Source organism: Ranitomeya variabilis, chromosome 4, assembly GCF_051348905.1.
Source record: "Ranitomeya variabilis isolate aRanVar5 chromosome 4, aRanVar5.hap1, whole genome shotgun sequence".
NCBI classification, from domain to species: domain Eukaryota; kingdom Metazoa; phylum Chordata; class Amphibia; order Anura; family Dendrobatidae; genus Ranitomeya; species Ranitomeya variabilis.
In genome coordinates, this window is record NC_135235.1 from 456867118 (window position 1) to 457011296 (window position 144179).

Consider the following 144179-nt stretch of genomic DNA (forward strand, 5'->3'; position numbering starts at 1 on the left):
TAACCTGTAGAAACTCTTACAACTTCAAACAAATCAATTATTTTATTTTGGAAAATAGAATAAAGTGCCCCATTTTTATGGACTGTCCAGGAATTTATAAATGGTCAGCAATATTGAGTCCTACAATGAGGATTTTGGGGACTTTAAAGATGGAAATCAAAAATTCTGAAAGTAGAACAAAGAAGCTTTTTTTAATTTTATACGCTGCTGGTGGCTTTTCTTTTAAGAGTGTTTAGTGAATAATTTTATTTTTTTTCCTGTTCTGAACAATACCCCTGGACCATGTACCCATGATGAATATTTGGTGAGTTTTAATGTTGCATATTTTCTGCAGAATTTCTGCACTTATTAGGTTAATTAGGTTACTTGTGTCTTTTGTAATTGTGCTTTTAAGTGCATGTTTTTTACACGTGTTTTTATCACATTTTTGATGCTGCAGTTTGTCTCTCTTTGGTATGTCATGTTTTACTGCTTTGTTTACTTCCTAGCATTTGGCTTTGAGAAAAGTTTATTAATTCAGTCATGTGGGGATTATGTGCGTTAAGGCGTTTTGCAGCAGGAACTCACTAAAAACGCATATTCATTTTTTTTACCTGTGGATTTTCCGCATCTAGTGCAATTCTATGGGGAAAATCCCACATAAAACTCAGCAAGAGAGACTGACATGTTGTGGATTTAAAAGACACACTACAAGTCAGTTAACATATCGCAAAAAAGAAAGCACACTGGCTATTAGATTTCTATAAATTCCATCCACTTTGCTGGAGCTGTAAAACGCTGCATTTTTTGAGCAGCAAAAATACAAAGTGTCAAAAACTCACCAAAATCATGGGAACTTAACTTTATTGACCAGTACATTTAGAAATAAATAAATTACTTTACATTGTTTTGAAAAAAAGTGCCACCCATCTGTACTGTCTACACAGAGATGATAGCATTTTACGTTTAAATTTTGTTATACAATGTCGATGACAGTCTTCAGTAACCTATTGTTAGTATTGTTAAGAAATCAGCCTGAGCAGCAAAGCAGATACATTCTATTTAGTGAACTATGCCAAATTTCAGTTTTTGACCTTGCATTACAAAGTTTCTGGATATTTTGGCCCATTTAAAGAGGACTTGTCTCTAGGTAGAAAGAGGTCAGTTTTTGCACTTACTTTGTTCCCACTGCTCTCCTGAGTATTCCATTATTTTTTTTTTAAATTTGCCATATGGTTCTAGTGGTATGGGCCTATTTATTTAATGCTAATTTTAATGGTCAGTTATCAAGGAGACATGGCTCACAGGACCCTCTGGGGGGTGTCTTTGGGCTGCTCTGTATTATTACCCTGTGAGCCACACCCCTTTGTGAAGACCAAAAGATTAGCACTAAATAAAAAGGTACATATTACTGTAATCATCTGGTGGATTTAAGAAAAACAAATTACAGAATATCCAGGGGAACAACAAGAATAAAATAAGAGCAAAAACTGTCCACTTTTGATCTGGTGACAGGTCCTCTTTAAATGATCATTATTCTCTTAACCATACAATCCATTGGCATTAGTTCTAAAAATGGAATCAGTGACCCATCTGAAATATCCGGTCATCAAGAAGAATGGCTCCTGGGTATTGAAGGTGATTGTCTCTATAATGTAACGTACTTTTCAGCACCAACTTGTATCATTAACAGTTTTGGAGTACTTGTTATCTAGACATTTAATAATACCTGCAGAAATCCCATTTCAGATTCATGTGACTAAAGCAAGTTATAGTTCTAGTCATCAGACAAATCATATAAGACACCTCAAAAAATAGAATAAACTGCACTGAAAAAAACTAAAGAAATGTAGATACGCTCCCAAGTGGTTTAATTGGCATATAAAACACTTGCAATTTTTGTCTCCCTTTTACTTTTAATAAATGACCATCAGTAAGTCCTCCAACACAATAAAGCATATTTGGCATAGTGGTCCTATCACTTTCATCCTTTCTGAAACATAAATGTATAAGCATTAGAATATTTTAATGTTCACTAGAATGTAATATATTTACATATATAAATGGCACATAAATATAGATATTTCATTCAGTAGACAAGTTTGTGTAGATTCTGTATCCAATATTTTCATGGGATGCTGTTTTCTGGGGGCTTGTCTGTAACATGTAGGGGGCGCCAGCACTCCAGGGGATAACACGCATTTATATGAGATACAGGTATTTGGCTTGTCTCAGGGGAGCTAAATCCACTGACACTTCCTTCTGAGGAACCAGAACTGGCAGCTGAAAGAAACAGGAAAGAATTAAAGTTAAAGATGTAGAAGAAGAAAATGAGAACAAGGTGACATTAGAATCATATCATCTCCTATAATGGGGGTGACATTATTTTTGTATGTGTATTGTGAGTTTTGACCACTAACTATTAGGCTGCCGTCACACTATCAGTATTTGGTCAGTATTTTACATCAGTATTTGTAAGCCAAAACCAGGAGTGGAACAAATAGAGGAAAAGTATAATAGGAACATATGCACCACTTCTGCATTTATCACCCACTGCTGGTTTTGGCTTACAAATACTGATGTAAAATACTGACCAAATACTGCTAGTGTGACGGCAGCCTTATATTGTGTTTCCATCACTTGCTTTGGGGTAGAATATCCGATTCATCTTTCGGCATTGGAAGCTGCCAATCACAAAGATTAAAGGGGCTGAAAAACCTCAGAAGTGTCTGCGGTCAAGTTAGTGCACACACTGTGAAGATTCCCACGTATTCCCCATTGTGGGTGTGAGGTTATGTGCCCACATTTCTTCGAGTTGCATACTTTCAGTTACGTGCTGAATAGACTCATGGGATACTTTCAATTCTCTTCAATTCAGCGAAGTCAGGTGAGACTAATCGGTATGTGAGCGCAAGTATAGGAATCGCTGAAATGCGGTCACGTGACCACTCACACAGGAAATACAGGTGACGTGACTTGTGACAGTGTGATCATTGCAGATGGTCATGATTCGGCAGTCTGTAGTCACATGGTGTGACTACAGATTTTTCATTCCCCTTCATTGGGTCAACCCACCTCACTGTTTATTATTTTCTAGACAAAAATGCAACGTAGCAACAAAATGACTCAGGTGGGCCTACTGTTTTGCCATATACTTTTCTGACATTAGTTGACAAAGTATAAGAGCACACTAAAGCAGTATAGTTTTTACCCAATTACCATATAAGTTACACAATGGTTCTCTTATACCATAGAGCAGTGTTCCCCAACTCCGGTCCTCAAGAGCCACCAACAGGTCATGTTTTCAATATTTCCTTAGTATTGCCCAGGTGATAATTGCATCACCTGCACAGGCAATAATTCAATCACCTGTGCAATACTAAGGAAATCCTGAAAACATGACCTGTTGATGGATCTTGAGGACCGGAGTTAGGGAACACTGCCACAGAGTTTTGATAGTTCCACTAGAAGGGTCGTTTAGACTCACTCAGAAAAATGCTGGGTTCCTTATCCTGGGAGGGTTCGGTCCTACAGCATCTCCACTGCTGCTCAGTCCCAGGACATCCATGTAGAGGGCTGAGAGAACCCCGACCAGAAGAGGTGGAAGAGCATCCTCCAAGAGATACAGCACTGCTAGCACTACTTCGAGAGCCTACTGACATAGAGCGAAGTGGTGGAGGGGACGTTGGGAATGATAGAGCTGCAGAAGGTGAAGAATGAAGGTTTTCATCTAGTGTAGAAAAAGTAAGAGAGAGATATTAAAGGAGTATTCTCAAGTTTGTAGGTTATCCCTTATGAAAGGGATATGGGATAACTTTGCGATCAATGGAGGTCCGACCACTGGTACCCCACCAATTCTGAGAACCGGAGCCCTGAAGAACCCTGTGTGAATGGAGCGGTGGTCGTTCATGTAAAATGACACACCATTTATTCTTATGGGAGTGATGAAGAAAACCAGAGCACAGCGCTCGGTTATGAGGTGTCAAGAGCAGTTCAACCCTCAGAGGTTGGGAAGTTATCCCCTATCCCATGTATAGGGGGTATCACTTCCAAACTTAATACTTTAAGGAATCCACATTCAATAAATTAATCTTCATTATACTTTATACTGCCTCAACTGTACATGAAATTCACACACATCGTAAAATCTAAAGCCTTACTAATTTCTCCATTGCCAGTGAGAGGGATGGCTCTACTGCTGATGGCAGCCTCACTTGGCTGGATGTCAGTGAATGGCTTGCATCCCAAACCAGAGAATGCTCTTTCCTGCCTTCGCATTTCTGTAGAAGAATGATAGAAGAACTAAGCACATGGAGACCACAAGACATAACAATGGTTTTTATAGTAACAAGCTTGTTGAGGTGAGTGATGGCTCATGTGTTTCTGTCATGTGAATGTCAACTCCCACCAGGCATGTTCACATTTCCTAAAACATGCCAACAACACATCACCACATTAGTTACTATAAGGAATCAGTGCAGGTTGTATCCAGTGGAGAACTGTTATATCTTTGCTGCCCTGGTGGTATACCTGCCCGGTGCTAATAAAATGTGAAAGGAATCAAAATGTATAAGATATTCACTAATAGTTTTTGTACTTTGAGCAGGTTATATTTTTATTGTTATAGATTATTACACAATATAAATATCAGCAAATAATAATCTTTCCATCTTATCGTTACGTCACTAGGAAGAGAATGTCATTTTGTGCTGCCTTCCACTCACTTTTCTAGTAGAATAGGCTTGGTTTGATTATATGATAAATACAACTCTGACAAGTTAGGTAGTAGTTTTCTGACATTAGTGCCACTTTCTCAATTGACAAGTTATATTTATTCTAGCTAGATGGACTGTGTACTCTCAAATGTCTTCAATATAAACCTCTAACACCCAGCGCACTCGGGAAAGCAACACAAACCGTAATAGAGCAACCCCCCGTATAAGCCAAAACAGCCCAATTACATTGACAGCAAAATAATTTGCTAGCTTGAAGCCCAGCTGGACTGGTAGAACAAGTTGCTGAGGGGTTTCTGTGTAGATGCAGCTCATCAGAGTTCTGCTAAAGTGGGGAGGGTAATGTCCAAGAGCAATAGTGACGCTTTGTTAAAAAAAAATAGGAAATTAGATTTTAAGTCAAAATAGCATGGCCAATACTGATTTACAAGAAATGCTCAACACCATTGTAGGGGTTTGTACACTCTAGTAGGTTCTTTAACTGCTTTGCTTTGGGAATGGATGGAGGTGATGGGATCCATCATTTTGGAGCTCAACTGGTTTTAAATAACGAACAACTATGGCTACATGACATACACATCACATAGATTACCTCGATTTTTAATAGCCTGGTCCCAAAGAATCTTCTGCAGGTCCCCAGTCCAGGCCTCCTTAACATCAGGAGAAGGAGCTTGAAAAGTATACGTGTCCTCCAATTTTCTTCTTCGAAACCAGATCTCAAAACACAGTCCACTGCCTCCCAAAGTGTGAGTAAGGCCAATCTCAGAAGTCTAGGCATTAACAAACATGATGAAATCAAGTCATTCAATAAATTACTTACTGAGATGATGAATTCAGCCTCTCAAGATATCTGATAACCCTATAGGTTATAAAAGGTGGCCTTTTTGTAGACTATAAAGAGTTTCTGAAGAAGAACGGTTACCTTACATGCTGGCATGGGGAAAATTCACTCAGAAAGGATGGTATAGTCAAAATACCTGCTGTTACAATAGGACATCCACTATTAAACAAAAATCATATACATTACTATCTCACGTTAGTAAAGATAATCAAATCTAGCCATCAATCTTCTTCACTACGTTGGAAAGGTTGCTATTCCTCCAGGATCCCTTCTGGAAAAATATATTTCATTTAATTTCAACAGTAAATGCAACTTTGTGACTCCTTCCCTGAAGATGTCACTGTTAATTTTAGATGGACACTATCCCAAAGGACCTCGATGGGAGCTCGCATCCTAGATGCAATAAGAAGGCTACTATTATGGTAGAAATAAACTTACTGATGCACAATATAAGAGGCTACATAAAAGGCCATATAAAAGATAACTTTCAGTTTTGGAAAACTTTTATAATTAGCTACAGATAAAGGGATTTGTGCTAAAAAAAATAATAAATAAATTTTTTGTGAGAAATTTTGATTTTGTTTGCGGTATTATATTTAAGGACCAGGGAATTGTTTACCGCTTTCATTTTTTCCTCACCTTCTTTCAAGAGCTATCATTTTTATTTATCCTTTCTCATTTATCCGTCATAGACGCATGAGGGTTTTTCGTCAGACAAACTGTAATCTTGAAGAATACCATTAATTTTACCATACAATGTACTTAAAAATGGAAAATAATTTCAAATGGCATGTAATTATGAATAAAATGTGATTCTGCCATTGTTTTTTGTGGTTTTGATTTTACGTCATTCATTGTGTGATAAAAATAACCTGGAAACATAATCGTCCAGGCCAGTCTGAATAGGAAGATACTAAACTTGCATCGATTTTTTTTTATTTGGGCAGGTGCAGGCGACCGTATATTCTCCCATCTGAAGAAATCAGGTCGATTATGCAAATCTCCATCTTCTCCATTCTGTCAGTCAGTGGAAATCAGACTACTCTCAGATGTCATCTGAGTGCAGTCAGACTGTTCCCATGAACTCATTTACTTGCATGGCTGAGAATGATCGGAATATTGGATAGATTGATCTTTAACCAAAGTGGCAATATCAGATATGTTTATTTTTAACTTCTTTTTTAACATTGAAAACCAGGGGAGGATTTGGATTTTGACAATTTTTTTTTAGATTTTTCAATATTTTTTAGTCCTTTAGGGGACTTGAAACTGTTTGATCACGTGGCTGTATAGTGCAGATCCATGGACAGCACGGTGGCTCAGTGGATAGCACTGCAGCCTTGCAGCGCTGGAATCCTGCGTTCAAATCCCACCAAGGACAATATCTGCAAGGAGTTTGTGTGTTTGCGTGCATGTTTTCCGGTTTCCTCCCACACTCCAAAGACATACTGATAGGGAATTTAGATTTTGAGCCCCATCGGGGTCAGCGATTATAATGTGTGAAAAAACTGTAAAGCGCTGCGGAATATGTTGGCGCTATATAAATAAAGAGATCCACAGTATTGCAGTTTATAATGAAAAGATGGCGGTCAAATGGGTCTTCAGCAGGCTTCATCCGTGATAACCTATAGGTCCCTGCAATTGCAGTAAGGAGAGCTGATGGAAGCGTGAGGAGAGGCACATGTTCCATTTAAATGCTGCTGTCACCTCTTAATGCAGGATGGGGTTAAAGTAATATTTATAATTCAGAATGACGGCCATTATGCTTTTAGTGAAAATGAGGTCAAGACTAGTCTAAAATCATTCTCGGCTACTGGTCTTCAGATTTGAACCTCAATGACTAAAATATTCTCATTTAAGATAACGGAAGAATTTAGTTCTATGTATTATGAAAATGAACTTTCTGAGATTTCAGAAATTTGTATGCTATATAATATGTGATACAAACAGTGAATGTAAAATCTAGTGAAGAGGAACAATTTAGATTACCTTGAAGGACTGCTTGTACACATAGATCTCTTTTCCCGATGCAGCCTTTTTGGTTTTGCTGAAAAGAACCAGATCCTCAAACAGAAAAACCCTTCTGAGGCACTTTCTCTTTCTGTAGGAGATCACAAACTCCGCTTGGCGCAGTAGTCGGCCTTGTTCCTTTAGGTTAACCTGAAATACATGTGAAGAAGATGGACAAGAGGTAAATATGAAAAGCAGTGACAGTAAATGCACAATTAAGATACTACAACACTAAGGTTTGGAAGAACATTACATTTCAGACAAATATGCCCCATCTTTAGCTGCATTCCAGGAAATTGACCTTACGTCATACAGCTGTCATATTTATATTGAAGGACTGGCATCCTCCTAATGATTTCAATGTGCTTTGGTTTGGCCCATAGACAGATAATTATGTAGACAGAGTTACGCCAAAAATTATAATTATACACAAATATATCATGCAAATATCCGTACATACCCACTGGGAAAAGATGGATGAATATTAGTACCCATCATTTCTGACAGCACTTGCGCCATTCTTATAAAATATGGTAATCAAGAGCTATGCAGCAAGCAAGTTCCCCTAATAGGAAACCACAAATTTGCTATGCATACCCTGTCTTTGCTTTGGCATCACTAGTTAACTACAGCAGAATGACATTTGAACAAGACTGCAAAACCCTCCCACCATGTACATCACATCAGATTTGGGATTGGCCTGTTCATAATGGCTACCTGGAGTGTCCTCCTTCTCCTTACAGGATATCAAATTTTTGCTCCAAAATTTATATAAGGCTTATGATTATAACTGCATGTTCAGATCTTAAACCTGACTCCATGCAAATAATAATAATCTTTATTTTTATATAGCGCTAACATTCTGCAGTGCTTTACAGTTTTGCACACATTATCATCGCTGTCCCCAATGAGGCTCAAATTTAAATTCCCTATCAGTATGTCTTTGGAATGTGGGAGGAAACCGGAGGAAACCCAAGCAAACACGGAGAGAACATACAAACTCTTTGCAGATGTTGTCCTTGGTGGGGTTTGAACCCAGGACCCCAGCGCTGCAAGGCTGCTGTGCTAACCACTGCACCACCGTGAAAACACACCACACGTTCATTGAATTGTATTGGGATGGTACAGTATTTGATATAGTTGACCCTGCTTCTGCTATATAGTCTTCAATATTCATGAGCTCTAGCTATACTCATCCCCACCATCAAATTGTTGCTTTCTGCCTATGCACATTGGTGTACGTGGTGATAGATAAAACTCATCACTTAGGCCGGGTTCACATTAGCGTTCGGGGGCTTTAGGGAGGGCTGCATATGTCTTCCGTTAAGCCCCGCCTGCTTCCGCATACTTCTACGCAGTCCTCCGCAAAGCCCCCGAACGCTAATGTGAACCCGGCCTAAGAAAGCTAGCAGAGCCACAGAATAGAACTGTGATTTTATCAAAGGACAGGAAGGAGCCTAGCAAGTGAAAGATTGGGGGAATGAGGGTGTCCATTCCTATTTGTGCTCCCCTCAGATTGGGAAGTAAAAACGTTGTGATAGATGCACAAAAGTAAGAGTATGTTTTGGGTTGGGTTTTGTCAGCTTTTGTGGATTTTCAGCTGTAGATACTATCTTTCATCAATGAATACAATGGATGTTACAGTATTGCTAGATATTAGCACCATGGTTAGAGGCATGCCACAGATTCTTCTTCCTGTTGTCAAGGCCATCCAAAAGGCATTTCGCTGTACAGATGGAAAGCCCGCTAGGACCGTGGGGTACTCGGTACCGGGCCGGTTCTTAAAGGGGATGTGTCACGGTAGCAGTGACCTGGTCCATGGCCCTGGGTGTCCAATAAAAGGGGTTGCAGTAAATGGGAATAAAGTTTATAAAGTTATAAAGTTTGTTCGTAACACCACCTGTGGTACTCGGCAATACAGGTGTTAGCCGACGCTGCTTCAGAGTCCGCTGGGGCTCATGGTGGTACAGCATGCCAAAGGTAGAGCTAGACCCCAGGGCAGCTGTAGTGTTAAGGATGATGATGGTGCTTATGGTAGTTGTAGTAGTTGTGGTGCAGGGTGGATGACGCAGTAAATAAATGTGAGGATACAGCGTGGTGCAGTTTCCAATGGTTTACTCACAGTTCTTACTTGCCCCAGCCGGTGTGCTGTGTCCTCCAGGTTTGTGATCCAGCCAGTTCTCAAGCAAATTGGGTGCACTTTCCAGAACCATCTTTCTTATGTTCCTTTCTCTGGCCGTCTTTCTGTGCTGGCTCTCGCCCTCGCCTGCCACACAGTGTCCCAAGCCAGCAGCCACGGATCCTGCTGGGCAGTGAGTGCTAAGTCCCCCCCGAATCCTACATGGCTGCCTTTTCAGCGAATGTGTGCAGTTGTGACTGTGCTTCTTACGAAGGCCACAGCCTCTGGTTAGCTAGCTGAGTTCTTAGTTTCTCCACTAGTTTGAGGGACCTCACTGCAACCTGGTCCCTCCATCCGACAATGGTCAGAGTGGATACGAGCCCCACGGGTGGACTTCTCACGACCCATGCCTCTAGGACACCTTCCTTAGGTTCTTTCTGTAGTTTCACTTTCCTTCAGCTCCCTCTCTCTGTGGGAGTGCCTTTCTGTCTGTTTCAGTCTTTCTGTCTGCCAGGAGCTGCAGCCCCCACGTCTGCTCAGCTCCACTTCTCTCACAATCTCCGCCTAAGCTGATGTTTCTTACAAGCTCCTCTCACAATCTCTCTCTAGCTCCCTCTGACAGGGAACTCCTTCTTAGGACATCTTCCTGCTTCTCTGTCCTCTCACTATCTAATTAACTTTCCTTCCTAATTAGCTCCTCCCCTACTCTACTTACCTCACCCACTCATCCAACACACTTTCCTATCCAGCCTCGCCTTGACTGAATTGTCTGTGTTGGATGTAGGTGTGGGGTTCTGTGCCGTGCCCCCTCTTTACCTGAGAGCGGAATCCCACACCTCTGGGTGAAGTGCAGTACTCTGTGGCGACTGGAGCCTCAGGGGCGCCACACAGTCATATGTCTATTAGGAAGTTCTGAAGTGTAAAAAGTATTGTTGCAAAGATGCTGCCCCCTGCGTTCAAGGAAGGGTGTCTAAGATGAAGTACTCAACCTAAAAACGGGATGTACATTTGGATAAGGAGGTGGCAAGATTTTTGCTTTGCGGGTCTCAGATTTGACTATTACCTGTCAAATATACTAACATTTCCATAGTATGATCATGAACATGCCTCAGTAGCGTAACTTGAAGCTCTTGGGCCCCAATACAAAATCTTCTACAAGGGCCCCCAAATATTACAGGTTTTTGGGCCTCCTAAGCTACAGGGCCTGGGTGTGATTGCAACCCCTGCATCTATCATAGTTACGTCCCTGTGCATTTGTAAGGAAGTGATGATGGAAGGGAGCTTTTAGCTGAGCTTTACTTTGCTTGGGAGCTAACATTTTTTGTTGTTCCTACCCTGGTAAAATATCTCTGCATTGCTCACAACATCCTAATACTTAATTTCCAGTTGTCCGTCTGACAGGAGGAGGAGGAAAACAGCCCAAGCACCGAGCTGTACTTATTACATTTCTAAATTAAAGCAATATATCAGCAATCTCATATCATGGAGGCAGAGCAGATCTGGTAGCATGCTGCGGAGCTAAAGGCCAGGGCTTATGGGACTGCGCTTCACAGAAAACCCATTCAGCCGCAGAAGATGCTGATGTTCAGATTTAGTGACAGTGATATGAAGTCAGTGGCTGGGGCACACCGGGCACAGGTGTAGCATATTTGACACGTGTAGTCCAGTCTGTTGAGGGACAGGAGACTCTCGGAGCTGTTTGTATTAGAACCAGTAGCCTGGTTACCCCCTGTTGACCTCGGTCTCTCTATCTCCTGCCTGGGATTTCTTCCCATTGTAAATGATGCTCTTCCACAGCAGCCTCTATCTAATCCTGTACTTTGTCTCTGTCCCTGTGTGATGTCTCCGCTGCGCCCCAGTCCATTGCTGCGTGTATGTGATTAATCTTACTCCTCCTCCTGTCTTCCCTCTGCTGTGTTCCGAGCAGTTACTCTCACTGCTCAATACGTCTCGCTCTCCCTAATGTCCCCTCTCGCGCACTGGTAATCCACTTTTACTCTAATAGCCATAAATGCTTTGACGTTCTTGATATTACATCTTCCCCGCTACATTTCATGGGGAATTTTAAACCCGTCTCTCACCTTTCTGCAGCGCCCCAGAGTCCTGGTCGTTGCAGTACTGTGGCTCCGCCGCTAAGGGGAGCTATGGTACGTCTGATGGCACTGAAGGAGTTCATCTGACCAGGTATCACAGACACCAATACATTTCACAGCCGGGCCTCCAGGGGGAGCTAAGGGTTCTATTCATTAGGCCACTCCTCACATACTGGTAAAACTGGGGGTCAGGCAGGAAGTTAGTCAGAAAGCTGACTGGGTTGGAACCAGGCAACACCTTGTGGCAGAGGGTGTTGTGGGGGAAGATTTGGTAGGGTCCCTGTCAGGGGTGGGATCCTAACAGAGGCCTGGCAACTGGAGAGAACGTAACAGAACCGTGCCTGCTCAGTATAGCAGCGGTGCCCAAGGAAGGATTGGAAGCGAGAGAGATTGTGCTGAGTGAGAAACGAGATCAAAGCAACAAGGAGAATACCAGTAGGAGTCGTGCTGCAAGACCGAGGCAACATTCTACTGAGGCGCACAACCGGCGGCCGGAACGCCGAGGAAGTATTCATAAATCTAGCTTCAAGCAATACTTCAAACCAACGGCAGGACAGTCAGTCATAGGCGGGCTGTCTCACCTAAAACACCTACGAAGACATAGGGGGCAACTAGTGGAGAGGGGCGACTCTAGGGTCCCGGAAGAGCTCCGAGCCTACCCGTCATACGGGTGCCGTCCTAACCGTAACATCAGGGAGGGACGGAAGATTAGCAGAACATCATCTAATCGAGTTGTGAGGGAACTTAAGAAACAGACACAACAGTTGTGGGGACTTTCCGTAAGCACAGCAGGGAAGGACCACAACACATAGCGCTAGCAGGAAGGCACAGATTTCCACCTGCAAAGAGAACTCTGGAGGTGCCATTGGACCGGCCGGACTTGCGCAGCCTGGTTAACCGTATTCCGGATTGAGGACCCAGAGATCTTCAGTAAAGAGGTAAAGAGACTGCAACCTGGTGTCCTCGTTATTCTACCGCGTCTGGCACTACACCGCATCACCATCCTTATCTATCATTCACTGTACGTCGCCTCCCCACCAGCAGGGTCACGGACCGGGCCTAGCCACCGTGACAACCCCAGAGCAGAGACTCGGGTACCCCTCGGCCCTGCGGCGGTGGGGGCGCTGCATTTCCCCTGCCATCTTTCAAGGGGATGTAAGGAGCAAATCCTGCATAAGTAAACTTTCACACAAATATTCTAATTAACCACAAGACAGGAATACTTGCAAGCAGGTTGCAGAGGAACACAGGATAATTGTAACCAACGAAGCTTCCATGAAGCCAGATCACAGATATACAGTGTTCACCACCCACAAAGGCTGCAAAATTGTTATGCATCAAACAGATTATCACCATATTAGCATAGTTTCCAAATTGCTGGGATTGTCCCAATTTTTTTGATACCATACTGGCAAATTTGAAAGGGGCGGTGCTTATATAGGGGGCATTCCCAGGCTGTACTGGGGGTGGGACTTTAGCGTCTGTATTACAAATGTCCAAAGTAATGTTCATTTGCTATGAGTTACAATACAACACCATTCCTATTGCCTGAAAGCTACAACATAAGACAACACCAATCACACAATCCTCTTATGGTGACAATGTGACACAATGTGTATAGAACACACATAAAACATGATAAATAGAACTGAAAATTCTCCCATTTTTCCAGGTGCTTATTTATGTTAAAACACATATAGAAAAAAGAAGAAAAAACAATGCAGTAGAGATCATAGAAAAGTATATACAGGTCCTTCTCAAAAAATTAGCATATAGTGTTAAATTTCATTATTTACCATAATGTAATGATTACAATTAAACTTTCATATACTATAGATTCATTATCCACCAACTGAAATTTGTCAGGTCATTTATTGTTTTAATACTGATGATTTTGGCATACAACTCCTGATAACCCAAAAAACCTGTCTCAATAAATTAGCATATTTCACCCGACCAATCAAATAAAAGTGTTTTTTAATACCAAACAAAAAAACCATCAAATAATAATGTTCAGTTATGCACTCAATACTTGGTCGGGAATCCTTTGGCAGAAATGACTGCTTCAATGCGGCGTGGCATGGAGGCAATCAGCCTGTGACACTGCTGAGATGTTATGGAGGCCCAGGATGCTTCAATAGCGGCCTTAAGCTCATCCAGAGTGTTGGGTCTTGCGTCTCTCAACTTTCTCTTCACAATATCCCACAGATTCTCTATGGGGTTCAGGTCAGGAGAGTTGGCAGGCCAATTGAGCACAGTAATACCATGGTCAGTAAACCATTTCCAGTGGTTTTGGCACTGTGAGCAGGTGCCAGGTTGTGCTGAAAAATGAAATCTTCATCTCCATAAAGCATTTCAGCCGATGGAAGCATGAAGTGCTCCAAAATCTCCTGATAGCTAGCTGCATTGACCCTGCCCTTGATGAAACACAGTGGACCAACACCAGCAGCTGACATGGCACCCCACACCATCACTGACTGTGGGGTACTTGACACTGGACTTCAGGCATTTTGGCATTTCCTTCTCCCCAGTCTTCCTCCAGACTCTGGCACCTTGATTTCCGAATGACATGCAAAATTTGCTTTCATCAGAAAAAAGTACTTGGGACCACTTAGCAACAGTCCAGTGCTGCTTCTCTGTAGCCCAGGTCAGGTGCTTCTGCCGCTGTTTATGGTTCAAAAGTGGCTTTACCTGGGGAATGCAGCACCTGTAGCCCATTTCCTGCACACGCCTGTGCACGGTGGCTCTGGATGTTTCCACACCAGACTCAGTCCACTGCTTCCTCAGGTTCCGGTCACCTCTTCTCGTTGTACAGCGTTTTCTGCCACATTGTTTCCTTCCAACAGACTTACCATTGAGGTGCCTTGATACAGCACTCTGGGAACAGCCTATTTGTTGAGAAATTTCTTTCTGGGTCTTACCCTCTTGCTTGAGGGTGTCAATGATGGCCTTCTTGACATCTGTCAGGTCGCTAGTCTTACCCATGATGGGGGTTTTGAGTAATGAACCAGGCAGGGAGTTTTTAAAAGCCTCAGGTATCTTTTGCATGTGTTTAGAGTTAATTAGTTGATTCAGAAGATTAGGGTAATAGGTCATTTAGAGACCCTTTTCTTGATATGCTAATTTATTGAGACAGGTTTTTTGGGTTATCAGGAGTTGTATGCCAAAATCATCAGTATTAAAACAATAAAAGACCTGACAAATTTCAGTTGGTGGATAATGAATCTATAATATATGAAAGTTTAATTGTAATCATTACATTATGGTAAATAATGAAATTTAACACTATATGCTAATTTTTTGAGAAGGACCTGTAGATGCCATGGACCTACAGGCTAGTGCTGGCATAGGTGCTCCTTTTATGAGCTGGGGTGAGAACCAGTAGCACCCCAATTTGACTGTATTTGGCATTTATACAGCTCATTGCTGCTATTGCCCATTTCTAATTTTGGAAAGGAAAGTGGTACCATATTATCTATTGCTCAGGCAGCCAAAAGTTAGATCCATCCAGAACTGCTGGACATAAGCTATTAACTGTAGCTGATAAATAGGTGCTCACTGAGAGACCCCACCCCCAGTAGTGAATCAGTATAGAAAGAGGTTCTCTTTAATTTCTTACGTCACAATCCTGAATGTCATCCATGGCCAGGAGATCATTCCCATGACGTAGCTGGAATCTGACAACCTCACGTGCAGCCTTCAGCTCTGCCTCCCTGGTACTCTGTCCTTTGCACTCCCACTCCATGTCCTGCAGGAGCAGACTGTACTTGCTGATTCGCTGGATGGGCTTTAGTAGATAGGAAGAGAGATCCATCTTGTCTCCCAAATCCTGCTGCTTTCTCTGTGGGAACAACACAAAGATGATGCACAAGTACAAAATAGCAATATGTAAAATGATGTTCTCCAAAGTTTTCCATTATGTTTCTTTAACCTCTGCATGACCGCAGCTTTTTTTGCAGGACGAGTTGTACTTTTGAATGACACCATTGATTTTACCATGTCGTATACTAGAAAACAGGAAAACATTTCCAAGTGCAGTGAAATTGCAAAAAAAGTGCAGTACCACACTTGTGTTTGTTTGTTTGTTTTTTTGCTAGGTTCACTAAATGCAAAAACTGACCTGCCATTATGATTCTCCAGGTCATTACGAGTTCATAGACACCAAACATGTCTAGGTTCTTTTTTTATCTTAGTGGTGAAAAAAATGTCCAAACTTTGCTAAAAAAAAAAAAAAAATTGCGCCATCTTCCGAGACCCGTAGCGTCTCTCTTTTTCGTGATCTGGGGTTGGGTGAGGGCTTATTTTCTGTGCACCAAGCTGATGTTTTTAATGATTTTGGTGCAGTTACAATCTTTTGATCGCCCGTTACGGTGACCAAAAAAACGTAATTCTGGCGTTTTGACTTTTTTTCTCGCTACGCCGTTTAGCAATCAGGTTAATCCTTTTTTTATTGATAGATCGGGCGATTCCGAATCCGGTGATACCAAAAATGTGTATGTTTGATTTTATTTTTATTGTTTTATTTTGAATGGGGCAAAAGGGGGATGATTTGAGCTTTTATATTTTTTAATTTTTTTTATATTTTTAAACACATTTTTTTTTTTACTTTTGCCATGCTTTAATAGTCTCCATAGGAGACTAGAAGCTGGCACAACTCAATCGGCTCTGCTACATAGAGGCGATGGTCAGATCGCCTCTATGTAGCAGAATTGCCGAGTTGCTATAAGCGCCGACCACTGGGTGGCACTCACAGCAATCCGGCAGTGACAACCAGAGAGGTCTCCCGGAGACCTTGGGTTGTCATGCCAACACATCGGTGACCTGTGATCACGTGACCGTGTACGTATTTCCGGCGCAATTGCCGTAAGCACCATTTAAATGCTGCTGTCAGTGTTTGACAGCTGCATTTAACTAGTTAATAGCCGCTGGTGGATTGCGATTCCGCCTGAGGCTATTGCGGGCACATGTCAGCTGTTCAAAACAGCTGACATGTCCCGGGAAAGATGTGGCCTTACTGCCGGAGCCCACATCAAAGAGAGGGTATCCGACATCGGCATACTATTACACCCGATGTCGGAAAGGGTATAATGGAACTTCTTGAGCAAAATGCATGGGTCTTAGAATTTACTGTGGTACTGCCATAGCACCTATTGCGAGACAGGCACTGCTCCATCAGTGCTTTTATTTTTATGTCTGGTACTGCACCTCAGTTCTATTCACTGGAACTGAACTGTGGTAGAAGAAAGAGCCCGTTGGCGTACCGTGGGTTGCCAGTGCTTGGGGCAAGGCACGTATTTTGCGCCCTTAAACCTGTGGACCATTAACACTCCTTAAGTCCCTTCCCAGGGTTCAGTATTCACCGCTTTATTACCAAAACACATGTATTGCATTTTAAGAATATGCTGATGCAATTAGAGTAAGGCTATGTTCATATTTCTGTTGATTCCATTTGTGTGTTCCACTTAGAGGGGCAAGAGCAAAAGTATTCATTTGCATCAGTAATACAAGCGGTGCTCCATTGATTATTATGGGGTCTGCATGGGTTCAGTTATATGTCAGTTTTTACATAGGACATATATTGGCAAGAATGATGACTTTTATACATCCTCCCTGTCATGTGTGGCTAAACAAACAGCTAATCTCAAAGACATATTGGTTCTTAGCCATTATGATCCGAAAAAGGAAAATGGACAATGAATCTTATATCACATGATTTTGATCCCTGTGGCTTATGCAAAGGCCTGACTTAACTTGGTTAAAGCAAAAAACTTCAGAAAGTTTAATGGCTCACATATTTTTGATATCAGAAAACATTTAAATTGTTCATCCAAGGGGGTGATTTATCACTAGATGGTGGCCCGATTCTAACGCATAGGGTATTCTAGAATATGCATGTCCACATAGTATATTGCCCAGCCACGTAGTATATTGCCCAGCCACGTAGTATTTTGCACAGCCACGTAGTATTTTGCACAGCCACGTAGTATATTGGACAGCCAAGTAGTATATTGCCCAGCCACGTAGTATATTGCCCAGCCACGGAGTATATTGCACAGCCCACGTAGTATATAGCACAGGCCACGGAGTATATTGCCCAGCCACGTAGTATATTGCACAGCCCACGTAGTATATAGCACAGGCCACAGAGTATATTGCAGAGCCCACGTAGTATGTAGCACATCCCTCGTAGTATATAGCACAGCCCATGGAGTATATTGCACAGGCACATAGTATATACTCACCTTCCGTTTGCAGCTGTCACCGCCGCATGTGCTGCGCTGTTTCTTGCTGTCGCGGTCATCAATGACCGTGGCTGTCATCACTGACCGCGGTCGCTAATTTAGTCCCCGGCTTTTGGCCACGGTAGGCCCAACAGCACCGATGGTCCTAGCCAGCTCCGCCTTCCTCACGGCGACTCTGCCCCCTTTTCAGCGCTTCTGGCCAGGCCTGTACGAAGTGGGCGAGGACTCGCTCTGCATACTGCCTGGCCTCCCCTGCCCTTTTGTCTCCACTCACTGGCTGGTTGCGACCCGCGGCCGCTAATTTAGTCCCCAGCTTTTGGCCGCGGTAGGCCCAACAGCGCCCATGGTCCCGGCCGGCTCCGCCCTCCTCATGGTGACTCCGCCCGCTTTGCAGCGCTTCTGTCCGGGTCTGTACGGAGTGGGCGGGGACTCGCTCTGCATACGTCCTGGCCTCCCCTGCCCTTTTGTCTATGCCCACTGGCTGGCCGCGACCAATGAATATCCGCGACAGACAGAAAGAAAGACAGACAGACAGAAAGACAGACAGGCAGACGGAAGTGACCCTTAGACAATTATATAGTACATGCTGAATGCCATGTGGCAAGTTGTATATTGGGTTAACTACCCGCAAACTTAAAATTAGGGTTCGTGAGCACGTTTGAGATAATGAAGAAGCTCATTCTGTGGATGATGAGGATCTCCTTAAATCATTACCTTGACACTTAAAAAGAAATATCACAACTGTACTCACAGTGGTTAAGCATCTAGGGGACTGACCAAGTAGATTTGGGATCTCGAGGGGTGACCTAGGCAAAATTCTAGCTCAGGTGAAAATCCGATGGATTTACCATCTTGGCACTCTCAGTCCCCAGGGACTAAATGTAAATTTGTGCTTTGCAGCATTCCTTTAGATTGGTATCTTTTTATTGGGTTTGGGGGTAGTTGTTTTTTTGCTTTTGATGATTTTTATCACATTTTATTTTATTTTAATTATTATTCTTTTGCTTATGTCTCTAGTTGGCATCACCCTATATTCCATGATATGGGAGAGGACTAATGGCGGAGGTTTTCAAAGTATTTGAATGGGCCCCTTCTCTTTTGGTTTATTCCCAGGTGGACTACACAAGTTATCGGTTCTCTGTTTAGGCCTGCATGTGATTGGGTCCCTTTCTAAATTTAGGGAACTGTTTATCCCATGGACTATTTTTTGTTCATTTTGCACTGTTTTTAAACATACACCTTATATAGAATGTCTAACTTATGGATTCTAAGGATAGCCTAAAGAGGGTTTTAATTGAGTATACATGTTTAAATTGTGTATACATCATTATTATTGTTCTTCCTGGATAGGATTATCATGTAAATTATTATTGCACTTTTTCACTTTAATAAAGCACTTTTGCACTTTATTTTTTTAGTCCTGCTATTTGTCAGTGGGTTCTACTCTCTAGCCCCCCTGATGTTTCATGTCATTTCTATCTCAAATTTTGGTTTTTAAAAACCATCAAAGAAAAGTAGGAAGGATCTAGTGAAAGACTGCGAACTTGCATTAAACAACATCACAGAATAGTGATCCACCAAATAAAACACTAGCATGTAGCAGCACAATGCAAACAATGCAGCGTTAGGACTAACGCGTTTCGACTTGAGTCTTAATCATGGTACCATGATTGGTGCTCATTAAAAGCTATATTTTACTAAAAGGTCGCAATCTCTCGCTGGATCCTACCTACCTTTCATATGTTCCTGCATCAGCTGCTCAGCGTATATCCGTGCGAGTCCTGGACCTTAGGAATCCATGAATTAGCCAGGTGAGCTGACTTATTTCCTTTTTTTCTGCTTAAAAACCGTAACTCTTTGTATTTGGCTTATCTTTGACAAAGCACGAACCATAACTCTTTATATTTGGCTTATCTTTGACAAAGCACCTGTTAACATAGTTGGGACCTGGTGACCATCCAAGGCTTCTTTCACACATCCGTTTTTTAGAATCAGTCACAATCCGTCATTTTTAGAAAAAGACAGAATCCAGTGACGGATTGCGTTTTTTGAAACAGAGCATGCCCGGAAGAATATCTCTCTCTCTCTCTCCAGAATTCTGTTTCTTTAAATTCCGGCAGCAGCTGCTTCAACAGATCCATTAAAAAAACGGATCCAGTGCATCAGTTTCTTACAATCGGCACAGGATCCGTCTTTTCAACACTTTGACGGATTGTGTCCGATTCTAAAGGCCCCATCTCACATAGCGAGATCGCTAGCGAGATCGCTGCTGAGTCACAAGTTTTGTGACGCAACAGCGACCTCAGTAGCGATCTCGCTATGTGTGACACGTACCAGCGATCAGGCCCCTGCTGTGAGATCGCTGGTCGTGTCGGAATGGCCTGGACCTTTTTTTGGTCGTTGAGGTCCCGCTGACATCGCTGAATCGGTGTGTGTGACACCGATCCAGCGATGTCTTCACTGGTAACCAGGGTAAACATCGGGTTACTAAGCGCAGGGCCGCGCTTAGTAACCTGATGTTTACCCTGGTTACCAAAAAAAACAAACAGTACATACTCACCATCTGATGTCCGTCAGGTCCCTTGCCGTCTGCTTCCCACACTGACTGAGCGCCGCAAAGTGAAAGTGAAAGTACAGCACAGCGGTGATGTCACCGCTGCGCTCTGCTCTCACTGTACGGCGGCACTCAGTCAGAGCAGGAAGCAGACGGCAAGGGACCTGACGGACATCAGATGGTGAGTATGTACTGTTTGTTTTTTTTGGTAACCAGGGTAAACATCGGGTTACTAAGCGCGGCCCTGCGCTTAGTAACCCGATGTTTACCCTGGTTACCCGGGTGCTGCAGGGGGACTTCGGCATCGTTGAAGACAGTTTCAACGATGCCGAAGTCGTTCCCCTGATCGTTGGTTGCTGGAGAGAGCTGTCTGTGTGACAGCTCCCCAGCGACCACACAGCGACTTACCAACGATCACGGCCAGGTCGTATCGCTGGTCGTGATCGTTGGTAAATCGCTATGTGTGCCGGGGCCTAAAAAAGGATGTGTGAAAGAGGCCTAATGTGTATGGAAGCCTCTTGACTGTCCTGATATATGATCTCAGGGAAGAGAAAGTATGGCCAGTTTGAATTCCAATGCCTTTTGTTTCCATGGCTGAGCCAAGAGATACAGATCTAGTAAAGGTTACCTTGACTCAGATAACACAGCACTGGGATATCATGGCACAAAAAAAACTGTCTTTTGAGACCTAATTTGTCATCTGTCAATGGCTTGGGCAGTGTTAAGTTCTCTTAATCTTCTGAAATGAAATAAACATTTGTGACAAGTTATCAAGATGGTGCGTTGTGAGTCATGATAACCTTTGCTACATATGTAGCTACCGACCAAACAGTCATTCAACCTACAGCTATCTAAGGTGTATGGGTACCTTTACCTAGTTGTCTGAATAGGCCTCAATACTAATGCACAAGCAGGATGCAGCGGACCCAAATGAAATAGCAAATGCACAGGTGCAATACCTGATGAGACAGCCAGCCTTCAATAAGGGTTTGGCCGTGTGGTGCACCCGTGCACTAAGATAAAAACTGTATGTGGCGTGTTCACACAGGGAATGCAGGCATCTGGCTCCAGCCTATTAATAACGCCCTATGGCGGGCTGCCCAGTGCCAAAATGCATCCCGTGTGAACAGAGGCCACAGTGTACAGAACCAATTGGGCCCAGCTGCACCCTGCAAAAAGATATACGTGCAAAATCAAAACATATAAATATATGTAAGGTATTGGTTGATATTCTGGCCATAATATGGAAGCTGGCAACCCACGTCAAGGGTCCTTACTTATTGCCAGTCCTACACTAACATGAAAAACACCAAAAAAGGAACAGTCCAAGAAAAAACACCAAAAACAGGCAGAGATGCTTACCTGTCTGAATAGGCCTCAATACTAATGCACAAGCAGGATGCAGCGGACCCAAATGAAATAGCAAATGCACAGGTGCAATACCTGATGAGACAGCCAGCCTTCAATAAGGGTTTGGCCGTGTGGTGCACCCGTGCACTAAGATAAAAACTGTATGTGGCGTGTTCACACAGGGAATGCAGGCATCTGGCTCCAGCCTATTAATAACGCCCTATGGCGGGCTGCCCAGTTTTATCTTAGTGCACGGGTGCACCACACGGCCAAACCCTTATTGAAGGCTGGCTGTCTCATCAGGTATTGCACCTGTGCATTTGCTATTTCATTTGGGTCCGCTGCATCCTGCTTGTGCATTAGTATTGAGGCCTATTCAGACAGGTAAGCATCTCTGCCTGTTTTTGGTGTTTTTTCTTGGACTGTTCCTTTTTTGGTGTTTTTCATGTTAGTGTAGGACTGGCAATAAGTAAGGACCCTTGACGTGGGTTGCCAGCTTCCATATTATGGCCAGAATATCAACCAATACCTTACATATATTTATATGTTTTGATTTTGCACGTATATCTTTTTGCAGGGTGCAGCTGGGCCCAATTGGTTCTGTACACTGTGGCCTCTGTTCACACGGGATGCATTTTGGCACTGGGCAGCCCGCCATAGGGCGTTATTAATAGGCTGGAGCCAGATGCCTGCATTCCCTGTGTGAACACGCCACATACAGTTTTTATCTTAGTGCACGGGTGCACCACACGGCCAAACCCTTATTGAAGGCTGGCTGTCTCATCAGGTATTGCACCTGTGCATTTGCTATTTCATTTGGGTCCGCTGCATCCTGCTTGTGCATTAGTATTGAGGCCTATTCAGACAGGTAAGCATCTCTGCCTGTTTTTGGTGTTTTTTCTTGGACTGTTCCTTTTTTGGTGTTTTTCATGTTAGTGTAGGACTGGCAATAAGTAAGGACCCTTGACGTGGGTTGCCAGCTTCCATATTATGGCCAGAATATCAACCAATACCTTACATATATTTATATGTTTTGATTTTGCACGTATATCTTTTTGCAGGGTGCAGCTGGGCCCAATTGGTTCTGTACACTGTGGCCTCTGTTCACACGGGATGCATTTTGGCACTGGGCAGCCCGCCATAGGGCGTTATTAATAGGCTGGAGCCAGATGCCTGCATTCCCTGTGTGAACACGCCACATACAGTTTTTATCTTAGTGCACGGGTGCACCACACGGCCAAACCCTTATTGAAGGCTGGCTGTCTCATCAGGTATTGCACCTGTGCATTTGCTATTTCATTTGGGTCCGCTGCATCCTGCTTGTGCATTAGTATTGAGGCCTATTCAGACAGGTAAGCATCTCTGCCTGTTTTTGGTGTTTTTACCTTTACCTAGTAACCAGTCTAGATTTCTTCTGCTCAGTGCCAAATTATCAACCGACAGAGGTCAGGGAAGGGAAAAAAACATAGCAACATTTCATCCACCTTTCTTTTATCTGTTGCTTGAGGACAGTGTTCCCCAACTCCGGTCCTCAAGAGCCACCAACAGGTCATGTTTTCAATTTCCTTACTATTGCACAGGTGATAATTGCATCACTTGGACAGACAAGCATTCAATCACCTGGGCAATACTAAGGAAATCCTGAAAACATGACCTGTTGGTGGCTCTTGAGGACCGGAGTTGGGGAACACTGCTTTAGGAGGTAAAACAATAAAAAATAACTTGATACTTGAGACTTCTGTTATTCCGTATTATCAATGAGTTTGCCTTGCCCTTACCTTAAAAAACGCTGCTCCATGTTCTTGTAGTAGTCGGTCAGACTGAGGTTTGTTCTTGCTATAAAAAGCATAAAGACCAAACTGTTCCTTCTGTAAAGTAAAACAAATCAATTTACTTCTAAAAGTAAATAAAGGAATTTGTGAATGTGCACACACTAAAACATAAAACATAAATGTTGTTATTCATATTAAAGCATAACCAATATGTTCTTCAATAGAACAGGCAGTCTGGTGGTGATCAGATATTTGGCTTTATATATCATTTAAACAGGAGTCGCCACTAGGTCAACCATGGCTAAATTTTGCTCTTATTTTTTTCCTGCTGCTCCCCTCAATATTCATTTTTTACATTTTTTTAAAAATCCGCCATAGGTTAAATTCCCACCATGCATTTTTGGTAAGGGTTCTGCGCTGCATATTTTTGCTGAGCAAAAAATCTCATACTCATGTGTTTTCCTTTTTATGTGCATAAACTGACCTGTCGTACATGTATGAAATCGGCAACCTGTCAATTTTTATTGTTGCAACGCTGAATTTTACGTGCGGATTTTCCCCACAGAATTGCATTAGATTCAGAAAATCCTCAGGTTAAAACGCATATATGTTTTTAGTTCATCTACGCTGCAAAAATGCACTAAAAACACATGTAATCCACATATAACTGTATCAATAAAGTTTTGTCGAAGTCAAATACCACGAAGTATCAAAAGCAAAGCAGCTTTATTTACAACATGACATTTAAAAACCAACAAACTACAGGGTCAAAAACTCACTAGAAATCGCATGTAAAAAAAGGGACTCAAAAATGCAATGAAAAAAATAGGTAATCTAATTTACTTAGTAGGTAAGTCACTATATACTCATCGTGGGAACATAGCCAATCAATTCCAGAGATTTTGTTTTATTTAGCGCTTTTAGAGTTTTTATCAAGTGGCGTGCCTCACAGGATCATGTATCTAGTCTGCTCTACATAATTACTATGAGACCACTGCCTCCTTGGCAAAGACCATCAAAATAAGCATATAAATAAAAAAGCCCATATTTCTGTAACTCTATGGCAGATACAAATAAAAAATAAACAAAAGATAAAAAATGAACATTTAAGAGAACAAGATAATAGCAATAATGACTATTTTCTACCTGGTGATGGATTGCTTTTAAGTTGCAGTTGAAAGCGTTAAACCAATTTTATGACTAATATATGTATCAGTATACAAATATATATACAGTACAATACAGATACAAGTAATTAGATTCTGATTAAATCTCTGTCATCAATAAGTAGAATTAAGAAAGATTTATTTCCATTTATTTACACAGATATTTCAACTCCCAGAGATGTTATCCATCTTACTAAATATTCATATTGCTATGAAATAACAACTTTGAAGAATCTTTTCTTTGAAAGTTGAGTTACTGCATTCCTCTGTTATTCACCCTGGATATATACAGATACATTGACATCTGGGTGTTACCATTACTCTTGGTAGGCGTGTTGTTAAACAGTCTACTAACTTCAGCACTAATTTAACAGTATTGAAGACAAAATTAATGGCAACTCTTGTTTACCATCTATATATATATAATCGTCTAAGGGGCACTTCCGTCTGTTTGTCTGTCACGGAAATCCCGTGTCGCTGATTGGTCGCGACGGCAGGCTGCAGCAACGGGCACAGTCCGGCTGCGAATTTGCCCCTTCCTACCCTCTGTCAGTGCCCCCTCCAGTCAGCGCTCACACAGGGTTAATGGCTGCGTTACACCGCGTTATGCTGCAGTGTAACGCAGTCTGTTAACGCTGCTATTAACCCTGTGTGACCAACTTTTTACTATTGCTGCTGCCTATGCAGCATCAATAGTAAAAAAGTTCTAATGTTAAAAATAATAAACAAATAAAAAATCATTATATTCTCACCTTCCGTCACCTTTCCCGCTGCTCCTCGCGACGCTCCGGTCCATGCATTGCGGTCTCGCGAGATGATGACATAGTGGTCTCGCGAGACCGCTACGTCATCATCTCGCGAGACTGCAATGCATTCTTGGGACCGGAGCGTTACGAAGAGCATCGGTAAACGCCTGGGCTGGATCTGGGGGCAGATGGAAGGTGAGTATATAACTATTTTTTATTTTAATTCTTTTTTTTAACAGTGATATGGTGCCCACATTGCTATATACTATGTGGGCTGTGTTAAATACTTCATGGGCTGTGTTATATACTACGTCTCTGTGCTATATACTACGTGGCTGTGGTATATATTACGTGGCTGGGCAATATACTACATCGCTGTGCTCTATACTACGTGGCCTGTGTTATATACTGCATGAGCTGTGTTATATACTACGTGGCTGTGCTATATACTACGCGGCTGTGCAATATATTACGTGGCTGTGCAAAATACTATGTGTTATATACTGCATGGGCTGTTATATACTGCGTGGGCTGTGTTATATACTATGTCTCTGTGCTATATACTACGTGGCTGTGGTATACATTACGTGGCTGGGCAATAAACTACATCGCTGTGCTCTATACTACGTGGCCTGTGTTATATACTGCGTGGGCTGTGTTATTGTCATGGGGAGCCTAGGTAGGCAAGAGCTAATAACCCAGGCCCCTGCAATTTCCCTCAACTCTGGGAAACCCTGACTGACCCTCTCCCAGAGTTTACACTGATGGTGTGCATGTCTGGGCCTCCACCCTCACCCTGTCTCCTGTTTCAACCCTAGGCTGAAACCTCCACCCACCACCCAGTGAAGAGACCACTAACCAATACCCACAGTTAGCACAGACAAGGATAACGGAAAATATACACCACGCCGCAGTCACTCAGGAATACACAATAAGTGCACAGGGCAAAACAAATACAAATATAGGAAGGAGGAAAATATGACAAAGGGAAATATACACCACCAGACACGATACTCCTTTTCCTAGACCACCACTCCAGACCGAGATAACCAAGCACAAGACAGAAGCTATAATCGGCGACGCCCAATGTTCAGAAGAACTATTTAAAGGCAGTGGGCGTGACCCAGCTTCCAATCTGAGCACCAGCTAAATTAACCCTGGACCAGCTAGATAAAAACTAGCCGACGCCACTGAGCGCATAGTGGACAAAAGCGGAATTACCGCTGTCTGTCGAACGCCCTGGTATGAACAGCGTCCGACATGACAGTTACTGTATATACTACGTCTCTGTGCATTATATTACGTGGCTGTGCAATATATTACGTGGCTGTGCAATATATTACGTGGGCTGTGTTGTATACTACGTGGGCTGTGCTATGTACTACGTGGGCTGTGTTATATACTACGTGGGCTGTATGCTACTTGGCTGTGCTATATTTCTCTGCTGTATCTGTGCATCATGAATCATGGTATGTGTTAAAGAGGGGGGCCCACTGAGACTCTTTCGCCCGGGCCCTAAAAAACCTGGAGCAGGCCCTGGCTTCACTGATTGGTCACGCCCGGCCACGAACAATCAGCGACAGGTGCAGTCCGGCCGCGAATTGGCACGGAATTTGAACCACGCTTCACTAATTGGTCGCGCCCGGCCGGCCGAATCCTGTGTATAAATTGCATTATTCTGAAAACTTCATAAATAAACTATATACATATTCTAGAATACCCGATGCGTTAGAATCGGGCCACCATCTAGTAAATTCATAAATTTCTAGGAGGAATGCAGAAGACCAGACCAATGCAGTGTCTATTACTTTATGATGAAGAAGACTTTTTTACTAAACAGTGACATGACAGCTTTTCTTTAAACAAATCAGTAAAAAAATACTTTCTGTAATACACGCACATGTTTCAGAAAACAACGCCCTACGTGACTTGGGTCTCTTCTGCAGCTTGTAAGTTCCTGTAGAAAAATATGGCTATGGAATTCATAGAGTTTTTCCAGGTTTCCAAATATGGCAGCATGATATCCACGTAGGGTGGGTGGGAGATCTGGCTGATCCATCTCACTTAGGTAGTGGGAAAGAACATAACCCAGGGAACATACATAGTCTCTCTCTGTGGCAAGCAGTTCTTCCATTATTCGGTGGAGCTTACTGGTCAGGAATTAAAGAAAAGATTCCAAGTTTATTTGCATGAAAACATTACAAACATATTCACAGTTACTCCAGAACTATGGTCAAATGTTATCATCATGAGCACAATCAACTGTGAAATAGCCATCTTTATATCTACCTATAGCAAAGTTCGAAAAGTCAGGTGTAGGACCCGATGCAATTCAAAATAGAGTCCCATATTGATTCGAATTTGTGACTTTTATGTTCTCAGTGTGCTCTCTGCATAATGACTCTGTGAGGCATCCTATTCTCTTCTAGAAGGGTCGGACTGATGCACCACAGTACAAAACCAAGATATTGCCCCGAAGGTCCAGCAGAAGACAGTAGGAAAACAACTTTGGAACCAATGACTTGTTATTAAAGACTATCCCTTATGGGATGATTCACATACACCTTAGGCTGGTTTCACACTTGCGTTTTGATCTGCAGCGTTTTTTTTAAAAAACGCATGTGGTGAAAAAACGCATGTAAACGCGGCAAAACGCCGCGTTTTTTTTAGACGCATGCGTTTTTGCATGCAGAAAAAAAACGCGGCGTTTTGCGGCGTTTACATGCGTTTTTTCCTGCGTTTGCGTTTTTTAAATGCATGCTGAGAAGTGTGTGACAGCTGCCAATCATCAAAATCAACTAGAAAACCCACTATAAACAGAAATAGCTAGGGTTAGGGTTAGGATCCCTAGTAACCCTAGGGATCCTAACCCTAACCCTACCCCTAACCCTGACAAGCCACCCCCCACCATCAAGGTGATAAAGGCATCCAAACCCTAACCCTAACCCTGACAAGCCACCCCCCACCATCAAGGTGATAAAGGCATCCAAACCCTAACCCTAACCCTAACCCTGACAAGCCAACCCCAACCATCAAGGTGATGAAGGCATCCAAACCCTAACCCTAACCCTACCCCTAACCCTAACCCTAGGGATCCATAGGAATTGGCTATTATGTTGATCTGGTGACCAGGACATTCTTCTAATAAAAAGCTTTGTTCAATGTGGACACCCCAAGATATACGGTATTGCTATAGAGTACTAAAAATATAAACTCGTAGAGAATTGACTGTCATATAGGGTTAGGGTTAGGGGTAGGGTTAGGGTTTGGATCCCTTTATCACCTTGATGGTGGGGGTTGGCTTGTCAGGGTTAGGGGTAGGGTTAGGCTTAGGGGTAGGGTTAGGGTTTTCTTGTTTTTTCTTGTGTTTAGGGTTAGGGTTTTCTTGATTTTTCTTGTGTTTTGTTGTGTTTTTCTATAAAAACGCATGCGTTTTTAACGCAAGCAAACGCCGCTAGAAATTACTACATGTTGCATTTCTGCAAATGAACGCACACGTCAAAAAAGCATGCGTTGCCGAAAACGCGTCAAAACGCACGCTAAAAAACGCATGCGTTTTTTAATGTTAAGTATAGAAAAAAAATGCATGCGTTTTTTAGCGCAAAAACGCAGCGGACAAAAACGCAAGTGTGAAACCAGCCTTAGTGATATATGTGCTGTGTGTACTATAATAACCTCAAAAATTCTGAAACTATTAAACATAGATGTATATATATTCTGTATAAATATATATTATATGTCTGTAATACTGCCATGTGCACAAGTATGAGCATTATTTTATTCACAACACAAAAATAACCTTAAGCTTTAGTTGAATGTGACAAAAAATGTATTTTAGAATTTTATAAATTCTTTGCCTCGATTGAGAAGTGAACTTATTTGGTTAAATATATCTTTTGATGCAATGTGTTTGACCAGAAAAGCTGCACAAGGCTCACTTACGCAAAGTTGAATTTTGTTGCCCAATCATTTTCCCTGGAAGTTTCAGTCATGGCTCTTCTCATCCAAGGCAGGCGTGAGGTAAGTGGTTCCATTGGTAGTAAGGGAGAATTGGCTGAAGAACTTTCAGAGGAGTATTGAGAACTAGAGTCCCCTGTGGAGAAGCTGGCATGCCTAGATAAAATGCATCTTCTACCTGACTGCTTTATTTTACTACTGTCACTCTGAGTCAGAATGCTCGAGTCATCACTATTGGTCCTGCCATAGGATACCCATGTAAAATGGTCTGTATTTGTTGCAGAGGATGGCTGTACTGGGGCTGGCCTAGGAAGCTTTGGACTAGGAGTATGTAATATCTCTAGAGCCTCATTGTTGGAGTTCTGAGCCATTACTTCACTGCTCTCTGGGTCAGACCCATTGATGGTTTTGGTTTCTTCACTTGTAGAACATCCCTGGGAAATCATAGTTTCTCTTGCTGGTCTTACGTTTCTTTGACTCCTAGAAGCTTTAAGAAATAGACCCATTGAACCAGCATGGAGACCAAAACTACAGCAATTAATAACTGTTGATTCTGCCGATCTCATGCTACCCCGAGTTCGAAATTCATCGTCTTCTTTTCGGCTTGCTTGTGTGACTTCACTTGAGAAGTTGACCGTGGTGTCTTCTCCTTTACTAACATTAGAAGACAATGTGGTTTCCTTGTGCCAAGCTAAGGCTGCAGTTTGCTCATCTTTACACTTCTCTAAAGTTTCTTCTATAAGTTGCTTTGCTTCCTGACATTTGAGCCAGGTCTCATTCCAAACAGCTAGTCCTCTACAACTGCTTAGTTTATAGGATTCTTCTTTCATCTCTTGAAATTTCTCATCTGACAGTTCCTCGGTTATTCTCTGGAGATAGCTCTCCAGGCATTGCTGAGTCTCTGGTAGGCAATACCTTTGTTCAGCCATCTTCAGTTGTCCTACGTAGCGGCTGCAGCTCATGGTGAGCTGTGTGATCTAGCAGATAAGACAGATCACCAGGTAGTTACAATTAAGACATTTATTCACTTAATTTCTCATGACCAAAATAAGCAATAATGCTTGAAAATATGATATTTTATGATATACCTTGTCACAAAACCGGTACAGATGTAGCAGCTTCTCCAGTTCTTCCCTTTGCTTTTCAACATTCATGTAGAAGGTACTTAGTTTGGTCTGGAAGGTTCCTCTTGTGACTTTGAAAGAATCCATCTCTGGAAACATGGAGCCACTGAACTTATTTGCATCATCCAAAAGGACCAGCCCATGGTTATAATGCACCTAAAAATAATATGGATTAATGACAAAAATGGGAACATATTGTCACAAATCATACAGGCTCTGCAGCTCAAACCAAGCAACAACAATTTGGGGATTAAAGGGTGTTTCCAGTTTTGGAAAATTTCTCTGGTGCAGTTTGTTTTAAAAAACAGTGTATTTTACTCACCCTCCCAGGGTCCAGAGCTGAGTCTCGGCCACTGCTACCAGTGTGTCAAAGTCTGCAGCGTTGCTGTCAAGTCAACAGTGCTGCAGTCAATAACTAAGCCGCTGAGATCACTGATTGATGTCAGCACGCTGGACAATAACAGACTCAGTGAGAAGATGCGGAAATTCATCACTGGAGCCAGGGAGGGGAAGTAAAGCAATTTGTTTTCATTTAAAAAGAAATACAAATCGGAGTGTGATGGACATGCAGTATAACTTTTCAATATGTATACGGAATACTTACTGTTGCTTGGAGGAAGAATTCCTTAAACTTTTTGTGATACTTCTCCAAACATTCTAATGTCCATTCCATAGTGTCCATCTCATGAAGCTGATTTTCTCCATCTCCATCCATCCATGAAGTAAGCTGTGCAGGCAAATATGAAGTTATAGAGGATGTACAGCATAAGAAATCATGTCTGCTTCAAAAACATTGCCACACCTGTCAGTAGGTTCTGTGCAGAAGTGGAACTTGATGCTCTTGGACTCCACCGAAACTGCATTATTAGGCACAACTCATTAACAGCGGTGACACTGTTTCATGTGGAACACTGCTGTGTTTTTTATGATATTTCAAGGTCAATCCTGCCTTCATTTTCCTTATGTGTGCATGATTATTTATTGATGTCATTCACTTATTTATTGCATTCTTTACCTGGTTAAATTGTTTCTCCAACTCCTGGATCTTCAATATTGACTCTAAAAGTTCCAGTCTACGGTTGGACTTAGTAACTAGAGCATGCACTCGTTCTTCCAAGTGGTTGTACATCTGCACAGCCGACTCCACTGCACTCCTTAAAGATGGAGAACAATTCAGTTTTTTAAAGTAAAATTCTACTAAATGTGTATTTCTATCATACAGAATCATATGGTATGTAATACTTGGTCTATCATACAATATCAGATGGTACATACAGTAATACTTGGTCTATCATACAGTATCAGATGGTATATACAGTAATACTTGGTCTATCATACAGTATCAGATGGTGTATAGTACTTGGTTTGTCATACAGTATCAGATGGAATTCAATATTTGGTCTATCATACAGTATCAGATGGTGTGTAATACTTGGTTTATCACATAGTATCAAATGGCATATACAGTAATACTTGGTCTATCATACAGTATCAGATGGTGTGTATGGTGTGTAATACTTGGCCTATCATACAGTATCAAATGGTCAAATGGCATAAACAGTAATACTTGGTCTGTTATGTAGTATCAAATGGCATAAACAGTAATACTTGGTCTGTTATGCAGTATCAAATGGCATATACAGTGTTACAGATGCAGGTGGCGTACGTGGTTCGCGGACCCACTGTACCACGGGGACGGACGTACCTAGGAGGGGCGTAGCTAAGCGGCTAACAGATGTTCACTGGAGCTCTAGATGGTGGAGTCAGTCTTGAGCTTTAGGTAGCCACCAGGTACTACTTTTAGTCAGTTCCCGGTACTGCAGCTGCTGACCCCAGGGGTCAGGTACACAGACACGGATAGTAGTCGGGCTCCATTCAGACTACTAAGTTATGGATCCCCTATAGAATGGTTACAGACATGGACAAAGACTGTAGCTTTGTTCAGACTACTCGATTCAGGATCCTCTGCGGAATGGTTCAGACAAGGCTGATTCTGAGACTGTTAGGACAGTCCAGATACACGGAAAATGAAAATAGGCATATGTTAAAACACACAAGTCTCCAATACTGATTCAGGGACTGGCCAAACACAGACCGGGGGACGACGTTCAGGCACTTGCCACACTAGGACTAGGACTTTGGGTTTAAGACTGGCCGCACAACCACCAGGGACTTCAGGTTCACCAGGGGACCTCACAACTTCATTAGCAGACTACACACTACCTAATGAATCTTTGGGTGCTATTGGCTGGGAGCCATCTAGCAGGTGATGTCTCCCTGCCATTGGCTGGGTTCATTTCACTATGTGCCCCTTTAAGAGCAGAGGAGCGTGAGCGCACTAACTACACCGCCGGGAACTGCATGGAGGGGAAAGGGAAACATCTGTTTTTCAAGCAAAAGACACTTTGGGAAACATTCCACTTCTCTTGCATTTTGTAAACCTGAAGTGTCTTTTTTTGCGGTTTTGGTTGTTTCCTGATCGTTTTTCATTGTTCTTTGACCTCAAGTGTTTTTACTTGCTTTTTCTTACTTACTTGCATTATCAGTGTTTTTTTTCTATCACTCCATTGAACAATGAAGAAACCACTAGTGGTTTTTCATGCAAAAATGCTCAATACCACCCAAGAGTTTTCGGGGCATCTCTTGAGTCTTCCCATTGACTAGTAGTATTGGAAAATATTGAGCCTTCCCATTGACTAGTGGAAAATATTGAGCATCTTCAGAGCAAAGGATATCTAAAGATTGGTCAAGTTACTTCTTTTAAACCACTTGACATCTTTGGAAGAATAACATGGTTAAAAGACACTCAAAAGGCTGAAAACATGACAACAATACACTTCAAACCTGTCAGAAAAAAGATTGTGTGAAAATACCCTGTGTCTATAAGCAAAAAACCTCCATATTCCTTTGATATCAAATGTATAATCTGACCAATAAACTAATTATGGTATGGCAATGCACCTAAACCCTTACACTTACTCTTCCACGCCTAAAGAAAGAATTGCCCTTTAAAGGGTCGATATTAACTGGATTGATATATTCAGTAGATGACACAAGAATTTGTGTCCTCTTCACTGAAAAGGGTATTTCCATGTGTAATTAATTAAGTTACCCTATGTGAATGTGGCACCCCTGAGGGTCCAGTAGCCACAGAGGTACTGCATCTCATCCAGAGGTGTGGTACCTCAACTCTCTGGTAAGGTCACTGTACAGAACCCTAACACTTGCCCCCATCACTAGACCTCTCCAGGCCCGGGAGGGATTAGATAGAAGGTGTGGGTGGAGAAAGTGAACAAGGGGAGGAGAGAGTGAGGAAGTCAGCCAGTCTGTGGAGAGGAAGAGAGAAGATCAGATGTGAGAGAGGGTTGGAGCTGAGAACTGGAGCTGTGAGGAGCCCGTCCCACCACGAGTGAGAGAGAGAGAGAGAGAAGGGAGAGAAGCTCCCAGAGGGAAAGAAGGGGTCCTAGGGGCACAGGAAGTGTGGAAACCACCCATGGGGCCCGCATCCACCCTGACCAACGCCAGGTGGAGGGACCAGATCGCAGTAGGGGAACTGGCCCCTGATCTAGTGAGGAACTACAAGTCCCAGCTAGGAGCCTGGAGGCTGTCATGTCTGCAAGTGTGACAGCCACAAGCACATCTATTTCGCTGAAAAGGTAGACAAAGAGGGTCAAGGGGAAAGTGAAGATGTCGCCCTCCAGGACCCGTGACTACTGGCCCGGGACACTGGGTGTGAAACGCAGGGCAGGAGAGGTGAGAGCCAGCACAGTGAGTCGACCAGGAAAGGCACTTATGAAGGGGGTAATGGACAAGTGTCCCAAGCTACTGGAGAGTTTGCTGGGCCACTGATCTGGAGGACACAGCACCCTGGCTGGGGAATAACATCCGAACGGTGAGTAAAAGTGTGGAAACTGCACCCTGCTGTGTCCTCTCGATTCTTTCCTGCCTCACTCACCCTGGGTACTAAGCTCTACCTATGGAGAGCTATACCAACTCTGCTGCATCGCCATCAGCCCCAGCGGTCCCTTTAAGCAGCGTCAGCCATCCCTGGCCGAGTACCACAGGTGGCGTCACGAACATTCCCCTTTTCCTATAGAAACTTTATTCCTTTCCATCATCTATCCCTATTTCATTGCACGCCCAGGGCCACAGACCGGGTCACCGCGTCCGACCCGCTTCCGAGTACCCCACGGCCCTAGCGGGTTCCGCATGAACATAGCGTGCCTTAATTAATAGAGTACATGGAATGACATCAGCTCCTAGTTAAAGTGAAGAGAAAACTGATAAGAGCTTGGCAAAAAGGATGGCAATAAAGGGTCAAAGCAGACCCAGACTAGCCCACAGCAGGACAGGTGATTCCCCCGGTGGACCCGTGTGCAGGAACAGGCCACTTACCCCCCATCATATTATGATTCATTTAGTCATTCATTCAACAAACTACCCATTTTATTATCATATACAAGCATAGGTAAATTTGTGACGAGGGTCATATAGTATTTGAATATAGTTGAACAGTGGTCCCCCATAGTCAATGATACTGGTGGACTCTTGCCACCCAAGTCTGATACTGGACATAAGGAAAGAATAGGTGCTATAACTGAGCGTATATTCTTGTAAAATGCAGTCCTGAGTCCTTGTTTAGTAGCCTGAGGCTGTGTTTAAGGTTGAGCATTTATGATTCCTTGCATTTCATCAATGTGCGCAGGAAGCTCAGAGATAACACCACTAGAATGCAAGATGAATCTCGTGTTTGGTTACTTTGGCTCTATTTATGGACTCTCACAATCTCTGTATTTACCTGCAGGTCTCCTACCATTAAATAACAAGCACTATCCTTCTCTACATAAAATTACAAGTTAACCTTCTATGTGAATGTTGTGATCTAGATTGATTTGCCTAATTGTCCTTGCTTTAGATCCAATAACACCCGCCTTTCTTTATTATCCCTTTTAAGTACATAATATAGAGGTTTATGGATTCTTCCTTTTCAATGGCTCATGAATATCGTGGCTCTGCCAGGCTTGTAAACCACTATAAGCCTCTATATAGAGAATTTTTAGATTCAATTTTATAGTTATGTCGTATTCGAGACATTGCACAGTAGGGACACTTCATTTTGTGTTTTCGAGTGTTTAGATCCACTAGAAATATATTCCCAATCAAAGACTTTAACCTGGTCAATTTATTTAAAAGTTTTAATACATAAGACTTTCCTACATACATGCCAACAGCCTAGTTTTTTCACAGGCATGATGCATGAATTATCCCAACATAATAGGTGTGGCTCATGCAACTTTGCATAAAATATGGGATGTTCTCACACAGTACAGGGTGGAGCTTAAAGGGGTTCTCCAGGAAGAGAAAAAAAAATACAAACTAATAATTATTAATGCTGAGATTCCAGAAATGATGAGGTAAGAAGTGTCCTCTCGAACTTCTGAGAGCCATATCTTTCTGAATGACTATACATTGTATAGATTATCCCCAGGTCACAGCAGGGGAGCTTCTACTGCACATGCTCAGACACCAGTACTAACATATTCTCTCTCTCTCTCTCTCTCTCCTCTTCCCTGGAACCAGGAAGTCAAAAAATCCATGCACATTAAAGAAGGCCAGATCCAGCTAAAAACTGGATCCGGCGCATCAGTTTTCCACAATTTACTTCGGATCGTTTTTTTTAGACTTTTGCCGGATTTAGCCTGAAAACAAAAAACTGATGTGTGAAACTAGCCTTAGTGTAACAAGGTTGCAGCCATTTTAATTCTACTGATTGTCTCCCCAGAAAAAACGATTGTAGTTTGCTATCCCCAGCAATGTAGATCGCCGACTACCTATGCGCCAGCCTTCATCGGGTTCCTCCTCTCTATCACGTGACATCCTGGCAGCCAGAGTCCTTGTGTACATACCACTAGATAGCAGGACAACTGAATGACGGCTGTGCTGCATCTGATTAGGAAGGAAAGTCCCGCCTCCCTGGCGATTTCACAGTATGAGGGGGCACATTTTATAAGTGTTTATTTCAGCGTGTGCAGGGAGCATAACTAAAAGAGCCACCTTGTCCAAATGCAGCATTAGTGCTGCACAAGTGGCTCTTTTAGTTACAAACGCCCGGGGGGGGGGTGACAGGTTCCCTTTAACTATTCCATACTGGGACCCTCCACTGATCAACAGAGTCTGGTTCACTGTTGGCCACAAGATTGCAGACAGGAGATCAATGGAACGGCAGGCCACACATTACGTGTTTATGCGAGAGGTAGACGAACACATCGCTTGTCTATCTTTGCCAGTACAGTAATAGATAGGTGATCACTTTTGCAGACTGGAATACCTCTTTGATATGGATCTTATGCTAAGATGAGGCTTAACATGGGCAATAGAGTATATATCAACTTGCCCTTAAAGGGTTAATACTAAATTTCACTACTCTTTTTCCTGACTGCTAACCCAGAGCTGTGCAAGTCAGTGTCAGCAGCAGTATTTTATGTGCGCTCCTCCAGGCCTGCCTGTGCTAAAGGCCTGGTTGTTGACAAGAGCGGAGTGTTCTGAGGACATGTAATGAGCAGTATTTAACACCTATGTCTCCCCAGTGAGAGCACGCTCGGCTTATTGCAACGCCTAGCTAACACCGAGCACAACTGTGCTGCAGTGCCACCAAGTGGAGCCAGATGGAAACATCAAAAATACAAAAACGGTCTTATTCCCAAATCAGTGCGCAAAGCTACAAACCAACAATCCATTGATTCTCATGTACACAGAAGCGCAAAAAAAAATATTGCCATGGAGAAAATTGGTGGCAAAAAAAAGATTGGAAATTTCTGCAACCAACGTGAAGCATGGGAATACGTCCTTACTGGTGCTTTCCCACAGTTTACAGCTGACGGGTACATCATTCATTCACTCATACATCAAGCAGTGCTGCTCACTGAGGGCATTTTTTTAGGAAACAAAAGGGAAACTCATCAGAAAGTTGGCATTGAAAAGTGGCAATTTTTGTGGAATGTGTAATTACCTAAAATATGGGGACTTTTGGCATTTTAGCTTAGCAGGAGGGGATATAACTATGACTGGAGTACTTTTCTGACTCCAGCATGGTTCTTAGGCCACGTGCACATATTCAGCATTTGGTGAGTTTTTTACCTCAGTATCTGCAAGCCAAAACCCAGAGTGGGTGATAAATACAGAAGTAGTGACGTGTTTCTGTTAGGCCATGTTCACATGTTCAGTATATGGTCAGTATTTTACCTCAGTATCTGCAAGCCAAAACCCAGAGTGGGTGATAAATACAGAAGTAGTGACGTGTTTCTGTTAGGCCATGTTCACATGTTCAGTATATGGTCAGTATTTTACCTCAGTATTTATAAGCCAAAACCCGGAGTGGGTGATAAATACAGAAGTGGTGACGTGTTTCTGTTAGGCCATGTTCACATGTTCGGTATTTGGTCAGTATTTTACCTCAGTGTTTATAAGCCAAAACCTGGAGTGGGTGATAAATACAGAAGTGGTGGCGTGTTTCTGTTAGGCTGTGTTCACATGTTCAGTATTTGATGATTTTTTTACCTCAGTAATTGTAAGCTAAAACCAGGAGTGTGACAATCAGAGCAAAAGTATGAGGGTATGTGCAGAAATTCTTGCAGAAATTTCCTGACAAAAAACGGACCTTTCTGCCAGAAATCCGCATGCGTTTTTGCTTTTTTTGAGCTTTTTTTGTGTTTTTTTTTTAGCTTTCCCAATGCGTTAAATAGCGGGAAAAAGCGAAAAATCTGCAAAATTAATGAACATGCTGCTTTTTTTTACCGCGAAGCGTTTTTTTCGCGGAAAAAAACGCATCGTGTGCACAAAAATTGCGGATTGCATTCCAAATGATAGGATGCGTATGTATGCGTTTTTATGCGTTTTATGGCGTTTTTATCACGAAAAAATGCGAAAAAAACTCAAAAAATCCTGAACATGTGCACATACCCTAATATAAACACATCACCACTTCTGTGTTTATCACCCACTCCTGATTTTGGCTTACAGATACTGAGGTAAAAAACTTACCAAACACTCAACGTGTGCACGTGGCCTAATACGCCGATCTTGATTACTTTCCCCCTAGTATCTAATGGCTAACTAACTACTCCTTATTAACCAACTTCTTTGCAACTCTGCAAAAACCCAGCAGAGGATTTTTCTAGATACAGTATGTGCAATGCAAAATAAGTGTGCTAACGTAAATTTCATTGAGATGCCCTTTTTTAACAAACGTGTTCTGCCTTTGTTTTTACTGTTTGAATGTATGCTTTAATGAGGACTGTGTGTCAGCAAAAAAAATAAATAATGCGACATGTCTATTTTTGAATCATGGATCAAAATCATCCATAGAAGTCTATGGGTCTGTGAAAATCAAGGACAGCATACATTGCCATCCATGTGAAATCCATTCGATGGCCATTTTTAACACTGCAATGCATAGGAAAAGCTTTGCAAAATGTTATTTCATAAACTGTCCTAATTACTTAGGCCGATTTCACAAGTCAGTGGCTCCGGTGCGTGTGGTGACAGTTTTCTCACGTACCGGAGACACTGACTCACGTAGACACATTAAAATCAATGTGTCTCTGGACATGTCAGCGTGTTTTCACGGACCGTGTGTCCGTTTGAAAAACACGGAGACATGTCAGTGTTCGTGGGAGCGCACAGATCATACAGACCCATTAAAGTCAATGGGTCCGTGTAAAACACGTACCGTACACGGATGCTGTCCGTGTGCCGTCCGTGTGCCGTGCAGGAGACAGCGCTACAGTAAGCGCTGTCCTCCCAGCTTGTGGTGCTGAAGCCGCCATTCATTTCTTCTCTCCAGCAGCATTCGCTGGAGAGAAGAAATGAAAAATCATTTTTTTTTTTTTGTGGTTGAAATAAAGATCTTTGTCACCACCCCCCTCCCACCCCCTGTGCGCCCGCCCGCTGGAAATCAAATACTCACCCAGCTCCCTCGATGCGTCCTCGCAGCGCCGCAGCTTCTGCTGTATGAGCGGTCATGTGGTACCGCTCATTACAGTGATGAATATGCGGCTCCACCTCCCATAGGGGTGGAGCCGCATATTCATCACTGCAATGGGCGGTACCACGTGACCGCTCATACAGGAAGAAGCTGCGGCGCTGAGAGGAAGCATCGAGGGAGCCGGGTGAGTATTTGATTTCCAGCGGGCGGGCGCACAGGGGGTGGGGGGCGGGCGGTGACCGGGATCTTTATTTTAAACACACAAAAAATAAAAAAACAATGATTTTTCATTCCTTCTCTCCAGCGAACGCTGCTGGGGGGAAGGAATGAATTCCGGCTTCAACACAAGATGCAGGGGACAGCGCTTATCTCTAGCGCTGTCTCGTGCACGGTCCGTGTGGTACCCAGTCGGCACACGGGCAGCACACTGCTGCCGCACGTGTGCCACACTGATGTGCCATGTGAGCACACGGACACACGGACACGGATAACTCCGGTACCGGAATTATCTGGACGTGTGAGACTGGCCTAACATAGTGTTTAGTGATGAGCGAACGTGCTGGGATAAGGTGGTATCTGAGCACGCTCGTGTGCTAACCGGGTGTCTGTGGTGTGCCCGAAAAATATGTTTGAGTTCCCGTGGAAAATTCCAAAGTTTTTTTCAACTATACAATTCCAATGTAGAAACGCCGTTCTTATATAACTGTATGTAAATTAAAGTCCGCATTCAGGCCCATAGGCCTAAGTGTATTCAATTTATAAATCCACATGAACATATTGGATGTGGATTTATAAATTGAATACACTTAGGCCTATGGGCCTGAATGCGGACTTAAATTTACATACAGTTATATAAGAACGGCGTTTCTACATTGGAATTGTATAGTTGAAAAAAACTTTGGAATTTTCTATATTTGGGAATACTTTGTTTGTATAAGTATGTTCCTAATTTTATTTTGTATATTTCTATATTTCTTGTCCAGGTACTGTTGCTGCTAATGGAAGACCTTGATTGGAGAGACATACATATGGTGGAGGCATAATTTCTTCAAAAAAATATAAATTTATGATATTTATGGATTTATAATTTCTATGAGAGTATATCGCTGTGTACATGAATGGTGGGAGGCCATTTAATAAATCTTCTTAAATATCCGATTGCCTCTTACATAATTTATTTAAAGGGCCTGGGGTTCCTGGGAAGGCGGGGGAGCTGGGGAGCGTCGGAGCTGGGGAGCGTCTAAACAGCGCAGTGCGCATGCCCAGGAACCCCAGCCCCGCACTGTGCATAATGAATAACAGTGCGGGGCGGGGGATTCAGGTGGCCGCACTGACAATGAACACTGCGCAGGCCCCAGGCAGGCACGCACAGCGCAGGCGCCGGATTTCAGACGATAACAGCGCTCAGGGGGCGGGGACCATCGGCCCTGAAGAGATGAGTGACGGCAGTTGGGGGATTCATACAGGACGCTTCGGACCGCCTCCTGGTACAATATCTGGTATGTGTGGCCAATTTTTAAAACGCTTTTTTGAGGTAATAAATGAATCAAAAACTAAAAGAGCCACCTTGTTAGACTGCAGCATTACTGCTGCACAAGGTGGCTCTTTTAGTTTATAACGGCTGGGGGGGGGTGACAGTGGCCCTTTAAGTTATTAATGTTGTTGTGGCCATAGGGTATAGCGCAATATATACACTGGTGAATTGCAACCACACCTGTTCATAAGAGCCAGGACCAAGGTGCTACTGCTATACTGAGGTCAGGGGTGGAGGCGCCTTGTCCGGAGGGGTGAGGGGCACCCCCTAGACACTGTATGAGTACCAGGTGGGGGTCTGAATTAAGACACTCTCTGGTGGCTCATAGCAGGATTAGGCACAACTTATATGAGTCTATATGGCCTAAAAGGAGCTAGTATGCTTCTAAGAACGCTGAGGTGGTTAACTGACATCACCATGTGTGAATTTTTTCTTTTTTTTTAAAAAAATCTGTTTAGTAGAAAAAAGAATTAATACTTCCTTTTAAATATTTATGGAAAGCCCTTTGATGTATTACATAGGGACTTCACCATTTTTATGTGCCACAAACCACATGGTGCGTTAATTAATAATATGATGGTGGTTGTCGGCATTTATTATCTATACCGCCTTTATAAAGATGCGAAGATCGGTGTGTGATCTTTAATAAGATCGCAATCCCTGGCGCCACGGCGCATGCGCAGGGTGTTAATGAAGTCACCTTATGCCCTAACCAGGATGGAGTCCTTGTGGGCTACTGCGCAGGTGCGTGACGTCATACAGATACTAGCGGTCTCATTGGCCTCCTACCAAACACGTGACCAGGATGTACACAGAAACGCTCTGACATGCGTACTGGCAGTCTCAGCACGCCGATAAACATGTGATCTCCTCCATCAGCGATATGTCTCTCCTGAGGTATGAAAAATGAGTAGATAGTTACCATATGAAGGAGTTGTTTTATATGTTTTTAATAGTACACTGCTGGCACTTATACACATTATGATGAGATGTAATTGATGGGATTCACTGATTGGTTGTACTCATTGGGGATGTTGGGAGTATGCCCCTATATATATGTTACTAAGAGGTCTGTTTATTGCTTGAGAAAGGCTCAGTCAGAGCCGAAACGTTGCATGGAGATGTGGGCACAATAAACACCTGCATATCAACTTAAGAACGTGGACTGCTGCCTGTTTTTGTGATATATATATATATATATATATATCTAATATATAAAGCTGAATGTGTGTATGTATGTATGTCCGGGATTGGCATCTGAACCGTCGCAGCTACAGCCACAAAATTTTGCACAGTCACACGCAGGACCCTGAGAGCGTCAAAGCTATGTTGTGAGGTGAAATTTTAACCCCGCGCTTTCCAATTCACCAAACAATTTTGCCCCTATCTACATAATGGGGAAAAAATGAAAGGAAAAGTGTTGGAGGCAAATTAACAGCTGCCAGATGTGAACAAGGGGGACTTAAAGAATGAGAGCGATGGCGCCAAAGAGTATATACCGTACAGTTGCTAAGGTGGGGCCCCGACATGGGATAATCCCCACACCACCACGGGGATATGAACACACACACAAAATGCGCCACACACTACCACGTGCTCGAACACATATACCACCCTCAGCGCACATTTCACCACACATACACCAACCTCGCCACATAAAAGTTGAAACACAAAAGTCGCCGCTCAAAACTCGCCACGCCCAAAACTCACCTCATGGAAAACTCGCCACACGCAAAACTTGCACACGCGGAAAAATTGCCACATGCACAAAAGTTGCAACACATGCAAAAGTTGCCTCACACAAAACTTGCACATACTCAAAAGGCACCACACATAAAACTCGCCACGCGCAAAACTTGCTGCACACAACTTGCTACACTAACCTGTCACATGCAACTCGACACACAAAAAGTTGCTACACGCATGTCGCCACACAAAACTCATCTCACAAGAGTCGCTACATGCATGTCGCCACACGCAACTCAACACACTCAACTTGACACACGAACCTCGCCCTAAAACACACACAAGTCTGGTATTATCCTTCAAAAATAAAAATCTGATTAATAAGCTGACAAACTACAAGAGCAACAAATGTACCATATAGGAATCCGGCAGCTGTCAGTCACATGACCAGTCTATTATGTGTATGTGTGAGCTAATATATACTGCCAGGGGGTGGGCTTACTGTTGGCTGGGGATTTATCAGGCTGCCAATTTAGCTTACAAATACTGAGGTAAAAATACTGACCAAATAACGTGTGAACGAGGTCTAATACAGGAGGAGATGACATACAGATATATACTATATACAGGAGGAGATGACACACAGGTATATACTATTTACAGGGGAGATGACACAGGTATATACTATATGCAGGAGGAGATGACACACAGATATATACTATATACAGGAGAGATGACACACAGGTATATACTATATAGAGGAGGAGATGACATACAGGTACATACTACATACAGCAGGAGATGACATACAGGTATATACTATATACAGAAGGAGATGACACACAGGTATATACTATATACAGGAGCAGATTACCTACAGGTATATACACTCACTGGCCACTTTATTAGGTACACCATGCTAGTAACGGGTTGGACCCCTTTTGCCTTCAGAACTGCCTCAATTCTTCGTGGCATAGATTCAACAAGGTGCTGGAAGCATTCCTCAGAGATTTTGGTCCATATTGACATGATGGCATCACACAGTTGCCGCAGATTTGTCGGCTGCACATCCCTGATGCGAATCTCCCATTCCACCACATCCCAAAGATTTCATGTTGTTTACGCCAAATTCTGACCCTACCATCCGAATGTCGCAGCAGAAATCGAGACTCATCAGACCAAGCAACGTTTTTCCAATCTTCTACTGTCCAATTTCGATGAGCTTGTGCAAATTGTAGCCTCAGTTTCCTGTTCTTAGCTGAAAGGAGTGGTACCCGGTGTGGTCTTCTGCTGCTGTAGCCCATCTGCCTCAAAGTTCGACGCACTGTGCGTTCAGAGATGCTCTTAGGCCTACCTTGGTTGTAACGGGTGGCGAATTGAGTCACTGTTGCCTTTCTATCAGCTCGAACCAGTCTGCCCATTCTCCTCTGACCTCTGGCATCAACAAGGCATTTCCGCCCACAGAACTGCCGCTCACTGGATTTTTTTTCTTTTTCGGACCATTCTCTGTAAACCCTAGAGATGGTTGTGCGTGAAAATCCCAGTAGATCAGCAGTTTCTGAAATACTCAGACCAGCCCTTCTGGCACCAACAACCATGCCACGTTCAAAGGCACTCAAATCACCTTTCATCCCCATACTGATGCTCGGTTTGAACTGCAGGAGATTGTCTTGACCATGTCTACATGCCTAAATGCACTGAGTTGCCGCCATGTGATTGGCTGATTAGAAATTAAGTGTTAACAAGAAGTTGGACAGGTGTACCTAATAAAGTGGCCAGTGAGTGTAGTATATACAGGAGGAGATGACATACAGGTATATGCTATGTATAGGAGGAGATGACATACAGGTATATACTATATACAGGAGGAGATGACACACAGATATATACTATATATAGGTGAGATGACACACAGGTATATACTATATACAGGAGGAGATTACATACAGGTATATACTATATATAGGAGGAGATGACATACAGGTATATACTATATACAGGGGAGATGACACACAGCAGGTATATACTATATACAGGGGAGATGACATACAGGTATATACTATATACAGGAGATGACATACAGGTGTATACTATATATAAGGGAGATGACAAACATGTATATATTGAGGTAAAAATGAGAGGTGTGAGGTGAAAATGAAAAGGTGTGAGTGCAAAATGAGAGGAGTGAGGGAAAATAGTGGAGTGATCGGAAAATGACAGATGTGAGGTCGAAATGACAAGTGTTAGGGGGGAATGAGAGGAGTGAGGGGGAAAATAAGAGGAGTGAGGGGGAAAATGAGAGGTGTGAGGGAGAAAATGAGAGATGTGAGGGGGAAAATGAAAGATGTGATGGGGAAAATGAGAGGCATGATGGGAAAATAAGAGAAGTGAGGTGCTATAACTAACCACAGATATTTACTATGCCCAGGCAACGCCGGGCTCTTCAGCTAGCTTAGATTTACAATCTCCATGCTTTTCTCATGGTCAACTTTATGTGGCCTGTTCAAGAGTTGGAACAGCCAAAAATCTGTTTGTCTTTGCACCTGAAGGAAAAACTAAGAATGTCGTTTATCAAAAGGCTCTCGAATAAGTAGTAGAAGATTACTTCACATTACTTGGCCAATTTAGTTAAATCTGTGTGGAATATCTCTGGTGTTGAAATATATGTTGTAAAATGCTTCTATTAGCTTAGTTTTTGCCTTTTAATAATTACATTTCTATCTATTTGTTTTGTGGTTTTTTTGTGCAGAATAAATTTTTGTTAACACATTCTATTTTGCTAACAGCAGTTATTACCCCGGGCGAAGCCGGGTAGTAAAGCTAGTATATATATATACCTGTTCTATGTGTAGACATTTATTCCAACTATTCTATTCTGTCAGTGTGATTTTACTGTACACCGCACTGAATTGCCGGCTTTTCTCTCTAACACCGGTGCGTATTTCTCGCAAGTCACACTGCTGGTCCGTGTGTAATCCGTATTTTTCTCACCCCCATAGACTTTCATTGGTGATTTTTTTGTGCAATACGGTGACAAACGCAGCATGCTGCGATTTTCTACGGCCGTACAAGACCGTATAATACGGATCAGTAAAATACGGCAGATAGGAGCTGGGCCATAGAGAATCATTGTACCGTATGCAATCTGCATTTTCTGCACCTCTCAAACGCGTTTTTGCCCTACAGATTTATCAAATCAGTTGCAGAAAAATCCGCAGTGGACCATTATACGTGTGCACATAGCCTTAGGGTATGTGCACACTTAGAATGGACCTCTGCGGATTTTTCCGCAGCGAATTTTAGAAATCCGCAGGTAAAAGGCACTGCGTTTTACCTGTGGATTTACCGCGGATTTTGCGCGGATTCCCCTGCGGTTTTATACCTGCGGATTCCTATTGTGAAGCAGGTGTAAACCGCTGCGGAATCCGCACAAAGAATTGACATGCTGCGGAATGTAAACCACGGCGTTTCCGCGCGTTTTTTTTCACAGCATGGGCACAGCGTTTTCTGTTTTCCATAAGTTTACATTGTACTGTAAACTCATGGGAATTTGCTGCGGACCCGCAGCTGCAGATCCGCAGCAAAATCCGCAACGTGTGCACATATCCTCACGCACTGCTTCTCCTTATGGTGTTAAGAGCATTAACCATTAGAAGGTGCCTATTTTATTAATCTATGCCAGTGTTCTCCATTGGCTCTATTGCTCTTATGAAACTACAACTCCTATCATTCCCTGCTAGACCCAGGTCATGGAAGGAAGGGATTACAGTTTTAGTTTGGCTCGTCGTCATCAAGATATTACTGTACTTAATAGTGATGATGAGCTAACATGCTCTGATAAGGAGTTATCCGAGCATGCTTGTGTGCTAACTAAGTGTCTTCCGCGCGCTCGAATAATATGTTAGAGTCCCCGCGGCAGCATGTCTCGTTGCTGTTCAACAGCTGCAACACATGGAGGGATTGACTAACAAACATTGACTCGAACATATTCTTCGAGCATGCTGAAGACACTCAGTTAGCACTCGAGCAGGCTCAGATAACACCTCATCTGAGCACGTTCGCTAATCACTAGTATTTAACATTTTTTTTTTACTCTAAGGGTATGTTTCCAAGTTCAGGAAACGCTGCGTTTTTGGCGCTGCGTTGAGCCACAGCATCAAAAACGCAGCGTCCATATGTTACAGCATAGTGGAGGGGATTTCATGAAATCCTGTCTCCACTATGCAGTAAAAGACGCATGTGGCATACCCGCGAAAACGCACATGCGGCGCGTCTTTTAAGAACACAGCATGTCCTTGCATTGCAGAAAAAACTCAAGGACAACGCAGGTGACCTGCCAGTGACCTCAGGTGCAGATTTGGTCAGGATTTTACCTGCATAAAATCCTGACCAAATCCTGAAGCAATCCTGAATGTGGACACATACCCTAAACAGGTATTTTAAAACACAGATTTCTGTAATTTTTAACAAAAAAAAGCTACTTTTCACATTGAGTGGCTTCACTCAATACTGAGACCGAGTCAATAAAATCATTTAATTTTTGTTTCTGGGCACGCTGGAAACTTAGTGATATGTGATGACTAAGGTGCACAACTAGAAGCCAAAATAACAAAGGATAGTAAATATATGTGTATATTATATACACAGATACGGCTCTGTACGTAACTCTGTTGCTACTCCTTGGTTGCTTCAGAGGTTATACTCTGTTTTCCTTTCGATAATACTACAAATGGACACTTTTCTGTCCAGTAACTTTCAATAAATGGGTTATCCACTGCCTGGACAACCCTTTTTTAAATGAAGTTTTCCCCCTTTTAAAAGTAAAACACCATATACCCACCTCCAAGACATCTCCGGAACCTTGGCACATATCCCGATGTAACAGGTCAGATTAACCCCCCCGCCCAGAATATACCGGGGGTATAAATCGGCCTAGGCCAGCTTATACCCATCCGGGTCAGAATATACCCCAGCTGCTGTAGATCAGATTTTTCAGGCTTTTGAGAACCATTGAGTGATATACTCAATAACAGGGCCCCAGGCAGTGCACGGGGTCCCAGGCAGAACACGGGGCCCTAGGTAGCACTTGGGGGGCAGAGACAGCGAACGGGGTCCCAGGTAGCACACGGGGCCCCATGCAGCACACGGGGTGGGGGGGTAGAGACAGCAAATGGGGTCCCAGGCAGCACACAGGGGCCCCAGGCAGTGCACAGGGCTCAAGGAAGCACACAGGGCCCCAGGCAGCATACAGGGGCACCAGGCAATGCACAGAGGGGCAGAGACAGTGCATGGGACCTCAGACAGCGCTCAGGGAGGCAGAGACAGCACACAAGGGGGGAGACACAGCGTGCAGGGCCCCCGTGTGCTGTCTGGGACCCCCCATGCGCTGTCTAGGACCCCCTGTGCACTGTGTGCGACCCCCTGTGCGATGTCTGGGGCCCCGTTCTTGAGTATATCACTCAATCCTGTGCCATGTCTGGGGCCCCTGTGTGATGTCTGGGGCCCCTGTGCGATGTGTGATGCCTGGGGCCCCCGTGTGCTGCCTGGGGCCCCTGTGTGCTGTCTGGGGCCCCCTTTTGCTGCCTGGACCCCGTTCGCTATCTCTGCCCCCCGTGTGCTGCCTGGGGCCCCTGTGTGCTGCCTGGGGCCCTGTTCACTGTCTCTGCTCCAGTGTGCTGCCTGGGGCCTCGTTTGGTGTCCCTGCCTCCCCGTGTGCTGCCTGGGGCCCCGTTCGCTGTCTCTGCCCCGTGTGCTGTCTGTGGCCCCGTGTGCTGCCTGGGACCCCATTCGTTCGCTGTCTCTGACCCCCTGTACGCTGCCTGGGACCCCGTTCTTTCGTGCCCGATCTGGGGCCTCGTTCTTTTGTGCCCGGTCTGGGGCCTCATGTGCTACCTGGGACCCCGTTCGCTATCTCTGCCCCCCATGTGTTGCCTGGGGCCCCTGTGTGCTGCCTGGGGCCCTGTGTGCTGCCTGGGGGTCCTGTGTGCTGCCTGGGGCCCCGATGTACTGCCTGGGGCCCCGTTCATTGTCTCTGCCCCAGTGTGCTGCCTGGGGCCCCGTTTGGTGTCCCTGCCTCCCCGTGTGCTGCCTGGGGCCCTGTTCGCTGTCTCTGCCCCCTGTGTGCTGTCTAGGGCCCCGTGTGCTGCCTGGGCCCCTATTCTTTCACTGTCTCTGCCCCCCTGTACGCTGCCTGGGGCCCCGTTCTTTCATATATCACTCAATCCTGTGCCATGTCTGGGGCCCCTGTGCCATGTCTGGGGCCCCTTGCGCTGTCTGGGGCCTCATTCGCTGTCTCTGCCCCTCTGTGCGCTACCTGGGGCCCCTGTGTACTGACTGGGGCCCCGTTATTAAGTATATCACTCAATAGTTCTCAAAAACATGAAAAATCTGATCTACAGCAGCTGGGGTATATTCTGGCCCAGAGGGGTATAAACTGGTCTAGGCCACTTTAACCCTGGGTATATTCTGGGCGGGGGGGTTATCTGGCCTGTTACACCGGGACTCCCATGACACTGTTATGCCTTGTGAGCCCTGCAGTCAATCAATGGCCCTATTGGGCTGCTGTGCACTCACTTCCCTCGGATGAATGCCGGACAAGCAGAAGAAGGGAGAGTGCCGTAGCCCAATTGCAGCTGCTGATTGGCTGCAGGGCTTATATGGCACAACAACGTCATAAAAGCCAGGGAGACCTACCAACCAAGTTGCTGGACTGGCATTAGTCTGGGAGGTAAGTAAAAGTGTATTTTTATTTTACAGTGGGGACTAATTCATTTCCAAAGGGGTTGTCCAGATAGTGGACAAATCTTTAAGGCCAGTTGCAACAAAGTACCTATGCCATGTAAAGGTAAAATGTGTTTCTCTAATATGGCTGATTGGAAGAAAGTTTAAAAAAAATATCTTATTTATTTTCTATAGGCCTCTATAGAATTTATGTCACTTACATGAAATAAATAAGATATTCTTTTTGAATTTACCTGGCACATTAACAAAGTTGGTTGATTTCAAGTTACCTGACATCCTGTGAACAGTAGAAACGAGTTGCCTCTTTGCGAAGTCTGGCCAGTGTTGTCCCTCCTTCCCGCTGTAAGGAAACTAAACGGGAGTCACTTAGAACCACCTTCATCAGCTCCCGGTACTGACCCATTTTCTCCTCTGCTTCCTATGAAGATATATGATAACACATTTGTTCTGCCTATTATATACATCTACGTCACAAGGACTACTGAACTTTTTGGCCACGACTATTACCTTTGAATCCTGTAGAGTGCCGCCTTCACCCAGTTCTTGAATGGCATGCTGCAGTAAGTCAGAGGCTTTTCGGAGGTCTGCTGAGAAAGCATCAAGTTTCTGAAATACACAAATAAAGTTATTCTATTAGAAAAATAAATGAAATACCGTATTTGATAAAATGTGTCGAAGCCCGATGCAGAGACTGTCAACATTTGTTCTACACTATATACTATGCAATAAACTGCCTCTAAATGTAGAACAAATCCAGGAAAAAGATGTGCACACTGTCACTGGGTTGGTGCAGGCATGAACAAAAATAGTCCAAGTATAGGAAAAATCAGCCGCACTCAATTGGTTGAAAGTTCAGCAAACTGTGTAGTTTCTTTATTAACATATACAATAAACATCACCAGGTGCTTTTTTAGGAGGTAAATGGGTGGCGGACTATTCAATTCGGGTAACGTTTCGACCCCAGCGGGTCATTATCAAAACCTCACTTGTGCCAAAGAGGTAGAGGAGAGGAGAAAGAGCCGAGTTCCCATAGGGCAGCTCTGGTGGAGTTGTGTGGAAGCGCGTCCGCCTGGTGGGTGATGTAGTAAATGTCTAAATGTAGAACAGGCCTGCTTATGTCCTTTTAAAAGGAAGCCTAAAAGGATGGAACAAGTAATCATTCAGCATGACAATAAAACAAGATAAAGAGGGAAAGGAGAAGGATCACAAAGTTTTGTACATTATAGGGTTTTACTATTTTATATTAAAACTAGCAAGTGTGATAGTAGTATTAGTATTATTCATTAGTGTGAGACGACTTTAATTTAACATCGATCTTAGTTTATGTTATTGAAGGGAGTTATCTCAACATGATAATGCCTTCTTGAAAAAAAATGGATCTGAATATAGGAACATTCAGTAGTCAGTTATTATAACGAGTCTGGAAGGAGGTTAAAGAAGCTATACATTTCCATGACAGGGGCCACTATAAGGTAAATGTTGTAGTGCAGTGATGGGCAACCTTTTGAGCTCGGTGTGTCAAAATTCGCCAAAAAACCGAGCATAACTTGGGTGGTGTGTCACCTTGATAAAAAAACATAATTTTGCGACATGTATAGTTTAAATAACAAATATGTATAATTAGAATTAACTTACCTGCTTAGTGACTTCTTTGTTCATCTGTCAGTTGGTTTCTTTTGTTGGTCTTGCTATTATTTAACTTGTGTGGGGTGCCGTGAACTAAGATAAGTGAGGGGGAGGGGGAATTCTTCCAGTGATGGCGAACCTGTGGCACTCCAGCTGTTGCAAAACTACAATTCCCATCATGTCTTCACAGCCAAAGCCTTTGCTTTGAATGGCCAGCCATGATGGGAATTGTAGTTTTGCAACAGCTGGACTGCCACAGGTTCGCCATCACTGATGCCTCCCTCTCACTTATCTCAGTAATGGCCAATGACACCCCACAGTTCACTGGATGATGGTTGCTGTAGTAGTCACAGGGCCTCCAGACAGCAATCACAGGGCCTGAGTCCAGACAGCAATCACAGGGCCTGAGTCCAGACAGCTATCACAGGGCCTGAGTCCAGACAGCAATCACAGGGCCTGAGTCCAGACAGCAATCACAGGGCCTGAGTCCAGACAGCAATCACAGGGCCTGAGTCCAGACAGCTATCACAGGTCCTGAGTCCAGACAGCTATCACAGGTCCTGAGTCCAGACAGCAATCACAGGGCCTGAGTCCAGACAGCAATCACAGGGCCTGAGTCCAGACAGCAATCACAGGGCCTGAGTCCAGACAGCAATCACAGGGCCTGAGTCCAGACAGCAATCACAGGGCCTGAGTCCAGACAGCAATCACAGGGCCTGAGTCCAGACAGCAATCACAGGGCCTGAGTCCAGACAGCAATCACAGGGCCTGAGTCCAGACAGCTATCACAGGGCCTGAGTCCAGACAGCAATCACAGGGCCTGAGTCCAGACAGCTATCACAGGTCCTGAGTCCAGAGAGCTATCACAGGGCCTGAGTCCAGACAGCAATCACAGGGCCTGAGTCCAGACAGCAATCACAGGGCCTGAGTCCAGACAGCAATCACAGGGCCTGAGTCCAGACAGCAATCACAGGGCCTGAGTCCAGACAGCAATCACAGGGCCTGAGTCCAGACAGCAATCACAGGGCCTGAGTCCAGACAGCAATCACAGGGCCTGAGTCCAGACAGCAATCACAGGGCCTGAGTCCAGACAGCTATCACAGGGCCTGAGTCCAGACAGCTATCACAGGGCCTGAGTCCAGACAGCTATCACAGGGCCTGAGTCCAGACAGCTATCACAGGGCCTGAGTCCAGACAGCTATCACAGGGCCTGAGTCCAGACAGCTATCACAGGGCCTGAGTCCAGACAGCTATCACAGGGCCTGAGTCCAGACAGCTATCACAGGGCCTGAGTCCAGACAGCTATCACAGGGCCTGAGTCCAGACAGCTATCACAGGGCCTGAGTCCAGACAGCTATCACAGGGCCTGAGTCCAGACAGCTATCACAGGGCCTGAGTCCAGACAGCTATCACAGGGCCTGAGTCCAGACAGCTATCACAGGGCCTGAGTCCAGACAGCTATCACAGGGCCTGAGTCCAGACAGCTATCACAGGGCCTGAGTCCAGACAGCTATCACAGGGCCTGAGTCCAGACAGCTATCACAGGGCCTGAGTCCAGACAGCTATCACAGGGCCTGAGTCCAGACAGCTATCACAGGGCCTGAGTCCAGACAGCTATCACAGGGCCTGAGTCCAGACAGCTATCACAGGGCCTGAGTCCAGACAGCTATCACAGGGCCTGAGTCCAGACAGCTATCACAGGGCCTGAGTCCAGACAGCTATCACAGGGCCTGAGTCCAGACAGCTATCACAGGGCCTGAGTCCAGACAGCTATCACAGGGCCTGAGTCCAGACAGCTATCACAGGGCCTGAGTCCAGACAGCTATCACAGGGCCTGAGTCCAGACAGCTATCACAGGGCCTGAGTCCAGACAGCTATCACAGGGCCTGAGTCCAGACAGCTATCACAGGGCCTGAGTCCAGACAGCTATCACAGGGCCTGAGTCCAGACAGCTATCACAGGGCCTGAGTCCAGACAGCTATCACAGGGCCTCCAGACAGCTATCACAGGGCCTGAGTCCAGACAGCTATCACAGGGCCTCCAGACAGCTATCACAGGGCCTCCAGACAGCTATCACAGGGCCTGAGTCCAGACAGCTATCTCCTCAGGCCTCAGAAGTGCAGCCTGGGACTTCTGGTCGGCGCAGCAGGGAGCAGCGCAATGTCGCCCAAACAACACAGATCCGACGCAGAGGCCTGGGACTTCCGGGAGCTGCGCCTGGCCTACCGGAAGTCCCAGGCCTAGACGCTCTGCACCGGAGCTCTGTTGTTTGGACCCACAGACCTCCTGCATGGCATCCGATCCGATAAAAAATCGGATCGGATGCCATTGTTTACTTTAGCATTCCGATACCGCAAGTATCGGGTATCGGCCGATATTTGCTGTATCGGAATTCCGAAACCGAGATCCGATACTTTTGTGGTATCGGTATCGAAACAACATTAATGTGTGTAAAATAAAGAATTAAAATAAAAAATATTGCTATACTCACCTCTCCGACGCAGCCTGGATGTCCGCGAGGGAACCGGCAGCGTTGTTTGCTTAAAAATCGCGGTTTTCCTTCCTTACTTGAAGTCCCGGCTTGTGATTGGTTGCGTGCCGCCCATGTGGCCGAGACGCGACCAATCACAGCAAGCCGTGACGTAATTTTAGGTCCTTCAGGATTTTAAAATTACGTTCCGGCGTTGTGATTGGTTGCGTGCGGTCACATGGGCGACGCAACCAATCACAACGCCGGAACGTAATTTTAAAATCCTGAAGGACCTAAAATTACGTCACGGCTTGCTGTGATTGGTCGCGTCTCGGTCACATGGGCGGCACGCAACCAATCACAAGCCGGGACTTCAAGTAAGGAAGGAAAACCGCGATTTTTAAGCAAACAACGCTGCCGGTTCCCTCGCGGACGTCCAGGCTGCGTCGGAGAGGTGAGTATAGCAATATTTTTTATTTTAATTCTTTATTTTACATATTAATATGGTTCCCAGGGCCTGAAGGAGAGTTTCCTCTCCTTCAGACCCTGGGAAAGAAGCAATTTCTATGGGGCCGCGGCCGGCGGCCGGCGTGTCACTGAAAATGACTACGCGTGTCAGCACTGACACGCGTGTCATAGGTTCGCCATCACTGTTGTAGTGCATATTGACCAGATGGTCAATGTAACAAGTGAGGAAGTGGGGACTTATTACCAGTCTTGGTTTACTTTCCCTCCAGGTTTCCATGTGGCACTGGTGTACTTAAATGGATATTCCCATCTCCAAGATCCTAACATGATATGTAATAGGTATAATAATAATATTAGCATTAGCAAATACATTCAATTAGAAATGTAGTATAATTTTTCTGATTCGCTATGTCTTTCCTCATGTGCAGGCATTGTAGGACCTTAGCAACTAGCTACTGTATCTAACTGTCACTATATCAGTGATCGTAACCATGAATACTGAAGGTTCTGCAATGCCTGCACATGAGGAAAGAGAGATAGAAATGTAGTATAGTTTTTCTGATTTGCTAATTGGAGGCATTTGCTAATATTATTATTACTATTATTATTATTACTACACCTACTAGATTTTGGGATAAAATATTGGAGATGGGAATACCTCTTTACGGCACCCATACACATTAGACTAACATTGGCCGAACCCGTGCAGTCAACAATAACATCCCTACCAACCATCGAATAGCCAAGATCTGTCGGAAAGCTATCTATTGTGTATGGGACCCCTTACCCTTTTAGCTGCGCTTCTGCTCCAGCTCGGGATAGTACAGAGCTACATAGAGATAGAAGGAGCCATAAGAGGCTATATTTTAAGAAATAGTTTGCCTGATCTGGGGATGAATTGAATTTTTTATTTTTTCCTGGCCAGGTTCTGTGTATTTTTTTTTTTAAACGTTGTCTACCTTAGCATAAGGCAGCAGAACTGTTAAGGTTTTCCTCCTTACTACAAGGTCTCTTGCCACAGTTCTTGTGTATCCTTACCTACAAGTTTTCTGCTTGTGTAAAATCACACAGAAAAAAACATGTGAGAGTTATTGTGGTTAGAGAACTTGTACTGCAAAATAAATCCAGTATGACAAGCACACTCCTGACAGCAGTCTTACTGATCAAGGTCCTGGACTTTCACACAAGAGAGACTCACTGGAGAACTCAAGACATCAGATGCTACAAAAAAATACTAAGCCGCAACATATTTAGTGTTAGCAGGCAGGGGCACCTGATAAAATTGCACCCACTCGCTGTGGCAGTAGGGGTAGGTGCCTCCAAGGTCCCAGGTCAGCTGTCCAATGTCCACATATCTGCCTAGAGATTTCAGTGAAGTCAGGACTTCCACCTATAGGTGTAAACATTCAGGAAAAGCAAGCACATTGTCAGAGTGAAATAACATAAACCTTTTCTTACATATATGGTTCCCTGAAAAATCCCCACAGGAAAATTGCCCGCACGCAAAATTGCCCACAAATTGCCCACATGGAAAATTGCCCTCACAGAAAATTGCCCACACTGAAAATTGCTCACATGGAAAATTGTAGGCATTATTATTATTGTAGAATTATAGGCATTTTTCCTGTGGGTATTGTTCTGGTCACCTACACACAGATATATATATATATACACAGTATATACAGTGTGTCCATAAAGTCATGGTGCACTTGGGACCAGTCACAGGATCTATTTATAGTTTACGCTTTGGCTCCCTTTCTCTGGCCCAATGATATCAGCTGTTCCTGAGGAGAGATAACAAGAACCAATCAAACAACACAAACTCATATAAGCTGTTGCTGAGCCTCCAGTCAGATTAACCCCTGATAAACTGAACTCTGATTAATACACTGTCAGGTCTGTGACATCATGCAACCACAAGCTTATGCCAGCTGTGTGGTATTCCATGCCAGTCGAATCCGTGACCAAAGTGCTACGTGAATATTTGTTTATAACAAAGCGCCACCACATAGGAATAACATTACTCGGTGGAATAAGCAGTTGAAGGAAAATGGCAGTTTGGTGGAGAAACCCCGTTCTGGTAGGCCATCAGTCAGTGACGAGTCTGTAGAGGCTATACGGGATAGCTACCTAAGGAGCCCTAAAAAAATCTGTGCGTGCGTGTGCTCGACAATTACACCTAAGCAAGACTACGGTTCATAAGGTGTTAAAGAAACGTCTCTGTTTTACGGGGTACAAATTGGCGGATAGACCCAAACGATGCGCTTTTGCTACAGATATGCTTCATGAGATCGACAATGATGCAAGATTTTTGTAGAAAATTATGTTTAGCAATGAGGCGACCGTCCATATCTGTGGACATGTTCATCGCCATAACGTCCGAATATGGGCTGCTGAACATCCTCATGCCTACGTTGAGTACGAATGTAACGCCCCTAAAGTGAACGTGTGGTGTGGCCTGATGCTTGATAAGGTGATAGGCCCATTTTTTCTTGCGGAGCAGTCTGTGATGGCAAACATGTATCTTGACATGTTGGAATTGTATGCAGTGCCACAATTTCCAAAGGTGTCATCTTTCAACAGGACGGCGCTCCTCCACACTACGCCACCATTGCTGGTAAGTTTCTGGATAGAACATTCCCCCGGCGGTGGATAGGCAGGGGTTCTGTCAAGCCATGGCCGCCACCAGATCCCCGGATCTGACGCCCTTAGACTTTTACTTTTGGGGTTATGTGAAGCAACATGTGTACATTGAACGTATCAATGACATTAATCACTTAAAACAGAAAATCACAGACATTATTCACTCTGTTACACCAGACGGCCTTACCCGTGTGTGGCAAGAACTTCACTATCGTTTGGATGTGTGTAGGGCAACAAATGAAGCCCACATCGAACTGCACTAAATAGGTATGAAACTGGGAGAGTTTTTCTTTTATTTAGAGCAGATTTTACATTTCTATCGTTTTTTGTTGCTTTCCAGTGACTGGTCAAAAGTGCACCATGACTTTACGGACACACTGTATATTGGCTATAACCAAAGTACAGACTGGCTTAAAGATAATGGATGAGGATAAAGAAGAAATATGGTTGTTAACTTTCAGAAATAGTAGCTCTCTTGTCCTTGGGATGTGTATGGTACACAGCCAACTTTTAATTGTTTCTGATTTTAATACAGAGATATAGATGGGAGGGCCAAAATGAGGACAATGAGGACTTACCTGAAGTCCAGGCATCCTGTCCAGAAGGGAAACTGACTCCTTTTCTACAAGAACAACAGTGCTCTGAATAGAACCGGGAGAAGAAGCCTGGAGAAGGAAGTGAAATAATCAGTACTAAATACAGTTTGGCTCTGTTCAACCTTTATTAGGTCCAGTGCACAGACATTTTATACTTACCTGTCAGGCTTCTAACTAACACCCTGGTTCAGTGTAGTGTTGAGGGATGGGGCACAGAGTTAGTTGCCCAGGTAGCCAAAGTCTATGGGGGAAAAGATTCAACCCCCTCTGATGTCCTAAAAATCTAATGATCATCACCAGCAAGTGTTGTGTTTTTCTTATAAAGCTGCATTCAGACATCCATGCAAATTGGTCCAAGATCTGACCACAATGTATGGACTGGCCATATATTTCTATGAAACTTTCACACTCAGGTTGGGAGACTGTGGCCAGTCATGCATTACAGTCTGATCTTGAAGTGATTGGAACAAATGCGCCCTATAAAAATGTAAAAGCAGTGCAAATACCTCCAATTAGAAATGTAGTATAGTTTTTCTGATTCACTGTTTCTTTCCTCATGTGCAGGCATTGCAAGACCTTAGCTATCCTTGGTTACGACCACTAGCAACTAGCTAAGTAACTGTCACTATATCAGTGATTGTAACCATGGATACCTAAGGTCCTGCTATGCCTGCACATGAAGAAAGAGACATAGCAAATCAGAAAACCTGTACTCCATTTCTAATTGGAGGTATTGGCTAATATTATCATTACTACATACACCTTTAACTTTGTACATAGTGATATCAATGGAGTGACACAGCACATAATGGAAAAAAGGGCCAGAATAAGGGGAGCTCAGGGATTTTTACAAGGCATTTAAATGAACTTTTTTTTTTGTACAAGTGACAGGTAGTGTTGAGCATTCCGATACTGCAAGTATCGGGTATCGGCCGATACTTGCTGTATCGGAATTCCGATACCGAGATCCGATATTTTTGTGATATCGGGTATCGGTATCGAAACAACATTAATGTAAAAATGTGTAAAAGAGAGAATTAAAATAAAAAATATTGCTATACTCACCTCTCCGACGCAGCCTGCACCTTACCGAGGGAAGCGGCAGCGTTCTTTGTTTAAAATTCGCGCTTTTCTTTCCTTTACGTGAGTCCCGGCTTGTGATTGGTTGCGTGCCGCCCATGTGACCGGCACGCAACCAATCACAGCAAGCCGTGACGTAATTTCAGGTCCTTCAGGATTTTAAAATTACGTTCCGGCGTTGTGATTGGTTGCGTCGCAGTCACATGGGAGACGCAACCAATCACAGCAAGCCGTGACGTAATTTCAGGTCCTTAAGGATTTTAAAATTACGTCCCGGCTTTGTGATTGGTTGCGTCGCAGTCACATGGGAGACGCAACCAATCACAAGCCGTGACGTCACGGGAGGCTGGACACGCGCGCTTTTTAAAATGGGCGCGTGTCCAGCCTCCCGTGACGTCCCGGCTTGTGATTGGTTGCGCCGCGATCAACCAATCACAAGCCGGGAGGCTGGACACGCGCCCATTTTAAAATTTTAAAATGCGCGCGTGTCCAGCCTCCCGGCTTGTGATTGGTTGACCGCGGCGCAACCAATCACAAGCCGGGATGTCACGGGAGGCTGGACACGCGCCCATTTTAAAAAGCGCGCGTGTCCAGCCTCCCGTGACGTCACGGCTTGTGATTGGTTAATGGCGGCCATGTTGCCGGGACGCGGACCAATCACAGCAAGCCGTGACGTAATTTCGTCACGGCTTGCTGTGATTGGTCCGCGTCCCGGCAACATGGCCGCCCTGACCAATCACAAGCCGGGACTTCACGTAACCAAGTAAAAGCGCGAATTTTAAACAAACAACGCTGCCGGTTCCCTCGCTGAGGTCCAGGCTGCGTCGGAGGGTGAGTATAGCGATATTTTTTATTTTAATTCTTTCTTTTACACATTTATATGGATCCCAGGGCCTGAAGGAGAGTTTCCTCTCCTTCAGACCCTGGGAACCATCAGGAATACCATCCGATACTTGAGTCCCATTGACTTGTATTGGTATCGGTATCGGATTGGATCCGATACTTTGCCGGTATCGGCCGATACTTTCCGATACCGATACTTTCAAGTATCGGACGGTATCGCTCAACACTAGTGACAGGTCCTCTTTAAGAAACACTACATCTGTGTATGTGCTTATAGATTAAGGGGTACAATACTGGTGGAAAAGACTCAGGGAGGATTAACCATTCATGGGTTAGGACTGTGGAAAAATACTTGTCAAGCCTCGGGGGCTGGCAACCTATGCTACTCCAATGCACAGGTTTTTTATACATGATCCACACCATATTATACCTTCATACAAATCAAAACATCCAACTGAATGAGGTCAATGGTCAACTATTCTAATACATAACCTTTGTTCTTATAATAGTAGTTTGGCACCCCAGGAGTCTGGTTGCCACAGCGGCATCGCCTCCGTCACAGGGGGTTATGCCATGCCTGGAAGCAAGAAGGGATTCCCTTAGCATGTATGCTGGCATACAACACCTTTCCTGACTCCAGACCAGAAGGGGGAGCTCTAAACCCGGTTTCAGGGCAACTTCCCTATAAGTTCTGGCCTGGAGGTAGGGTTAGAGAGTTCAGTCTGAGAGAGGAAAGGGAGAGGAAGCATGTGAGGAGAGCCTGGGAGTGGAGCTGCGATTGAGCTCACCCCAGGATTGAGCACAACAGAGCGGACACTGGAGTCTGTGGTTGTGTGGGAACTACAGGCCCCGCAGCCAAATCCGGAGGACAGGAGATTGCAGGTCTCCTGGCCACAACTGACACCCGAAGACACAGCCTCAAACCAGAGCCCGGAGTCACCACGAGAGAGTGACACCTGGAAAAGGCTCAAGCCACCTGCCATGTGGGTAGCGTGGACAGACTGAGAGAGGGACTTGAAGAGAACTACAAGCATCAGGAACCCAGAGAGCAGCGTGGTAGGGAGGCTTCCAACCCCACCTGGCTAGGGGAATTCTGAGCTTCTTCCAGGCTGCCCGGATTTCCAATTCCACCTGTTACCTGTGCTCTGGACTGCACCTACCATTAAAGGTAAAGAAACTACAGTCCATGTGTCCTCCAATTATTCTTGCACCCCAACATCCACAACCCCTCATAGACTGTTCTGATAGCCCTGGGGCCCCACTTCACTTGTGGGGAGTCAAACCATCTCAGCTGCAACACCATCTGCCCCAGCGGTCCCCTTAAGCAGCGTAGGCCATCTCTAGCCGAACATCACAGGTGGCGTCATGAATAATCCCCTACAAACATTTCCCTCATCCCTTTTGTTGTACGCCCAGGGCCACGGACCAGGTCACTTCTGCTGTGACCAGCCCTTTAAGAGCCATCCGACCTGGTTCCAAGTACCTTACGGCCCTAGCGGGTGTTGTTGTAGTCTTCTATTGCTTTTTAAAAATACGTATGACCAATAAGTGCCATGTATGCTCAATTTTTTTGTAAATATTATAAAACCAAGAAATAAAGGGCTGATTAAGTAATCACCTTCTAAGGCTACATTCCCACAATGAGCTTTTGGGGAGTTTTTGATGTTCCTGATTTTCTGCACCTATTAAGTAAAATAGGTCACTTGCATTTTTTCGAAAATACACAAAAAAAATCACTAATAGCTCATTGTGAGAACGTAGCTTAATACATTCTATAGGAAGAGGTGGTCTCTTAGTTCCTCAGTCTGATAAACCAAGCAGACAATAGTCTCATCTGATGGAATTATTATGCAGTAATTACCCATCACAATTGCCAGCATGAAATCAATGCTAGACAGGATCAGCCATGCTATCCGCACTACGGCTGCCATTAAAAGCCCTGGTTTGCAATTAAAAGTAGTCTTCCTTAATAATATCCCCTTTATCTGTTAATAAAAGAAGTGTTCCTCATTAGTGGATTATCCCTCCCAGTCTAAACTATGTCTAAAGTTAGCTTGTCTATCAATGACAGCACAGCTTGTCTCTCTGTATAACGCCAACAGCAAGTTATGCCAATGAACGGCATGGGATAGACTGCCTGGAGACTTTACAATGAAAATTGCTCTAAATGTGGACATACTGTACACATTATTGTAAAGTTCATCAAAAAGAATATTTTAATCAAACTTGTTTACCATTCTTCTTCATACAAACATGTCATATCATTTAACACTGATGTCAATATAGTAAAGATATTATGGAAGAATTCACATAAATGGCATTTTGTATGCCAGTGTCAGTCCAGGGCATGTTGGCATAAAATGCAGTAAATTATATTAAACATTATCTTTGCCCATCCGTGTGCCAGGAAAGCAAATCTACATCTGTGATCAGCAATTAAATTATTTAAATCATATTAAAACTGATAGATGGCTGGTGGCCCTGTCTGTCTCTCTCTCTCTCTCTCTCTCTCTCTCTCTCTCTCTCTCTCTCGTTAAGTCCGTCCATTCTTGTGAAATAGCAGAGAGAGACGTACAAGCAAAAATAGATGCATAAAAATCTGCCTTTCTTCCCTAGAAAATGGTTGCAATTCATTTAATAAAACTCATTGTAAGTTTAATTTGTCATGTTAATGTTAAACATGATCAGATCGCTTTTCACTTTTTTACTCAGCAGGGGGCGACAAAGAACCCAGAAGAGACCAATTCATGATAATGGGAGTTGTGTTCCATCAGCGCCTTTACCATTGAATTGAAGTATATTAATATTAATTCTAATTGCCAAAAGTCTTTAAATGAATGGTTCTGTATAAAGTGGGCCAATGAGCACTTAAGACCAAGTATACGCTACAGAGTGAATGACAAATATATTGAAAAGTACGTATCTCATCAGTCATACAGTAGACTAATTATCCACGTAAGGTATAGTAGATTTATTCAGTAATTTCTACAAATAAAGGCACTTGTTTCTGTTGTATTTATTGACACATGATTCCAAGTCCCATTAGGGTTATATTTACTCGTCTGCTACATGAACATGTGATTAAGCATTAACTCATTGATAACATGAATTACAGAATAACCATTGTTTAACTTTTATTTAATAAATCAATAGTACACATGAAAATAAGAAACTTTGTAATATATCTTATCAGAGAAATCGGCTTCTTTTTCCTCCTGGACGGACTGATCATTCACTTTCAATTCAGGGGTAAAATCTGTACAATTTGTTTTCAGTGAAGACAGATTTCCCATTACTGAGATAGGAGATGTCAGCTGGTGCTTTTAAAATCCTATGGAGATGGAAGGGCAAACTTATTGACAGACACAGACATTCTGCTGCAAGCTCTCCTTACATGACAGTTACAGTTCTCCATAGAACTTTATAAGCACTAACTGTCATCTCCTATCTTAGTAATGGGAAAGTCTGTACTCGCTGAATATAAATTTTTCCCGTGAAATGAGAATTTTGGGAACGATTAATCAGTCCAGGAGGAGAAAGAAGCAGATTTCTCTGATAAGAGGAAAATGGTTTCTCTTTAAATCTTACTCTAGTATGGCCTAATATTATGTTCCTTTGGTCATATTGCTCCTATCTGCAGATTTCTCTTGGATTTACCTATAAATCCACTCAATCTTTGAAGACATCTCAAGGAGTGAGAAGGAACTTAATTTTTGTTATGTTTTACACTGATGTGTTTTCATTATTATTGGCATTATGCATGATCGGTATATATGGATTACCTAATATGTTGTGATTACTTTTAAAAAAATATGTTTTTAATGCATATTTATTAAAACTGATTTTTTGGGGGGATTGTTTTTGCTGTGAGTTCTCAGATTTACTTGTAAGCTAAACTATAGTGAGTACACAAAAATAAAGTACGGTAATTGTTCCCATCAGTTTTCTTATGGTCAGGTACCATTAACTCCTCTCGTGAATATTAATAAATAAATATCAGTTGTTGGCATGATGAAATAGGAAAAAAAAGTTCAAAAGAGTGGAAAAGTTAGATATGTGGGTGGTTACCCTTAGGGAAATTACCAGTCCATATTAGAGTCCTATGGAGATACTACATACAGTACATGTAAGAAGTGTGTTCATGCCTAGACTTCTTCATGTTATGCGTCTCAATATGGACCCTAACCCTTTTAAGTCAGCAGTGCTCATATGCTGTACATTTTATTTTTACATGTTTATAAATTCATCCATCACCAGATGACATATTTGCCTTTTGGTCATTACAACTGAATGGGATCATTGCATCAGTGCAGATCAGAGGTATAAATGAGCCTTACAGGGGTTGTCTAATAAACAAACTACACTTGAATCAATAGATTTTGGTATTAGTATAAGTTTTACAGTCGTATGCATAAAAACCATTACAGCACAGCATCGCAGCTGCTGCTTTTTGTGAGGTAAAACACTTCCCTTCTTGTTTTTAAATATGTTTTACCTCACAGAAAGCAGCATCTGTGATTCCGTGCTGTAATGACAGTATACTCTTTTGATTCTTTCCCTACCCAGGAGCTGTGGTGTGATCAGACCATGTCCCTGCACAGTGAGACACAGCCATTACACAGTAAACAGCAGGGACACATATATAAGATTATCTCAGCACAGGAACATTTTTTTTTAAACATCAAATTTTGGAACTTATTATTATCCCAAGATCTATTGATTAAAATGTACTTTTTTGTAGGTCAACTATAGCTATTCCTACATCACTGGATACAGTATTTGTGGAGATAGATTATTTTGTGCTTTACATGGCTGGTAAGGTATTATGTTGCGTTGCTGTAATACAACATGCAATTTTTTATCTATTTATTTATTATGCTTGGTTATATAGTGCCATCATATTCCGCAACTTTTTATCGACACAGAGTAGAAAAGTACAAAGAGCATCTCATTAAAGGAGCACCACGAAGCTCAGAAAAAAATGGCCGTCGTCCACTACAAATTCCTTCATTGTTGAAATCTCATTTAAATAATCTCCTTCTGCAAGGAATCCTTAACGTAACAGCTCATTGCCGCAACGTTAGTGTCCCCTTCCCCCTTCTCCAGGAAAGTGGTAGCACGAGTACTGAAGCATTCTATTACAAAGCAGCGCTTAGATATTGCCGCTTGTGTATATGAGCGTGTTCATCATGGCGACTCCTAGCCAGACAGGCTGATGGAGGGAGATAATTAATCCACATTTATCATTTAGCAGGGAATTAATAGATGCAGTTTCGATATAAGTGTTTTCATCTTCTATATATAGAATCACTGGGAACATCATTAAAGGAGCAGTCTAAACTCATTATAGAGCAGTCTCGCTTTACCAGGCAGCCTCAGTTATTACCACCTAATAAACTTTATGGAACCCTCCTGCCTAATGGGACAATTAATCTTCAAATGTCATTTTTGGGATGGGCACTCTGCTTTAAAATAACTCAACATTAACTGCTCGTGCGCTGAATGAGTCTTATGTAACATCAGAATTGAGAAAGTTGGAGAATTCCAGCTTTTTTTGGACAGTCTGTAGAGAGTTTGTCAAGTGTGATTGAGTAATTGGAGCACTGAGAATCTTTTGGCTCAGTCCTCACTGCTGATGGCCTGAATCCTACTGTAGAGTGTTGTATGGGTGAAAACAGGTCTAGAAGCAGCAGGACGCAACCTCTGTTACCTCTGCCCTGCAGCGTTACGCGCAAGGCCTTATTACGGCTTTTACAGGTCACGAGCTATGTGAATAATTATACATGGGGTCATATTGTATGAAATCAGAGAAAAAAAATCAGATGCCATGAGAAAAGGATTCTCTTCTAGAGGATATGATTCTAGACGAGAATATCTGATATATGATAGTATGTAGAAAAACTACACAGGGTAGTACAGAGATAAGACTCCATGTACTGCCATATACTCACCTGGGCGCACTGCAGTGCCGCGTAGAGGCACGGAGAAGGAGGGTGCTTTCTGGCATCCACTAAAATCATTAGTCCCAGGTCTCTGATCTCCTTTCTGAAAAAAAAAAAAAAAGATTACAAAAAAAAAAGTTAGAATTTTGTTGTAATAGTAAGCAATATATTTGCATTTTTTTCCCAAGGTGTACATTAATGTCTAAGGACTTGATACTAATACTATTTGCAGGGCCTAAGCTTACAGTATGTTTCTCCTATGTCTTCTATGCATCACAGTTCTGTGTATTTTTATGCATTTACTAATACATTCCAATCATTTTAATACATAGATGGCATTTATTAATGCACTTATGTCACTTTTCCAAAGCATTTACATAACACAGAATGGCGGTCATATTTTTACATTATTTTTTCCAAGGTGTATATTAATATGCAAGGACCTGGTACTAATATTGTTTGCAGTGTCTAAGCTTACAGTATGTTTCTCCTATGTCTTCTACGCATCCCAGTTCTGTGTATATTTATGCATTTATTAATAAATTCCAATCTGTTTAACCCCTTAAGGACCAGGGGTATTTCCGTTTTTGCATTTTCTATTTTTCGCTCCCCTCCTTCCCAGAGCCATAACTTTGTTATTTTTCCGTCAATATGGCCATGTGAGGGCTTGTTTTTGTGGAAAGAGCTGTACGATTTTACTATATCGTGTACTGGAAACCAAACGGGAAAAAAATTCAAAAGTGCAGTGAAATTGCAAAAATAGTGCAATTATACAATTGTTTTTTGGATTTTTTTTTACCATGTTCACTAAATGCTAAAACTGACCTTCTATCATGATACTCCAGGTCATTACAAGTTCCTAGATATCAACCATGTATAGGTTCTTTTATATTTAAGTGGTGGAAATAAAATCTGAAGTTCGTCAAAATAAATAAATAAATGTTGCAATTTTCGTAACATCTCTGTTTTTTGGGATCTGGGGCTGGGTGAGGGCTTATTTTTTTGCGCGCCGATCTGACATTTTTATTGAAACGATTTTTGTGTAGATACGATCTTTTGATCAACTGTTACTGCATTATATTGCAATGTTGCAGCAAAGAAAAAAATTCTGGTGTTTTGATTTATTTTCTTGTTACGCCGTTTAACGATCGGATTAATTTTTGATATATATTGATAGATCGGGCGATTTTGAATGCGGCGATACCAAATATTTTTTTTACTTTTTTTATTGTTTTATTTTGAATAGGGCGAATGGGGGGTGTTTTGAACTTTTATATTTTTGTTATATTTTTAAAAACATTTTTTTTCTCACTTTTTTTTTGCTTCATTAGTCTCCATGGGAGACTAGTAGCTGCGATCATCCGATAGCTTGTGCTACATAGAGCAGGACTGCAACCTTGCTCTATGTAGCAGAAATGCTCACTTGCTATGAGCGCCGACCACTGGGCGGCACTCATAGCGATCCGGCAATGACAACCAGATCAGATCAGCTGTCATGGGCTAGAAAAGGTGCAGGCTCATCGTCGGAGCCCGCACCAAACAGGGGAAGACGTCCAATGTCGGATATATCTGTCATTGGATGTTAAGGTGTTAACACATAGAGGGAATTTATTAATACAATTATATCACTAATTCAGAGCAGTTACAAAAAACAGAATGGCTGTCATATTGATCACAATGTTTTTGAAGGCCCTGTGAAGACACAAGCTCATTCTTTGTGTTACAAGATATTCTTGTTTTAAAGGCAATCTGTCAGTAGGTTTTTGCCATAGAATTTGATAGCACCATAATGTAGGGTCAGAAAACCTGATTCCTGCAATGTATCACATGCTGGATTGCTTGGTGCAGTTTTGCTAGAATCCTTGTTTGTTTTCTCTGTTGTAGATGTGGCAGACCTAAGACTTTTGGGTTGTGTATAACCCCACCCACACCACTGATTGGCAGGTTCATGTGTGCACTGTGCGTTATGAAAAAGCTGTCAATCAGTGCTGGAGGGAGTTATTACACAGATTAGCATGACTGATCTGCATGTGAGATATAGTCCTGCAATGATAATCTACTGCTAATAAAACAATGATTGTATTGAAACTACTGCACAAGACACCTACATTATGCTGCTCTCAGATTCAATAGCAAAAGCAGCTGAAAGATTACCTTTATAGTCACCTTTCTATTTAAATCCACTTGTGATCATCATATTAATACTTGTCATTATATTAGTACTTGTAGTCGTAGTAGTTTTGTGAAGCCCAAAGATTTTAAAGATGTCATATCTCACCTGGCCACCGAAAAAAGATAGAGTAACAGCCGAGCCACTTCTCTTACTGAGCACCATGTGGCATCCCATGCCGTGCTGTCTGTGGTCACTTGGATTATGGCTCTCCCCAGTTTATCTCGACTTCCTAAAATTATAATTATCAGGTTTATACACAAAATTGAAGCCAGCATGTAAGTAATGTACTTCTACAATTAGCACAACTCTTCATTTGTAGAGAACTCACTAGGTAAGGTCATCATTGTAGATATATAACATTTATAAAATAAGCCAAGTTACAACCACAGCAGCAGCAAGAAAACAATCTAGACATTAGAACAGTGGAGGTATCCAAACTGGAAATATAAAAGCCACTTTTCCAGAATGTCTACTACACATCCATGGTGTTGTCCAAAGTGGTACATAGACTGGTTCCTTCATAGTTCTTCAGCTTTTGCCTATGAAACACTTTGCACCAAGTTATATTCAATGGGTAAGTTATGTAATGGTGGCATACAATCATTGGGTAGTACATAGGCACAATATGTTCTTACTATATGTAAAGGTTAACACAAACTTGTTTAAAGGGAGCCTGTCCAATTTTTGCTATGTAATCTGAGAGCAGCATGGTGTAGGGGCTGAGACCTTGATTCTATTGATTTGTAATTTTTTGGACTGTGTGCTATCATTCTGATACAATCACAGTTTTCTCTGCTGCAGATCTAGCAGTATTTAGAATGCTGAGCCCTGTAGAACCTCGCCCACACCTCTGTGTACACTATAGGTTAACAGAAAGCTGCTAATTGGTGAAGGGGGGCGGAGTTGCACAGAGCAGGATGACTAGGAGGCACAAGACACATAGTCCAGTAGTGATAATCTCCTGCTGATAAAACACTGATTTTATCGAAACAGAAACATACAGCGTATTAACTAATACATAGCTGGAATCAGGTTATCAGCTCTGACATCATGCTGTTCACAGATTATGTAGAGAAAACCCACTGACAAATTTCCTTTAATAAGATCATATCAATAAAAAAAAATTGTGGCCATATCCAATGAAAAGAGGTATCCCAGTTCTGTACAGAGGCATCACACAGTGGCATATAGCGAGTGTATGTCTTTACATCATACAGGGGTGGTGACTAACTTCATGTGTCACTACTAAGGGTAAGAGCATCATTTAGATCTTCAGAGTTGGAAAAGAAAGCATCTGAATCCACAAACCAACCATAACATTTACATTGAGTTTATAGTATCGGGGTCTCCACCTTTTTACAAACAGTTTTGTGTGTACCGTCTCCTATGGGTTCCAATGGCTAAATTCCTGAAAGTTGATATCCCAATAGAGAACTCCTTCTGATAACTGCAGAAGGAAAACACAGTATGCTGTACACTGAAGGTGAGTGGTCAGAAAATATTAAGAATGGAGAAACCGGAGAACCTACATTTGAAACCCTATAATATTTATGATGTAAAATGTACCCGGTCACAGACAACCACTTGAAGATCTGCTGTCGCTTAGGAGAGGAATTGTTGGATAAGTCTTATGAAGATTTCGAGATACAATATATTCCTATATCATTATGGACTTTCCTTTTTGGAAATAGCAAGCCAAAGGGGGTTCAAAAGTAGGGAGACCGCTGTTCAGAGTTTCTTCTTCGGACTTTTGAGGAACTGAGAAATATATGTGACGTCAAAGAGGTAGATCTTCATTTCTAATTGCACATGAGGATTGTACTTCATAAGCATAATATAGCGAGAAAAATAAAAGTAAGCAAAGTAAAGCGATGATCTCAAATGAAAAAAAAGGGAGAAGGATTGGAAAAAGAGTATTACAAAAGAAGAATGGGGCAAATCAGTACGATGCACAGTTCAGTATATGCATTACATAGAAGTTACTAGGACAATCCAGCTACGGAGGCACCAATGCCCAGCTGGGCTGACCAACTGTATACCAAATTACTCTGAGTTATGGGCAAATAGGGGACTTCATTCATAGTATGGTATTCATGGTATTGTAGGGTCAATCAATTCTAGAGAGAAGTCTATTTCATAATTACAAAAATATGGCAGCAATTCATTCATCCATGTTCCGAAATAGAGCTCATTTTGAAATTTGACATTAATCCTAGTAATTCTAGATATTTAACCAGTGGAATTTTATGTGCTGCCCCCCCCCCCCCCCCAAAAAAAAAAAATTGCTTTGGTGGTACATGCATGCATTTAACAATGTGAACATTTATTTTCAATGTGGTCAGCACGTTGTCTCAGTGGTTAGCACTGCAGCCTTGCAGCTCTGTAGCCCCGGGTTCAAATTCCAGCAAGGGCAACATCTGCAAGGAGTTTGTATGTTCTTCTCATGTGTACGTAGGTTTCCCTGGCTTTTCAGATGACTGAGTGCGTGATGAAAAATGTCAGCATGCACTGTGTTCCATATCTCTGATAAGATTTGCCCATTCAAGCCCATGGAGTTCAAAAAATATATATCAGATTCCATACAGATCATATATAGTGCATCTGAATTTTATGTATACATTGCAGTTAACTTAGGAACTGTATTTGGCCTTGTAAAATTTATTAATTGATATATAAAAATGGATGCTATGTGGATGATATATGGACGTACAATATTGACATATGGATGACAAAAAAAGGGAATATGAATGACAATCTGGATGAGAATCATCCGTATTTTCTGTTGATGAAAATTGGAAAAAATTTTCACACGCTCATCTGAACCTGGCCTTATAAGGGTGCTTTCACATTGCATATAGAGACTCGTTCGCTGGTCCTTTTGGGGCATACGTTCGAGCCTCCAGCAAAACGGATCTGGACGTATGCACCAACGGGATCATAGACTAAATTCTGCAATGCAGCTAAGCCGTCATAAACAATTTCAACAGAAGTGGTGGACTCAGAGTTGGTGTCTTTGATGGGCACATGATAAGCACGTTATTTTAATGAAATGAATCAGCAAGTACTTATTAAGCTAATATATCTAAGTTCTCCTTCACATATTTTTTGTGCCCATATGTGGTTCGTTCTTGAAGGACCGCAAATAAGGACACACACACCCATTGTTTTTCACAAGGACGGTGTGTAAAACCCGCAGACATGTCCTTTTTTCTCACACACCATGGACGAAATGTGTGCCACACAATTGCCCACTAATAACACACAGATGACATCCAGGTGTCATCAGTGTGACACGTATCGGTGCCTGAGAAAAGCCGTACAGTTTGTGCTGTTCCCAGGTGCCGGGTGCTGAAGGCAGCTGTCATCATTGTCACATAGTCTCCCTGAGATAAGTGTGACAAAGCGACATTGATGGGATTTTTATTCAGCACCCGGGGCATGTGAATATCGTGTATAAATATATATATTTTTTTAAATAGCATGGGGTCACCTGTAAAAAAAAAATGTGCCCAATCATTATTCCCCTTGTGATGTATAGTAGACTATTCAAATACCGTAATACTGTCATACAATGCACAAGAAACATTGCAATAAAGCATCCATATAACACCACCTGGCCAGTGCCAAAATAACACCCAGCTAGGGAACTGGAGCCAACACCCTGTGATACAAAATGCCTGTATATCAGGAGGAAGGTAAAAATCAGCAGTTGAACAAACCTGGAAGACAAGCAATTCCAGAATATAGTAACTTGGCACTGAGATCTTGACACTGGATTGGAAGATCAGTAATGGTCTCCCAGGGAATAGATCCTCTTGATGGAGATCCTACAATGGATACCCATAGTCCAGTTTTGGATGGCACTTTTTGCACAGAAGATGTCACTTCAATACCCGGACTCGTATTTGCGACTGATCCTGCTTAAGAGAAAGACAAAATTATTGTGAAAAAAAAATCAGAGGACAGAAAGAAATACGGCTGATTGTTTAATTCTGGACACTACTAACCTACATATTCCATTATAAGCTGCAAGATTTCTAAGTTGGGACATTGCTATTAAAAGTATGTGACACTGTGTGAACCCCAATTCCATAAAGGAGCCTATGGTTCTGTGTGTCACTGAAATATGTTGTGCTTTTGAAGAGGGCACATGAGGTCAAAAACTATATTTGTATCCTGAAGAGATCAGATTCCTGAAAAAATACACAGAGTTCGTACAGAGCAAGATTGTGGTCCTGAGCTCTCGGCGAGAGAGTGGATCCAAGTGAACTACTGCAAGTACAGTGGATTCTTGAGCTATAAGTTATAACTATTGGGAACACTGAATAAGACGAAAAAACGGAGTATAAAAATCCCACAAAACGTAATAATCATAAAAAAGGGACTTTATTAATACAATTATAAATACAAATCAATAACAAACATTGTAACCCATACAGTGAGGAAATATGGAGGAAACATGAAGGTACGCTGGTTTAGATAGGAAAAGCTAAGTACATCCAGAGCAAGCTATCAATGACCGTAATTACACAATACCACCCACATGGCAGAGGGGTTTAACAAACAAAGTGGGTGCCAAAGGCAGTACCCCGCAAATCACTCCCAGTCAATTGGTCATTCATACACGCTTACCCATAAGTCAGCGGACGGCTCTCCCACTTGCCCCAGCAGCCCCCTAAGGGTAAGCGTGTATTAATAAAGTCCCTTTTTTATGATCATTATGTTTTGTGGGATTTTTATACTCCGTTTTTTCATCTTATTCTATGTTTATTAGAGTTGTCCTGTTGACCCAATGAGCTTGGGCACTAATTTTGGGAGAGCCCTATTTTTCTGCTCTCGGACACAATTTAATGATGTGCTTCATGATTATTGGTATAACTACTGGGAACACTGTAGGCACGGACACTTTTCTCTCTCTGATGACATGGTGCCTATTTTTAATCAGGAAAGAGAAACAAATAGCCATAGTGCACCTACATGTCAGTAGAACCTACCAAATCACCACCAAACCTCATCTTTCTGAGTAAGATGTAAGAGTAATAGGAAACTTAAAGTGGATCTGTCATTAGGTCAAAACTGGCCATTTTTGGAACTTATTTTATTCCCACTGCTCTTCCCGAGTATTCTGTTTTTTTGTTTTTCTTAAATACATCATGCAGTTCCAGAGATTTAGGCCTTTTTGGTGCTAATTTTTATGGTCTTTAACAAGCAGCTTCACACAGGATTCTCTGGGGGGATGAGTTTTTAGTCTGCTCTGTATTATCCACGCCACCTTGGTAAAGACCATAAAAAATAATGCTAAATACAGATATCTCTGGAACTATATAATGGTTTTAAAGAAATACAGGTGCTTCTTACAAAAATAGAATATCATCAAAAAGTTAATTTATTTCAGTTCTATACAAAGAGTGAAACTCATATATTATATAGAGTCATTACAAACAGAGCGATGTATTTCACGTGTTTATTTCTGTTAATGTCGATGATTATGGCTTACAGTCAATGAAAACCCCTAAGTCATTATCTCAGTAAATTAGAATATTTTATAACACCAGCTTGAAAAATTATTTTAAAATTCGAAATGTTGGCCTACTGAAATGTATGTTCAGTAAACGCACTCAATACTTGGTCGGGGCTCTTTTTGCATCAATTACTGCATCAATGCGGCGTGGCATGGAGGCGATCAGCCTGTGGCACTGCTGAGGCGTTATGGAAGCCCAGGTTGCTTTGATAGCAGCCTTCAAGTCGTCTGCATTGTTGGGTCTGGTGTCTCTCATCTTCCTCTTGACAATACCCCATAGATTCTCTGTGGGTTAAGGTCAGGCGAGTTTGCTGGCTAATCAAGCACAGTGATACTGGTGTTTTGAAACTAGGTATTGGTACATTTGGCAGTGTGGACAGGTGCCAAGTCCTGCTGGAGAATGAAATTTCTATCTCCAAAAAGCTTGTCGTCAGAGGGAAGCATGACGTGCTCTCAAATATCCTGGTAGACGGCTGCACTGACTTGATAAAACACAGTGGACCTACACCAGCAGATGACATGGCTCCCCAAACCATTACTGATTGTGGAAACTTCACAATAGACCTCAAGCAGCTTGGATTGTGGCCTCTCCACTCTTCCTCCACACTCTGGGACCTTGATTTCCAAGTGAAATGCAAAATTTGCTTTCATCTGAAAACAACACCTTGGTCCACTGATCAACAGTCCAGTTCTTTTACTCCTTGGCCCAGGTAAGACGCTTCTGGTGTTGTCTATTGGTCATGAGTGGCTTTACAAAAGGAATGCAACACTTGTAGCTCATGTCTGGATACGTCTGTGTGTGATGGCTCTTGAAGCAATGACTCCAGCAGCAGTCTACTCCTTGTGAATATCCCCTAAATTTTTGAATGGCCTTTTCTTATCAAACCTTTCAAGACTGCAGTTATCCCGGTTGCTTTTGCACCTTTTTCTACCACACTTTTTCATTAATATGCTTGGATAAAGCACTCTGTGAACAGCCAGCTTCTTTAGCAATGACCTTTTGTGGCTTACCCTCCTTGTGGAGTGTGTCAATAACTGCCTTGTGGACATCTGTCAAGTCAGCAGTCTTCCCCATGATTGTAGAGCTACTGAATCAGACTAAGGGACCTTTTTTAAATGCATTTGCAGGTGTTTTTTGTTATCTATTCTAATTTATTGAAATAATGACTTCTGGGTTTTCAATGGCTGTAAGCCATAATCGTCAACATTAATAGGAATAAACACATGAAATGGATCACTCTGTTTGTAATGACTATATCCTGTGTAATATACGAGTTTCACTATTTGTATTGAAGAACTGAAGTAAATTAACTTTTTAATGATATTGTGAGAAGAACCTGTATATGCCATGGGGGCAGCGGGAATAAAAATAACAGAAAAACTGGCCACTTCTGGCCACTTTTTGACATAGTGATAAATCCTCTTTAGGTGAAGTCCCTGCAAGAACAACTTTCTTCAGCTCTTGGACATAGTAGATGTAGGAAATTGGTTCAACTTGTGAGAAAATCTCATATTTCACATTCCTACATCTTGGTAAAATCCTGATGCAACAGGTGTGCATATAACATATATCTTATGGATGTTCATGCCACTTCTAGGATCTGCAATATTTGGATAACAGTAGCTTGGTGAGGTGACAAAGAATGAATATAGAGGGGGCATACTGTATATGAGGCTCTCCACATTCACTGCATGAGAAAACTTGTGATCTGGGAACTACTATTGCTCCGTAGTGAATGAGAACAGCCCCCATATACAGTATGCCCCTTTCCATTCATTGTCACCTCATCAAGCTACTGTTATCCACATGAGTGCAGATCCCGGAGGTGGTGTGAACATCCATAAGATATTTGTGATATATCCTGTGGTTGCCATAAATGTCTGTGATGGAAATAGCCTTTTAATATGCATTGGCATCCACTGGATATGTGTCCTTTGGACACTTCCCTAATTCTTTAATACTAACATTTTCCCTGTTCCACAGTATAGGGAATTAATTGTAAACTTTTTTTTTTTTTAATAAATTCTTCTTTCAGGCTCTTGTGAGGGAAGTGATAGATCTGATTTACCTCTTTGTAGTTTCAACTAATATATGACACCATTTCAAAGCTATTGTGATGAACACATAACTTCCAAAATAAGGCTTTTAACGGTATACCTTACACAATATGCAGCAATAATTGGGTCAATATCTCTGTGCACTTTTTCCTTGTTCTTAAATAATATATATATATATATATATATATATATATATACATATATATATATATATATATATAACTCAAAATCTGTAGTAGCCCGCTCTATACAAATCCACAGTTCTTCCCCGAATTGGGTGAAATTTGACACGCTCCCTCTCCACCCACAGGAGCAGAATACTGCGTACGTTACATCTCGATAGCGTCCCCCCGTCATGAGATTGGGACCTCCGAATTTAGGCCCTATACATATAATGGGGAAATATGAAATCTGTAGTAGCCCGCTCTATACAAATCCACACTTCTAGTCTGATTTGGGTGAAATTTGGCACGCCTCCTCTCCACCCGCAGGAGCAGAATACTGCGCACGTTAAACCTTGCTAGCATCCCCCCGTCATGAGATTGGGGCCCCTGAAGTTAGGCCCTATACATATAATGGAGAAATGTGAAGGTGAAAGTAAAAGTGCTGAGGGGAAAACAACAGTTGTGACTGACAGGGACCGCACCACCACACACAACACACAAACATTTCACAAACACCATACAAATATCACACAGACAGCACACATACACCAACCCACAAGCACAACACCACACAAATGCCACAACACATCACACAAACACCAGACCACTCTAGGCACACACAAGACAAACACCACCCCACAAATACCACAACTCCACCCCATAAATACCACATGCACACCACACACACGTGCACGCAAGGACCACACAAGCATGCAAACACACTCTGATGGATGCACTCTACGCACGCAGACAAACATTACTGAGCAGCAATATTGGTCCGGCAAAAAATGCCTCATAGTAAGATTGTCATTATTGCTTACTATACAGTGAGCTTTCATCACTGAAGCTACTGAGGTAAAGTGAAAGCTGAGCACTGATTGGTTGCAATGGGCAATTAGACAAGTCTGCCTGTGAGGCGGTATTCATTACTGAGATGTGAGCTCCTTCAGGTCATAGTAATACTGTGTGAGGGCTGCTTTGTATTATTATTCATCCTATTACATCTCTTATCAGTGTCAGTTGAATACTAAAGGGTCATAATGCTAAGGACTGTTTTTTAAAATGCCTCCCAAAAAAACGACCATCTATTCGGTAAGTTCATCCAAAAGCTAAAAAGGCAAAATTGTGTCAAAGAGCTGAGACAATTGAATAACGTGACTCGCGCCTTGAAAAGAAACGGATGAGACAGGCTAAATGTAAGGAAGCTGAGACATCAGAGCAATGGGAATGTCGTCTCCACAAGAATCGGATAAGGCAGGCTGAAGGAAGGAGTATGGAAACATGTATACAAAAGGATGAACATTGTGAAAATGGCTGCATACCATATATGCAACGTGTGCAAAGATGTAGGCAGGCTGATTTGAGATTGGAGGCATTTCACTACAACCCAATTCAAGGTGCATACATTTTCATTTTTGATAAAAAATAGTTCAAAAAATAGTTATAATAGCTTATACTACATAATACTGTATGTATCGAATATGAAAAATCAATAAAAATGTTGAAATAAAAAAAAAAGTTGTTGTTCACATCAATGTTACGACAAATTAGTAAAAGGCCAAAATAATATAAAGTGGAAATTTTTTTTTAGGCTACTTTCACACTAGCTTTAACTGCATTCCGTCACAATGCGTCGTTTTGCCGAAAAAACGCATCCTGCAAAAGTGTTTGCAGGATGCGTTTTTTCGCCATTGATTAACATGAAGCGACGCATTGTGACGGATTGCTACACGTCGCACCCGTCGTGCGACGAATGCGTCGTGCAGTGGCGGACCGTCGGGAGCAAAAAACGCTACATGTAACGTTTTTTGCTCACGACGGTCCGCTTTTTCCGACCGCGCATGCGCGGACGGAACTCCGCCGGAACTCCGCCCCCACCTCCCCGCACTTCCCCGCACCTCACAATGGGGCAGCGGATGCGCTGGAAAAATGCATCCGCTGCACCCGTTGTGCGGCGGGGACAACGCTAGCGTCGGGGACCTCGGCCCGACGCACGGCGACGGGCCGAGCCCGACGCTAGTGTGAAAGAAGCCTTACTGTAGCACTCTGAAAATGTAAATTTCAGGGTGACACTGAAAATTTTACTTTAGCTACTATAACTAACAATTTTACATATTTTCTGCGAGCGAAGCCGCGGGTATTCTACTTGTACAATATATTCCTTACATACCATATATTACTTTATAACCAATGGAAATGTCAACCTATATTGTGTAACCTGTGCACTGAAGAATGATGTGCCTGTCACGTGAAACCAGAATACCAGTATTACCTCCTGAAATAACAGGTTACAGGTTGCAAATGACTTTTTGATAGACTGTGTGGTTGACCTGCACAGTGGGTGAGTGATCACACATAATAAGAGTGATCTACTAGAATGCAATAATTCAAACTCAAACAACGCTGATTGAAATAAATGTCTGTCCGCTGGTAAAGGGTCACTGAAATTTAAGACCTTTCTTCAATCATCAGAATTGGGTGTGATTTTATAGAATTGCTTTGGTGGCATTCTAATGGACTAGTTTGTATGACTGCCTCAAAGGCTAATAGGATAATTATTAGTATGCGCTCCTATGTGACCCAATGACATTGGCTCCAGATTGGAAATTCTGGACTTGTTTCTAGTGCTGTATGCAAATGATTCCCATCAGTGGTGTAACTATAGGGGTCATAGCATTTCTACTTTTGACCTGGACCCCATGCCCAAAAGACCTTCTTGTCTGCACCCATTATGAGAGATGATACTTTACCCCTTCTCTTCCTATAAGATTCTCTAAGGCTTAAAAATACTTCAGTAGTGTATTAGAAATTAGTATCCTGAAGATAATGTGAACCTTCTGTCTGAGGAGAGATCTTCATCTGAAGACCAAGATGTTGTTCAGTTATGGTTCAACACACATCAAACATATATTAAAGGGAATCAGTAATTTCAACCCCCCTAAATTTCAAGTGTGGGAATGCAAGTCTTTGAAATTTGTAAATCCTTTGAACCCATTGGATATTCTGTTATTTGTTTCTTGAATATTAGTGTTTTAATTCATATGCAAATGAGGCTTTAAGTGCTCTGGGCATGTCAAAGCACTTATGGAGCCAATGCATCCAGAGATTTTTCCCCTACTCAGAACCAGCCTCTTCAGCTTGATTAATGGCCAACTGTCTGATTTCCTAGCCTGATGCCTGACTTCACACAGGCAATAAGCTATCAATCGAGCTGAAGAGTCTGGTGCTGGGAAGGGAAACAAACTAGGGAGGCTGAGTCTCAGGAAGTGCTCTGTAATGTCCAGAGCACTTAACACATCTGAATCAAAATGCTAATTTCTTTGAAATGTATCAATAAGAGCAGATATAAAGATGTTGATGATTTTATACTTCTAAGAGTTTAATGCCCATATATGGGAGGTGAAGCCGCATATTCGTCCCTGTAATGAGCGGCACCAAGTGACCGCTCACACAGGACAAGCTGCCGGCGCTGAGAGGAAGCATCGCGGGAGCTGGGTGAGTATTTTAATGCAAGCGGGTGGGCGCACAGGGGGTGGAAGGCGGGAGGTGACCAAGAACTTTATTTTAAACACAAAAAACCCCCCAAAACCTTGATTTGTCATTCCTTCTCTCCAGCGAACGCTGCTGGGGAGAAGGAATGAATGCCGGCTTCAGCACCACAGACAGGGGGACAGCGCTTAACTCTAGCGCTGTCTCCTGCACGGTCCGTGTGGTCCTCAGTCGGCACACGGGCGGCACACGGACAGCATCCGTGTGCGGTACGTATTTACACGGACCCATTGACTTTAATGGGTCCGTGTGATCCGTGCGCTACCACGAACACTGACATGTCTCCATGTTTTGCAAACGGACACACAGTCCATGAAAACACGCTGACATGTGCAGAGACACATTTATTTTAATGTGTCTACGTGAGTCAGTGTCTCCGGTACGTGAGGAAACTGTCACCACACGTACCGGAGCCACTGACGTGTGAAACAGGCCTAAGCCACAGCGTATTTTGGTATAAGTGCAATGCATAGGTCTGCATTCACACTGGCCATTTTACAAGCAAAACCTAAGATAAAAAACAAAATGAGCAAATACTTTGTAGTAAGAAAATAGTAAATGCAAATAACATAGGGGACTTAAGTAACATTATTTTGATCCAAAAATGTAAAATCCATCTCACCACGACAAGGTGTACCCCAATCGTGATGGTACCTAACCTGATTAGGGTACAACTTGTCGCGGTGGGATGGCTTTTAAGTTTTTTTTATCAAGCCAATGTTAACTAAGCACCCTGTGTTATTTAAATGTACTATTACTATTTACTTACTACAAGGTATTTGCTCGTTTTGTTTTTATCTCAAGTTCTGATTATAAATAAATACTCAAAAAATAATTCAGTCTTAATCGCCATCATACTTTCCCTAAAGTATACATTGAACTACATATAACCAAGACAATGCCAGGTATCCACCAGACTAAGGGACTATGTAATGCCAATTTTTCTTAGGGAGTCTAAGGCTACATTCCCATGATGAGCATTTGGGAAGGTGGGGAGTTTTTGATATTGCAGATTTTTTGCACCGTTTCTGCACCTATTAGGTACATTAGGTTCCTTGTGCTTTTTTTCATTGCAATTTTGAGTGCGTTTTTATTCCGTTTTTTGGTGCAGTGGTTTTTGTCTTTGTTGGTATGTCATGTTTTAAATAAAACTGCTGTGTTTTTGATACTTCTTGGTATTTGCCTTTGACAAGATTTTATTTATACAAGCATAGTCATGTTTGGATTTCCTGCATTTTTAGTGCGTTTCTGCAGCAGAAAAATAATAAAAATGCACACGCATTTTACACATCTAATTCTATGGGGAAAATCTGTACATAAAACACAGTCTGCACACAAAGGAAATTGACATGTTGCAAATTTCAGACATGTACTGCAGGTCAGTTTACGCTGGGTAAAAAAAAAAAAATGGATAGCATAATGAGCATGAGATTTGAACTGCAAGGTACTGTGTTTTATGGGCAGCGAAAGTAAGCAGCATCAAAAGCTCACCAAAAACTAATCTTGGGAAATTAACCTAAATGTTTTCGCATTAAATATTCTCTCCTTCAGAATCCTTCCAGGAGAAAATACCTACACAATAGAGCAACTGATGAAACATGCCTACCTTTGAAATGGACTGCCTGTGGGTATGGTGGGTCAAAAACTTTTGAGATGTCAGAATCATGTGGTTGACACATTAGTCATTGATGTATTTGAGGACTGAGTGGATGGTAGATCTGCAGCTGTGGTAGCCTTTGTGAATGCAAACACATAGCTGTCAAATGGATGAAAACTTAAAAGCTGTTTAACTATATCTCAAGTATCATGTTGCAAAATCAAACTAAAACCATAATTTTTAGGATCAGCCATTCCTGACATGTCAAAACTGAGAACTGTGCTTAGTTAACTCTCTAAAAGATCTGTAAGTAATGGAGTACTACTTGTATAAAAAGTATATAACAACTAGTATTGGACCATACTTTATACTGGGACCTAACTTTTGGACTTTATACTGGCACCTAACTTTGAGTTTTGTCAATGTAGCTCTAGCATCAGAGTAGATCCTGGTTTAGTCCAACTGGATCTTAAATCCATTACTTAAAATGAGAGAAAAGTCCAAATACAGTACCATCCTTCTTAATGGACCAATTGTGTTGTGTATCGCAGCTCAAACTCAACCAGGAATGAGATGTGATACCAGATACAGAATGGTACCATGACTGCACACCCTTTTTCTAATCCCTGAATCATTGATGCTATCAGTATCATTCCCTGTGGTATTAGAAGTACTTGGTCAATATTTGCAACCATACATCATTATGGGTGTCTACCCTTCCATAGCTTTAGAGGTTGGTTCTGATACTGCAATTCACAAATGATTCACAAATATAGTCACACACATTCACCAAAGGTTAAACTATATTTTGAATGCAGCTAAGTTCAAAAGGGTTTTTACTATAAAACACTCTCATGCACTTACTGATACCTTTTCCAGAGAACTTAGCCCGGCTAAGTCTAGGAGAACAGACCGCAGATACCCTTCTCCAAGTTCCACCATACTGATTTGAGCTGCTATCTATGGCAAGGCCATCTCCTGATGATGAAGAGCCACGCTGTCCTTTTAGGAAGGAGAATCTGTGCACAAGGGATGGAGAAGAAGAGTCTGTTCCAGGTGAAGAAGTCACTTTTTGGTTTCTTGAAGCACCTGGTACTTGTATGTCTCCAGATTTTGAGTCAGTTTTTCCAAGGAAAAGCCATGAAGATGTTTGATTTTGAGGTTTACGACGAGAACAAATGGGGCTTTCTAAGGCAGAAAATGTGCTGGACCTAGTAACTGTATCTTCCAAAATCCCAGCCATTGGTGCTGAGATAAACTTAATTGGATTCTTAAGAGCAGCAAGGTACGACTGTCGAAAACGACACTTTGTTTCCTTGACATTCAAATCTTTATTGAGCTTTCTCCTAAGGCATGGGGTGCACACCCCGTCCTCACTGGTCTGAGTTCTCCCACACACCCACTTATTATTAGCAACACTTGAAATAGGATCTCCGTTGACTTTTGTAACCCTCGTACAATCCCCCATTTCCTGGTGGCAAGAATTGGATGGTTTATTTTCTGCAGTGACAGCAGTTTCTAAAAGGTCCACATAGTCTCCTTCCAGATCTTTGTCTGCTGTATCATCCAATTGTGGTGTCATGAGATCGCTGGTCTGACCTCCAAGTTCCTCAAACTCTGAAAAGTCTATAAAGCAATATGAGGTTTTGTTAAGCGTGGACATTCGAGTCACATCAATCCCAACTTTGTATTGTATTTCCAACGAAGTATAACATGATCTTCCATCTACTCTTCACCTTATTCGTTGATATGAGATTTCCAGTAGTGGCTGGTGATGATCCCAGAGATGGGACAATGTAGGCAACACAATTTTACATATGTGTAAATTTTAAATTGTCTTTCAGGTCAATTTTATTTTTTTTGGTGATTACAAAATTTCGCTTTCAAATCAATTTTGGTATTTTGTTTCTTTACAGATTTCCAGTTTTCACCAGTTCACTAGTATCTCCAGGAATGTGTCCACACCAGGCAGTCAACAATTTCAATTAAATGAGATCTCTGCATGAATGGAAAAATCCTTGTCACTCTTTAAATGTCAGTGTACTAATGAACAGCCTGATCCTGTCATGGCTTAACATCCTCAAGCAACTCCCAAGAAGATGGGGCAGAGTCAGTGTTCCAGTGCATGTCTCCACTTATGAGTCCATATGGGGACCAGCCATGCTGTGGCCACCAAGCACTCAGCATGGAGGCTGCAATTAAACAGTACATTAAGCAGCTTTGTAATCACTCTGTAATGAAGCAACACGACCAGCTTCCAAGAGACCTGCACGAGGAATAGAAATTGAATTAGGAATATGCTTTATGGACATAGGATGTGTGCAAATACAAGGGAATAAAGCAAAGGCTAGGATAAACAATTGTGCAGGCAACAACCCTTGCCGTATGTTTACATTTTCCTGTGTGCCTTGTCCTATTTTTCATGGTGAGACAAAAATAAATGTTTGTTTAGTGGGAGTTCACTGGCATTTATCCACCTAAAGAAAGATGAATAGAGCAGACTACTAAGCGCATGCAGCCAAGATATTTACACATCATGATTCCCTAAGATCTGGCATGAAAAAGACAATCACAATCATCGCTACTGTGCGTAAAGGGAAACATGTTCATTTCTATCAGTAGGAATTTATTTCCTTATATTTGTAAGCTCCCATGTATAATGCAGTGCTGTATGCAAAATATGTTGCATTGTGAAGGTTTTTTGGATCTCTGGGTTTTTATGAAGGATGGTGTATGACCTGTACCTTACTGCTGTGGAGGGCACCATGAACACTGATGGCCTTGAGGCTCAGAGCTTGCACTTCTTTTTGCCTGAAAAGATGCAGTTATCTTTAGGCAATCTTGGGCCCCTGTGCAGGGACCCAAGAGGTAAAGTGCCCATTTCTACCTCCAAAGCAGGTGGAATTGTACATTATGATGAGATATTGGACTGCAAAGGGCTCATATAATGTTTTTATGCATAGGTCCGTTTCTGTCTGTGTCGGCCAGTGGGGTGGACGATCTTGGTAAAGAACTTTAAACATTAAATATTCCTCCGTTTTTGAGAATAGAAAGGATTTTTAATAAGAGGCAAATTTCAAACTCACATATTTTTTACAAGCGCTTTGCAATTTTACCCATTTAAATGTAATCTGTCACCAGGTTATTGTGTTTTAAGTGTTTTTATTGAATTTTACATTTAAACAGGGATAGGAATGGTCATAGGAAAGGAGGAAAGGGAAGGTATGGGATACACAAGGGAAACAGTAAAAATAGAGAACCCTTGTACAATTTCTGAAAAATGATAATAAACTTAATACATAAAGAGGAAAAAAAAAATAAAATACAATAAAATTCAACATAAAATTTAGGTACACAGCAAAGACTTGCCATACCTATTGCAAGGAGCTCAATGGAGAGATACCGAACACAACGCACCTCAACACACCTGCTCAATGTGAAACTTATTATTCCAAATTTTCCACTTTTTGGTATATTTATGAATATTGTTGTTAGCCACCGCGAATCTCCACTCTAAGTCACTATGCTGTCTTATCCTATCAAGGATATCCGAGAATTTGGGAACATCAGTTTTTTTCCACCAATAAGCTAGAGTCACCTTAACCACCAGGAGGACATGTATAATGACATACCTAACTGAACTATCGAGTGTTTCCATGTCCAGTGATAAGAGTGCTATCCCTGGAGTGATCCGAAAATCACTAGATAAATGATTAATATGTTGCGACACCTGAGACCATAGTCTCTTAATTTTCGGGCAGCTCCAAAACAAATGAAGAAGGTTCCCCTGTTGACCACAATCTCTCCAACACAAAGAAGAATGCTCCGAATTAATATGCGACAGTCGAACCGGAGTATAATACCATCTCGACAAAACTTTGAAGTAACATTCGTGAAGAGACATTGATATGTTAGATTTATACGTGCTTCTGATGGCATCGTCCCAATGTTCCACCCGGATAGTCACTCCCAAATCTGACTCCCATTTTCTCATATAGGTGTTTTTTACATTGTTAAGATCCCTGATAACAAGCCCACACAAATGACGCATGCTCCAGATATTTTTATTTTTAGGATTGCACAGCAGTGAAGAAAGAGTTTCAAGATCTAGAAACTTCCCTTTTATAATTTTGGTAGTCACCAGGTTATTGTTACCCCATCTGTGTGTAGCCTGATGTAGAGACAGAAACCCCAGTTTAGAGTGATATATCATCAACTAAGCTACTTGATGCAGTTTTGATCAAATTACTGTTTTATCTGCTGCAGATATATCAGTTCTCTGAATGCTGAACTTTGCATAACCCCACCCACATCACTGATTGGCTGCTTTCAGCCCATGTACAATGTACACAGAATGTTGCCAATCAGTAGTGGGAGGTGGGGCTATACAGAGCTCATGAATATGCTTGACTACCTGGTAGCAGGTTTACTAGTCCTCCTGATAATCTCCTGCTGGTAAGAGTGATTTTATCAAAACTACAACAAGCAGCCGAGTAAGTAAGGCTAGGTTCACATTGCGTTAGTGGGTGATCGCTAACGGACAGCGTTGCACGGCGAAAATGTCGCAATTAACGCCATGCAACGGGTCCGTTAGCGCACCCATTGACAGCAATGTAAATTTTGCCTGTAGCGCATCACTAGCGCGTGCCTTTTTCGGCTCGCGCTAGCGATGTGCCGTTCTTTTGTAGCGCGCCTCGGACGCTGCTTGCAGCGTCCGCGGCGCGCCCGAGGTCCTTCCCCGCTCTCGCAGATCGGGGATCTGCGAGAGCGGGGACGTTAGCGCGACCCCTAAACGCGGCCCCTACAAAAACATTGCGTTAGCGCAATCCGCAAGCGCTAGCGCTAAACGGATTGCCCTAACGCAATGTGAACCTAGCCTAAAACATTGTTATAATCAGGATCTCTGTCTCTACATCATGCAGCTCTCAGATTAGGTGGCAAAAACCTGGTGACAGATTCCTTTTAAGAATCTGAGACAATCCCTTCAAGGGGAGGAGGTTGTGAAATAAAACGATGCACATGGCACTATTTAGCCCGTGTTCAATGTATCATGCTGATTTAATAAGACGCCAATAAACCTATTAATATATATTTGCCTTATGGAAGGAAGCCAACCGAAAGCATACAAACTGCTAATAGATGTTGCCCCAACATGTAACAGCACCAGGCACTGAGGTAGTTAGGGAAAATAAAGGGAATATGACTGAGACTTACATTTTTTATGTAAAAAAGGCAATAAAGTGAATGACCAGATGACAAGCAGCGTAATATTAGTACCTGAATAGCGGACTGTTTGTGATATTGATAGACTTAGTTATGGGGAGTACGGATCACTTAATTTAGGCGGTCCGGAGATGTGGAATAGTTTTAGAGGAATCTCATCCATGCGGGTTACCGTACTCACACAAAATTGTCCCCCCAGCAAGTTCAGCGATGCTATATGTCTGACTAACCACACCGTATAGACTCCTCTGTAGTCACAGGTGCTTTGTACAAGGCTGCCTTGTAAGAGGAGCCCTATTCTCTGGCTCCCCATTATGGCTGACAATGCAGCCAAGTGCATTCTGGGAAAGCAGTCGCGAAGTGCAAGATAAACTACACAAAAAGGAAAAAGTGAAGCTTACTGGAAAGCCATTGTACATGTGGTGATGAGCGACAGCACACGTCACCAGTCTGCACCTAATGAAGCATAATAAGTACATAATACCTTCCAGTGATGGACGCCTGCAGGAGTCGCCTACAAAACTTCTGGCTTGCACTTCTCAGGAGGGGCTGCCAGCTCCAACTTGCTTCTTACACACCTCCAGTCACCAAGCTGATCCTGCCACAAAAAAAGGGGACAAAACCCCGGCACCTACAGTCAAGCAAGCCTCCCCTTGAAGGACCCCCTCCCTGTGCCTTCCATTGATGTGATTGGAGGGCTGTGTTCCGAATTTAGCTGCACCAAAGACAGAGGAATGTGGAGACAGAGCTTGGTGTCAGGCTGTCAGACTTTAATAGAAGCCCCCTCCCTTCCCCCCACAGCTTGCTGGCACTGATCACAAGCTAACAGTTGTATCAACAGTCACCTGCTGGGACTTGTACCCATTCACACACCCTGAGATTAGAGTAGACAGTGTAGTGTGCAGTAGCGGATGGGCTGGACCCTGTACCGTATCTGTTGGACCCTCCGCACAATCACATTCCCTTCTGGGCTCTTTGCTCCAGCTGCAGAGATTTAGCATTCAGATGAAGCAGAGCTGATTGCATCAAGTATCCGAGGCTGCATGGTTACTACAGTGCAATATCTCTTAGGTTATGTTCACATTTACGTTTTTACATTTCATATATATGTTACGTTTTGTCGAAACAGAGAAACGGAATTAATGTCAAAAGCGGATTTGCTGCATAACTCATTATAGGGTCAATCTGACCTCTCTTATGTTTCTGCTTATAGAAAGGAAGGTAAGTTGTAACATAAATGAATAAATGTTCTCTCTGCGTCCGTTTTGCATCGGGTAGGCAACAGATCCGCTTTTTACATTAATTCCGTTTGTCTTTTTCTTAAAACAGAGCAGATCAATGGAATGTAAAAATGTAAGTGTGAACACAGCCATACTTAGCCCTATGTAAAACCACACCGAACAGATCATTATATCAACAGAGTTATGCCAAACGACAAACTTAGCCCTTCTACATCTGAACTCAGTTCTGTCACGATCAGTATCTGTGGTATGTTTATATATAAACTTGCATGTTATATAAAGCCCAGTATATGTGTTCCAGCGGCGGATTCACTATGATATTTAACCTACAGGGCAAACATGTTGACGGACTCGGGAAAGCTTGATTAGGCAACTATCCATTGTGACAAGGCCTTGCTGAGAAGTTGTAAAGCCATGAGAGCAAACAGTGATACAAACAAACTCCTCATCCTGACGTCTTTCCTTGCTTGTTATCTCAAGTGAAAAAAAAAACGCCATTAAGTCCAGGGTTACATGGCAACTGCAGCCATTCACCCTAAGGGCCCTTAGAAAAGCATTGGGTCACATGCTATGGGCAATCCAATATGGCTCCATGAAGGATCACATTCAAGTTGTGCTACTGTGTAGACTTCTACAAATGTCTAAAAGAATAAAGCTATTACCCATAGTGATTGATTAAACAAATCAGTTTTGGAACTAATCAAGCCAGATATGTCACTCAAAGCAAGGATCACCCATCTGCGACTTGCCTACTTTGGACACATCATAGGAACAGAGCAATCACTGGGGAAGGACATCATGGTTGGAAGACTAGAAGGAACAAGATAAGAGGAAGACCAGCAACCCCTTGACTTAATACTATCAAGATAACAGCGAAGCAGACCCTGGTGGACCTATCTAGGCTACACAAGATCGATCTTCCTACAGATCGTTCATCCATCAAGTCATCATGGCTCTAGACCGAGCCGAAGGCCCTTAAATAATAATAATAATAATTGATTAAATTATGACTTGTTTCAGTTTTGTTCATGCTGGCAGTTTGGTTACTAATATCACTGACCTATTGTTCTTCTATATTCTGTGCAGCAAGTGTTTATTTCACTGCAGCACCTCCATAGTAGAAATAAGGTATTACACAGTCTCATTATACGGCACTGACAAGTCAGACCCATCAGAGCTACAGATTCTCTTTTTAGCAAACCTTTGCTATAGCTTATAGAAGAAAATGCTAAATAAAGGCTCATTATTTAAAGGAGTGGTTCCAGGTATTTTAAAGTGCACGTTCTCCTACTGAGCTGTATATTGGTGGTCACACATGCTCAGTTACTCTACCCACAGTCAGTACTGTACATATTAATTCTCAGTTAACTGCAGCGTAGCTAGTTCTTTGTTCTGCTTGTCATGGAAGGAACAAAGTCTTCCTAGTGACATGACAGTATAGCTGAGAAGACTCCTTCTGGAGGTGATGTAAGTGGGGACTATACCTATAGCTGCCAGAGGGGGAAGGAGACCAGATTCAGTGACTTGACTAACTTCAGAGCAGTGCTTACAAGCTCTATAAAAAAAGAATGGTGCACTACTTAACAAAGAGACCGGCCACCACTATGGTAGCCTGTAATTTAGGCAATGAGAAGTACACAATAAAATTAAACATTTCTAACTCTCTCTTTTTGAAAAAGGAGTGCGTTTTTAATGACAGGTAAATAGCAAATTTGCTTGATTGTTCAAACATTTTGCAATTTTAATAATTTATGGTGTTGAGAAAACCTGTCATAATCAGCTATTAAAGGGGTTATCCACTACTAGGACAACCCCTTCTCGATCTGAATGCTTGCCTCAGTGAAAATAAAAAAAGCTTATAGTCACCTCCATTCCAGCGGTGTCGGCACTGGTGGTCCCGGGGCTCACGTGCGGTTTTTATGACACGTGAACCTTACGTCCAATCAGCGCTGTCCCCGTTCCCGCCTTCAGACGCATATGCAATAAAGAGGGGTTGAGAGCTGCAGCTGGCCACTCACTTTCTCTTGATTGCGTATACGTCCGAAGGCGGGGACAGTGTCGCAAGAGCTGACTGGGCGCAGGGCTCATGTGTCATAAGAGTCCTGGGACCGCAAGTGTCAACACCGCTGGAACAGCGCCGGCATGGGAGGTGAGAATAAGCTTTTTTATTTTCACGGAGTCAAACAATCAGATCGATAAGGGGTTGTCCAAGTAGTGAACAACCCCTTTTACTGAATTTAAAAACTTCTGACGTAAAATTGCTTCATGAGATAACTCCTTTAAATAGCAAACTCTAATTGAAATAATACAATTATAATAATTGCTGTGTGTGATGCTCGGTGTAGGTGATTTTCTGTGAGTTCCATACATCAACCGCACTAACATCTGCTTTGTTTGGACAGTTTGTTACAATGTATCAGTTTAGGGAAAATCTCCCTGTTTGGAGGCCTAGATTCTTACCTCATAGATAGTTGCCTAGAGGGAATACAATAATAGCAAACTCACAGCTGTGTAATGTCTGAGACTGCTCCGGCCTCCGGACAGAAACAAGAACATTCATAGTCACTGACAGCAAGCTGAGATATTGTAAATAGCGAGGAAATGAAATTCTGGGTCAAAAAAAGGAAAGCTGGAAAGTTGCATAATATTATATAAAACCTGTTTTAGTGCAACATTTATTTCATAATCTCCATGATTACATCTCACATGAAAAGCAGCACCTTTTGGAAACGATTTCTAAACTGCTGGTGACTGTGATGTCACTCATGTGATGACATAAAACATCTGATTTATAGGCTGATTTCTGGAACATGCATGCCATTACTTGTCTGGCTCCAAATGACTAGCTGTTAATTATGCACATACAACTTTGCTACTTTGCATAGTTTTGTGCCAGTTCATGGTCTGAGCTCATAATCTCAGAAATATTCAGGAAATGTAATATCCTGTGTTCCATAAAAAGTGCTCCCCAATTAGAAATGTAATCTACCAATACATTCCTTGGAATGCAATTAAACCGGGGCACGGTGTAACCCGGGGAGTTGGTCGTTCCGCGATTCAATTAAAACTAAACTCTGTAACTTTCACTATACAAACTGGAATGATACAAACAGAGCGATCACTGGAAAAAGACTAACCGCCCATGAATAAGCCATGAAATACTCCTGGAGGCTTAGCTCCTATGTGCATACGTCTTTCCAGGCAGCTTTTCCTGATGTTCTCTGAATAGAAAAGCAGTACGTTTCTCCATGACTAATTGTCTTCTATATTGATCAATTGCTTAGGTCCCAGGGATACTGGGTGGTGTTGGAAGTTGGCAGCCAGGTCAGTGCCCACAGGAGAGAATGCAGTGATACAGTACTTTTCCCATTTAACTCTATAATTAGGCAAATAAGCTATTCAAGAGTCTGTCAAAGCTGCCAGTGGCATTGCCTAGGGAGGCTATAAAGATAGTAGCCATGTTGGATGAAATTTACCTTTTCAAAACACAGATATAAAAGAAATATCTGCACCGAAAGTTAAGAAAAAACCTCAATGTGTGAACGTTAAAAGCATGTCACTAACATAAGCCATCACTGTCCAATCATTGTACCTCTGCTCTGTCGTATGATAGAAATGGTGTGCTACAAATTGCTAGTCCACATCATGGTCTTCTGTTGGCTTTTTCCTGAGTGTGCATGATCAACCACCAGGATGACAATGGCATGACTGTAACTCCCTCCCTAGCAAACTATGGGGGTCACTCTGTCCAGACCCCACCAATTAGAATCCCGTGGCATATTGTAACCGTCATCAATCTCTGGCATGTATTTTGTAAGCATTCTGTTGCCACATCTCCACAATGGCCATCATCTAAGCTGCATGCCAAAATGACCCCTGTGCAATGAAATGTGCATGTAGCTTTAGTTATGACATTCAATCATGAGACCAAAATGCAGGAAGGGCCAAATTAATTCTATACTGTACAGGTTGGGGTACAATGTACTCTACTTATGCCTCTACTTGTGAGACGGCTTACCTCTGTCACCTGCCAACGGGAGAAAACACGACCAGATCATCTTAAAGGACTCCACCTTTGAGGCAACTTTACATTTTATTTTCATCATATGTCGTGTCCCTGACTTTGATACGATCTCTCACACCCAGCACACATCTTTCCCAGTAGATGATGGCTGATTTAATCAGCCATCATGTGCATCTACCAGACAGGGGTGGAGCTGCTTTTAACCTGTCAAATGCCACTGCCAATGTCTGTAAGTGGCAGTTAACATGCACTGGATGGGGGCATGCCATTCCACACGCCCATCTGTGTGTCCATGATGTGATCGTGAGGTGTTGATGGGCTGCCATGACAGCTGGCGGGGCTATGCTGAAGACCTCTGTGCTTATCATAATGATTCTCGTGTGAAAGCCAGCGTTTAGGAGCATAGGAGATAGGGATTTTCTCTATACATAACAGTGCAGATGCACCACAGCAATAAGTATTTGATACACTGCCGAATTTGCACGTTTTCCCACCTACAAAGAATAGAAAGGTCTGTAATTTTTATTGTAGGTGCACACCAACTGTGAGAAAGAGAAAAATAAAAACCAGAAAAATCAAATTGCATGATTATTAAATTGCATGGGGCTGGGATAGTCTGGTCTCTGCCTTTGGTCTCAGTCCTATGTCAGATGTTTTCTCTGAAGCACTCCAGGAATCATACTACAAGGCTCTGACTCATTCTGCCCCTGGTTTGGGCACCATGAAAGAGGTTCTCTTTAACAGTATGTATTCTGATAATGTTGTATGTGCAGCGCCCCAGAGTCCTGGTCGTTGCAGTACTGTGGCTCCGCCGCTAAGGGGGGCTATGGTACGTCTGATGGCACTGAAGAAGTTCATCTGACCAGGTATCACAGACACCAATACATTTCACAGTCGGGCCTCCAGGGGGAGCTAAGGGTGCTATTTATTAGGCCACTCCTCACCGTGTGGGTAAACTGGGGGTCAGGCAGGAAGTTAGGCAGAAAGCTGACTGGGTTGGAACCAGGCAACACCTTGTGGCAGAGGGTGTTGCAGGGGAGGATTCGGTAGGGTCCCTGTCAGGTTTGGGACCCTGACAGAGGCCTGGCAACAAGAAAGAACGTCACGGGACCGTGCCTGCTCAGCATAGCGGCGGTGCCCTAAGAAAGGATCAGAAGCGAGATATATTGTGCTGAGTGAGAAACGAGATCAAAGCAAGAAGGAGAATACCAGTAGGAGTCGTGCTGTAAGACCGAGGCAACATCCTACTGAGGCGCACAACCGGTGGCCGGAACGCCGAGGGAGTATTACTATATTCAGCTTCAGGCAATACTTCAAACCAACGGCAGGACAGTCAGTCATAGGAGGGCTGTCTCACCTAAATCACCTATGCAGACTTGGGGGGCAACCTGTGGAGAGGGGCGACTCTAGGGTCCCGGAAGAGCTCCGAGCCTACCCGTCATACGGGTGCGTCCCAACCATAACACCGGGAGGGACGGAGGATTAGCAGAACATCATCTAATCGAGTTGTTGTGAGGGAACACGAGAAACAGACACAACAGTTGTGGGGACTTTCCGTAAGCACAGCAGGGGAGGACCACAACACATAGCGCTAGCAGGAAGGCACAGATTTCCACCTGCAAAGGGAACTCTGGAGGTGCCATCGGACCGGCCGGACTTGCGCAGCCTGGTGAACCGTATTCCGGACTGAGGACCCAGAGACTTTCAGTAAAGAGGTAAAGAGACTGCAACCTGGTGTCCTCGTTATTTACTGCACCGCACCACCACCACCATCCACATCTATCATTTACTGTGCGCCCCTCAGCAGGGTCACGGACCGGGCCTAGCCACCGTGACAACCCCAGAGCAGAGACTCAGAGGCCCGGTACCGGGTACCCCTCGGCCCTGCGGCAGTGGGGGCGCTAGAACTTGGCGTCACTAACAGGATCTACTTAAGCCTGAAGAATCAGGTCATGTGTGCCTTGGAACTGTGATTTACTGTGCTTGGACTGTACTTTATGCCAAAGACTGTGTGTTGCCATTTACCGCCAAAAGTTCCCGCCAAAAGTCGCCGCCATTGCAGCGTCACAGGGAGAGCAGAGGAAGAAGAAGGGCGTGCCATGGGAGGAGACTACCAAAGCGGTGCCAGAAGTAGCGACCGCCCCCTCCGACTCCTGCTGCGAGAGGACGACCTACCCAGCAGTAGAGGAGAACCGCCCCCTGATTTGCAACGGCGGGAACGAGGTGAAGAAGGAGCCCGACCTCGGAGAAATGGCGGAGCCAGGTGCATGCGTTGCCGCCGAATGCCAGACAGCGACGATGAGCAGCAAGTGCCCGAGCAGCGGCGAGGTGATCCCGACTTGCCCTCACCCATCAGAGGCGGACTCGCGTCCACCGCCGGTGAAGGACCTGAACTCCTTGGAGCCATGGAGGGCGGAGCCACATCAAGAGGCCGCTCCGGAAGAGCTGCGGTCCGGGCTGCAGCCGATTCCAGTGTCCTCGTCAACGGAACAGATCGACATCGGTGGAATCACATCAGGCGCAGGTATGGACGGCACCCCTACTCCCCCGGCCGATTCTGCTCTCCCGACCGATCCGGCTCCCCTGACCGATCCCGCTCCTGTGACCGCTCCACACCCCAGCAACAATAACCGTTTCCTCTCAGTGGAACGGGTAGTCCTCACCCCCGACGCGATGGGGAAGCTGTTACCTCCACTACCGACCAAGATGGGGGAACCCATAGATGTAGGCCCGGACGGGGTGATCCTCCGGTGGGACACCCCCTGGAACGAGCCGTATGGAGCTCTGGGGGAGAGCCTCACCCTTGCGGTACTTACCTGGGAACAGTATAAGCAATGCCTAATCCAACACTGGAAAGATCGAGACGAGACCGAACAACATGATACACAACGTAGAAAGTCTGCGCACGGCAGGAAAGACGTGGTAAAGCGGGGAACTGTGCTGGCCTACCACCCGAAGAGGGGATGGGGCTCCATACAGGAACCGGGGCTACCAACTGATGTCTTTGTTACTAGTTACAACGTGAAAACTCCCTGCTGCAGCCGAGATGGGGATCCATTGCAAAAAGGGGATCAGGTGACTTACACCCGTCATCGAAATGCACAAGGATGGTGCGCCCGGAACGTTCGACGGTGTGAGCCTGAGAGAGCGCCACCTGTTGCCCCGATCATGACTGATCCAGATTTGCCAGATCTTGTTACTATCACCACCGTACGCCTTGTAGCGGCTACTGAACTTGCAAGCAGGATTAGCCTTCAAATCCAGACACCGGCTGATCTGATGGCATCTGAGAGATCAACTACCAGCACAGGTGCTGCATCGGCCGGGGATCAAAAACCACCTTCTGCACCACAAGAGTAAGATCTTAAAACTCTGCATAATATGTAAATAGTTCTTCAAACTGTTTGTTTTTGCTGCTATGATATTGCTAAAACCCGTAGGGGTTAGTGGTGAGTCCTCTTAGGAGCCATATAGAGATGGCTCAGTAATCTCAAACAGCAAGAAAAACATGTTCTATACTGTGTATAGTAGTGGAAGGACAGAAGGCTCCGGCTGAAAGGAGCGGTCCTGTAATAGAAAGGAGAGGCAGTAGGTCTGGAGCCGTTAGGACAGGCGGTCCTGCAGACGTAAAGTAGGAGAATGTAGCACAGTTGCTCAAGCCTTATAATGTGTTATAAGAAGGTCTTTAGTGGATTTAGAGTGTACATCCTTAAAGGCAATTTTGAATTAATGTTTAAAAATTTTGCACTTAGTAGAATAAACGGGTGGGTAAGAAAAGTTATTTAAAGGTATTTAACCATGTTTGTAACGTTTAAGTGTCCTCACCTCCCATAAAGGGAAGCTCTGTTCAAATATGCTTATTGGTATTGCACTCACAAAAATTGTATGTCTTCTTGCTGACATGTATTGTTGTTTTCTTCCCAGTCCCGGAGTACTGGATTTAACCGGGGGGAGTGCAGCGCCCCAGAGTCCTGGTCGTTGCAGTACTGTGGCTCCGCCGCTAAGGGGGGCTATGGTACGTCTGATGGCACTGAAGGAGTTCATCTGACCAGGTATCACATACACCAATACATTTCACAGCCGGGCCTCCAGGGGGAGCTAAGGGTGCTATTTATTAGGCCACTCCTCACCGTGTGGGTAAACTGGGGGTCAGGCAGGAAGTTAGGCAGAAAGCTGACTGGGTTGGAACCAGGCAACACCTTGTGGCAGATGGTGTTGCAGGGGAGGATTCGGTAGGGTCCCTGTCAGGTTTGGGACCCTGACAGAGGCCTGGCAACAAGAAAGAACGTCACGGGACCGTGCCTGCTCAGCATAGCAGCGGTGCCCTAAGAAAGGATCAGAAGTGAGATATATTGTGCTGAGTGAGAAACGAGATCAAAGCAAGAAGGAGAATACCAGTAGGAGTCGTGCTGTATGACCGAGGCAACATCCTACTGAGGCGCACAACCGGCGGCCGGAACGCCAAGGGAGTATTACTATATTCAGCTTCAGGCAATACTTTAAACCAACGGCAGGACAGTCAGTCATAGGCGGGCTGTCTCACCTAAATCACCTATGCAGACTTGGGGGGCAACCTGTGGAGAGGGGCGACTCTAGGGTCCCGGAAGAGCTCCGAGCCTACCCGTCATACGGGTGCGTCCCAACCATAACACCGGGAGGGACGGAGGATTAGCAGAACATCATCTAATCGAGTTGTTGTGAGGGAACACGAGAAACAGACACAACAGTTGTGGGGACTATCCCGTAAGCACAGCAGGGGAGGACCACAACACATAGCGCTAGCAGGAAGGCACAGATTTCCACCTGCAAGGAGAACTCTGGAGGTGCCATCGGACCGGCCGGACTTGCGCAGCCTGGTGAACCGTATTCCGGACTGAGGACCCAGAGACCTTCAGTAAAGAGGTAAAGAGACTGCAACCTGGTGTCCTCGTTATTTACTTCACCGCACCACCACCACCATCCACATCTATCATTTACTGTGCGCCCCTCAGCAGGGTCACGGACCGGGCCTAGCCACCGTGACAACCCCAGAGCAGAGACTCAGAGGCCCGGTACCGGGTACCCCTCGGCCCTGCGGCAGTGGGGGCGCTAGATATACACCTTTGTAAAACTTCCTAAGTTATTAAAAAACATGGAGGCCACAAATCCAAGCCATTTTGCAATATTAGAACCACAGAGGTATAGCTATAAAGGGGTAAGCAGCTTGAACCTGGGGCACATTGCCTGAAATATCTTAAACAAGTTTTCCAGTTTCAGAAAGCCCCTGTCCACCAGCAGTAGTTTGTTTAAAATAAACCGCGCCTAACTCACCCTTCCCTGGTCCAATGCTAAATCTCCACCAATGCTTCTGATGTCTGTTATTGTCTGCAAGACTAGTGTCACTTAAACCTCCGAGTTGTACAAAGATGAAATTCAATGACCCTATCACTGTAAAGTACTATTCAGTACCTGTATATGACTGTAAAGATATACAATTTTGTTAGATACAAAGTGCCATATTAAAACATCTAAAAGCCCAGAATAGCTCCCAAGAACTGCATCCAGAAATAATAAAGTACCATTTCAAAGGGCAGACCCTCAAAAGTAATAAAAATTACAGCAATAAGATTTAAATGTATAAATGGGCATCTGATAAAGCCCAAGGTCACTAAGCAAGAAAAATATGACATGCAATATAAATAACATGTAAGACATTAAAGATAAGTAAATGATAATAATCTCTAAATAGCTGGTGCAATATATAGCAAATATAACTGACAAGAGAGAAGGTCCACAGATATTGGAAGATAAACATGAATATGTGTATATCCAATATACATACTGTATATGACCAATATAGCATAGTACTTAAGACAGTCCATAATATGGGATCCTAATACCAGGGTAAAGGTATGGATGCAGGTGGAGGCATATCGCTACTGTAGGGCAGCTTCCTCAGTTATATATATATAGATATATTCATGATCATGAATAAGACGCAAGTAGAAACGCGGTGATCGCTCGCTCCCTGCTAGTGTGTTTCAGTGCTGGATACAATATGTTGGTTTAATTTTTACTCACGTGGAATAAAAGTTACTTTTTAGCAACCTCCGCCACTTGCTGGATTTTTTCTCCTTTGGATTACGCTGTGGCTGCCTCACCCTTATCCGTGCGAGGCTTTGGTTTGCAACTGGGAGGTTGAACACTGGTAAGCTGACTTTTTCCATATAATGCTATTCAATGATTCAGTGCTCATCTGAATTTTTTTTTCTCAGCTTGGATCGGATTGAGATCAGACTGAGAAAAAAATAGCAGCACACTGTGAGTGGATGGGACAATCTGATCACAATCGCCAATGCAAGTCAATGGATGCAATTTTTAAATCGGCACACGGGCAAGCGATTTTCTTACGAATTTCTCCAATGGGACAGGAAATTGCATCAGCTCATTGCACGAAGCTGTAAAGAGCAAAGAACCCACGCAAACCTATAGAAAAAACTCATAAACACACCATCATGGAGATCAGGACCATGCCACCACACATTAATGTGAAGATGCCTATCGTCCTGGTCTGGGAGCGGCCAGATCTGTGGGACAAACGGGACCCAACCTACCAGAACCGTAGCCATCGAGATACATTCTGGACATACTTCTGCCACCAGATGTATCCAAGCTATGAAGCCAGCTCACAAGAGGAGCAGGCAACAAAGAATAAGTACCTCATATATCAAACAAGTTGTGTTTCCGTATGTCCTAAAAAAAACCATGTCAGTATGTTCAGTTTGTTTTAGTAAATAGCATCTATAAAGTTTAAAATTTCCGCTATTGTAAATGTATATATGGACGTCAGCAGTTCATTATTAGTATTTCATTTACCACACATGCACAGTCCCGTCAGGTTGGATGTGAACGTTGGTGGACAGCAATTTTCAGGTCTCTCCAGAGATGCTCAACTGGGTTTAGGTCAGGACTCTGGCTGGGCCAGTCAAGAATGGTCACAGAGTTGTTCTGAAGACACTCCTTTGTTATTTCAGTTGTGTGCTTAGGGTCATTGTCCTGTTGGAAGGTGAACCTTCGGTCAAGTCTGAGGTCCAGAGCACTCTGGAAGAGGTTTTCATCCAGGATATCTCTGTACTTGGCCGTATTCATGTTTCCTTCATTGGCAACCAGTTGTCCTGTCCCTGCAGCTGAAAAACACCCCCATAGTATGATGCTGCCACCACCATGTTTCACTGTTGGGATTGTAAAGGGGTCTGAATACTTTCCGTACCCACTGTATATTAGGCATACTCAGAAGCTGACATTACTAGATGCAACATTATATTAAGTCATAAATACACAATCATAGTACAAAAGGAAGCAATTGTAGCTACAATTGCCAACACATACAACCGAAGACATTTACATCAACTATTGAAAAGTAAGGCAACTTTCCCTGATAGGACCGACATAGTTGGCAACAGGTGTATCAGTGGTGCAGACTAATTTGTTATTTTCACATATTCACAACAAAATATATGTCCTCCCAGTGTGGTTCCTGAAAAGTGTGTTTTTATAGGGTTCTAAACAAGAAAACCAGTTGTTTCTTATGCATAGGAATGAAGACACATGAGAAAAATCGCATGGCAGACGGATGGCATCAGCATCACATACAGTCACTTGCAGAAAAAAAAAAAATTGCACAATCACACTACACCCGCAGAGGATTCTGAAGAACAATCGCATACCACTCGTCCGACTCTCCTGCTTTAAAATCGGACTGATTTTTAAAACGCGTGTGATTCCAGCCTAAGAATGATATTACTCTTCAATTGAGAATGTTGAAAATGAAATATAAATTTCAGGAGAGTAAGAAGCAGATTTATAAAATATATTACAAGGTTTCTGATTTTCACATGTACTATTGATTTCTGAAAAATAAATAAAATGATGATTACTCTTTAGAGTGTTTGCTAGCATTCAATAACTTTTTTGTCACTATTCCCATTGCTTTAAAGCATTTAAGTGTCGCATTCTTATATTGTGCAAATGTGTATTTCTGCATGTGAGGATTTTTTTTTCTTGAAGTTTCCATTCCCATTCCATTAATGCACTTGTGCAATTCTTTCAAGCTCACGTCTCACAACTTCCCCCATTCAGAAAGAATAAGATCCTCGGACATAGAGAGCAGCTGGGCCAGCAGTTTAAGAAGTGGTCATTGTATACAGAAATGGTAGCCTTTTGTCTAGGCAAATCCCCGCTTTGTCTCACACCGTTGGGATAGATTCTTAGTAGCATGCAAAAGTGAAGCAAGACTATTTTTACCATTGAGTGTGGGAAAATATAAGGCTTGTTAAGTAAGATCTTTATCTAATTATGGAGCTGTCAAGATTAATGTTTGTGGTTGTAGTAGTGATGTTTTACAATCATAAGATTTGTCCAGTAAATTGGAAGCCATGACAATAGCGCTCATCTGACTTACATTTCATCTGACCACATTACTGTTTTAGAAGTGCAGCTTTCCCGTGATTGCTTACCAAAATTGAGCATAATATAGTATACATAATTCTGATCTGACAAAACTGACAGTTATTTCTGACATATTTAACAATTAAAAAGCTGTGTCCCTATATGTGCACTGACCAAAATGCTCTTGGCGCTCTTGTTCCTGTACAAGTCAAATGAAATAATTTATTATTGAAACTGGTAATTTGGTGGTGTTTGTGTTATGAAGTTGGAGTGTCCCCATGGGGCCGTGGGGTACTCGGTACCGGGTCCTTCGGTTCTCGGGGGGATGTCACGGTGGCTGACCTGGTCCATGGACGTCCGTGTAAAAGGGAAAGGTCTTTAAAGGGGAATGTTCATGAAGCCACCTGTGGTATTCAGTCAGGGTGACCGACGCTGATTTAACCCCTTAGTGACAGAGCCAAATTTTTGAAATCTGACCAGTGTCACTTTATGTGGTAATAACTCTGCAATGCTTCAACAAATCCCAGTCATTTTGAGAATGTTTTATCGTGACACATTATACTTTATGATAATTGTAAATTTAGGTCAATATGTTTTGTGTTTATTTATAAAAAATATCAAAAATTTGAGCAAAATGTTAAAAAAGTAGCAATTTTCTAAATTTGAATGATTATCCCTTTAATCCAGATAGTCATACCACAGCAAACCATTAATAAATAACATTTCCCACATGTCGGCTTTAAATCAGCACCATTTGAAAAATGTTATTTTATTTTGGTAGCATTTTAGGAGGTTTAAAAATGTAGCAGCAATTTTTCATTTTTTCAAGAAAATTGACAAAACTTATTTTTTTAGGAACTTATCCATGTTTGAAGTGACTTTAGGGGCCCCCAAACATGATACCATTTTAAAAACAGCACCCCCTGACATATCGAAAACTGCTCTCAGGTAGTCTATTAACCCTTCAGGTGCTTTACAGGAATTAATGCAAAGTGGCATGACAGAAATAAAAATGTGTATTTTTACCACCTAAATGTCGCTAACTTCTGAACAGATTACTATAGATGTCAGAGGTTGCAGTCTCTTTACCTTTTTACTGAAGGCTTCAGCATCCACAGTCCAGAGCACAGACCACAGGGCAGGCAGAGTCCGGCCGGTTTAGAGGCAAATCCAGAGTCCCCTTATCCAGGTAGAAATCAGTAGCCTTCCTCTAGCACCGTGGTGTTGTAGTACCTTACTGCTAAGCGTCTCAGAAGGTCCTCACAACTGTTGAAGATGATACAGATGTTATGTCTCTCTCTGTCCCCCAGATGGATAGGACAAACCCATATGACCGGTGGCTTGAGGCGTTTTACAGGGATTCTATCATGCTCCAGCCTCTAAGGGGTGCCACCTTGCCTCCTGGGTATAGGGAGGACAGTTAACGTGAAATTAGCTGTCCTGCCGGTCTCTGGAGCAAGGCATAAAGGACTGTTGCTCCCTCGGTGTCCGGCTACCGGGATCCTGCGCCTCAGAAGGAGGCAGCCTGTTCTTAGGGCAGAACTCCTCCTGGTATCCACTCCTTTACAACGACTTCTTCACCCTCTCTACAATACAGTACTCCTTCAGTGTCTCTTTCCAGAAGCTGCCGCACTCAGGGCAGGCAGAACTCCGTGTCCTTCAGTCTCGGCCTCTGACAGGATCCCACCCCTGTCAGGGACAAACTACCTGAGCGAAGCTCAGCCAGCAACTCACTGACTTCCTCCCCAGGCAACCAGTTTTACCTAAGTGTGAAGAGTGCCCTAATAAATAGGAGCATAGCTCCCCCCCGGTGGCCTGGAGTATGAAATGTGTTGCATGTTTGTGATACCTGGATTCAGTTGTCCTTCTTTGCCTCCAAACGTAACATCACTCCCCCCTAGAGGAGAATGATAGTACTGCAACGACCAGAACCCTGGGGCGCTGCACCCCCCCGTTAAATCCAATACTCCCGGACTGGGAAAAGAAAACAACAATACAGTAGCAAAAGACATGCAATTTTTTTAAATGCTATAAAACAAGTTAATTTAACTATGTTTCCCTTTATGGGAGGTGAGGTCACTTGAACGTTGCATAACAAAAAATATATATTTACAGTGTAGGCCTACTTTCGGAAATAGTACACCTTAGCAACAATATATTAACTAACTATGAAGTGCAAGTACCCTCTACGGGTATACTATCTCTTAAGTGCAAATTTAAACATTTCTCTTTATTCAGGTGGCATACCAGCTGTGCTCACAAAGCATATTTATGATGTATCAGCTTGAAATAAGTGATTCAATTCAATCCAATTCATACAATGATTTTTTTTAATTCACTGGACCTGGCAAATTGCTCACTTGAGCTCTGGTGTGACCACCCCCTCTCTGATAAGCAGACAATATACACAGAAAACTGTGGTGTGGGTGGGGTTAGCTTTCTGAGCTCTGCTACATGATACATCTAAAAACTCTGATTGTGCCACTACTGCTGCACCCAGAAAGCTAAGTAATACATCATTGGAATCAGGGTCTCTTTTCCTCAGATGAGGTAGCAAAAACCTGGTTACAGATTCCCTTTAATGCCTTGCAGTTGCAGCTATCACATCACATCTTATAGCACAGCCAAACATGAGGGAATATTATAGCCTGTATAACAGCTGAGGGAAGAAATGCAGCAGCCTTTTTGGAGTGAACCTGGATAGTGAGAGGACGTCACAGATCACAGCTTAGCAATAGAGACAAGGAAAGGAAGACATAAAACACTGATGAAACTGTGCTGATAATATATGTGACAGCACAGAAGTGAAGAATACTTAATTTCTGTTTACCCATAGCCAAATATGTCGAGATCACATTGACATTACTAAGGCTGTGTTTCAATTAAATAAACCGACACAGGGGGCACTGTATATAAAAAGCTCTGCCATAAAAGGTAGATAAAGAAACCGAAGGAAAATGGACACTAGAGCTAATTTTTATTGACAAAATATTAAAACAGAAATTAAGTAAATATAGATACAGACAAAGATAATTAAAAAGTGAAAGACGACAAACCAGTGCCACCTCCAGGCAAGAGCTGTTGCAGGAATAAGACAATGAGCTAATCAGTCAAACTGAACAATATACTACAAAGTGTGTATATGAGGTAACATGAATAAACACAGACAATCTAGTCAAATATATGCAAGGAATTGTCCCAATAATGAAAGTTACATGCACAAAATTATCCAATACCTATCTATTGTCCCAATTTAATATTTTAACATGTAACCTCCTCTATTATGGTAAGGGTATACACATATAACTAGATATGACAGAGGCTCAAAGATAATAGTCCAATCACATCAGAATTAATTAAGCAAGGTAGATGTGATAAAGTGCATAGTGCCATAATACAGTATATAATAGAACATGGTATAACCAAAGTTGGCCAATGCTGTGCAAAATCCCTTAATGGGATAGCATAAAAAGAATGTACACTGAGGGAAAAGTGCCAGGCATTTTAAGGGAAGTCCCACAACCCTATACCAGGCACAGCATTGGACAACTTTGGTTATACCATGTTCTATTATATACATTAAAGTCTATAGGGGCAGTTGTGTGACTTGCATCCAAAAACCTAACAGGGTTAAATTATTTCCATTAATCACAGTAAGTCACAGGTCACAATCCCATCATTAGATGTAATGTTGTAATGCTACAACTCATACTTTATGTTGCGTGACCTGTTGCTTTGTAGCCTAATGTTTATGGAAGCCAAGTAACATGTTCTCTTAGTGGGTTCCAGGAGCAGACACAGAGAGATGACCCCTGTGCAAGAACAGTATATGGACCTTTAGAGTTCAATATCTCATCATAATGGACAATTCCACCTGCTTTGGAGGTAGAAGTGGGCACCTTACCTCTTGGGGCCCTGTAGATTGCACCAATGATTTGGCTGCGCCTGGTGGGATCATTCACAGCCAAGGGTGGTATGAGGTTGCCTGTCTTTTCTTTCAGTATGTTGGATGGTATTCATTACATAAAATATGTGCTGTGAGGCTAAAGGGAATTTCATGTATCAGGCTGCCATTATAATCTGACAAAGTTCCTCCTGGTAAATGGACAATTCCGGCAGTAATATCTTGGAAAATGGCTACTCATGCAATTCTATGAAGGCAGACAATCACTTAATAGCATTATTACTACAGAAACTGGATTATAGAGATAAGGTAATATCGCATCACTTTGGCAGACAATTGGGCAATCATAGAAGATTATGTTATGGAACCAGACTACTTATCTCTGTTTTTTTTATAATTGATAAATTGCTAGGACAGATGCAAGTCCCAATGTCATGGAGAGAGGGATATTTGAGGACAATCAATCCCCCCTTTGTCCCTCCCTTTCTCTAGTAACGTGAGCCCAGCACCCATCCTGGATGACAGTGCTAAGTGGACACCACTAAAGTCTAGCAGAACTCTTGTCAAGTGCAAACCGTAACAAGATAGAGCAGTGAGTAGGCTGAGATCAGATACACCAATGCGTTTCCTTCATCCATTTTTTTGCAATCTCTGCAAAGCAAACAGCTGCTATTTCCAGGAAATGATATGCCGCCCAGCAAGACTCATTAGCCCATTTTGGGTAGTCATGCTGGTGAATGTTACATCTGTATAATATATCTGCTCGAACAGATTTTGCATGATTGCACTATTGGGAAGCTGCATTACCAGTGATGGGAATTAGAACAGTTGGCAGATGATTACAAGAGATAATGGGCAGGCACAGCCTCAGAATCATATACAGTACATCTTCTCCAAACAGCCTTTCCTAAAGGCTAGATACCTATAAGAACAAAGATGTGCCCTATATTCAGGATTAGATTGCTAAAATTGGAAACATATGTAATATATTTATAACATTCTTCATTATGATCATTATTCACTGAAATATTTAAAAGGGAATCTGTCAGATGGTTTTGCTATGTAATTTGAGGACAGCATGAGGCAGGTGTTAAAACACTGAATTCAAGGATGTGTCACATGTGAGGCTGTGCGCTGTTAGTCTGGGTTCACATTATGTTATAGGCGTCCGTTAGACGGGCTACGTTACACCACGGCATGACGCGGTGTAACGCAGTCCGTTAACGCCGCCAATATGTCCTATGTCGGACGCATCGCTAGCGCGTGCCCACAATGGGCATGCGTTAGCGATGTGCCGTCATTGAGTGACGGACCTTGGGACCCGGGCTCTGCGCTAGCGCGATGATATATCGGCACTTGCGTTAACAGCAGCCCGATAACACATGTGTTGAACGGGCTGCTATTAACGCAATGTGAACCCAGCCTTATACTTACACTGAAGGTTTTCATAGTCCAAACTATAGTAGCTACAGCAATGTGTGCAGATAGTCCTACTCCACCCCCTCCTATTATAAGCAGCTCACTGACTATAGACAATGCACATACAGATCCTTGTGTGGGCAGGGTTAGGTTTCTCAGCTCTGCTTCATTTTAAAAAAACTGTCACAAAAGTGTCACAACTGCTGCACCCAGTGAACTAAGTGATACATCGTTGGATTCAGAGGAGGTAACAAAAACCAGCTGACAGATTCTCTTTAACCCCTTCGCGACATGCGCCGTACTAGTACTGCGCTGCAGGCACTGCATTTGTGCCAGCAGCAGTACTAGTACGGCGCATCAATCACCGCGGTCTCGCGCTGAGCGCCGCGGTGATCGGGTGCGGGTGTCAGCTGAATATGACAGCTGACACCCCGCAGCAATGCCCACGATCGGCGCTATCGCAGATCGCGGGCATTTAACCCCTCTGATGCCGCTGTCAATAGTGACAGCGGCATAGAGGGGGATCGCGCAGGGACGGGGGCTCCCTGCGCTCTCCCACCGGAGCAACGCGATGAGATCGCGCTGCTCCGGTGACCTGGAAGGAGTCCCCGGATCCAAGATGGCCGCGGGACTCCTTCCGGGTCATGAGATGACCTAGCTTGCCGGCGCCTGCTGAGAGTTCCTAATAGCAGGCGCCGGCAAGCCTCTGCCCTTGCCTGTCACATCGGTGATCTGACAGAGTGCTGTGCACACTGTCAGATCACCGATCTGTGATGTCCCCCCTGGGACAAAGTAAAAAAGTTAAAAAAAAAATGTCCACGTGTAAAAAAAAAGAAAAAAAAAATTCCTAAATAAAGAAAAAAAAATAAATATTCTCATAAATACATTTCTTTATCTAAATAAAAAAAAATCACACAATAAAAGTACACATATTTAGTATCACCGCGTCCGTAACGACCCCACCTATAAAACTATATCACTAGTTAACCCCTTCAGTGAACACCGTAAAAAAAAAAAAAAAAACGAGGCAAAAAACAACGCTTTATTCTCATACCGCCAAACAAAAAGTGGAATAACACGCGATCAAAAAGACGGATATAAATAACCATGGTACCGCTGAAAACGTCATCTTGTCCCGCAAAAAAAAAAGCCAAAGCAGAAAAATAAAAAAGTTATAGCTCTCAGAATAAAGCGATGCAAAAACAATTATTTTTTTATATAAAATAGTTTTTATTGTGTAAAAGCGCCAAAACATAAAAAAATTACATAAATGAGGTATCGCTGTAATCGTACTGACCTGAAGAATAAAACAGCTTTATCAATTTTACCACACGTGGAATGGTATAAACGCCCCCCCTAAAAGAATTTTAGGAATTGCTGGTTTTTGTTCATTCCGCCTCCCAAAAATCGGAATAAAAAGCGATCAAAAAATGTCATGTGCCCGAAAATGGTACCAATAAAAACGTCAACTCGTCCTGCAAAAAACAAGTTCTCACATGACTCTGTGGGCCAAAATATGGATAAATTATAGCTCTCAAAATGTGGTGATGCAAAAACTATTTTTTGCAATAAAAAGCGTCTTTTAGTGTGTGATGGCTGCCAACCATAAAAATCCGCCCAAAAAACGCTATAAAAGTAAATCAAATCCCCCTTAGTTAGGGAAAAATAATACAATTTTAAGAAATATATTTATTTCCATTTTCCCGTTAGGCTACTTTCACACTAGCGTCAGTACGGGGCCGTCGCGCTGCGTCGGCCCGAAGTACCGACGCATACTGTGCAAGCGCCGCACAACGGGGGCAGCGGATGCTGTTTTTCCACGCATCCGCTGCCCCATTGTGAGGTGCGGGGAGGTGGGGGCGGAGTTCCAGCCGCGCATGCGCGGTCGGAAATGGTGGACCGTCGGCACAAAAAAAAGTTACATGTAACGTTTTGCTGCCGGCGGTCCGCCACAACACGACGCAACCGTCGCACGACGGTTGCGATGTGTGTCAATACGTCGCAATGCGTCGCTAATGTTAGTCTATGGGGAAAAAAACGCATCCTGCAGATGACTTTGCAGGATGAGTTTTTTCGCCAAAACGACGCATTGCAACGTATGCAAAAAAACGCTAGTGTGAAAGTAGCGCTAGGGTTAGGACTAGGGTTAGGGCTAGGGTTAGGGTTGGGGTTAGGGCTAGGGTTAGGGCTGGGGTTAGGGTTGGGGTTAGGGTTTCAGTTAGAATTGGGGAGTTTTCACTGTTTAGGCACATCAGGGGCTCTCCAAACGCGACATGGCATCCGATCTCAATTCCAGCCAATTCTGCTTTGAAAAACTAAAACATTGCTCCTTCCCTTCCGAGTTCTCCTGTGCGCCCAAACAGTGGTTCCCCCCAATATATGGGGTATCAGCGTTCTCAGGACAAGTTGGACAACAACTTTTGGGGTCCAATTTGTCCTGTTACCCTTGGGAAAATAAAAACATGGGGGCTAAAATATCAGTTTCGTGGAAAAATTTTTTTTTTTATTTTCACGGCTCTGCGTGACAAACTGTAGTGAAACACTTGTTGGTTCAAAGTTCTTACAACACATCTAGATAAGTTCCCTGGGGGGTCTAGTTTCCAATATGGGGTCACTTGTGGGGGGTTTCTACTGTTTAGGTACATCAGGGGCTCTGCAAATGCAACATCACACCTGCAGACCAATCCATCTAAGTCTGCAATTCAAACGGCGCTCCTTCCCTTCCGAGCTCTGCCGTGTGCCCAAACAGTGGTTCCCCCCCATATATGGGGTATCAGCGTACTCAGGACAAATTGGACAACAACTTTTGTTGTCCAATTTCTCCTGTTACCCTTGGGAAAATAAAAACATGGGGGCTAAAATATCATTTTCATGGAAAAAAATATATTTTTTATTTTCACGGCTCTGCGTGATAAACTGTAGTGAAACACTTGTTGGTTCGAAGTTCTCACAACACATCTAGATAAGTTCCTTGGGGGGTCTAGTTTCCAATATGGGGTCACTTGTGAGGGGTTTCTACTGTTTAGGTACATCAGGGGCTCTGCAAATGCAACATGACACCTGCAGACCAATCCATCTAAGTCTGCAATTCAAACGGCGCTCCTTCCCTTCCGAGCTCTGCCGTGCGCCCAAACAGTGGTTCCCCCCCATATATGGGGTATCAGCGTACTCAGGACAAATTGGACAATAACTTTTGTGGTCCAATTTCTCCTGTTACCCTTGGGAAAAAAAAATTGCGGGCTAAAACATCATTTTGTGGAAAGAAAAAATGATTTTTTAATTTTCACAGCGCTACATTCTAAACTTTAGTGAAACAATTGGGGGTTAAAAGTGCTCACCACACATCTAGTTCCTTAGGGGGTCTTCTTTCCAAAATGGTGTCACTTGTGGGGGTTTCCACTGTTTAGGCACATCAGGGGCTCTCCAAACACGACATGGGTTCCGATCTCAATTCCAGCCAATTTTGCATTGAAAAGTCAAATGGCGCTCCTTCCCTTCCGCACTCTGCCATGCGCTCAAACAGTGGTTTATCCCCATATATGAAGTATCAGCGTACTCAGGACAAATTGCACAACAACTTTTGGGGTCCAATTTATCCTGTTACCCTTGGGAAAATAAAAAATTTGGGGCAAAAAGATCATTTTTTTGTGAAAATTAATATGAATTTTTTTTTACGGCTCTACATTATAAACTTCTGTGAAGCACTTGGAGGTTCAAAGTGCTCACCACACATCTAGATTAGTTCCTAAGAGGGTCTACTTTCCAAAATGGTGTCACCTGTGGGGGTTTCCACTGTTTAGGCAAATCAGAGGCTCTCCAATCGCGACATGGGTTCCGATCTCAATTCCAGCAAATCTTGCATTGAAAAGTCAAATGGCGCTCCTTCCCTTCCGAGCTCTGCCATGTGCCCAATCAATGGTTTACCCCAACATGTGGGGTATCGGCGTACTCAGGACAAATTGTACAACGACTTTTTTGGTCCAATTTCTCCTGTTACCCTTGGTAAAATAAAACAAATTGGATCTGAAGTAAAAATTTTGTGAAAAAAAAGTTAAATGTTCAATTTTTTTTAAACATTCCAAAAATTCCTGTGAAGCACCTGAAGGGTTAATAAACTTTTTGAATGTGGTTTTGAGTACCTTGAGGGGTGCAGTTTTTAGAATGGTGTCACTTTTGGGCATTTTCTGTCATATAGACCCCTCAAAGTCACTTCAAGTGTGAGGTGGTCCGTAAAAAAAATGGTTTTGCAAATTTTGTTGCAATAATGAGAAATCGCTGGTCAACTTTTAACCCTTACAACTCCCTAACAAAAAAAAAATTATGTTTCCAAAATTGTGCTGATGTAAAGCAGACATGTGGGAAATGTTGTTTATTAACTATATTTTGAGATATAACTCTCTAATTTAAGGGCATAAAAACTAAAAGTTTGAAAATTGCTAAATTTTCATAATTTTCGACAAATTTTTGCTTTTTTCACAAATAAATGCAAGTCATATCGAAGAAGTTTTACCACTATCATGAAGTACAATATGTCATGAGAAAACAATGTCAGAATCGCCAGGATCCGTTGAAGCGTTTTAGAGTTATGACCTCTAAAGTGACAGTGGTCAGAATTCTAAAAATTGGCCCTGTCACTTAGGTGAAAACAGGCTTTGGGGTGAAGGGGTTAAGGATATTGACTAGCAACAGAATCAGTAAGATGACAACAGATCCCACTCTTGTGGAGACCAGCAGTGCCTGCAGAATTGACGCTTTCAAAATTTGCCCTGGAGATAAGTCCTACGAGAAAGGACTGAATCAGGAGTGCACAAATTTTCTGGTTTAATCGCTTTATTATCAATTGAACCATTCCCAGAGGCCACGATAATACTAAAAAAGGTGTTACCGTCTCAGAAATTTTTTGCATACCAAAAGCTGCACCTATAAAGAAAATAATGTCCCTTTTATCCCCGAATCACACATCTACTTCATATACTCCATTCTGCAGTGATAAACAAGGGTCAAAGAACCCCATTCTCCTGATATATGGGGGACCCAGAGATGGTTACACCGTCCCAATAATACTGTCCTGTCTCTGCTCCCACTCTGTGTTCCCCTCCTTATCTTTCTGGCAAGAAATGTATATGGGAGCAGCCACATACAGACAAGCATTTGTGTGCAGCTGCCGGGGAAAGAGAGAAAGCATACTATGGCATTGGAGGCCGCATACTATGGCATTGGAGGCCGCATACGGTGCAGGGCCCCAGGTTGTACCTCCATCCACTAAAGGGATGAAGTAAAGCCCCAGTATGTATACAGTACTCTAAACCACTACTACTTACTAACCGAACCTTTAAGTATCTTTTTTAAACTCTTTCCAATAAATTGGCTGAATCAGTAGCAGTTTTATGATCATGGACAGCTTTTATGGTTCTGTACCGTAATGTTGGCATTTACATTTGATATGTGGACGTCAGCATGATAGATGTAAAGAGAAGCCCAGAATCAGCAAGAAACTTTGGGGGCTTCTTGTACAGACAGCGAAGGGTTCTGTGGCATTTACAAATCTGTAGTTTGCACTCTCGTGGCATTTGTCACGGGCATGCAGGGGCATCTCTGGCTGGTATTTTTGTTTTGGTGGCATTTATGGTTGATAATCTGAGAAATATCCTAGAATGAGCCATTACATTTTGCTGTGGTGCTGAAAATGCCCCTGTAGACAATTATACATCAATGATGAGATTAGGGTTTGCCGAGCCTTCCACGTTCAGTGAGCACTGGGCCAACACTTCAAACACTTGATACGACCCACACTCTGCACCATGTTCTTTTTCAATTCTCATTCCCTGATAGGCGCTGAGATCTTAGTATTAAGCTAATTGTGTTAGTAGGATGCCATCTCAGTGCTGGTGCGTACCGGGCGCAGCCGGCGGCATAACGGAAGCAATTACTGCTGATTTCATGTTACTATGGTGAAGGCTTTGCAACAAGTTCCAGGTCGTTGCACGGGTACTGTGGGTGTAGTGAAGCAAAGGAGATGTCAGATGATTCATACTTCAGCCCTGCCATCACTATTTATGTCTCCTCTTAGTACTGGAGGTCATCCATTCATCCATTCTGCTTCTTTAATTACTTTGTGATGCACTTGTTTCATTGTGAAGAAGAATAACTTAGTAGCAAATGGGAATGAATATTTACTATTCTCATGGTATGTAATAAATAATACAAACACTACTAAAATGGAACATTAATCCTAGAAATGAGCAAAGCACTATCTATCTCTATTCTCTACGAATGATATAGACAGTAAAATATGCCTGTGATGATCTCTATACATTAAGCTACTATGCTTTGTTGGTAGCGGCTGTGGAAATCCTTCAGATTAATCCTCAATGGGGGGATTAAAAGCACAACTGAGCCTTAAAATGCATCGTTTATACTGTTCCTTGCCACAAAAATGTTAACTGCACGACGAGATTTGCCTTTTCCTAGATTTTACACATATTCTGTGATTCTGTAGCCTACGGCAAGCAAAATAAGCAAGAAGTATGTGCAAGGCAAAGTAGAGTAAGCATCTGGTTTTACAAGCCTTGTGACACATCAATGAGACATTTCAGAAGATTGCATGTGTGGAAACGTTAGACCTCCAGCAATTACTAGGATGGAACACAAAACAAAATGTGTGTTGGAGCATGGCTGTATTTGCCACGAGGCCAGTGCCTAGGGCAGGAGAATTTAGGGGGAAGCACTAAAATAAGTATACATATATTTTTTTAAAAATAGCTTCTGCCACTGTACAAGTAAGTGTTTAGTATTCATTGTATGCGTGTGATTATATAATGAATATACCGTATGTAGTAAATGTGACTGCATGATTGGGAATATATTGTAGGTACATAACTAAAGGGCATAAAGATAAGCCTTTATATGTCTGTTGAATATCTAATTGTACAGGTATTGTCATTTTTTCATTTGTTAAATGTGCTTTTAAAGCACCACTCCAGAATTTTTTTTTCAGTGCTTCTAATCTAAGGCCCTGCCCTGCCCTGCCCCTAGGCTTATACTTACCCGCAGCCATTTTCACCTTCTATTACTGCCGCTTCTTCGTTCTCTGGCAGTTTATGACCTGCCATATCGCTCCATTGTTTGCCAGAGGTAACTTTTCAATGCAAGTCTAGGAGAGTCTCATTCTGAGCCTTGTATTGAGAGCTTGTGACGTAACTTCTCACTTCTGGACAGCCAGAGGTTGCGGTCACAAGATGGCACCGCACGATCAGAGCTGATGGAAGGTGAAGATGGTGGTGGGTAAGTATAAGACTATGGGCAGGGATCTTAGACTAGAAGCACCACTCCAGAGCTAAAAAAAATGCTGGAGTGGTGCTTTAAAATTAGGATGGGTGTTGTGTTATAAACTGAAGGATTATTGCAATATCTATCCTAATATGACAACGAAAAAACAATTGTTGAGAAAGTCTTAGGAAAAGTGGTAGTCAATTCAATCCCAGTGCCTTAGGAAATATAAAATATAAATATGTTTATTAGAACCCTTTTGAATTCTATGGCAGAGACATGAATCGTCATGAGGCTGTAATGGAGGTACATGCCCCTTCTAGGGTATCATTTTATGCCTCTGATTTCATATGACGGCATGCACCTGGTGGATTCTGTACAAATGTTACAGCTAAAAAGGATGGTGTCATGATTCCTCTACTTAGTGTGTCAGTGTGATGGACATCTCTGCCATCCTATCCTGTGCTTAGGCAAGCTGAGCTGTCGGTGCTTTGATTGACAGCTCAGTTGACCTATCTGAGACTGGGAGGTGCAGAGATTTTACCAGGTGCTCCCTGTTCTTAGTAATTGCCCTGCTATTTAACCCCTTAAGCTCCGAGGGTGGTTTGCACGTTAATGACCGGGCCAATTTTTACAATTCTGACCACTGTCCCTTTATGAGGTTATAACTCTGGAACGCTTCAACGGATCTTGGCGATTCTGACATTGTTTTCTTGTGACATATTGTACTTCATGATAGTGGTAAAATTTACTTGATATAACTTGCGTTTATTTGTGAAAAAATTGAAATTTGGCGAAAATTTTGCAAATTTTGCAATTTTCCAACTTTGAATTTTTATGCCCTTAAATCACAGAGATATGTCACGCAAAATACTTAATAAGTAACATTTCCCACATGTCTACTTTACATCAGCACAATTTTGGAACCAAATTTTTTTTTTGTTAGGGAGTTATAAGGGTTAAAAGTTGACCAGCAATTTCTCATTTTTACAACACCATTTTTTTTTTAGGGACCACATCTCATTTGAAGTCATTTTGAGGGGTCTATATGATAGAAAATACCCAAGTGTGACACTATTATAAAAACTGCACCCCTCAAGGTGCTCAAAACCACATTCAAGAAGTGTATTAACCCTTCAGGTGTTTCACTGGAATTTTTGGAATGTTTAAATAAAAATGAACATATAACTTTTTTTCACACAAAATTTATTTCAGCTCCAATTTGTCTTATTTTACCAAGGGTAACAGGAGAAAATGGACACCAAAAGTTGTTGTACAATTTGTCCTGAGTACGCTGATACCCCATATGTGGGGGTAAACCACTGTTTGGGCGCATGGCAGAGCTTGGAAGGAAAGGAGCGCTATTTGACTTCTCAATGCAAAATTGACTGGAATTGAGATGAGACGCCATGTTGCGTTTGGAGAGCCCCTAATGTGCCTAAACATTGAAACCCCCCACAAGTGACACCATTTTGGAAAGTAGACCCCTTAAGGAACTTATCTAGATGTGTGGTGAGCACTTTGACCCAACAAGTGCTTCACAGAAGTTTATAATGCAGAGTCGTAAAAATAAAAAATCATATTTTTTCACAAAAATGATCTTTTCGCCCCCAATTTTTTATTTTCCCAGGGGTAAGAGAAGAAATTGGACCCCAAAAGTTGTTGTGCAATTTGTCCTGAGTAAGCTGATACCCCATATGTGGGGGTAAACGACTGTTTGGGCGCATGGCAGAGCTCGGAAGGGAAGGAGCGCCGTTTGACTTTTCAATGCAAAATTGACTGGAATTGAGATGGGACACCATGTCGCGTTTGGAGAGCCCCTGATGTGCCTAAACATTAAAACCCCCACAAGTGACACCATTTTGGAAAGTAGACCCCCTAAAGAACTTATCTAGATGTGTTTTGAGAGCTTTGAACCCCCAAGTGTTTCACTACAGTTTATAATGCAGAGCCGTGAAAATAAAAAATATTGTTTTTTTCCACAAAAATTATTTATTAGCCCCCAGTTTTGTATTTTCCCAAGGGTAACAGGAGAAATTGGACCCCAAAAGTTGTTGTCCAATTTGTCCTGAGTATGCTGATACCCCGTATGTGGGGGGGAACCACTGTTTGGGCGCATGTCAGAGCTCGGAAGGGAAGGAGCGCCATTTGGAATGCAGACTTAGATGGATTGGTCTGCAGGCGTCACGTTGCTTTTAATAACTAAAAAAGATAACAAAAAAAGAAACCTCACTAAACGCACAAAAAATCAATAATCTATAAAAAAGTAGACAGATAGAGGCGTTCAAAAATAGGACAAAATTAGTAGTTCTACGTCAATAAGCATGAGAACATATACACAATAAGACGTATATAGAACAAAATATAAATTTTATTGTACAGAAAAAAGACAATACACCAAGATAAAAATAGCCACTAGTGTCTGGAAAAAATCAGACTAGATCTGAGTGGCACCACATTGGGTAGGGGGCAAAAATCCAAAATTACAAAAACGAGTAAATGGCAGAAGGTAACAATGTTATACTAAGTAAAAACATCCTTATATCCAAAAAAGAGAGTCTGAAATAATACATTTAACAAAGAAAATTTTTTTCACCATAGCTGCATCTATATATTAGAAAAAGGGTCACAGTATAAAGAGACTAATGATAAGACCGCCACATACTGCCAATAAATATCAAGGATACTACATAATAATAACAAAGATGCCTTACCAATACCCAGATAATGGTGCCACTTCCCCTATGCGCGTTTCAGCGGTGTGCCTCCCCCTGACGAAGGCACGCCGCTGAAACGCACGTAGGGGAAGTGGCACCATTATCTGGGTATTGGTAAGGCATCTTTGTTATTATTATGTAGTATCCTTGATATTTATTGGCAGTATGTGGCGGTCTTGTCATCATTAGTCTCTTTATACTGTGACCCTTTTTCTAATATATAGATGCAGCTATGGTGAAAAAACTTTTCTTTGTTAAATGTATTATTTCAGACTGTCTTTTTTGGATATATGGGTGTTTTTACCTAGTATAACATTGTTACCTTCTGCCATTTACTCGTTTTTGTAATTTGGGATTTTTGCCCCCTACCCAATGTGGTGCCACTCAGATCTAGTCTGATTTTTCCAGACACTAGTGGCTATTTTCATCTTGGTGTATTGTCTTTTTCCTGTACAATAAAATGTATATTTTGTTCTATATACGTCTTATTGTGTATATGTTGTCACGTTGCATTTGCAGAGCCCCTGATGTACCCAAACAGTACAAACTCCCCACAAGTGACCCCATATTGGAAACTAGACCTCACAAGGAACTTATCTAGATGTGTTGTGAGAACTTTGAACCCCCAAGTGTTTCACTACAGTTTATAACGCAGAGCAATGAAAATAAAAATTATTTTTTTTTCCCACAAAAATGATTTTTAGCCCCCCAAATGTTTATTTTCCCAAGGATAACAAGAGAACTTAGACCCCAAAAGTTGTTGTCCAATTTGTTCCGAGTACGCTGATACCCCATATGTTGGGGTAAACCCCTGTTTGGGCGCATGGGAGAGCTCGGAAGGGAAGGAGCACTGTTTTACTTTTTCAACGCAGAATTGGCTGGAATTGAGATCGGACGCCATGTCGCGTTTGGAGAGCCCCTGATGTGCCTGAACAGTGGAAACACCCCAATTCTACCTGAAACCCTAATCCAAACACACCCCTAACACTAATCCCAACGGTAACCCTAACCACACCCCTAACCCTGACACACCCCTAACCCTAATCCCAACCGTAAATGTAATCCAAACCCTAAACCTAACTTTAGCCCCAACCTTAACCCTAACTTTAGCCCCAACCCTAACCCTAACTTTAGCCCCAACCATAACCCTAACTTTAGCTCCAACCCTAGCCCTAACACTAGCCCTAACCCTAGCCCTAGCCCTAACCCTAGCCCTAACCCTAACACTAGCTCTAATCCTAATGGGAAAATGGAAATAAATACTTTTTTTAATTTTATTATTTTTCCCTAACTAAGGGGGTGACGAAGGGGGGTTTAAATCACTTTTATAGCATTTTTTTATATCGGATTTTTATGATTGGCAGCTGTCACACACTAAAAGACGCTTTTTATAGCAAAAAAGTTTTTGCGTCTCCACATTTTGAGACCTATAATTTTTCCATATTTTGAGTCATGTGAGGTCTTGTTTTTTGCGGGACAAGTTGACGTTTTTATTGGTAACATTTTCGGGCACATGACATTTTTTGATCGCTCTTTATTCCGATTTTTGTGAGGCAGAATGATCAAAAAACAGCTATTCATGAATTTCTTTTGGGGGAGGCGTTTATACCGTTCCACGTTTGGTAAAATTGATAAAGCAGTTTTATTTGTCGGGTCAGTACGATTACAGCGATATCTCATTTATATCATTTTTTTATGTTTTGGCGCTTTTATACGATAAAAGCTATTTTATAGAAAAAATTATTATTTTGGCATCGCTTTATTCTGAGGACTATAACTTTTTTATTTTTTGCTTATGATGCTGTATGGTGGCTTGCTTTTTGCGGATCAAGATGTTGTTTTCAGCGGTACCATGGTTATTTATATCCATCTTTTTGATCGTGTGTTATTCCACTTTTTGTTCAGAGGTATGATAATAAAGCGTTGTTTTTTGGCTCGGTTTTTTTGTTTTCTTACGGTGTTCACTGAAGGGGTTAACTAGTGGGACAGTTTCATAGGTTGGGTCGTTACGGACGCGGCGATACTAAATATGTGTACTTTTATTGTTTTTTTTTAATTTAGATAAAGAAATGTATTTATGGGAATAATATATATTTTTTTTCTTTATTTAGGAATTTTTTTTTTTTTTTTTTTACACATGTGGAATTTTTTTTTTTTACTTTTTTACTTTGTCCTGGGGGGACATCACAGATCGCTGATCTGACAGTTTGCACAGCACTCTGTCAGATCAGCGATCTGACTGACAGCGCTGCAGGCTTACCAGTGCCTGCTGTGGACCCGGAAGTACTCCCTGCAGTACCCGGATGCAGCCCCGCGGCCATTTTGGATCCGGGGACTGCAGGGAGGAGACGCTCGGTGCAAGGTGAGTACATCGCCTTGTACCGATCGTCTCAGGGAAGCACGCAGGGAGCCACCTCCCTGCGCGATGCTTCCCTGTACCGCCGGTACACTGCGATCATGTTTGATCGCAGTGTGCCGGGGATTAATGTGCCGGGGGCGGTCCGTGACCGCTCCTGGCACATAGTGCCGGGTGTCAGCTGCGATAGTCAGCTGACACCCGGCCGCGATCGGCCGCGCTCCCCCCGTGAGCGCGGCCGATCACATGTGACGTACTATCCCGTCACTGGGAATTAAGTCCCAGGTCACCTTGACGGGATAGTACGTCATATGGGATTAAGGGGTTAAGTGAGCTGTCTGGTACAGATCAATGCCAGTCTAAGCTTCTGCTCCCTGGTGTGTGTTATGCCTGATTCTGGTGCTGTGAGTTCTGATGTTCAGCTGCTTGCCCTTTGGACCATGTTCTGACTACCCATTTGTTTTTACCCCTTTGCTTAGATCCATTATATCTCTGGTATTTTGACCCCGAACTGTGACCTGACTTACGTCTTCATCTTTTCCCTTAGTTTACTACATGCTCTCTTGGTACTGATCCCAGAACGTCTGACTTCTCTGCCTCACTGCCTGTCTGTGAGTAGTGACTAGCTTCACAAATGGCATCATGTTCTATCTGTCAAAAGTATACAGGGCATCCAACTCAGCTTGTACCACAGTGCATTGTACCCTACTGTACTTGATGGACCATACAGGTTTTCTGTGCTGCCATTTTAGTAATCGTCTATATTAACCCCTTCCCGACCTTTGACGCCACGTAGGCGTCATGAAAACCCGTGCCAATCCGACCCATGACGCCTATGTGGCGTCATGGAATGATCGCGTCGCTGCAGAGCGGGTGAAAGGGTTAACTCCAATTTCACCCGTTCTGCAGGGACAGGGGGAGTGGTACTTCAGCCCAGGGGGGGTGGCTTCACCCCCCCCGTGGCTACGATCGCTCTGATTGGCTGTTGAAAGTGAAACTGCCAATCAGAGCGATTTGTAATATTTCACCTAAAAAACTGGTGAAATATTACAATCCAACCATGGCCGATGCTGCAATATCATCGGCCATGGCTGAAAATACTGAAGTGACCCCCCCCACCCCACCGATCGCCCCCCCAAGCCACCGATCTGTCCCGTAGTCCCCTCCATCCGGTGCTCCGCTCCCCCGTCCTCCTGTCCGCTCCCCCCGTGCTCCTATGTCACCCCCCGTGCTCTGACGCCCCCCCGTGCCCCGATCTCCCCCCCCTTATACTTACCGAGGCTCCCGGTGCCCGTCCGCCTCCTCCATGGGCGCCGCCATCTTCCAAAATGGCGGGCGCATGCTCAGTGCGCCCGCCGAATCTGCCGGCCGGCAGATTCATTACAAAGTACATTTTGATCGCTGTGGTAGGTTCTATCACAGCGATCAAAATAAAAAAAATAATAAATAAACCCCCCCCTTTATCACCCCCATAGGTAGGGACAATAATAAAATAAAGAAAATATTTTTTTTTCTTTTTCCACTAGGGTTAGGGTTAGAACTAGGGTTAGAACTAGGGGTAGGGTTAGGGGTAGGGTTAGGGTTACGGGTAGGGTTAGGGTTAGGGGTAGGGTTAGGGTTATGGCATGTGCACACAGTGCGGATTTGGCTGCGGATCCGCAGCGGATTGGCCGCGGATCCGCAGCAGATTGGCCGCTGCGAATTCGTACCAGTTTTCCATCAGGTTTACAGTACCATGTACACCTATGTAAAACCAAATCCGCTGTGCCCATGGTGCGGAAAATTCCGTGCAGAAACGCTGCGTTGTATTTTCCGCAGCATGTCAATTCTTTGTGCGGATTCCGCAGCGTTTTACACCTGTTCCTCAATAGGAATCCGCAGGTGAAATCCGCACAAAAAAACACTGGAAATCTGCTGTAAATCCGCAGGTAACACGCAGTGCCTTTTACCTGCAGATTTTTCAAAAATCGTGCGGAAAAATCTCACACGAATCCGCAACGTGGGCACATAGCCTTAGGGTTAGGGTTGGAATTAGAGTTAGGGTTGGAATTAGGGCTAGGGTTGGAAATAGGGTTAAGATTAGGCTTGTGGTTAGGGTTACGGATAGGGTTAGGGGTGCGTTGGGGTTACAGTTGTGGTTAGGGTTGGGATTAGGGTTAGGGTTGGGATTAGGGTTAGGATTAGGTTTGGAATTAGGGTTACGGGTGTGTTGCGGTTAGGGTTGTGGTTAGGGGTGTGTTGGGGTTAGGGTTGTGATTAGGGTTATGGCTACAGTTGGGATTAGGATTAGGGGTGTGTTGGGGTTAGTGTTGAAGTTAGAATTGAGGGGTTTCCACTGTTTAGGCACATCAGGGGTCTCCAAACGCAACATGGCGCCACCATTGATTCCAGCCAATCTTGCGTTCAAAAAGTCAAATGGTGCTCCCTCCCTTCCAAGCCCCGACGTGCGCCCAAACAGTGGTTTACCCCCACATTTGGGGTACCAGTGTACTCAGGACAAACTGGGCAACAACTGATGGGGTCCAATTTCTCCTGTTACCCTTGCAAAAATAAAAAACTACTTGCTAAAACATAATTTTTGAGGAAAGAACAATTATTTTTTATTTTCACGGCTCTGCGTTATAAACTTCTGTGAAGCACTTGGGGGTTGAAAGTGCTCACCACACATCTAGATAAGTTCCTTCGGGGGTCTAGTTTCCAAAATGGGGTCACTTGTGGGGTGTTTCTACTGTTTAGGCACATCAGGGGCTCTGCAAATGCAACGTGATGCCCGCAGACCATTCCATCAAAGTCTGCATTTCAAATGTCACTACTTCCCTTCCGAGCCCTGACGTGTGCCCAAACAGTGGTTTACCCCCACATATGGGGTACCAGCACACTCACAACAAACTGGGCAACAAATATTGGGGCCCAATTTCTCCTGTTACCCTTGTGGAAATAAAAAATTGCTTGCTAAAACATCTTTTTTGAGGAAAGAAAAATGATTTTTTATTTTCACGGCTCTGCGTTGTAAACTTCTGTGAAGCACTTGGGGGTTGAACGTGCTCATCACACATCTAGATAAGTTCCTTGGGGGGGTCTAGTTTCCAAAATGGGGTCACTTGTGGGGTGTTTCTACTGTTTAGGCACATCAGGGGCTCTGCAAATGCAATGTGACGCCCGCAGACCATTCCATCAAAGTCTGCATTTCAAATGTCACTACTTCCCTTCCGAGCCCTGACGTGTGCCCAAACAGTGGTTTACCCCCACATATGGGGTACCAGCACACTCACAACAAACTGGGCAACAAATATTGGGGCCCAATTTCTCCTGTTACCCTTGTGGAAATAAAAAATTGCTTGCTAAAACATCTTTTTTGAGGAAAGAAAAATGATTTTTTATTTTCACGGCTCTGCGTTGTAAACTTCTGTGAAGCACTTGGGGGTTGAACGTGCTCATCACACATCTAGATAAGTTCCTTGGGGGGGTCTAGTTTCCAAAATGGGGTCACTTGTGGGGTGTTTCTACTGTTTAGGCACATCAGGGGCTCTGCAAATGCAATGTGACGCCCGCAGACCATTCCATCAAAGTCTGCATTTCAAATGTCACTACTTCCCTTCCGAGCCCTGACGTGTGCCCAAACAGTGGTTTACCCCCACATATGGGGTACCAGCACACTCACAACAAACTGGGCAACACATTTTTGGGGCCCAATTTCTCCTGTTACCCTTGTGAAAATAAAAAATTGCTTGCTAAAACATCTTTTTTGAGGAAAGAAAAATGATTTTTTATTTTCACGGCTCTGCGTTGTAAATTTCTGTGAAGCACTTGGGGGTTGAACGTGCTCACCACACATCTAGATAAGTTCCTTGGGGGGTCTAGTTTCCAAAATGGGGTCACTTGTGGGGTGTTTCTACTGTTTAGGCATATCAGGGGCTCTGCAAACGTAACATGATGCCCGCAGACCATTCCATCAAAGTCTGCATTCCAAAACATCACTACTTCCCTTCCGAGCCCCGGCATGTGCCCAAACAGTGGTTTACCCCCATATATGGGGTATCAGCGTACTCAGGAGAAACTGGACAACAACTGATGGGGTCCAATTTCTCCTGTTACTTTTGCAAAAATAAAAAATTCTGGGCTAAAAAAATATTTTTGAGGAAAGGAAACACATTTATTATTTTCACGGCTCTGCGTTATAAACTTCTGTGAAGCACTTGGGGGTTCAAAGTGCTCACCACACATCTACATAAGTTCCCTTGGGGGTCTAGTTTCCAAAATGGAGTCACTTGTGGGGAGTTCCTACTGTTTAGGCACATCAGGGGCTCTGCAAAAGCAACCTGACGCCCGCAGAGCATTCCATCAAAGTCTGCATTTCAAAACGTCACTACTTCCCTTCCGAACCCCGACGTGTGCCAAAACAGTGGTTTACCCCCACATATGGGATATCAGCGTACTCAGGAGAAACTGGACAACAACTTTTGGGGTCCAATTTCTCCTGTTACCCTTGGGAAAATAAAAAATTGTGGGCTAAAAAATCATTTTTGAGAAAAGAAAAATTATTTTTTATTTTCATGGCTCTGCGTTATAAACTTCTGTGAAGCACTTGGGGGTTCAAAGTGCTCACCACACATCTAGGTTAGTTCCTTGGGAGGTCTAGTTTCCAAAATGGGGTCACTTGTGTGGGAGCTCTAATGTTTAGGCACACAGGGGCTCTCCAAACGCGACATGGTGTCCGCTAATGATTGGAGCTAATTTTCCATTCAAAAAGCCAAATGGCGTGCCTTCCCTTCCGAGCCCTGCCGTGCGCCCAAACAGTGGTTTACCCCCACATATGGGGTATCATCGTACTCAGGACAAACTGGACAACAACATTTGGGGTCCAATTTCTCCTATTACCCTTGGGAAAATAAAAAATTTTCATGGCTCTGCGTTATAAACTTCTGTGAAGCACCTGGGGGTTATAAGTGCTCACTATGCATCTAGATAAGTTCCTTGGGGGGTCTAGTTTCCAAAATGGGGTCACTTGTAGGGGATCTCCAATGTTTAGGCACACAGGGGCTCTCCAAACGCGACATGGTGTCCGCAAACGATTGGAGCTAATTTTCCATTCAAAAAGTCAAATGGCACGCCTCCCCTTCCGAGCCTTGCCGTGCACCCAAACAGTGGTTTACCCCCACATATGAGGTATCGGCGTACTCAGGAGAAATTGCCCAACAAATTTTAGGATCCATTTTATCCTGTTGCCCATGTAAAAATGAAAGAATTGAGGCTAAAATAATTTTTTGGGGAAAAAAAAGTACTTTTTCATTTTTACGGATCAATTTGTGAAGCACCTGGGGGTTTAAAGTGCTCACTATGCTTCTAGATAAGTTCCTTGGGGGGTCTAGTTTCCAAAATGGGGTCACTTGTGGAGGAGCTCCAATGTTTAGGCACACAGGGGCATTCCAAAAGCGACATGGTGTCCGCTAACGATGGAGATAATTTTTCATTCAAAAAGTCAAATGGCGCTCCTTCCCTTCTGAGCCTTACCATGTGCCCAAACAGTGGTTTACCCCCACATGTGAGGTATCAGTGTACTCAGGAGAAATTGCCCAACAAAATTTAGGATCCATTTTATCCTGTTGCCCATGTGAAAATGAAAAAATTGAGGCTAAAATAATTTTTTTGGGGAAAAAAAGTACTTTTTCATTTTTACGGATCAATTTGTGAAGCACCTGGGGGTTTAAAGTGCTCACTATGCTTCTAGATAAGTTCCTTGGGGGGTCTAGTTTCCAAAATGGGGTCACTTGTTGGGGAGCTCCAATGTTTAGGCACACGGGGGCTCTCCAAACGCGACATGGTGTCTGCTAAAGATTGGAGCCAATTTTTCATTCAAAAAGTCAAATGGCGCTCCTTCCCTTCCGAGTCCTGCCGTGGGCCCAAACAGTGGTTTACCCCCACATATGAGGTATCAGCGTACTCAGGACAAATTGGACTACAACGTCCGTGGTCCAGATTCTCCTTTTACCCTTGGGAAAATAAAAAAATTGTTGCTAAAAGATCATTTTTGTGACTAAAAAGTTAAATGTTCATTTTTTACTTCCATGTTGCTTCTGCTGCTGTGAAACACCTGAAGGGTTAATAAACTTCTTGAATGTGGTTTTGAGCACCTTGAGGGGTGCAGTTTTTAGAATGGTGTCACTTTGGGGTATTTTCAGCCATATAGAACCCTCAAAATGACTTCAAATGTGAGGTGGTCCCTAAAAAAAATGGTTTTGTAAATTTTGTTGTAAAAATGAGAAATCACTGGTCAAATTTTAACCCTTATAACTTCCTAGCAAAAAAAAAAATTGTTTCCAAAATTGTGCTGATGTAAAGTAGACATGTGGGAAACGTTATTTATTAACTATTTTGTGTCACATAACTCTCTGGTTTAACAGAATAAAAATTCAAAATGTGAAAATTGCGACATTTTCAAAATTTTCGCCAAATTTCCGTTTTTTTCACCAAATAAACTCAGAAATTATCGACCTAAATTTACCACTGACATGAAGCCCAATATGTCATGAAAAAACAATCTCAGAATCGCTAGGATCCGTTGAAGCGTTCCTGAGTTATTACCTCATAAAGGGACACTGGTCAGAATTGCAAAAAACGGCAAGGTCATTAAGGCCAAAATAGGCTGGGTCATGAAGGGGTTAAGGGCAATCATCTACAAGTAATACTTTTATCAAGCCCATTGTAGGGTTCTGAGAGGTGAAAGATTCCTCAATGCTGCCATTAAGGCCAAGTGTGATCTCCTTGTATAATGTGATGGAAAGTATGATAATTTCCAATTAAATGTAGATAAATTGATGCTTAAGCGTTTCTCCTTCACTTTAGCACAAAGAGCCATGATGGAAATTCGTGACAACCCATGTGCTGAGACACAAAATTCCACATCAAATATAAAGTCTGTCGAAACTAAGTTTAGTTTAGCTGCGCAGTGACAGATCCCAGCCACCCACCTTGCCGGGCAAAAATTTGGAAAAGACATTCTTGTTTTGGAGCTTGGATAACCTTTACCACATTCCAGTGGCTGTATCAATACTTATTTTGGAGATATGCTGTGACAATGTCCACCTGTTGGATTGATTTTATATTCTTTATTGTAATGTAGCAGTAATATAAGATTTTGTGGAAATATATCTATTCTTTTGCCTTCTTTCACTGTCATCTGTAACCATTTATTTTTCCACATAGGCAAAGGATAAGGGCACGGATAACAGTGAAATTGAAAAGCACAAGTGTGCATATAGACTGTCATGAATCCTCACGTAAGTTTTGATTTGACATCTGTGTAAATTGGTTCCAAATGGCTTTTCACTTGTAGTCAGTTTTGCCCCACTGAGCTCAAGCTGACAATTGTGATGTATTCCCAGTGTAATAATCCCGCTCGCCATAAAGCTATGCAATCAGATACTTGTCACTTGGCTTAGCACATATTCCTCCAGGCACCTACTGTTTACTTTTTTGTCTTGTGTACCGTCTTGTATACTTGATCATATTTACTACTTCTTAGTGCAGTCTTGTAGATTACAAACCCAGCTAATTGAGCAGGATGAACTTCGGGGAGGTGTTCCTACAACTCTCCATTGATTCAGGAATGTCAGCTGTGACTATATATCCCAGGTTAGTGACAAGTTATTTTCCACGGTAAGTGTCTGAGCCTATTGAGGTCACTCAATAAAACAGTCATTAGCCCACTGAGCAGCAACGAGGTCAGCAACAACTTCTCACCCAGACTGTGATGGTCTCCATCTGCTCTTAGAGGTCAATGCCTGTGTGATCCATGAGCCCCTCTAGCCATTTAAGGCAAAATATTCTTTAAGGGCTTTTCCACTTTTAGGAAAGTGGACCTCAAATGCTCTAACATACCTGAAATAACAAACATAGCAGATACAGTACTCACCCTTCCTTGGTCCAAAGCCAGCTTCCTGCTGCTGTTTGGTTTTGGGGTTTGCAGTGGTGATGTCACATTGACAGCATGTATCACCTCTGTAGCCAATCTCTGAGCAAAGTGAGGTGTATAATCTACCTTGGCGCAGCCACTGAGCTCATCGATTAGCTCTAGTGGTAATGTGTGCTGTTGATGTGACTTCACTTCACCACTGCAACTACAGGGAGACAGCTATGTGTCCTAAGAGGTTGAATACTAGCTGTTAGTTTTTCATGTATTTTGATCCACTATCCTGAAAGTGGAAAACCCTTTTAAATATTGCATAGAAATACATGCTGTCACATTCGGGTCAGGAGAGCCGCCGACCAGTCCGAGCATTGTGATGTGATCACCGTCTGTGTTTGTACAGCCGACTGCACCCTTTTATGGTTGGTGGCTTATTTAATGTACTACTACATTTCCAGTAAAATGGCAATATGTATTGCACCCGGTGCAATTAACTGATCGACAGGGGTGGCAACATTTTTTCTATGAAACAATTAGTTCTAATTAATACAAATGTAGAAATATAAATATGTTCATTAGGACTTCCATATTAACCTGTGATTTGGTTATAAGCAACTGAGGTCTGGATCCTTTTACATCGTCTGAAACAGTTACTACAAAATCTGCCTTGCAATTGAAAATGGTTGTCGGAATAGACATAAGGATTTTGAAGCATTATAATGCTGATAACGTTGAGAACTTCTATGAATCATGAGGATGAAAGTGAATGGTCCTCCTAGATAGGTCATTTGTACCAAGGAGTGAAATATGTAACCATTAGACTCTGTAAGGACGTATATAGAATTAACCCGAAATTCATGTTGACCACCTTCAGAAACGAGTTCAGAGCCTATAAAGTTTATAATTAGTTTTGCACTCCTTCACTGCGGTAACAGCTAATCTTTTACATTGCAGATTTTTAATTCAGCCTGACTCCTTTTTTTCTGCCCTATATTCCCCAATGCCACGACACTACCATGCTGAGGTAGTGGCAGTCGAGGTGGTAATGACACTCTGAGTCAAGGCAAATCTAGAGGTGGAAATCAGAGGAAGGGAAAGGGAAGGGGTGCAAGGGTGTCAGCTGAGTCAGAGATTATGATGATGATTGGTTTGCTGGACAAGACCTGGAAACCAGATTGGGGTGTTCATGAGTTTATTTAATCATAGGAACAGGGTGATGGCATGTGCGATATAAAGGACAGAGCTTTTTTAGTCAGCTCAGGAGCATGTGATGCCACAGCTGTTGTTGGTGGAGAATGCTCAACAATGCTTGAAAGCTCTTGTCTTAAAGGGAACCTGTCACCCCCAAAATGAAAGTTGAGCTAATCCCACCGGCATCAAGGGCCTATCTACAGCATTCTGTAATGCTGTAGATAAGCCCCCGATGTATCCTGAAAGATGAGAAAAAGAGGTTAGATTATACTCACCCAGGGGCGGTCCCGCTGCGGTCTGGTCTGATAGGCGTCACGGTCCAGTCTGGGGCCTCCCATCTTCATCGTAAGAAGATGGGAGGCCCCGGACCCCAAAGCCCATCGGATCAGACCGAAGGTGAGTATAATCTAACTTCTTTTTCTCATCTTTCAGGTTACATCGGGGGCTTATCTACAGCATTACAGAATGCTGTAGATAAGCCCCTGATGCTGGTGGGCTTAGCTCAACTTCCATTTTAGGGGTGACAGGTTCCCCTTAAGAGTGGGGATTATTTTCCATATTGCCACCTAATCAATTTGATGCATTGTCTACAGGAGGAAAATAATTTGTGGAAGTCTAATCTTGAATAGATGAGGAACTACTGCTCTCTTTCCATCAGACCATTTCACATGACATCATCTGCTCAATTGGTAAAAGCTAGCAGCCCAGCAATATGAGGACTAGGTGTCGCTTACGCATGTTCTCCTCATCCTTCTTAATAGACGTCTTCCCATCTCCAGTTGAGCAGCACGTTGTATCAAATGTTATAATGGTTGGCTCTTTGTTAACTACAGCTGGCAGCTTAGCAAGCGACAATGTCAGAAACATCATGGCTACCATGCGTTTGGGCACAGTAACATATGCTCGCTGCATGGTAAATATCCTTAACTCCATCGTGCACAAAAGGCAGAAAAAAAGTTGTGCTAAATTCATGGCCTTTCATGTTGACAAATTTTCTTTAACATCATCGTCATTGTTTGCACAAAACAAGACTTTTCTGTGTTTCGACTGCTGTGAATTCCCCCATTAGGACCCTGCGCAATGCGCATAATCAGACCCCTGCGCCTATTTGACGCAAAATGTTAAAAAAGTTTTCAACTAAAAAATTCTTGGGCATCAATTACTGCAAATTGCTTTACAATTGTCATGTTTTGTAAAAATTTGCGTCCTGTTGGAATGTAGTGTGATTTGCCACATTAGAAAACTGAATGGGATTGGGCCCCTGAGCAGGGCTGGACACAAAAGACACAGGAATGTAATCATATAATGATGTCACGTTCAGGCATAATGCAATAATGATGTCACTGCGCATAACACTGGAATAATGGCAAAAATTATGTTACATAAAAGTAAATATACAGCTGTTTTCCCCATTGTCCCCTTTTATCATACACACCCATCACTAACGGTATTTTGCTTTAGTGGCTTGTAGCAGTTACAAAGCCTGCTACCCTTGTAGTTACTCCCAGGTGGGATAAAGGAGGATAGGAAAAAATTGTACAAAGTTATGGTAGGGTCAAAGACCAACCATGAACTATATTTTATGGGAATCTCCACTTTGATCTCTTAGTAATGCCAAAAACAGCTTATGATTATGAAGGACCACTTTATGTGATCATACACTCAGGGCTGGGACAGGGTATTTTGGTGTCCTAGCCAGATGAAGCCAATGGCGCCCACACTCCTGATAAAACTTCAGCCCCAAAGTAAAAGAAAGGGTCAGAGACTAATGTAACAGCTAAGGCTTCTTTCACACTTGCATTTTCTGCTTTCCATCGTTGTGCAGTGAAATGACGTATCGACAGACGTCACGAAAATAGTGAAAAACGTGTGTGATGCATCCAGTGTAATGACGGATGCGTCGTTGCCACAATGTCAATGGAGAAATTTCCGGGAATCAAATGTCCGGATTGGAGAGAGAGAGAGAGAGAGAGAGAGAGAGACTTTTTTCCGGATTTGAAAATCCTTCCTGGCATGCTTAGAGGGTAAAAACGTGATCCGTCGCTAGATTCCTGCGTGTGACGGTCAGCGACGGATCCTGCGTCCATAGGCTTCCATTATAACCAACGACGGGCAGCGCAGGATGTGTCGCCGACCGATTTTCTGACATGCAGAAAAAACGTTCCTATGAACGTTTTCTCCGCACGATGGACCGCTATTTTCCAATGGATCCAGTGTCCAGTGCACGACGGATGAAACGGATGGCCATCCGTCACAATCCGTCACTAATACAAGTCTATGGGAAAATGCAGGATCCTGCATTCTCAAAAATCGACGGATTATGACGGAAGCTGAAAAATGCAAGTGTGAAAGTAGCCTAACACTCCCTCCCCCTGCTCTGACACCACTTCCATGAGAATTGTTACTTTTCTCACCCAAAAATACCAGCAAAAGTAAAAAGGAGTGGTGTATTTTAGGAATGAGGCTCAACAGGGACTGCAATGTTAGATATGCAAATTGTCTCTTCAGAGAGGAAGAGGACTTGAACCCTGGTGCCAGCTATTGGACGTACCAATTCTACAAGTCATTATCTACCCTTTAACAAGCCTTAAAATATGACTTAGGATAAAAGCGAAATCAGGATCTCAAATTGTAGACACGGTGTTTCGGGGTATTGCCCCTCGTCAGTACAAAGTATGAGATCTGATTTGGCTGAGTGAGAAGCTAAGACTGGCATATAAGGGGTAAGGTTTCCCCTTGTGGAGAGTGACATGCCAGGTCTGGCATGTCAGTATGAGACTTAAACGCCTTGCATGCTTCTCTGGGAAAAAAAAATAAGCAAATTGTCTCTTCAGAGAGGAAGAGGACTTGAACTCTGGTGCCAGCTATTGGACGTAGCAATCCTACAAGTCATTATTGACATCAATTGTATTTGTGTCTTATTGACGAGAATACAAATGAGTGCAGGGAGGCAATGACGGTCGTGGTGCAGGCAGAGAGAACATGATGAACGACACTGCTCCCCTGTGTATCTATACCCTGGTCATCAGTGAGATGAATGCTTGGGGCAGGAGAAAGATGCTGAGCGGCCGCAGGCATTCAGCAGTGTCAGTTATTTTTACAAAGTGCGCCCCCCTCGGGGACGCAGGAGGTAGGGCCCTGGGCAGGAACCTAGCCTCCCTACCCCTCAGCCCTAGATGCAGCATATGAACTGCTTCTTTAATTGTAAAAATAATACTCTAAATGTATATATTATGGCCTAAGTTATAATAGACCACTAATCTTACAGAAGCCAATAAATTAATAAGCTTTAAATTATTTGCAAAAACACAAATATGTAAAATAATTATAAATGTAGAAGTTTACAGTTCAGCAAAATGTTGAACGCTGAATAGAAAAAATGCACCATGACAAAAAAATCACATTAACATTAATAACCTGCAATAAAAACAGCATTTTATCTGACAGTCCCTTAAGCATGTAATAAAATATATATTGATTACTTTATTAATCGCCCGCAAGAACCTCAAACAACATAAAAGGAGTAATTAGCCAGGTCACTAAAAACAGAAGCATTGGTGCTCGTATTCTAATAATAAACATAGAGCAATAAAATATGCATTTTATAATAAAGGAAAAATACAAGGGCTAATATGCCAGAGCCCATTTAAAGCAGCGAACAGATTGTAAATACAGATCATAGGAGGGATCAGTCAAAATATACAGTAGTCTAAAATCACAATAAGACAATTCTTTTTTTTCCAGGCCAAGCTAAAATTGAGGTTATAAATTTCATGTCAGTGGGGTTTCGCGCACAGCACCCTCACAATCAGCTGATTGAAGCTTTGCACATTGTTTAGTAGTAATGCAAGCTCCCTCCCATAAGTGGTACAGCTCTGGAAGCTGCCTAGTGGTCTTTAACGGTACTGCAAACAGCCTCTCATAAGTGGCACAGTGCCATACATTGTATAGTTGTCATTTATGGTACTGCAAGCTCCCTCCCATAAGTGGCACAGCTCTGGAAGCTGCATAGTGGTCTTTAACGGTACTGCAAACAGCCTCTCATAAGTGGCACAGTGCCATACATTGTATAGTGGTCATTTATGGTACTGCAAGCCCCCTCCCATAAGTGGCACAGCTCTGGAAGCTGCATAGTGGTCTTTAACAGTACTGCAAACGGCCTCCCATAAGTGGCACAGCGCCATATATTGTACAGTGGTAATTTATGGTACTGCAAGCTCACTCCCATAAATAGCACAGCTCTTTAAGTTACTTAGTGGTCTCTATTGGTACTGCAAGCTCTATCCTGTAGGTGGCACAGCTCTATACATTGTGTAGAGGTCGTTAAAGGGAATCTGTCAGCAGGTTTTTGGTACTTAATTTGAGAACAGTGGGGTAGAGACCCTGATTACAGGGAATGTCACTTGCTTAGTAGCTTGCTGTAGTTTCAATACAATCAGTGTTTTATCAGCAGAAGATTATCACTGTAGGATTAGGTATCCCATGTGAGGTGGTCCGACAAATGGGTTTAATCCACCCCCACCACTAATTGGCAGTTTGATGACAAAGTACATTGTACACAGGAAACTACCAATCTGGATGGTGGAGGAGGTTATACACAGTTCAGCATTTATAGCACTGCTAAATCTACAGCAGATAAAACAGGGATTTTATCAAAACTGCACCAAGCTCACCTACATACTGTAAGTCGCACAGCTTTAGCTTTGTATATTGTGTAGTGGTCATGAATTATACTGCAAGTTTGGGAAAATTATTGGGTACTATGACAGCCCAGGGTGTGCTGAAGACCCTCGTCACTGTTATCTTGATCCTTTTGTGAGGCTCAGTCATAGGCTGAGCTCAATAGTAATCCAATATTTTAAAGGGAACCTGTCAGCAGGATTGTGCACAGTAAACTACAGACAGTGTCAGGTTGGTGCTGTTATACTGATTACAATGATACCTTGGTTGATGAAATTATTTTCAGCTTTGAATTAATGATATGCTCGTACCCCGGGGCGGCCTGTGGGGGGTCTTCATGGGGTGCTCTGATTAGGTATTCATCAGTATGGCTTCTGACCAGTAACTGATCACTCACTGACCTGCCCCCTAGTTTACATAATGAATATTTTATATATCTTGAAAAAAGTCCCCTTTTGCAGGCAGACGTCTGTTGTGTTAAAAGATATATATATAATATTTATTATGTAAATAGGGGGCAGGTCAGTGAGGGGTCAGTGACCTATCAGAAGCCATACTGCTGAATACCTAATCAGAGCACCACATGAAGACCCCCCACAGGCCGCCCTGAAGCATGAGCATATCATTAACTCAACACTGAAAATAAAGATTACACAACAACCATAAGACGGATTTCATCACCCAAGGTGTCATTGTAATCAGTATAATGGCGCCGACCTGACACTGTCTGTAGGTTACTGTGCACAATCCTGCTGACAGGTTCCCTTTAACTATATACTGCAATACTGTGGTAATGCTATGTATAGTACAAGCAATCAAATCATTGCAGGTTGAAATCCTCTTAGGGGACTAAAAATAATATAAAAAGTTTTTAAATATAAATATATTTTATATATAAAAGTGCAATTCACCCCACTTTTCTCTGTGAAAAATAAAGAAAAAAGCAAAACAAAATATACAAATTAAGTATCCCGCATTTGTAAAAGTCAAATCTATTAAACTATATAATTAATTAATCCAATCGATAAAGATCGTAAAGAGAAAAAAATTAAAACTCCAACAATTATATTTTTCACCTCACCTTACTACAAAATGTAATAATAAGCAATTAAAGCATTGTATGCACACAAAATTGGTATAACTGAAAATGTAGGGCTCCCCATATGAGCCCTTACTCAGCCCCATCAACAGAAAACTAAAAATGTTATGGTGACACAAACCAAAAACATTTGTTTTACAATATTCTGAATTTTTTTCATCGCTTATAAAGAAAAAAAAAATCAATGCATGTTTGCTATAGCTGTAATTGGATTGACCTGGACAATTAATTGCACGCAGATTTTTTTCTTGCACCGTCCACAAGCACTGTAGTGTAAACTGCTGCTGATTTTCAGAGTGAAATATGCACTTAGAATCTGAAGCTATTTTGCAGCATGTGAATTCAGTCCTGGTGATCATCTGCTCGTCATAGTCCATTAACGCAACCACAGATATACGTTGATATACATCCAGTTTTTGCACTTTATAGTGTATTTTTTATACATATATTATAAGTTGGTAATATTGCTTTTAAAATAAATTTTGCACAAATATATATTTTTTTTTTTTCACGCTTTGAAGTGTTTAATATATGAGCCTATATATGTATGTATATGTGCAATTGCATATAAGTATATTAATTCTATATCCCACATACATTTTTGATTTTTTGTTTTATCATTTTACCTTTTTGGGGGGTATATGAACCTTACATTCTAAGTATATAACTGGGTCAGCCTGTATTATTTTCGTATTGATTTTAATTATAAAATATATATACTGTTTGTCCTGTTGTGCGCACAATTGTTATAATATATTGTATTTTATTGCTGCCAATCAAATATAATAAAGGCATTTTTTATATCTCACAACTGCTTGGTTATGTTTCTGGGTGATTCTATATTGGCTGTGGTTGCTTTCCCCGTCATAGTCCATGTAAAGTCTACGCAGATCAGAAGACTAGAAGACAAGCTTGGACTGATATAGCGGTAAAATAAAGCATACTCACAAATCTTCTCAGCGTCACAGTGCGCTTTCTTCATATATCCTTGTAGAAGTTAATATGACAACAGTAATCTGTGACATTACATACAATGGTAAGTAAAGATAATTCTGAAGATTCAGTTTCATCCTTCATCCATGCATTCTTTTCTACAACATTTCAGTAAAAACATTGTAACCATAGATATCAGGAAATGTTGCTCAATGTTCGTCTAGATAATGTTTTGTCTGAACTAGAATTATTAGTGCAGGTGTCACATCTGTTTCCTTTTAGATAAAGTATGCAAAAATGGTCTTCAGAAGAGTATTTCTTAAGCGCCACCTATAGATGACTGCTCTGTATGTAAATGACCTAAAAGGGTCTTGAAATATAACTTGGCAACTCATTCAGACATTTGTGCCGAGCGGTCCAAACACAGACCACTCATGCATGGACTGGCCATGGGTCTGTCGACCGGGGCATTACAGCCTCATGCATTTCTATGAAGCTGTCACGCTTGGGTCAGGAGAGCAGTGGCCAATCCATGCAATGCGGTCTGAGATGGGATTGAGATCCATGGACATCTGCAAACATTAGTAAATATAAGGTAGAGCTGTGGTTGGCTGTGTAAAGCCCCCGTCTCACATAGCGAGATCGCTAGCGATATCGCTGCTGAGTCACAAGTTTTGTGACGCAACAGCGACCTCAGTAGCGATCTCGCTATGTGTGACACGTACCAGCGATCAGGCCCCTGCTGCGAGATCGCTGGTCGTGTCGGAATGGCCTGGACCTTTTTTTGGTCGTTGAGGTCCCGCTGACATCGCTGAATCGGTGTGTGTGACACCGATCCAGCGATGTCTTCACTGGTAACCAGGGTAAACATCGGGTTACTAAGCGCAGGGCCGCGCTTAGTAACCCGATGTTTACCCTGGTTACCAGCGTAAATGTAAAAAAAAACAAACAGTACATACTCACCATCTGTTGCCCGTCAGGTCCCTTGGCGTCTGCTTCCTGCTCTGACTGAGATCCGGCCGTACAGCGAGAGCAGAGCGCAGCAGTGACGTCACCGCTGCGCTCTCGCTGTACGGCTGCTCAGTGAGAGCAGGAAGCAGACGCCAAGGGACCTGACGGACATCAGATGGCAAGTATGTAGTGTTTGTTTTTTTTTACATTTACGCTGGTAACCAGGGTAAACATCGGGTTACTAAGCGCGGCCCTGCGCTTAGTAACCCGATGTTTACCCTGGTTACCCGGGTGCTGCAGGGGGACTTCGGCATCGTTGAAGACAGTTTCAACGATGCCGAAGTCGTTCCCCTGATCGTTGGTCGCTGGAGAGCGGTCTGTGTGACAGCTCCCCAGCGACCACACAGCGACTTACCAACGATCACGGCCAGGTCGTATCGCTGGTCGTGATCGTTGGTAAATCGCTATGTGAGACGGGGCCTTAAGATTCAATAGCCAAGTTAGCAAAATAAGCCTCCTTCCAGAGATAAAGCAACAAAGTACAAATCCTTCTGTTAGCAGGATTTTATCTTTTTAACTATTATTTATATGTGCATGTAGCTCTTTCCTTTACTTAGAAATCAGTGTTTGAATTGATATGCAAATGAGGTGGTAGACCTGAAGATTCTGTCACTCCAGCTCTATCTCCTGCCCAGCGACAACTCATCCTGCTTCACTGACAGCCTCTATGCTGTGCAACTTCAGATGAAAGAACTGTCAGTCAAGCAAGTGGCGCTGGGTGGGGTATAGAGCTGAAGTGACAGAGGCTTCAGGTCTTGCATGGATATATGCATCACGTTAGTTAGAGAGAACAGTGGGGCAGAGGCCCCTTTGCAATTTATTTGCACAACAGTGAATGCTGAAGAACCTGCAAAGCACAATGATGAGGGTCACACTGTGTTGGGAAAAGTGCAGCAGCTGCCATGGTAGACCACGACCCATGGTATTAGCATAGTTCTTCAGCATTTCTGGGGCAGCAGTCTGGCTCCCATATCAGCTAGTAACAACATATTCCAACTGTATGTTGTCAGTTTCCCAAAGTGGTTGTGTCTGTAAAATGGGCCATAAATGTGTAACAGATGCAGGTCCCCCCTTTGGGACCTCCACAACAATCTCTAGATTGATGGGCCACCCACTCACTGTCCAGACTGGGGCCCCACATACTAGAAATAGGCGGAGGCCCCAGAGGTGGAATCAGTATCTACTAGACATATATGGCATATCCAGTGGTTATGCCACAAATATCTGTCATGACTCGTGAGTCAGCCTCATTCAGAAACTCACTTCCATCCCATATTGATAAACACAAGGATTATGGTTTTTTTGTGCCAAGCTTGAATGTGTACATTTTTGATGGCAGTTTTCCTAGTCACGGTTTACAATCACAGCCACAATATAAAGAATTGTTAATAAAACATGGTATGTTGCAATGTCGTAAAAAATTGGTGGATAATGGAAATTATTATCTAATCCAATGTGACACTGTTGACTTACATGTGCGGTTACCAGGCCCTTGAGGAGTGCATGCCGTTAAAGTGAATGATGGTTCTTAGCTTTGTTTTTACAATGAATTAACGGCTACATAACGTCCACATTGGAAACATTGAAATGACCTACATGGGAGGAGATGCGGTGGATCATTATGATGATGTCAATGAAACTAACTTCATAACCCAAACTACAATTAAGGGATAAAGACTAGTGTAACATCCTTAAAGAATAATTGTCCATTGCACTATACTGTGTACAAAAAGAGGAGGTCTTATAAAATTAATTTTATCCCCTCCAACATGCTATAGATGAGAAGGACACAGTTGTACTGTATATACAGATTGGTTGCTTGAAGGAAAATGTAGTAATACATGCCAGGCAAATACATTTCTCATCCGTCTAACACACAGATTCCCTATTTCCTATTTCATGTTTTTAGCCATGATGGAAAAGGTGGAGTTGTTATCTGTGTCCCCAATGACTTGTCCTCCTCCCATCGGCATCTTCAGTGTTTCCACTGTTTTGCAGAACATTCTGTAACTCTTCATTAGGAACAGCCACAATGGTGAGAAAACAGCCATTGCAACATACCGTGGCATTGCAGCATTTAGTATCAATGGCCATTTGTTCGTCTTTCACGTCTGGCTCATTAGTGGCTTATGCTCAGATTATTACTATGTTTGTGACAAATTGTCATAAAATAATTGGGCCTCATTCTGTTCAAAGAGATTATAAAAGGAACCTATCACATGCTCTCTGAATTTCTAACAATATAGTGCAACATTAATTGTATTCAGTCATCACTGATGCTATCACACACTCTAGGGTATTAGTTCCTTGTGGCATTAGGGTATGTGCTGATACACAGTAGTCTTTAACCTACTTCGTTGTCCATATTAGTACTGTGCTCAGGGGCGGATTAAGAGCAGCCAGGGTCCTGGGCAGTTTAGAAGGCGCCCGATGTATTATGTGACATGTCACATGATCCCCTATGATAGATCATGTGATGGGTCATGTGAATAACACACAGGTACTCTGGTGCACATCTGTAGATACAAAATGATAGAGACAGCAGCACGGGCAGCGTAGAGCACAATTTTTTTACCCTTATGTACAGTGCTATAAATAATGCAGGATACCATGTAATAAGAAGCGACAGAGATAGTGGTGCTCAAATCGCAACACACAAATTTTTCCCTTATGTACAGCACTATACATAACTCAGTGCTATGCTAAATAGAGCAGGGATGGGAGATTAATTTTTCCTAGAGGCGATATGAAAGACCGTGACTATTGTGGAGACCGAACCAATAAGCTGGAATTAATTCTGCTCAATATTAATATTAACATATGAATTATGTTATAACATAATAATTAATAACATTACTAATTACAAAATTTATTATTAACATAGTTATAATGCATCCTATATACAGTATGAGCCCATACATAGCTCTCCATATACAGTATGAGCCCACACACAGCGCCCTACATACAGTACGAGCCCTCACATAGCTCCCTAGATATAGTATGAGCCCTCACATAGCCCACTAGATACAGTATGAGCCCCCACAATGCTCCCTATATAAAATATGAGCCCTCACAGATTCCTAGATACAGTATGAGCACTCACATAGCTCCCTAGATACAGTATGAGCCCCCTATATACAGTATAAGTGAATACATAGCTCCTTATATACAGTTTGAGCCCTTACATAGGCTCCTATATACAGTATGAGCACACACATCGATTTCTAGATACTATATGAGCCCCCACATAGTCTCCTATATGCAATATGAGCCCCACATAGCCCCTATATACTGTATGAGCCCTCACATAGGCCCCTATATAAAGTATGAGCCCACATATAGCTTCCTAGATACAGTATGAGCCCACTCATAGCACCTTCTATACAGTACGAGCCCCATAATGCTCCCCCATATATTCAGTATGAGCCCTCACATAGGCTTCTATATACAGTACAAGCCCTAACATAGCCCCATATATAGAGTATGAACCCCACATAACTCCTTATATGAAAGATGAGCCCCCACAAAGAAACCTATATGCAGTAAGAGCCCTCACATAGCAACCTAAATACATAGACCATATATATAGGCACACATCAAATGCATGCATTAAAAAAAACATATACTCACCTTGCTAATGTTCCCCTGGCACTCTGCTCCATTCCCCGAGGCTCCACTTCTACTTGGGCACGTCACAGTAGAGGCGATGGGAGCACTCCTAGAGCTGTGCTGCCATTCTCTATAGTCAGCATCGGAGCGCGAAGAAAGTCAACAATTAGGATCAACAAAGATGTATGAGGACAATCAAGGATGTCTAGTTCTTGCTCAGATGGAGTTGATATGACAGCAGATATGTTCACAAAGGCATTGAATGCTGAAAGACATCAGAGACTGATGAAAAAATTAGGCTTAACTGAATAAGTCCTTACTGTTGAGAAAGGGTGTTGGCAGATATGCAGCAGACACAGACTTATTTGTGTGCTTTTCTGACAGTAGATGGCTATGTTGTTCCTGTTATATGCTTAGTTGAATGTAATGCATATACTTGTTGTACTTTGGTTTCACTTTCTCTCTGGTAAAACGTCCTTTAGACTCCCTGTTATGCTGTATTAAGAAGCTGATGCATGTACCTCATGTTCTGTGTAGATAAAAGTTCAATTACCCCATATAATCTACTCTCACAAGTTTCTTCTGCAATCAAACTATGCAACAAATATTTATAGTACTGGACACACACAACGTGATTACATAACATGGCAAGTCACAGAGATAGCTATAAAAGCAGAAGAGACTATTCAATAAAACATCATGAAGGACAGAGCAGCTGCAACAGACAATAGGGTGAGCACTACCACGGGAAAGTAATAACTAACTCTGCTATCTTGAGGTAAGCAATCTAAAGAGAGACAATCAGTATGTCAGCTTCCAAGGGGTTAAAGGGAACCTGTCACCTGAATTTGGTGGGACAGGTTTGCGGTCATATGGGCGGGGTTTTCAGGTGTTTGATTCACCCTTTCCTTACCCGCTGGCTGCATGCTGGCCGCAATATTGGATTGAAGTTCATGCTGTGTCCTTTGCAGTACACACCTGCTCAAGGCAATCTTGCCTTGCACACGCGCAGTATGCTTTGCCCAACTGCGGGCAAAGCCGAAAAGCATTAGTGCGCATGCAAGGGTGCACTATGTCCCGGAAAACAGCAAAATACTTCCGGGACATAGTGCACCGGCGCATGCGCACTAATGCTTTTCGGCTTTGCCCGCAGTTAGGCAAAGCATACTGTGCATGCGCAAGGCAAGATTGCCTTGCGCAGGCGTGTACTACGGAGGACACAGCATGAACTTCAATCCAATATTGCGGCCAGCATGCAGCCAGCGGGTAAGGAAAGGGTGAATCAAACACCCGAAAACCCCGCCCATATGACCGCAAACCTGTCCCGCCAAATTCAGGTGACAGGTTTCCTTTAAGATGGCTGCTGAAGAGAAAATGGCCAAGGTTAGTGCAGAGGCTAATGGGAAACTACGGAAACCTTAGGCTATCTGCACACGTTGAGTAAAATTTCTGCACCATTTCTGCAGTTTTTGGCAGGAAAAATACACCTGAAGAAACGTACGTTTTTGCTGCATTTTTGTCCTGCGATTTTTGATTTGAGTGAAGTTAATGGTGAAAAACGCACAGAGAATTAACATGCCGCAGATTATTTTTTGCACCAAATCTGCAGGTCAAAAATACTCAATGTGTGCATGACATTTCAGGTTTTCAGGATTGCTTCAGGTTTATCTAGAAAATCTGTAAGGAAAAAACGCACCAAAAACACACCAAATCTGCAATGTGTACACACAGCCTTAACCCTTTAACGATCGCCGATATGCCTTTAACGGCGGCAGTTAAGGGTACTTATTCCTCTGCGCCACTTTTTAATGGCGCTGATAAATAAGTGTATTGCGCCCCCCAGTGTCGGAAAATCTCCGGGGAATCGGCTACCAAGGGTAGCTGAGACCCCAGAGAACATGATTCCAGTGTTTGCGAATAACGGCGACCGCAAAAAAAATGTCAGATTTCTCATTTAATTTCTCTCTTGTCAGTGTCCCTAGACCCTCCTGCATCCCCCCGTGATGTGATCCGGGAAGAAATTGGTGGGCGCATGCGCAGTGCCTGCTGAGATCTGCTGCTCGGCATGTGGCAACAATAGGAAATTTTTCCGATTGGTTCATTTTGATCACTGTGATAGACCCTACCACAGGGATCAAAGTAAAAAATAGTAAATCAAACCCCCCTTTATCACTAGGGTTGGGCTAGAGTTACGGTTAGGCTAGAGTTAGGGTTGGGCTAGGGTTAGGTTTGGGGCTAGAGCTGGGGTTAGGGTTGGGCTATGGTTGGGGGCTAGGGTTAGGGGCTAGGGATAGGGTTGGGCTGGGGTTAGGATTGGGCTAGAGTTAGGGTTGGGGTTAGGGTTGTGGTTTGGGTTAGGATTAAGGTTGGGATTAGGGTTTGGGGTGTGTTGGGGTTAGGGTTGGAGTTAGAATTGGGGGGTTTCCACTGTTTAGGTACATTAGGGGGTCTCCAAACGCGACATGGTGCCCACCATTGATTCCAGCCAATTTTGCGTTCTAAAAGTCAAATGGTGCTCCCTCCCTTCTGAGCTCCACTATGTGCCAAAACAGTGGCTTTCCCCCACATACGGAGTATCGGCGTACTCAGGAGAAATTGCACAACAAATTTTGTGGTTCATTTTCTCGTGATACCCTTGTAAAAATAAAAAAAATGGTTCCGATGTAAATTTTTTGTGAAAAAAGTAAAATGTTGATATTTTCCTTCCAAATTGCTTTAGTTCTAGTGAAGCACCTGAAGGATTAATAAACTTCTTGAATGTCGTTTTACGCACCTTGAGGGGGTGCAGTTTTTAGAATGGTGTCACTTTTGGGTATTTTCTGTTATATTGACCCCCCAAAGTCACTTCAAATGTGAGGTGGTCCCTAAAAAATAGTTTTGTAAATTTTGTTGGAAAAATTAGAAATCGCTTGGTCAACTTTAACCCTTATAGCGTCCTAACAAAAAAAATTGTTTCCAAAATTGTGCTGATGTAAAGTTGGCATGTGAGAAATGTTATTTATTAACTATTTTGTGCGATATGACTCTCTGATTTAAGGGTACAAAAATTAAAAGTTTGAAAATTGCAAAATTTTCAAAAATGTTGCCAAATTTCTGTTTTTTTCATAATTAAGTGCAAGTTATATCGAAGAAATTTTACCACTAACATGAAGTGCAATATGTCATGAAAAAACATTCTCACAATCAGTGGGATACATTGAAGCGCTCCAGAGCTATAACATCATAAAGTGACAGTGGTCAGAATTGTAAAAATTGTCTTGGTCATTAAGTACAAAATTTGCTCTGTCACTAAGGGGTTAAGTAGTAAAAGTTAGACTGCACATATAAGCAAATTGTCTCTTCAGAGAGGAAGAGGACTAAAACTCTAGTGCCACCTATTGGAAGTAGCAACCCTAAAAGTCAATGTGCAAATTGAGATTCTGGTTTGGCTTTTATCCTAAAGGTACCTTCACACGAAGCGACGCTGCAGCGATAGCGACAACGATGCCGATCGCTGCAGCGTCGCTGTTTGATCGCTGGGGAGCTGTCACACAGACCGCTCTCCAGCGACCAACGATGCCGAGGTCCCCGGGTAACCAGGGTAAACATCGGGTTACTAAGCGCAGGGCCGCACTTAGTAACCCGATGTTTACCCTGGTTACCAGCGTAAAAGTTAAAAAAAAAAACAGTACATGCTCACCTGCGCGTCCCCCAGCGTCTGCTTCCTGAAACTGACTGAGCTCCGGCCCTAACAGCACAGCGGTGACGTCACCGCTGTGCTTTCACTTTAGGGCCGGGCTCAGTCAGTGTCAGGAAGCAGACGCTGGGGGACGCGCAGGTGAGTATGTACTGTTTGTTTTTTTTACTTTTACGCTGGTAACCAGGGTAAACATCGGGTTACTAAACGCGGCCCTGCGCTTGGTAACCCGATGTTTACCCTGGTTACCAGTGTAAAATATCGCTGGTATCGTTGCTTTTGCTTTCAAACACAACGATACACGGCGATCGGACGACCAAATAAAGTTCTGGACTTTATTCAGTGACCAGCGACATCACAGCAGGATCCTGATCGCTGCTGCGTGTCAAACTAAACGATATCGCTAGCGAGGACGCTGCAACGTCACGGATCGCTAGCGATATCGTTACAAAGTCGTTTCGTGTGAAGGTACCTTAAGTCATGTGACAAGGCTCGTTAAAGGGTTGACATTGACTTTTAGGTGGCACTAGAGTTTTAGTCCTCTTCCTCTCTGAAGAGACAATTTTCATATTTCCCAGAGGATCATTGCGGCTTTAACCCCTTAGTGACAGCGCCAATTTGGTACTTAATGACCGAGCCAATTTTTACAATTCTGACCACTGTCAATTTATGAGGTTATAACTCTGGAACGCTTTAACGGATCCCGCTGATTCTTGTTTTTTCGTGACATATTGTACTTCATGTTAGTGGTAACATTTCTTCGATATTACTTGCGATTATTTATGAAAAAAAATGGAAATATGGGTAAAATTTTTAAAATTTAGCAATTTTTAAAATTTGTATTTTTATGCCCTTAAATACCAGAGATATGTCACGAAAAATAGTTAATAAATAACATTTTCCACATGTCTACTTTACATCAGCACAATTTTGGAAACAAAATTTTTTTTTGTTAGGGAGTTATAAGGGTTAAAAGTTGACCAACAATTTCTCATTTTTACAACACCATTTTTTTTAGGGACCACATCACATTTGAAGTCATTTTGAGGAGTCAATATGATAGAAAATAACCAAGTGTGACACCATTCTAAAAACTGGACCCCTCAAGGTGCTCAAAACCACATTCAAGAAGTTTATTAACCCTTTACGTGCTTCACAGGAACTGAAACAATGTGGAAGGGAAAAAATGAACATTTAACTTTTTTTTGCAAACATTTTACTTCAGAACAATTTTTTTTTATTTTCACAAGTGTAAAAACTGAAATTTAACCATAAATTTTGTTGTGCAATTTCTCCTGAGTACGTCGATACCCCATATGGTGACCACTGTTTGGGCGCACCGCAGAGCTTGGAATAGAAGGAGTGCCGTTTTACTTTTTCAATGTAGAATTGGCTGGAATTGAGATCGGACGCCATGTCGCGTGTGGAGAGCCCCTGATGTGCCTAAACAGTAGAAACCCCCCACAAGTGACCCCATTTTGGAAACTAGACCCCCCAAGGAACTTATCTAGATATGTGGTGAGAACTTTGAATGCCCAAGAGCTTCACAGTAGTTTATAATGCAGAGTCGTGAAAATAAAAAATATTTTTGTTTTCCACAAAAAAGATTTTTTAGCCCCCAAGTTTTTATTTTCACAAGGGTAACAAGAGAATTTGGACCCCAAAAGTTGTTGTCCAATTTGTCCTGAGTATGCTGGTACCCCATATGTGGGGGTAAACCACTGTTTGGGCACACAGCAGAGCTCGGAAGGGAAGGAGCGCCGTTTTGGAATGCCGACTTTGATAGAATGGTCTGCGGGCGTTATGTTGCGTTTGCAGAGCCCCTGATGTACCTAAACAGTAGAAACCCCCCACAAGTGACCCCATTTTGGAAACTAGAACCCCAAGGAACTTATCTAGATATGTGGTGAGAACTTTGAATGCCCAAGTGCTTCACAGAAGTTTATAATGCAGAGTCGTGAAAATAAAAAATATTTTTTTCCACAAAAAAGATTTTTTAGCCCCCAATTTTTTAGTTTCACAAGGGTAACAAGAGAAATTGGACCCCAAAAGTTGTTGTACAATTTGTCCTGAGTATGCTGGTACCCCATATGTGGGGGTAAACCACTGTTTGGGCGCACGGCAGAGCTCGGAAGGGAAGGAGCGCCGTTTTGGAATGCAGACTTCGATAAATTGGTCTGCTGGCGTTATGTTGCATTTGCAGAGCCCCTGATGTACCTAAACAGTAGAAACCCCCCACAAGTGACCCCATTTTGGAAACTAGACCCCTAAAGGAACTTATCTAGATGTGTGGTGAGAACTTTGAATGCCCTAAGAGCTTCATAGAAGTTTATAATGCAGAGTCATGAAAATAAAAAATATTTTTTTTTCCACAAAAAAGATTTTTTAGCCCCCAAGTTTTTATTTTCACAAGGATAACAGGAGAAATTGGACCCCAAAAGTTGTTGTCCAATTTATCCCGAGTATGCTGATGGCCCATATGTGGAGGTAAACCACTGTTTGTGCGCACGGCAGAGCTCAGAAGGGAGAGAGCACCATTTGACTTTTTGAGGGCAAAATTGGCTTTCGTGTTTGGAGACCCCCTGATGTACCTATACAGTGGAAACCCCCCAATTCTAACTCCAATTCTAACCCCAACACACCCCTAACCCTAATCCCAACCCGATCCATAATCCTAATAACGATAATCACAACCCTAACCCCAAAACAACCCTAATCTCAACCCTAACCATAACCCTAATCAAAACCCTAAATCCAACACACCCCTAATCCTAATCTCAACCCTAACCTCAAACCTAACCCTAATCCCAATACACCCCTAACCCTAATCCCAACCGTAACCTTAACCCTAATCCCAAACCTAACCCTAATCCCAAACATAACCCTAATGCCAACCCTAACCCTAATACCAACCCTAATCCAAACCCTAACTTTAGCCCTAACCCTAGCCCTAACTTTAGCCCCAACCCTAACCCTAACCCTAACTTTAGCCCCAACCCTAGCCCTAACCCTAATTTTAGCCCCAACCCTAGCCCTAACCCTAACTTTAGCCCTAACCCTAACCCTAGATTTAGCCCCAACCCTAACCCTAAATTTAACCCTAAAACTAGCCCTAACTTTAGCCCCAACCATAA

General features: G+C 42.8%; 1 protein-coding gene across 3 annotated transcripts; it reads right to left on the bottom strand.

Moving 5' to 3' along the window:
• Positions 1 to 832: 832 nt before the first annotated feature.
• On the bottom strand, positions 833 to 82349 carry KIAA1755 (KIAA1755 ortholog). Of its 3 annotated transcripts, none has more exons than XM_077251620.1 (20): positions 81231 to 82349; positions 71191 to 71388; positions 67577 to 67700; positions 65308 to 65401; positions 57416 to 57502; positions 55468 to 55584; positions 50138 to 50236; positions 49900 to 50048; positions 31702 to 31840; positions 31291 to 31413; positions 30651 to 30842; positions 29548 to 30539; positions 27506 to 27755; positions 23700 to 23789; positions 15395 to 15616; positions 7543 to 7713; positions 5305 to 5482; positions 4140 to 4259; positions 3467 to 3709; positions 833 to 2262 (listed from the first exon to the last, which is right to left on the bottom strand). In XM_077251620.1, exons 1-20 carry the CDS (start codon positions 82021 to 82023, stop codon positions 2108 to 2110), a joined length of 4536 nt encoding a protein of 1511 aa, XP_077107735.1. In that variant the 5' UTR covers positions 82024 to 82349; the 3' UTR covers positions 833 to 2107. The 3 variants fall into 3 exon arrangements, with proteins under 3 accessions (XP_077107735.1, XP_077107734.1, XP_077107736.1); XM_077251619.1 differs by having other exon boundaries at positions 71191 to 71391; XM_077251621.1 differs by lacking the exons at positions 27506 to 27755; positions 29548 to 30539; positions 30651 to 30842 and having other exon boundaries at positions 71191 to 71391.
• Between the last annotated feature and the right edge of the window lie 61830 nt (positions 82350 to 144179).

Coding starts and splice junctions, on each gene's coding strand:
- KIAA1755 (XM_077251619.1), bottom strand. CDS start 82,023: ATGTCCACGCTTAACAAAACCTCATATTGCTTTATAGACTTTTCAGAG. Junction 71,392..81,230: donor GGCTAAGTTCTCTGGAAAAG/GTATCAGTAAGT, acceptor CTTTCTCTTAAG/CAGGATCAGTCGCAAATACG. Junction 4,260..5,304: donor CCAGGCTATTAAAAATCGAG/GTAATCTATGTG, acceptor ATTCTTCTACAG/AAATGCGAAGGCAGGAAAGA.